We start from the raw sequence: 144,179 nt of genomic DNA, 5'->3' as shown, positions 1-144,179 counted from the left end.
ACTGATTAAAACTAATTGAGTTTGTCTCTTAATCCTATCAAGAAAGTCTCCTATTGCTTAGAATAAGTTCACTCCCAAATAGAATTGTTATGGAGGGGAAGTGAGTGCAATATCATGACTAGATTTTACTCCATCTATTTTATTAATATATTCTTTGAATTTATGCCACTTTAGAAAATTTGTCACATTCGAAAACTAGAGCATATTTCTTTACATTTAGCAATAATAACTGTTCATAGTGATAACACTTAGTCTTTGCAATTTCATAAAAAAATGGTAAAATGAAAGTTTTAGTTTGTTTCAAATCAGAGAATAAACACTGGCCTGCTTTACCCTCTTGTCATTTATTTTTTTAAAAAATTGTTTCTATAATTTAGAAACAATTATTAATAAATGCTCAAAGCACCAAATTGTAAAATATTGCATAGGATATCAAATATTCTAGACAATACTTGTCATAAATATGTCAGCTAAATTTTTCAAGAACCAATAAAAAATAAAATTACAGAAACCATTCATTTTTCTCTTCTGAATTATAAAAAAATAAGACCTTAAAACCAATGAATACTGTTCCAAATTTACAATTGATGCTATTTTACAAATTTTCCAGCTCATGTAACTCAACCATTGTACTGCAGCCAAATCTCATAGGAGCTCTTTTAATCTGTTGCAACCACTGAGAAGATGGCAAGAATTTAATCCTCAAAGCTGAGTACAACTAGGATAAAACACAAGTCCCAAACTCACTGGCCTGTGGCTCACAGTTGGCTGAAGTCAACACAGTCACTCTTGGGCTTCTCTTGCCTTCAGCTCTGTCCAAGGGCAGTTACACCTCTGGCAGAAATGTGACTTATAGATAGTCAAGGGGGAATAATAAGATCTAAGTCAGATCTCTGCAGATATCATTGAGAAAATTTTCATAATTATAATAGCATGATTTTTTTTAAAAGATACTGTGCTATATTGGAAGAGTAGGATTGAACACTTAGTTTTCATGTCCCCAAATATTAATGGCTTCTTGTCACTTAGGCTATTACTATGAAGTTTCTGTGAATCTTATGCCAACTTGCTAGTGAAAAAAAGAACAGCTAATTCTATAGCTCACATAATGTTTACAAAGCTGTTATTGGATGATTCGTGCTGATTATTATTTTTTTAAAGAGCAGAACTCAATTTTTTTTTTTTGTTCAAATATGTTCTTCCAGGGAAAACCCCTTAACAACATATTGGTTATGAACATAAAGAATATGTGATACAAATATTAAAGAATGGATTCTATTTTGGTAGTGGAGTGGTATGTTATTATTATGCCTACTCTGTGCTCTATGAGAGAACAAGAAAAGCTGGCTCATTAGGAAGTTTTAGACAATATTGTATAGCAATGCTTTCCAGTGTAAATATTTATAAAGGTATTATATTTTTAATTTTTCAGAATAAGAGAAACTTCTTTGCACAATGGACAAGTAGTTGAGTAAATGTAGTAGAGTTCACTGATCTTAAATTTCATCTGCAATTAAGTTTGATATAAACAGAATATTTTTATTACATGTTACTATCAATTATGAAAAACACCAATGATAGTTCTGTCAGACTGATAAGGCTGACTTTACCTTCAGGTAAAGTTAATGTTATGTTATTGAATGACAAAAGAGAAATGAAATAGTTATAGTAACTTGCTAATTGTTATGTTTTATAAATAAATTCAGTTCGCTAAAAGGAGAATATACCCTCAGTGAGAGATTTGCTTGCCCTTTTAAGAGGTTAAGATAAATAATGACAGAAAAGAACTTGCCCATATATGACACTTATGAAGTGGCAAATGCATGAACTTAAAAACTTCTGTGAAGCCCAGCAGGACCTGTAATCAAAGCTACTTATGAGACTGCTGCAGGAGGATTGAAAGTGCAGGCCAACCTGGACAACTTTTTAAAACCCTGTCTTGGCAGAGCTCTTAGCTAGCATGTATGAGGCCCTTGGTGGAATGCCTGGCAAAGAGGGGCAGGGTAGTCTGTGAACAAGATCTTTATTGGATTTCAAGTATATTTAAAGACACTATTTCTTGAATAATTATTTTTAATGCATATTATGATATATAGTAAAAATTAAAAGATCAGATATATAGTAATTTTTAAATGCAAAAAATATATGGTTATTAAGCAAAATCATTGTTCTGTTTTAAAATGTCTGTAGCTTGGCATTTGAACATTTTAAAATGTACCTCAGAGTCTAAAGATAATACTAAGAGTATAGAAAATTGAAAGTGAATTACTCAAACATAGGTCAACAATGTAACTAAATTTACAATGGTTTTACAAACACTACTTCTTGTGTTAAACATAACTCCCTAATTTGCCATTTTCATTGTAAACTGCAGTCTCATTTCAAATATTTAACTTATTTTTAAGTAATGCAGACATAGATATAAGCACATTCCTAAAATTAGTTCAGGAAATATAATTGTTAATTACTACATAATTGGTAATTATTACATATTAAAAAATAGTCCCTATTTGTAGAACATGATTTTCTGCATTTCTAATGATTCTTTCCTAAGACTACTAGTGCTCTAGTGTCATGTTACATCTCTCAGAGCCTTCACAGCTAGAGAATTCCCTATGTATCAGTGACTGACAATAATCCTGTTCTGAATTTCAATATCTCCAGTTCTAAGTAACTCAGTGGAGAGTAAAGATGTATGCTAGATGTACTTTCCTTCAAGCAATGCCATATACTACAGTCACTCAAAACCTCAGAGACCAGTGGCTCAGCAGCATCTAGCTCAAGCTGCTATATGCCTGTAGCAGCATTAACTTTTGATTTTTGCTGGTGCTTGTTTTCTATTTTTAATATTACACATGAGTGACAGAATCCAGACTGTCACAGAAAGGGTAATATACACATACCATTGTATCCGTGACTCTTTAGCAACCTTTCTTCACTTCCTTTGCCCCTCCTTAAGCATGTAATTAATCTTTAAGAATTAAGATGAAAACATCATCCCTTAATAATTGTTAGAGGTTTGAGGGGACAGTGAAAGCCAGGGTGGTGAGAACACCTTTAAAAGAATAATTTACAGTAAATAAAGGTTCTAGCTCTGAACCTGTGGCTTTTGACTGTCTGTATTTGGTGATCTAAGAACAGTTCTACCATTATTGCAAGTTTTGTCTTGCATTGAAAAATAAACCAATGAACTTACAATAGTCATAGTAGACTCTTGCTAATGTCAAAATAAAAGAATGATAAAATTTAAATATCCCTTAATTTTTTTACTTTTTAAAGGAATATTAAACTAAAAGTCAACCAACAAATTGTAATATAATTGAAAGGGTTCCTGGAATAGTAGAGAATAATACCTACAAATATGTTTGAATGTACATAGTTATACATGAAATGAAATGTAGCAACACATCACCCTCATGAACTCAGCTTAAAAATTAATTCTGCAAAGACAAAAAAAATGCTACTAGACCATCATTTTATCATATTTTCTTTCAAACCTTCAGTAAAAGATTTTACTTTAAATTTGTAGATATTTTCAATAAGCTTAGTAATCTGATTCAAAGAAAAATTAAAAGAGAGAGGAAAACTATAGGTAGAAAACAAATTATACAATTAGAAAGTAATCATTGACCACAACAAAACATGAAAACACTAATATACAATACAGCAACAATCTGATATAATTTTGTGAAGATTAAATGATCCTGAACCACATGATTGACCTCCAGGCTGTAAATACAGTAATTTCAGCACAACTGCATACCTGTTTATCAATATTATAATATTTAAGAATAATTTCAACACTTTTCCTGAAAAAGCTGAGAAAAATATATGGCTCTTTCTCTGTATTTGTCTCATACAAATAGCTTTTCTTGTTATTATTTTCTGAACAAATACCCAAGTATCTAGCTTAAAAACAAATTTGAAATAGACAATAATCCCAAAGGGAGAGGACAAAAGTTCGAGATTCTCTTAATATTTATTTGCCAAATAATGAATTTCAAAAATATCCATTTGATGCATGATCATCTATAGGTAGTTAGCTATACTTTTTGTTATTATTCCAGGACAATACTAGAATAATTCATAAAAACTTAGCATTTTAAAGTATCTCAGTGATTGAAGTGAAATATCCTAATGACAACATTTGAGCTCTATCAGGAAGGTCTGAGTAGTGGGTGGACACCACCATAATGTAGCCCCTGAGTAGCAAAATCCCAAGCTGAGAATAATTTCAGCCCACCTGCATTTTGTTATGCCATTCAAGCAGAAGAGGCGTAGAGTGGACATTAATAGAGTCATCAACTGCAAAGCAAGACATTAGACAGAGGACATTCCTTAGGAAATTTCAGGGCAATTCTAGTCTTGTTACAGAAATCTCTGTAGCAGAAATCCAAAAGATTGCCTCACACAAGGAGAGAGCCTCAGGATGGCCTCAGGCTTTGTTCCATAGAAAAGAACAAACAGTATGATCAGGATATTCTTCCATCAGTTTCTTATCATATCTAGGTTCTTCTTTTCTTTGCACTATGATTTCATGCTTTCTTGTTGTAAATTTCTTCCTCCACTGAGTTAGCAGAGATAGTCACTTGAAGCCATTGTGGGTGAAATCACTTCACATTTCTATTAATGGGCCTTCAAAAGCACTATCTGTCTTAACTGGTTGTAACAAAATAGAATGGGAAAAGACTTTCATTATCTTGGCAGAGTTTATACATCTCTAGCTGAAGAAATCACTATGGTCCAAAGAACATTAAACCACAATTAGGAAGTTTAAATTAAATGTTCTCTTTTTGAATGTGTTTGGGAACAGAGCAGTGTCTTGACCAGGTTTACAAGTGAGAAAAGAGCAATTATCCAAAAGAAATCTAGGTAGGTGCAAACTTTGTGTATTTCATGATCACTTGAAACAATGGCGCTGAGGGAAAAAAAATAAAATAAATGCTTTAAATGGAAATAAGACTATTTGATTCTTTATGGGAGACACAAGCCCATATCTTATTGAAGCTACAGAGAGATAGACCAAATAGGTAGGAAAATATATGACAGAACAAAATTAAAACAAACAAGAATGATCTATTGCAAACACTGAATCTCAGATAACCCAATTCTACAACAATAACAATAATATTATTGTTGGATGAAATTTATTTAGCATATATGCCATACCCACCAAGTGATAGACTTTATCTCATCCAGTTTTAAACAGAAACTCAATGAGACAGATGTTATTATGCCAATGTAATAATTAGCAAGACTAAAACTTTCCTAGTTTTATTAACTTGCCCTAGTTCATAATTAGTAGAAGCAAGGGTTAAGATTCACAGTCTAATTTGATTTTAAATGCCACATTCTTAACTAAATATCAAATGTTAAACATATATACTTTGTTTATTTGTTTCTCCAAGCAAGAAATGTGGTTTTAAAAATCTATATGCTCAGTTCCTATGATTTTATATGTCATGCAGTATATGAATAAGCACAACATATTTTTCTTGAAATATCACTAGATTCGCTTACTCTTTCATTATAAATATATGAGCAGAGGGTCTTAGAAGTACTAGGTATTTCTTCGATGATCAGGACTGAAGAATTTATATCCTGATAAGGAGGATAAGATAGACATAAACAATGAACATAGTATAAAATAAATAATTTTTCAGTGCCTTGGAAAGAAATTACATAGGGCAAAAGACAATCAGATATGCAGAGGTGAGAGTGGGGTAGGCATGTGGGGATATAAACTAGGATTGGCCCTGTGGACATTCAGCTGTGATCAGTAATGGACTTGAAAATGGCAATGGTTATAAAAATAAGTGAGAGTTTTTTACTTTTGTGGAGTCCATTTAATGGTTCTAATTTATATCGTCTTTGAATTTTTAACACATTTTATCACATCAGCACAAATATCATAGCATATCTTCTAAAAATATGGAGTGGAAGATAGATATCATGAATATAGATTGTCATACATGCATAAAAATAAAAATCCTATCTAACATTTACATAGTAATGGCTGAGATTTGAACTGTTAAACTCAGTTTAAATGTTAACACAGTGGATAGAAAAAAGGGGAAATGTGAGTTCAATTCATTTTATCATGGTTCTATTTCTGCCGCCCTAAAAATAGAAAGAAAAAGAAAACATGTTTCTGTGTCTAAAAGAAGAACAGGTATTTATCTTTCTTTACCTGCTGACTATCTAATAATTAAGAAATGATATGATATTTTTATTGTTTGGAGAATCTAGATTATCACATTAATTTATTTTAGAAAATATACTTATTTTCTTGTATATTAATTTTTTAAAAAAATTAAAGAAAATATTTATGAAAACAAAAGGCCATATAATGGAAAACTACAGATCATAGTAGTGTTCTTTTGTTACTTTCTCAAAGGATAATAACTGAAAGAGCATCATGGTTATAAAACGTTTAATATATATTAAGAACATATTCGCAGTTTGCTATAGTTTGGATCTTTTTTAAAAATTTATTTGTCCTTTTTAGATACATATGATAGTAGAATGTATTTTGGCATTTTTTTAACCATAAATGCAGTATAACATATTTTAATTAAGATCCAATTCTTGTGGTTGTACATGATGTGGAGTTTATCCTGGTGCTGTATAAAAGGATAGAATAGTTATGTCCACTTAATCCTTCTGTTCCTCCTGTTCCTTTCCCCTCCCCTTCTCTTTATTGCCCTTTGTCATGCTAAGTGAAATAAATCAGTCCCAAGAAAACCTATTGATGCTAACATACAATAAGGAGGGGCGTGTGGGTAAGAATGGTTTGGACTGTTTTACAATGGTTCATATATTAAACAATATTTCTCAGTTGAAGGCACCATTGAGAAGTAGTGCAATATTTAGGAAGGAAGGAGGGAAGGTCTCTCAGGGAATACTAGGACCCTAGCATGTCTTTTCTTACATTTGCTCTGCTTTCTGGTTGCCAGGAGCGGAACGGTTTGCCTCCACCATACACTTTTGCCATACCATAGTGCCATTCAACAGGCCTAAAAACCACCAGGCCAGCTTGTCGCGACCCCTTGCCCGCAAGGAAGATGCAACTCAGGAATCTTCTTTCAGCAGTTTATTCAGGCCCTTGATATTTCTTCTTCTCCCCCCGGATGCCCCTCCCAGCCTTAATAAAGCATCTCAAGCCCCAATGCAAAGCTTCCACGTGGAGCTTTCTCATAGGGTGATAAGGGATTACGTGCCAACTCTCCAAAAAAGGAGTTGTTTATCACAGGCCACAGTGGAAGCCGGCGCCATCTTCTAATGGCGGCCACGGTCTATAGGAACGGCTCACCACAGTTCCCCCTTCTGTTTTATAAAACAATGCAGGCGAAAGTAGAGGTCCTATCCCACTGTGCAGAAGTGGCTGCAATGTATGGTTCAATCCTAAGGAGGGCCCTTCCCTAGACCTGGTCCCATATCAGCCGACGCCTTTTTTCGTAGGGCGGGGCGTGGACGTCAAACCCGCATGCAATAGGACATGCTTTCCTTGAGGTCCGTTGAGGGATCACTCAAGTGCAGTGCTTTGCCTCGCATCCTGCATTGTGACGACGGTGAGAAGTAGGATAACACAGGTAGCCTGGTAATAATGACAAAATTTAAGTTGGCAACACAATCCCTAAGCCCCAGAGGAAGATAAAGAGTCTGTAGCCGAGAAGAAAGACCAGTCCTGAAACCCATCTGCGTGAAATGGTAACAAGACCTGCAGAGTGCAAGGGCTATTCAGTACTGGGAGAGCATAAAGAAGAGGACATGCCAATCCCAGTGCAATGTGAAACTAACTTGGGGTGCAATGGCCATGCCCAGAAATCACTGTTTAAGATGTGCAAGCCAGATTTGTGGAGAAATGCCATTCTCTAAGGCCTCAAGAGCCTGTACAATCATAGCTTTCTCTTGCGCATGGCGAGTTTTAAGGTGACAGAGAAGCCACAAACAAAGTACAACACCGAAGCAACACATTGCCCCAAAAATGCCTACCCCCACCCACTCTTTGAAGAAGGAAAAAGCAGAAGATATCCAATCGGTGAATCGACCCAAAGTCACGGGATCGACACGGGTACTGTTCAAGACAGCTATCTGGGTTAGTTGAGACTGGATCATGTCTTCCGCTGCCATGGACCAATTTCAGGCCAAATATTCGCCAATGATGCGGGAGGCATTCCTGGAATCATTAAATCTGACAGAGGTTATGCATAAATGTGCGCGTTGGTCAACACAACCCAAAAGCACCAAGTCAGCCAATTCTTCTACCTGAGCTTGGAGTAAATCTATTCTTTGGTTGGCAGCTAAAATCCCTGACAAAATATGTTGATTAATTGTATTTTGGGATTCAAGTATGGTGGAAGTTTGTTGAACAACTTGATTAATAGTGGCAGCAGTTTGTACTTGACTGGCCATGGCCACTCCGGCCGTAACCGCTGCAGCAGCAGACACTGCCACAGCTGTCACTATAGCTGCCGTAATTCCAAAATCTCTACGGGTTCTAATCAATTCAACAATAGGAAAGGATTCTTGATCTGCAGTAACCGGGATCGGGACAAAGGTTGGAATTTTCATAATCACTGCCATAGTCCAGGAGCCATTCCAACACTCAGACAAGTAGCAAGTAACATTAGAACAATTAAGCATCCCCTGTAATGTAACATTAGCCAAAAGAAACAGGAACGGAGATTGGAGACAGACTGCTGCGGAGGGTAATGTAGCATTAGATAATTGTGAATTATTTGCAAAAATTTTAAGCCTCCTGCCTCGCTCCGAGTCTTGGGTACTGCCAGAAACATTAAACAGCCAACTTTGGACTCCTAATATTTCCGTGGGGAAACACAAGCGTGGACTAGACTAGCCCAATCTGAGGGAGTCATACAAAATCTAGTAAGTCCCTCCACCTGAGTGAGAGTGAAAGCGGCATCTATGCCATAAGTGCAGACGGATTCTGCCAAGGTTTTAATTATCTTAAAGTCTAAAGGCTCATGATATCTTCCCCTGTTATTGTCCTGAAAAACTGGATAAGCAAGACCCATCTCAGCGTTAACAGCCCTCCATGTTTGGGCATGGAAAGCTCTCCCCGAAACACCCCCACCATACGGCGGTGGATCCAGGGGATCGCTTTTCTTGAGCCCCTGTTTATTTCTGTTCCCCTCTCCTATAGCTAAACTCTCTAGCTGACGAGACAGCCTCCCGAGCTCTTCCTCCTCATCCTCCTCATCCTCTGACCCACTTTCACACGGGGGTGTGCGCAGCGCACTGAGATCTGGATACAATCGTCTCCTCCCCTGTTTCACGCTCCGCACACTCCCATCCTCTTGAGGCACCTCACTTCCTGCCGTCTCCGATTTCTCCTCATGTAATTGCTCTAGAACTTCCTGTCCTTTAGTAAGTGCTTCCTGACATCTGCCATCTGTAAGGCAACTACGGACCATTTTCCAAAGGGGTATCACCCCACCCTCTAATATGCCCTGCTCAGATGCAAAGTCAAGATCTTTGCCTAATTTATCCCAACTAGGTACAGTAAGGCTGCCCGAAAATGCAAACCACGGTGCAGCGATATCTATCTTCTGTAAAAATCTCTGTAAAGTACTATGTTTCACTTCCAGGCCCTTGGAACGTAACAGGCCATCTAGGGCCAGGAGAAGCGGACTTGAAGATGCGGCACCCATGACACAACAACAAAAGAAGCACAAAAAACAAAAGCGAAATAACACAACAAAAGAAACACAGAAAACAAAAGCGAAAGTACACAGTGCAGCTGCAATAAAATGTAATGCTCTCTCTTTCTTTACAGAGGAGCTGCCCCGCTTTGGTCGCGGATCCCACTTACCTGGGACTAACCCCGCTTTGGTCGCAGATCCCACTTACCTGGGACTAACCGGTGCACCACCCCTGACTGCTGAAAGTTCTGGTTCCCGGGTTTCGGCACCACTTGTCGCGACCCCTTGCCCGCAAGGAAGACGCAACTCAGGAATCTTCTTTCAGCAGTTTATTCAGGCCCTTGATATTTCTTCTTCTCCCTCTCGGATGCCCCTCTCAGCCTTAATAAAGCATCTCAAGCCCCAATGCAAAGCTGCCACGTGGAGCTTTCTCATAGGATGATAAGGGATTACGTGCCAGCTCTCCAAAAAAGGAGTTGTTTATCACAGGCCACAGTGGAAGCCGACGCCATCTTCTAATGGCGGCCACGGTCTATAGGAACGGCTCACCACACCAGCTAACCATGGACTGAAACTATGAGTCAATAAAGACTTGGCCTCCTTTTAGTTCATCTCAGGTATTTTGTCACAGCAATGGAAATCTGACTCATAAAATTAGTACATAAAAATTTATAAACATAAATGCAATCAAAATGTTTGATTTACTTGAAAATAATGTTCTCTTAAATATTCAAATCTTTTCTGGCAAACTTATTTACTTCATTTATTGAAACCACAGGAGAACTGTTTATCTAACAAAAGAAACTTCCATCAGACACTATGTAAATTACCACTTACTTCTGAGCTAGTGAAATACAAATAAATCTTTTTGGTAATTTATTATCATAGTTACTATTTTAAATATACCTGTCAAGTAATTTAAAAATGATGCTTTCTATTTGAATATATGCTTAAAATCTAACCTATCACCAGGTAAGAAAATTTAAGGTAGAATCATAGTTCATGTAATATAGTATCCATTCGTAATTCTAACAATACAGTGATTAGTATGACTCTTGATAAAAATCTGTAAGGAATATCAAAAAATGAGGAACAAATATATTTTAAAATCACTATATTTCTCAAAAATAAATAAGTATAAATAGTATTAAAATTGTGACATCTGAATTTAAAAGCCTTTCTCGATCACTTACTAATGACTTTTTGTATCTCACTGAGCTTCATTTTGTTAACAGAAAAGAACAAAAATAATACCTAATTTACAAAGAATCTTTTGAGAATTAAATTGACAATGTAGCTGAAATTGCTTTGTAAATGTTTAAGTACATTACGACTGGATAGATATATTATTTTCCCAACCAGGTAGCATAGTCTGTTTGTTTCCCTCCAAACCTAGTTCCTAGCATACAGGTGAGTTTTTGTTGGTGTTGCTATTGCTTTGAATGTCCACTCAAAGTCCACAGGCAGAATACATTGTAAATAAAATTCTTTAATAAATAGTGACCAAATACACACACACACACAGTTTTTAACCATTTGTTAATGTTTGCTAAGTACTTAAGTATAAAATCTATATAACAAAACAGTTAACCTTAAAGATTAAAGAAAATAAAGCACAGAAAAAAAATAAATGGGTGACTGCAGAGCAGTTGATCCATTCTGTCAAAATGCCAAATATCTCTTACTCTATACTTGTGGATATTATTAAATCTGGCTTCAAGGGTTCTCTGTCTCTTTCTCTCATTTTCTTTCTCTTCTTGTCCCAATCAACATGCTGTCTGCGATGCTCAATTACTGGACAAATGAAACTTCCTGTCTTGTTCTGCTCAACCACTTTCATAGCAGTGCTAACAGATGCTCTCATTAAGACCCTCAATGGGAAATTATGAACCAAGTATATTCTGTGTCCTTCTTGCTTTTCAATTTTCCTTAAAAAGAGAAACCATCTGTTTTAACCCTTTTAAAATTGTAAGGTTTTTTGTAATGTCAGTCTTGCATTTACTTTAATAATGAACAGATATTTAAACCCTAAGTACAGAAGTTTAATTTTATATCATAGGTTGAGTCACAATTTCTGATATTATTTTTGGATTTTAATTGTACATATAGACAGTAAGAATTGTGCTTGCCTGATTTTGCCAACTGCAACTTTAGCAAATAAAATAAAATTGATAACACTTCTACTAAAATATATTGTGTTATTGTTCAAATTCTGAATAATTATAGCTTATGAAAACTTCAGACATGATATTACATGGAATATTAGAAATGTTAGTGCACTTTATATTTACATATAAAATTATCAATACTAGTCTATTGAAATTAAAATACAAAACTAAACAAAAATATAGGGATATGGACCTTAAGTGTATATAGAAGATTATTGAAATAAAGAAATATCTCAGAATTAATTCAAAATATATGAGATGTGTTAGCACTTATATTTTCATCCATAAAGGTCACTATTATATAAATGTTAATTTAAAATAAAATATATCATTATTCTGTCATATTAACACTGTGGATCATGAACACAACACAACAGTAGTTTAAAAGACAGAGATAAGCGTTTTGAGAGCTAGAGATTGCAGAGAAATTGTCAATTGTTCCTATGTTTTTGATTGCTATATTCAAGCCTGCAATTGCACCAACTTCCAACAGAACAAAACAAAACTTGATCTGTTATTTCATGGCATTAGTAAAGAGCAATTTTATTTGTATTCTTCACTGTTTCTGAAGTAAAACCAGCATTCTTCTTCTGCCTCTCTTTCACAAGTTTTCTTCTTTTTGTCAATTCTTTGTTTTCTGGAACTCTATAGGTGAAAGTGCCCTGGCATTCCATTATTGTCTGGGATTCACCCATAACTATGATACTTTCCAGACTGTTGACACCAATAATTCAAAAACTATTTATTTCCAGAGACTTCTGTCCTGACTAATGGACATTTCCATTCTAATATTGACAACTGAGTCTTAACTCCTTTACTTTACAGTCACATTCTTCTTACTCACATAATTATTCATATATAACTCAATAAAGAAAATCTTACCCATTATTCTGTTATTTCACTCTTCTTCAGACTTTTTTTTACATATTCACAGAATTTGGTAAAAGAATCTAGAAATCTTTTGAAGAGATTTTATTCTTAATATTACAAAAATGCAAGAATAATACCACTGTATAATATGTAGTGTGTTTATACAATTTGTCCATTTGTACATCACCATATATCTTGAAACATAAAAAGTCTATTGAGTAAATAAAAAACGAGTGAGACTAATAATGAATAGTAATGATGATGGGATACAACAACAAAATAAAATGCAACACTGTGAGTGTTTTATATTCTGCTATAATATAGTACACATTTCACATCTTCAAGACTGATTTTTTCTCATAGTTCCATAGCGTTCACATCTAGCACAGTTCTTGTTAGATTAAAATTAGCAGTTACAGCATTTTTTTTTTTGGTGCCTCTATGGGAGAGTCTATTGCCTTGCCTTTTGTAGTTTTCAGATACATCTACCTTCCTTAGTTTACATCTTTTTAATTTTTTCACCATCTTAAAATTCAGCAAAGTTTTATTTCTTTGACTACTCTTGTATAATCACCTTTTCTTCTCTTTCTCTTCCCCTTCCTTATTTTACTTTTAAGGTCCCGTGTGACCACATTGAGTACACATGAATAAACTACTACACCTAATTAGCAATTATTAATTCCATCAACAATCAAATTTTCCTTGCCTTGAAATGTGGCATATTCTCCTATTCTGGGAAAAGAATGTAGAAAACTTTCAAAGACATCATTTTGACTACTTACAAAACAACAATAACATTACCATTTTATAATAAAGTACAGTGTATATAAGAATTGAGCTTTACAATCACTGAAAAAAATAAGGTATAAAATAAATAATCTTATATTTAAGTCTTTAAACCATTATAAGTTTATTTTTTAATGTATTGATAAGGTATAGATGTGTGGATTTACTTTTAGTCATTCTGCTGTACTTTATTGGCATGTGTATTTATTTTTATGCCAGTACCATGCTATTTTGATTACTCTAGGCTTATAATATATTTTGAAATCAGGAAGTGTAATGCATTCTTCCTTGTTCATTTGTCTCAAAATGAATTTGGATATTTAGGTTTCTTGTTATTTCATACAAATTTTAGGTTGGAATTCTTATTCCAAATCTTAGAAATCTTTCATCTTTTTTCCAACTCAGTTTGATGTTAGCTTGGTATATATGGCCTTTATTATGTTGAGGTACATTCCTTTCATATTTAATTTGACTGCAGTTTTTATCATGAAGGGATTTTAAATTTTATCAAATACTTCTTTGACTAATGAGATATTTGTGTTTTCCCCATTAATCTATTAATATAGGATATCATGTCTGTTGATTTGAAGATGTTGAAATATTCCTGAATTCCTTCCATAAACCCAACTTGATCATAATAAGTAAACTTTTAATTTTTATTGTTATGTTGGAATCAATTCACTAATATATTTTGAGGATCTTTTTATTTATGTTCCTTAGGGATATTAAGCTGTAGATTTCTTTGTGAATGTGTCTTTATTAATAGTAGAATAATTACAGCTTTTTGGAATGAGTTTGAGAGAATTTCTTCTTCAATTTCTTGAAATAATTTTGGGAATTACTATTAGTTCTTCTTTAAATATTTGGTGATCTCAGCAGTGAATCCATCCGGTCTTGAACTTTGATGAAAGACTTCTGATTATTGATTTAAACTCACTATTAAATTTTGACCTGCTCCTGTTTTCTGTTTCATCATGATTCAGTCATACTAAGTTGCATGTGTCCAGGAATTTCTCTAAAATTATCAAATTTATTGGTGTTTGATTGTTCACAAATTTTTACATCTCTGTGGTTGTAATGTTTCCATGTCTTCTTTTTCATCTCTGGTTTATTTACTTGGATCTTATCTTTTTTCTTAATCTGGATAAGGGCTTTTTTTTAAAGTATTTCAAAGAACCAGCTCTTTATTTTATTGATCATTTGTACTTTTTAAGTCTCTACAATATTTGCTTCTGTCTACTCTTTATTATATCTTTCCTCACATTGGAACTCTATTTTTCTTGATTTTGGTTCCTTGTGATGAAGCATTGAGTTTCTTATTTGAGGTTTTTCTGCTTTGTTAATGTAGGTATTATTGCAACAAATGCCATTTTTTAATTATTTTTTTGCTATATCTCTTAAGCTTTGGTATATTATATCTCTATTTTCATTTATCACAATATATACATTAATTTACTTCTCATTTTATTCATTGATTCATTGGTTATTCAAAATTAAGTTGTGTATTTCACATGCATTTGTGTAGATTCCACAGATTTTGAGTTATTGATTTCTAGTATTATTACATTTGATTTGGGAGACATTTGATTTCAATTTTCATAATATTTTTGAGATTTGTTTTGTGGCTAATCCTAATATACCTTCTGGAGCATATTTCATGTGCTAATAAGAAGAATGCAAATTCTGCAAATGTTGGAGAGAATATTTTATAGATGGTTATTAAGTCCATTTGGTCTGGTCTACTCTTTCTTCATTAAAATTCTCTCCCTTCCACTCCTTCCCATTTGCCCTATCTAGAGTTCATCTAATCCTCCCATGACCCCTGCCACCACATTATAAATCAGTATATTTAATCAGAGAAAATATTCAGCATTTGATTTTGGGGGGATTGTTTAACTTCACTTAGCACTATATTCTACAACTACATCCATTTACCTGTAAATGCCATGATTTTATTATCCTTTAATGCTGAGTAATATTCCACATTTTTCTTTATCCATTCATCTGTTGAAGGGCATCTGGGTTGACTCAAAAGTTTAACTATTGTGAGTTGAGGTGCTATAAAGGTTGATGTGGGCTGTGTCCCTGTAGTATGCTGTGTTTAAGTCCTTTGGGTATAGACCTAGGAGTGGAATAGCTGGGGCAAATACTGGTTTCATTTACAGTTTTCCAAAGAATCTCCATACTGCTTTCTATATTGGCTTTACCAATTTGCAGTCCCACCAGCAGTGTGAGTGTACCTTTTGTCCTACATCCTCGCCAATACTTATTGTTGTTTGTATGCATAATAGCTGCCATTCTTACTGGAGTGAGATGATATCTTAGAGTATTTTCTATATGAATTTCTATAATTGCTAAAGATTATGAATTTTTTTTTCATATATTTGTTGATTAACTGCATATCCTCTTCTCAGAAGTGTCTCTTCAAGTCCTTGGCCCATTTATTGATTGTGTTATTTGAGTTTTGTTGGTGCTTAGCTTTGTGAGTTCTTTATATACCATAAGGAAATGAGGAAAACTACCCCATTTACAAGAGCCTTTAGCAGCAAGAGTGAAGCAGGTTACATCACTATTCGAGACCTTAAACTATACTATAGAGCAATAGTTACAAATACAGCATCTTATTTGCTCCAGAACAATGAGATGAAATCTTAGACACAGAGACAAACCCACATAGATACGGTTATCTCATTCTAGGCAAAGGTGCCAAAAACATGCATTGGAGAAAAGATAGCCTCTTCAACAAATGTTTTCACTCCTATGCAGAAGGTAGACCATAAATTGATGCAACCATTATGGAAAGCTGTATGGAGATTCCTCAGAAAAATTTGAATAGAGCCAACATTTGACCCAGCTATCATACTGCTTGGTTTATATTCAAAGGACTTAAAATCATCATACTACAGTGGTGCAGTCACATCAATGTTCATAGCATCTCAACTCACAATAGCTAAACTATGGAACCAACATACATGCCCTTCAATAGATGAATGGATAAAGAAAATGTGCTATATACAAAATTGAATATTACTCAGCCTTAAAGAAGAAGGAAATTATGACTTTTGTATGAGCTGAAGAATAACATTCTAAGTAAAATAAGCCAAACCCCAAAACCAAAGGTTGAATATTTTCTCTGATAATTGGATGCTGACTCATTATGGAGAGGGGGTAGGGAAAAAAGAAGGAACTTAAGATCATGCAGAGGGGAGTGAGGGATGGGTAGTAGGTATGTGGGTGGGGAAGGAAAGTGGAACGAGTTGGACATTATTCCCTATATACATGTATGATTACACTACTGATGTGAGTCTGCACCAAGTAGAGCCAGGGGAGTGAGAAGTTGTGCTTCATTTGTGTACAATGTGTCAAAATGCTTTCTGCTGTCATGTAAAATTAATTATAACAAATTTAAAAATATTTAAATTAAAATAGAAGAATGACATTATGGCATTTGCTGATTAATGAAAAACATAATGGTAACTGAAATAAGCCAGACTTACAGAGTCAAGGTTCAAATATTTTCACTCCTATGCAGAATGTAGACCATAATGAAGAAAAAAAGAGAAGTATAGGAGAAATACCCTGATAATAGAACAGAGATTAGTGGAGAAGAGAGAGGAAATTGAGAAGAGGAGAAAAGGGAGAAGAAAACAAAACAAAACAAAATGTTGACATGAATCTGACCAAAGAGTCCCATGTATGTGTGTGTGTGTGTGTGTATATATATATATATATATATATATATATATATATATATATATATATATATGAATGATTAAACTACAGTGAACTTTGGCTTTGTGTGTATCCATAATGAAGTAGTTTTTAAAAAAAACTATAAATAATAAGAAAGACCAGTAGAATTAAGGGAACAAGAAGGAGAAATGAAGGGAAAAGGGAAGTGCTGGGGACTGAATTGGAAGAAATCATATTTCATCCTTAAATAATTATATCAAAATGAATCCCAACATTGTGTATAATTATAATGCACTTAGAAAAAGAAAATTCAAACAAGCAAACAAACAAAAAGGTAACAAATGCTGCCTATGAAGGAAAAAAAAGAAAAGAATCTTAAATATGGTTCGTAGTAATGTAAATTAATATAACTATTATGGAAAGTAGTGTCAACATTTTCAAAAAAAGTTTGAAATACAGCTATAATATTATCTAGCAATCCCATTACTGGTAATATATTACTGGTATTTGAAATCAATATGTCAAGAAGGTATCTCCACTTCTATGTTTATTGTAGCATTGTTCACAACAGCCATATATGGAAACAACTTAAGTGTCCAACAGCTGATAAATAAACAAAGAATTTTGGGGGGATATGTATGTGTTTATAAATATAAAATTTCTATGGGGAGACATATATGTGTGTGTATTCATACACACATCTGATATGTATAAATATAGTATATATAATATAGAGTATATATTATATATACACTATAGATACACTGTATCTATAGTGTACAGATTGTATCTATAGATTGCATATAATGTATTATATAGTGTATATAATACACTATTTGTTTATAAGTTTGAGTGTGTGTATATACATATATGGTAGAATATTATTCAGCTTTCAAAAAGTTTAAAGTCCTATTATTTTTTAACATGGACATAGGTTATTATATTGTTAAGAAAGTCGATTACAAAATGTTAGAGTCTATAAACAAGTCAAAATAACACCTGGCATTTTGCCAGGGGAATGTTAGAGTTCGTAAACAGACTGTGGCAGAATAACAGGGGGTGGGGGTGACGAACAACTTGTGTATGTTGATACAGCAGGAGTAGGAGCCGTTTATTGCAGGACAGGAGCAGTATATATACATTCCACACAGCTTATCTAATTAGCATAAACTAGATACATCAGTCAACCAATAAGGAATCTCCACACTTAATGGCTCGCTTTTGTTACTTCTCAAACCACTCCCTCTGGCATTTTGCCAGGCACCATCCAGACTTGTTTACGAACTCTAACATTCCCCTGGCAAAATGCCAGGTGTTATTTTGACTTGTTTACAGACTCTAACAACAAAACACAAATACCATACGGTATTATGTATATACAGAATCTAGAAAATGGGATCTCAGAAACTTTTAAGAACAGTGGTTAACAGAAGTTAGGGGGAGAGTAAGGGGTAGGGAAATATGGGCAAAATGTGATCAAGGGTACTAAGTTGTAGTTAGGAGAAGTAATCTCTGTTATTGTAACAAAAGCAAGGGGGACTATATTTGATAATGATGCACTATGTATTTCCAAAAATGTAGAAGAAAGAATTTTTAATGTTTTCCCCACACAGGAATAATATATTGTTACCTTGGTTTTAGCACTATAGAATGCATTTAAAAAATCACAGCTACCCCATAAATATGTATAATTTATATGTGTCCAATAAATAAATAAATTGTTGGATAATCTACTCTCTTATAGATGAAAATAATATGTCAGTTTATTACTTCATGAAGATAATCAAAGTAAATACTCAAATACTATTGTTTAGGAAAAGGGGAAGAACATCAGTGAGATAAAAATACAAAAAAAAATGCATTGTTAATATAAAGAATGGAGTAAAAATATTCTAAAATAGCAATAGGTGAATCATAAAGCAAAAGTTACAGAGCTTATAAAATGAAATTTAGATAACCACATTCATACTCAAGACAATAAGGCACAAATCAAATGAAAAGCATAGATTTTGCAAATATAATACTCAATATGTTAAAAATAGTTTTATAGTTAGTCTATGAAAAATGCAAATAATCAGAGAAAATGCATAGCAAAATTTTAAAAAGCAAAAATATTTGACATAAGGACTTCCAATTTAATGATTCTTTTAAAAATAAAAGATTCTTCATGTCTGTTTTAAAAATTGATTCTTTTTTATTTGTACATGAAAGTAGAATCCAATTGGATAAAATTATACATGCATAGATTATATCATATTTTAATTAGGACCCCTTTCTTGTGGATGGACATAATGATGGGATTCACTTAAGTATTTTCATATATATACACAGGAAAATTATGTCAAATTCATTCCACTGTCTTTTAAGTTATCAAGAATTTGAACTTAGTATTACTATATGTCTACTAGGTTTGAGCAGAAGACTAGAAAATTTCTTAAAAATTTAATGTAAAATTGTTGGTGGTATTTCATTACAATTTTGAAAAATGAAAATCTAAACTTTCAAATCTGCTGTTTTCTTTTACATGAGAAGGTAAATATTCTTAATTATCTATTTAATATCAGAAATTTCTACCACATATCTGGGACATTATAGGATAGGGTAGTGTTTCCTAGTAGTATTTGTTTTTTCAATTCTGGGAAATGCTTTTAGAAAACATTTAAAAAATCTATTATTAGGGTAGTTATAGTAAGAAGCAACTGGAAAAAAAATAATAGCAGAAGCGGTGTGGAAATTAGTTAGGGGTTATCATGAGGAGCTCTGTGCTCCCAAATTACTTCAGGATGTTTTATTTAACTGCATTATCAAAACAAACAGCTGATTGAGAATGATAGTCCAATATTACTTCCTTCTAAGCACTAATAGAAATAAATAAATAACATTAATTTTAATAACAAAATAGTGAAATGTAATATTGAGTAAAAAATGTTTTAAAAATTTTAAGATTTTTTTCAGATGTTAAAACAATGCATTAAATTGATTTTCCTTACATCCACCAAATGCATTTCAGAGCCCACCTATGTTGATATAGTGTATATTTTTGTTTTATTTCACTTTATTTGACAAAAAAAATAAAAGTCACTTTAATGCAATTTTATTTCTGTACAATGATGAGGTGCTGAGAAAAAATATTCATGGACATAAAAATTACATTTTAACAAAATCACTCTACCAACTTCCTAAAAATCTCACTGATAATAGAAAAGAAATTTTTAGTTTTATTAATGTCAAAGATGACCTTTAAAAAATTGCTTACAAACTTTAATTATCTAAATAACATCTGTCCAGAACCTCCTGCCTTCTTTCCTCCTTTTCTGTGTAGTACTATTTATTTTAATTATGAAATTTGTCTTTTCAGGAACACATTTTTCCAGGACACTTGTGAAGAATTAAAATTCATTTTAAGAGCTAAGTATGCCTAGAAGTCCTAGGCAGGTTTAGATAACAAGTTGGGTATTTTGTCATTTTCTGTGTATTATATATTATTTTGCCCTTATCTGCCTGAATAAAATAAAGTGTATTGCTTCCAGCCTTTTCATCACAAGAAGAATAAAAAAAGTTTATAATAATATTTTCCCTTAAAATCAAATTAGAATAGATTCAGTTTATTTGGTTATTTGGTATTTGTTGTTCATTGCTGTTATTATTTTGTTTCTCTTAAATAAAATATGAGGTGAAAAGGATAAGAAACTTCAAGTAATTTGCACTTTAGGAATTAAAGTTGAGCCTCTCATCAATATAGTAGTTCTAGATAGTGAATAAGTGAATACTTGGATTCATTTGAGTATTATCAGTTATCTTTTTTATAATATTTTTGTGAGTGCATATGTGTGAATTATTCAGCTGATTTATCTCATATATGTCTTACTTTACATCTTCTTGATAGTTAGGAAGATTAAACATATTTGCTCTTTATGTATCTTCATTCTGTCTTCACATATCTCTAGCATACACTTAGCTTATTCCACATTATCTGAGCATTTGAATGTTCCATTTTCTGGTATTTTCTATAATGTAAGATTGTAAATGAGAGCTGAAGACATTCAAAACATCAGTTGTGTAACTAATGTAAGAAAAATCCTGGAGAGGAAAGTATGTCCCAGGGACCCAAGCTCACTTCTATCACCACCTTTCTCACAATTGACTTATTTGTATTTATAACCAAGAAAGGTGCCAATGACTATTTTTACTTCCAGATGCAGAAATTTTATTTCTTTTTATTTCAAATATAAACTTAGTGATTTGCTTTTAACTTTTTTTCATATTACACATACACACAGAAACATCTCTTAAAGAAAAGCTACTGATATGTGTTTGCATATCCTGTTCTTTGAAGACTTCTTTGTAGTAGTACATTTAATGGTAAGGTGGTTGGATTTCTGGGTGCTCCTGTGATAGTTCCCTCAAGTTCACAGCACTAAGACATTCCTAACAAATTTGTCCTGAGGCACCTGACTTGTGAACAGATGGCTCTACCTTCATTATTAATCTATTCTGTGGACTTTTCACCACCATATGAAATGGCTAAGATAATCATTATTCCACTTCACATTGACTACTTTGCACGTGTCTTTAAATTGACCTCTTTCTCCCTTACAATCAGATTTGAATTGGTTACACTAAATGCTCTGCTGTTATGGTTTAGATGTGAGACACTGCAAGGAGGTTCAGAGAAGAAATGACAGTCATAAGGGCCTTAACCCCATAGTGAATTTATCTTCTGGTGGGATTAATTGTGTGGTAACTGAAGGCAGGTGGAGTGTGGCTGGAGGATGTGGGGTACTGGGTGTATGGCTTTTGGGTATATATTTGTATTTGGAAAGTGGAGATCTCTCCTTCTTTGCTTCCTGATTATCATGTGAGCTGCTTCCCTCTGCCACACTCTTCTGCCATGTTTTTCGGCCATGCCTGGAGCCCTGAGGAATAAAGCCAGCTGTCTGTGGATTGAGGCCTCTGAAACCATGAGACCTCAAATTAAGTGTTTCCTCCTCTACAATTATGCTGGTCAGGTCTTTTAGTCACAGTGGTGAAAAAGCTGAATAAAACTTCTGGCCTCCTGGGTGATTGTGTCTGCCTAATTTATCTTCCCTCATGAATTTCTCTCCCATTTTCCAATTTAAAATGATATAATAACTATGATACCTAGATTTCTCTGTTCCTTCCCTATTTCCTCTCCATAGTCATCTCAACAGATTGGATTTTTATCTTTTATTATTCAATAGAATGAAAGAATGCTTTACAGTTACTAGTGGTCTTGTCTTCCAAATTATTTTATAATCTTTGTCATTTTTAGGAAATTATTTTCACTCTTCAGAGAAGAGCTTATAATAATCTTCATTCTTTGTCTTAACATAAAATTTATTAAAACTCACTTCTCCAAAATACTTAGTTCATAAGTTTCTTCATGTGATGCATATGGAGTAATCCGTAGAACACACAGGTACCCTCCCTCTAGGTCAAAAACTGCTCTTGTATTTTTTTTTTTTTTTTTGACAAGCCAAATTCACTCTGTCCTACAGCTGAGAATCAGCTTCTTGAATCATTTGAAAACAGTTAAGATGTCAACTTCCTGTCTTAAAAAGGCTTGGAATTACAATGGTAAAGTTTAATTTGCATTTAACCATTTGAATAAATAAAATATCATATCCATTAAGTTTGCACTAATGACATATTCAGCCTTTATAAACATTTGACTGTGAAAAGGAAGAGGCAGAGAAGATCAATGAAACAATGTAAAACAATCTGTCTATGTATTAGGGATTTCTTTAAATAAAGCATCAACTGTACAAAGGTGAAAGCTATAGTCTCAGATGATATACATATCACAAGTTATTGACCATGGTGTAGATTAGATATATCAATACAGTGCAAAAGTCTCATACTAATAATGCTCATTGGCATAAATCATATTGACAAAGTTCTTATGTTAGAATTGCACAAAAGTGTTTTTAGAGACAGAGAAAAAGGAAAGAAAGGGAGCAAAGATGAAGTAAAATAACACGCACAAAAAGGATATTTGAATTTAAAACCTATAATTTTACACATAAAGAAATAGAAGCATAAAAGGATGAGACTTGCTGTACAAAAGCCCAGCAGGCTAATGGTCAGCAGGAAGACAGTTCTGTGGTAGACTGAACATAAGGAAGGTCGTTGTCAACTTTCTACGGTGAAATGAAATATTTGAGACAATTAACTTAAAAAGAGAATAAAGATTATTTTGGTTCATAGTTTTGATAGTTCCATTCCATGAGCCATTGGCTCCATTGTTCTGAGCCATTGATGTTGCAGCACATCATGGCAGGAATGCATGGGAGAGGAGAACTGTGTATTTCAGAAGCAGAGAGCCAAGAGACAGAGGAAGAGGAAGACTCCAGGTTCTCACAGTTCCATGAGGACCATCTCCTAAAGGGCCACAGCACTCCAATAACATCACTCTGAGTCCAATCCTTTAGCACATAGAACTTTGGGCGAAATTTAATATTCAAGCACAAGTTGTCTGCTGAAGCTCAAGTATGACTACACTTATATAAAGCACTGTATTTGCCACTATAATTTCACATCAGTTATTGAAATGCCTGATATCTCAGGTTTTTCATAAAATGAGCATTATGGCAAAACACCTTTGTGGGAATGCTATAAGAATTAAAAGACAAAAGTGCTGATTCTGTTCATGACCTTGTGGGCACAACCTCAGTACTGTATGCTATTAGCCCTCCATACCACCAAAGTCTCAGTCCAATTTTTGTTTGTATCTTTTGGATAGTAATTATTGATCTTAAAATAAAAATCATAAAACTATGGAAATAATGTTTATATAAGCAGTATAAATATTTATGTATTGTTAGTTTTATATCACTAAATCCCAAATGGACAATCTGCACATTTAATATGATTTTTCTATAACTCTTGGCAAAGGCTATTATATGTGCAGAATTTCTGTGTTCAACTCAGCTCTTCTAAGTACTTCTTTTCCCTTCTTTTTCTTACCAGCATTCTCAAAGATGAATAATACTTTCTTTAAGACAATATTTCTACATCTAAAGCCTAATAGACATTTCGCTTTCCTTTGTACCCTCTGTAAAAAGCCTTTCTAATGGAGAATACTTGTCTTTGCATTTTGCATTTTCCCTTATCTAAAGAGAGGGCTGCCTGCAGGCAGTCCCTTTGAGTTCTAGGAGGTTGCTATAACCTTGTTTGTGATTAGATTACCAGCACTCTCCTGCTTTCCTGCACTGCATATCTAAAACTCTAATGAAATGAAAATGATCCAGACAATGACTTTTCCTATGATTGTATGGGGTGGCCTGTGGGTCATTATTCTTTTCTCAGAAAGAAAACACATCTCTCATTTTTACTTCAATATTATTTTGAAACACCATATGTATTTTTAGATTTTCTCCCTTTGACTTTAAGATATATAATGGAAGAGTTTAATAGTTTAAAAGGAAAGCAAGATTAAAGCTGAAAGTTTTCCCAAATCATAAAGGCTAATAATTTACATGTTCTGACAGAATTCTTTAAATTTATGTATTTTCTCTAATGTTTGCATCATAAATATTTAACCTTTTAAAATGTGTTCTACTACTTGCTAAGAACTAAAAAACAAAATGTAGTATGCAAGCAATTGCATAATAAATTACCATTCTACCAAAAACATCAAAACAAATGTCACTGGCTTGCAGTATCATCAAACTAATGCACAAAATGTTAATTTTCCTAGTTGATTCAATAGTATTGAAAATATTCATATGAAAGACTACTAAGTGGATGTTTACACTCTGGCTTTGGAATGTAATGTAAAGAATTATAGGAATTCAAATGATCAGAGTTATAGTGAAAAAATGACAAATATTCTTGGGTCTACTAATGATGGTTCTTTCAGGGGATGAAAATGACCTTGAATTTTATGAGAAAGATTAAGGATTTTAAGAAATTATAGAAAATCTTCTTTCCCAACTATATCAGAGAGAATACATATACTTTAATTATGTTTGTTGTCATTAGCATTATTTTACAAACAAAGTCAGAATTTGGGAGAGGATGGCATTGAGATAGTATGAATTTAAAGTGGCATAAAAGGTATCAAGAGAGCAAAATATTTAGAGGAATCTGGAATGGTATATTCCTAGTCACTAGCTCTACAGTTCACAGATGACCAATAATACAAAGAAAGAAAGAAAATGATCCAGAGAAGCCATCAGAAAGGGAAATTTGCAATATTTGCTCTGTCTTCTCATTAAGAATTATGCATTCTTATTGTGATCCACGTTCAGGAAAGCAAAAGAAATGGAAAATGTGATAAATATGGAAAAATATTATACTTTGAGAAAGAAGCCTAATGAGAAAATTCACATAATTTAAAATATATGGAAACTTTTTTTTTCCCAAACCCTTTGGTGCATGATTTTTTTTTTTCTTGCTACAAAATTCTAGGAAGTTCAAATGTGGGAAGTTGATTTACTATAATGTGGATATTTTAGTATAATGCCTATAATGACTAACTGCATGATGTGCCTACAGTGGGAAAGAATGTAAAATAAGAATGAGAGTGAGTTTAAGATTCAGAGGCAAAATAAAATGCTGGGGTTTGCATTTGGAAAATGAAATTGGTATTTGCCAATTCTGGGCAACCATCTGTTATAAAATAATTTTACCAAATTTAAAGACCTACTTGGTTTCACAAATGTTGGGGAATGTAAGGGCAGGAGAATAGAGAGGGGAAAGAAAAAAGCTAGGTGAAAATTTTCCATATAAAAGTTATACAAGAAGAGAGAGGCATAAGAGTGTTGTGAATTCCTTAGTACAAACATGGAACTGATATTATTCAATGCTTGTGACAAAACTGTATAAACCTATGATTAAGAATTTATTCACTAGGGCCAGGTGCATGCCTATAATTCCAGCATCTCAGGAGGCTGAGGCAGGAGGATCCAGAGTTCAAAGCCAGCCTTACCAAAAGTGAGGTGCTAAGCAACTCAGTGAGAACCTGTCTCTAAATTAAAAAAAAAAAAAAGGCTGGTGATGTGGCTCTAAGCAACTCAGTGAGACCCTGACTCCAAATAAAATACATAAAAAGTGCTGAGGATGTGGCTCAGTGGTTAAGTGCCCCTGAATTCAATCCCTGGTATGAAAAAAAATAAAAAAAAAAATACTTAATGAATCAATTAATTAAAAATGGAATAGAATATACCTCATAGAGTGGCTATTAGAATTAATGATTTTTTAAAATCTTGTGAGAAATGTATTCATAGTGAGTTCTCAGTACGTATTTATAATTGTTAAAATTTTCACTCTTTGATCAGGTCTAACATGCATAGTTTCATTGATGACCTGGATCATACTTTAACAACTAGTGTTCTTTCTTTAAAGTACATGAGATAATGATGAATCCTACCACAGACTGAGGCTTATCTTCCATCTAACAGGTTTATTTGTTTGTTTATTTTTTACTACTAATATTATTAAACTTAGGGAGTATATCTTAACTTTGAAAACTAAAATGGAACTAATATTATGCAAATATGGTTAATGCAAAGTTATTTAAAATACTGTGATTAAAAGTATGTCTTTCTCACTTGGAAGCCATCCTCCTAGAGGTTGTGAAGCATTCTGACATTATCTTTACTGAACTCCTATTAGAAGAGTAGTGGAGAAGTGTCCATGGAACATTTCATCTCTTTCCTAATTTGAAAGTTTATCACCTCAATTCTATACCAAAATTTTATTTTGCTGAAGCATATTGTGCATAATATGCCAATAAAGAGATTGTGAAAGTTTTATTTTCTGAAGACTTCTTTTTTATGTAATTATCTTTATACTGCCTTCATTATTACTTAATAATTTTGTTGAATTTTATAATTCCTATCAATTATAATTTTTTCTGATTTTTAAAATTAATTTTTATTTTCTTATAACATCCATTTTTCCTTGTGGAAAGATTTTAGTCTGGTCATTTTTTGTTTTGTAGTCATTTATTTTATTGTTCTTGATTTTGGTTTATTTGGGGTTTTATGTTTTCTTCAAGGAAGCTTTTATAGTCCACTATGTTCTGAAATATCTGAAACACAATATATTTATAATACTTTTTAATGAATTGTATGTATATACATTTTTGTTTTATAAGCTAATATTTTTTAATCTATAGAATTTTATCTTTGTTTCTGAGGAATTATCTTGTACTATTTCTTGGATTTTTTTTTATTCTTCTAGAGAATGACTGTGGCTCTGTTCTAAGCCAGATAACAAGTTCAGATTATTCTCATCCTTCATTAATCATCCTTCTTTCCCTCTCTAACTCTGAGGACATTCATTCTTGCCCATTTGATGCAAACATTACTAACTCTCTTATAAAATGTTTGTGACACGGTGAGAATTAGTATATGGTAGCTTAAGCTAAATGAAACTTTGTTGTATGACTAAATGTTTGTATCTATAAAAAACTTGTAGAAAATATATGATGGATAATATTGTCATTTTAAATAAAATTTTCATACTACCTAACCAAGCAAGAGAAAGGGGAATTAATTTTATTGGAAATCTGAAAAGTCCAGTGTTATACTGTGCTGACCAGAAAATATGTAATAATAATAATAATAACTCATAAAATACACACAAGAAAAAGAAGTACAAATCTCAAAAAGTTCATAGCCTATTAGGGCATAGATAATTAATAAATAAATAAGGTTAAAGTTATATTTATGTGCTATAAAATAAATGAATAAAAGTCATGCTTATATTTCATAGAATTAATCCATATATTTCCATGTTTGAGGAGTGGGATTTGAGAGGTGTTGTATTTTAATAGTTTCTGAATTAGTCATTTATAGTGTGGTAAGGACATATATGAAACTGAAGAGTACATACCATGAATCACATATATACTGCCTATGATAATCATAATCTTGTTAATTATAAATCTATAATAATCTTAGTAATTTAAAAAATATTCCTAGGTTTCTTCACTTGGTGATTTATGGAGCAGAATATTGAAATGTTGAGTGTATTTGGAGAATAAAAGTGACATGAAATGTTAATCAGCCTTGAATGTCAAGCTGAAGAATGTATTGTACAAATTTAGAAATGGGGATTTGAATGAGTCAGAGTAGATAAATATATTTTAAGAGGGTGGTGTTATTATCATCGAAAGCTCAGCATTAGGAAATCCTAAGAAATTTATATCCTAAAAAATATTCACTGTATTTCTAACACAGAAATCATATAATTAAAATTATTCTTAGGATTTGATATGTTGTCTATTCAGTTTCTACTACTTAGTATAAGGAAAATGACCAATACAACACTAGAAATATATACTCTTTTCATATTCTGGAATTGCAAGGATGATATCACTTGTTAGGATTCTTTAAATGATTAAAATCACTTTGGAACTATTGCAAAGAATGCTTAAGATACTGTGGTTTTACTATTACATATATGCCATATGAGAGTTTAATGTTTTAGACTCTATACAGTTGATTTATGTCAACACATTAACATTATTTTATATATATATATATATATATATATATATATATATATATATATATATATATAATTTGTTGTAATTAGGTATATGTGGCAGTAGAATGCATTTTGACACATCATACATAATGGAGTAAAACTTCTCATTCTTCTGGTTTTACATGATGTAGAATTATACCAGTTGTGTAATCATATAAGTACATAGGATAATAAAGTCCAATTCATTCTGCTAAGTATATTTTTTAAAGGGGGTAGATGTGTAAGTATTTCTAGGTTTAATCTTTGGAGAGAAGTAAGTATCAACCCAAATGGTATAGAATTAACAACAACAAAAAAACATTGTTCAACATGCCTTTGACTTGTTTTAGTAATATATTTTATTTCGAGATATTGAGAAAATATAATGTAGCACAATTTCATAACTGATGTCATATGGCATTACTTGAGCTAATCAAATAAAATTTTTCAACTTCTATCTGCCTACTGTTTGTTCCATCTGTTTGCTTGGTTCTCGCCATATATTTTAGCATATGAAAGTCACTTTAATTTTTTTAACTTTTCAAGTTTTAACATTTATTTTCATGCACATTTCTGCAAATGTAAATTTGAAGGAAGGTCACTGAAAATATAAAAACTTGGATTTTGATGAAAATGTTTGACAAACCTATATTTAAACGCATAAATATGGTTAACTCATTTTTTTTCAGTCACCACTACCTAAATGTCCACCACCTATGTGGCACTAGGTAAAAAAGAACATCTGCTTTACTTTAAATGTGTTTGGGATCCATTGAATAGGAAGTGGAAGTGAGATAGGGGAGATTTGTGGGTTTTGATTTCAGAATGCCCTGGAACTACTAAATGTGCTGTTGAACTTTATCTGGACTCCCTTTTATCTGAAGAACCTAAAAGAGTGAGATAGTCGTTTCTTCTCAGTATTTGGGATGAACTCAATACTCTCTGGTTAAAAATTCTAGAGAAGTATTTGCAAGGGTTCTCCTCCACCAGGAGATCCCTCTACCAGTAGAACAAGCTTATCCTGGTACTAAGCATATGCCTTTCTTAATATTTATAGTTTATATAAAACTGTCACTGCTATGTCTGGTAATTTCATATGTGAATATATTCTCCTATATCAATTCCTTACTTTTGCGTCTCATGACTTATATCTTAAATTTTATGGTAAATTAATTGAGAGCAAACATCATTTAGGTGATCAATTAATGTGGTATTTCACTCTTATTCCATAGTCTATGACTGTTCCTTCCCAAAGTTTTTCAATTCCAGTATTACATTTTTTAGCTATTCTTTCAATATTACTTTTATTTATTTATTTACTTATTTATTTTGTGGTGCTGGGGATTGAATCCAAGGCCCTGTGCATGCAAGGCAAGCACTCTACAAACTGAGATGTATTTCTAGCCCTTAACAATTACTTTTTATCAATGTAATCATATCAATATATATTTTATTAGCCTACAATAGACTGGAAAAAACAATACCTATTCTGAAACCATTTATTGGAAGTTATGATGTCTTTAAAAGCCAAGTGTGTAAATATTTGTATTTCAAATATTTATTTTTCAATATTCAATAAAGAATATTGAGCATGGTTAAATTTAACATAATGTATTATAAACATAATTTGAATATTCTAGTTGATATAATATTGAAATGTTTTCCATTTTAGGCACAGAAAATTTCATATTCAGTCAATCAATGATTATCTATCAATTTTTCAATATTTTATATCCATGAACATAGAAAGTATAATGATCTTCACTTAACAATTGCTTATGAAATGATTTATGGTATGCTTTGTTTAGCATATGGTCTTTTACAGATGACACCTGACATTATACATTTTTTAATATCAATTCTGTCCATTCTTTTCATTGAAAATCTCCTTTCAAAAAAATGTTCCTTGGAAGGCATCTCAATTTTTCTTGGTTCCTTATTATTATGAAGCTACATTTTAAATGTATTTTTGAATATGTTTTGTACTTTGTAAATACAAATTCTAGGTCCATGGAAATTTTAACATAAAAAACTTCAAATTCTAATTACTTTCTGACTACACTTGAACTACCAACTTAATCTTTATAAGCCTCAGTTTCCTTATCTATAAAATGAATGAAACTAACATCTGCATATCATAAATAAGCAACAATGAAGAATGTTTTGATTGTGATATGTCATTACCATCATGTAAAAAACATCTAGAATAACCAGATGATAGGAAAACACTGAGTTTATTCTTATTTATCTAAAGAAGTATACATCTCAGATTTTAAAAAAATTAATACATAGTAATTTTGCAGGATTTGTCAAATTTTTGGAACACATTAATCTGAGAAAGAAGGAGAATAAAATTGGGATGCTTATATTTGGAGTCTATGTTGAATCTTTCAATTTACAGACTTGGTTATATGTGGATCATAATGTAGTGTTTTAGAATTAGAACATTTGTTCAGTGACATTCTTTTCAGCGTTGAACGGTTTGATGTTAATTTTGAGGGAGAAGGCAGAATTCTGGAATGGAAAGTGAAATCGTTCTCAACATTTAAAAATCCCAGGCAATACTTTCCAGTAATGATGAAACCATGTTGATATAGTAGAAAATCAAAGTTAAATTAATGTGCACAGGAAGATCTCTGGCCTCAGATGGATTCAGGTATTAGTGTCTTTCCTTGTGCTCATTCTGGAAGCTGAGCTAAATGATTTACCATTAATATGTAGAATCATAAATAATCCAGATCATTACCATTACCACATGAGGTGTTACGCTCTTACCTCAAGCTTCCTGGTGTGGTTGTTCAAATCTCCATATGTAGCAGGTTTCAGTATGTGTATGTGATTACTGAACATGATGCCCCACTGCCAGACAAAACCAAAAATTACTATCATCAAGATCTGAAAATATAAATATAGAAAAATATCAAGAAGAAGAATATTTTCTAAATTTTTAGCCCATCCCAGATTTCAGGAATGCCTGAAGTAAACTAGGAGAAAAGATTCCATCCACAATCTGAAAATCCCATGGAAACAGATTTGGGAACATATTTCGTTCTAATTTTTTAAAATTCCTTTCATTTTGATTTTCAGATTGTTTTTGTAGAAGTAAAATCCCAATGAACATTGCAGGACTGAAAGCACAACATGCTGTTCCCTTGAAAGGCAAAAAATTATATCTAAAGTGGTTCTCCCATGAACTACTGCTTGTTCAACTTCTCGAGTGTCCTAGATGAAGGTGTCTATGGTCTGGGTCACACTGATCTTCTCCAAACTGTTGCACAATGAAATTCATCCTGTTTTATGGGCCTATTATAAAGCATTAGTCAAAAGCTTGAATGGTTAGGATGTTGGTTCTTAAATAGAGACCCATTATTTTTTTACTTCCTGAATTAAGTAATTTATACTTTTTTTTTTTAAAAAGCGTATTAATTGGTAACACAAATAGGACCTTGGTGGTGTCAGAAATGCCTTACAAGATGAAGTTGGTTTATCAAATTTGTACCAGTTAACAATAGTGACCAGTTGACTATTGTGCCACAAATCTAGTATTAGGCATTTGCCACCATAAAATGATCTATGCTTACCAAATCACCTCAAAGAGAATTGTTAAATTATATTGTGATGTTATGTACTACTTTTTCAGAATATTCCGGTGTTTGGCAATTCAAGTTAGCAAAGGTAAGATCTTTAGGTAGATCTAAAGCAAAAAAGAAGTTAAGTCTTAACTTGTAAGATCTTTGAAAATGAGACAGGTTCCAAGCATGTACCATCTGTTCTCTCTTTTCTGATTTCTATTTCTTAAATGTTCTTTTACAAAAGCTAGTTCCCGTGTAAGGTCCTCAATACATACTTAATTGAATGAAATGATCTAGTTTTCATCCTATCCTGTGATAAAACGTTTAGATTACTGGATGGCTGGCCTGTTATGGTATTTGCCATCTATAAGATCATATATAGGTTAAATCTAATTAACTGGGAAATTAGATTTAGCTATACATGAATCAACTGATTCATTACAAAAAATGTAGTTTTAAAGGAAGTTGTTGGTTCTCAATAAATATGTATAAATACAACAAAAATTTTTGTATTAATTAGTACTCAAGTTGTGGATTCATGCAAAAGAATGTATCAACAAACATTAAAAGTAATATTAAGAAAAAGAATTGCTTTTATGGTTAACAGAATTCAAGGCAGCCTTCAACCCACATGGAAAGAAGGTAGCTATGGAAATGAAGAACAAAGGAATGTAGGTTAAATCATGCTAATCTGCCTTTTTTATGTGCTTCTTCAGTGAAAGCTCTCTATATTTCTGATATTTCATTCAGAATATAAGGTCTCCAGGTTCTGAGTCATTCAACGTTGTTTTGACAGGTGTTGAGGAAAGGCTTCTCACATCTATAGATGATAGCTCCCAGGACATTATTTGAGTCCCCTGAAACTTTTTTCCAGGTCTTGCAATGTGGTGATGTTGGGAGCCACTAATGAATTGTGGGCTTGTCTAAGCCATCTCTAAGCAGAGGTGTGCCCCTTGGAGAACCCTCAGTATCATCTCACTGCTTTGACACCACTTCGCTGGCAACAACCTGCTCAAAGAGAATTCTGTGATGCCACGGAATTTGTTGGTTCAGACAGCCAATAAATAGGTTCCAATGCAACTCCCTGGGTTTGGAAAGAGAGATAATCACTTAAGTAGCCCTGGGGCACCAGCTGCCTGCAGGAGGAAGAATTACCAGGACTGTGATAAGGCTCCCATCAGGCCAACTTTCCCACAGTGTCTGGCTTCTCCTTTACCCTGAAGAACTCTTCCTCACAATAAATCCCTTTGATCTGCTCCCTATAAATAAAGCACACTGAGCCTCACTTTTTGTTGGAGATCTGACCCATCAGGTCCAATCCTCCCAGCAGGCCTCCTCTATGAAACCATTTTCCTGTGTCTTTTATTCTTTATAAATTATTTCAGACTTTTAATTTCTCAGCCAGCTTACACCTCTGTGAGATTGTCTGGTCCCTCATTTGTGCAAGTCACAGTGACATGATGATGTCCAGAAACAGAGAGACCTTGGTCCTGCCTATTATAGTCACATATGGAAATAGTTAATGAGACCAAGAAGGAGTTCATCGCATTGTCGTTAATCCAGTGGTAATTTAAGGTACAAGAGTTTGAGAATCTTTGGGTTTTGCTACTTTAGTTTTAGAGTTACATTCATTCACTTCTCTGAGAGTTAAAAGCTTTTTTTTTTTTCAACATTCTAAAGAAATGAGTAACTCTGTCTCTAGGGACAGGTTGAGATTCCTAGGGAGGATATCAAAAAATCAAGTAAATGTCATTTTTAGAACTCAGGCAAATATTTTAGTTCATCTTGAAAATAAGAAAATAGTGACACATATGCAAAACCATTAAGCTGGTAGTTAAATGAAATCTCTTTGAATATAATCAAGGGAGCCCTGAGATTTTTTTTTTTAATATCCCATCTTTATATTTTTAACCAAAATTATACTGATAACTAATTAGATGTAAATGACAAACAACCTCAGAAATGTTAGCAAAGATTTCCCACCAATGTTTAGTGAATGTCGTGCTTCCTTGTCTTCTTTAGGTGGGCTGGGGCTGAGGGCAATTTCATGTATAGTTGGTGATTCCATTTTGTTGTCTAAGTACTCCTAAGCAGATAACTTTGAGAAATAGTCTCATGAAGTTTTCATTCATACTTCTCCCGGTATTTTTTTCTGATTATGGAGCCTATTGTTGGTATATTATAACAAGTTGTTTACTGCTGTTCAAAGTTTTTTCTCTTTGAGTACCATCAGGGCAAAGATGTTAGTAAGAGCTCTCTGTCAAAATGAGCAGCCTATGCATTTTCTCTCATCCCCATTTCATTCCCCACCACCTACTGCAGTAGCATGAGTGTGCACAAAGTCACACAATGTGTAGAGTGTTCTAGAAAGAGGTCAAGAGCCCTCCTTGATCCTAAAGCATTCCAAAATTATGATACATGCCCAAAGAGTACCTATTACTAGTGTCTCCATTAATCCTCTTATCTTTAAACCAATAAGGTCTGTGGAGGGGGAGGATTCCTGCCTTCTGGGCAGATTTTGCCTCTGGCTAGAAGTTATATTCACTGGATGAAGTGAGATCTGTCAGAGGTTCACTAACTGAGAGTTTCAGGTCTCAGTCTTAAGATATGAACAATTAATTGTAAATCTTGACATTGTAGAGGCTTTTTCTAATAAATCTATCTGAATCATAGCTCATGAGAGGAGGTTAGATAATTGTGAGTTTCCTTTTCTTCATGTAACAGAATTGAAGTAGCAGGGATTTAAGTATTAAAATGATGAATAGACTTGAATAGGTGAGAAAATAATAGAATTTCCTAGAAAGTAGGGCAACTGGTTGAGAAATATTGTGTTTTTATTAAACAACAAGCATAAAGTGGAAGGAACCATCAAATTTAAAGAAGATTCAAAAATAAAACTGACAGAAGCCTCTGCTAATTTAACTAGGGCTTATTATCTGTAAAAGAAGTGGATATGCTCTTGCCTCTGGGTCAGGAAAGATATAGATAGCTATGGGACTAGGACACTAAGGGCATGTCCAAAGGAGGTCTCATGTATAAATAGGTAGGAATGTTTATAATAATTACATAACCACATGTTAGATAATTTAAAGAGCTAACTCACACACACACACACACACACACACACACACACACAGAGAGACATACACACACATACACACACATACACACACACAATCTGTATTTTATATTTTTCATGGAATAGAATCTACTATTAAGGAAACAAGGACTTGGTCAAGTCACATAATTTTAGTGATTTCAGAAAAAGAGAGAACCACTGCTGCTATAGTCAAGAAAACACAGTGATTTCTTTAACTGTCTCCATTCTATTGGTTTGGTAAACTCTTGATATGCTTATAGATTGCATAAGACACTTATAGGCAGAGATGTACCTCCTTTTGGGTAATTCATGTCCTAGGAAGAATGAAATTTATTCAGAAAAAAATGTGTAAATTCACTTTGGAAACAAATATAATCTTTCTAAATTAAAAGAGCAAGTACTCATATAGATTAAGAATTAGAGCTATCATTATTTAAAGAAGAAACCAAAATGGTCACATAGATATACATATTGAATAAGGAGAGAAACACAGATCTTTAGAGCATAATAATTTAGGTATTATCTAGATTTGTTTTTGTTTTCCCATTAAAAAAGGAAAGCAAAAACAGGCTATATTGACCTAATTCTGAAGAGATACAAAAAAAGAAAAAAGAAAAGAAAGAAGCAAATAAAGAAAAAAAAACAAAGAAAAGAAAGAACAGAGATATACAACTTTAAAATATGTAGTCAGAAGCAGTGTAAAAAGATGATTGCCACATTCTAAATAGGCTTACATGTGTTCCCTGTTCATTGTATTTTTGACATGTAGAGCACCTATAAGAACAAGAAATGAGTCAAGAGTTCTTTTCCTACTATTTGGCTTTAGACTATTGGTTTTTATCACTATTTCACCTGATTTAAGAGCACATTTTGTGAGCTTGCTAGGGATTTACATGTGTCCCTGTGAACATAAATTAGTACAGTAGGAGTAATATTAGCTATGTAAATAGACTTTTCCCCACGCAGGTCAATACTTTTTTTATTTGGGTTGGGTTGAGGCCACAAAGACAGCAGTTAGTCAATGTCTGTATAATCTATAATTTGTTATTGAAGAAAAATGTTCTTAGGGAAGTTGAAGAAGAAACCATAGGAGAATATTTAAAGTGTCAATTCCATTTGCCCAGAAAACACCTCATTACTAAATTAGTGGTTGTGCTTGCAAGCAGTAGGCAGAATGATCTCTTTTCAAAGTTGTGAAGTAAAAAGTATGAGCAGGAACACAGGAGAAGTCTGGGGATTATCAGAGAAACCCACAGCCTGAGTGAACTTACTGGTTCTGAAGGAGATTGCCTAAGAGTGTGTTGGACTAAGGCAATGATATAGCATCCAGATAATCAAATTTATCCACAGTTATTCCAAACAACAACAACAACAAATTTTCATATTTGCTTTTATTTCATAACTTTATTTAAATATATTTCATGTACCATAAAATTGACCTATATAAAGCTCCCACTACACTGGTTTTTACACATTCACAGAAGCTATATTCAGAAAAATAGTACTGTAGAACACTTTCCAACATACCACAAAAACTTTTGTACATTTTTAATGTCTATTAAATTACAAATTCTCTACCATCCCTTACTACAACCCCAGACAACAGTGGATGTAACTTTAGTATGTATGGGTTTGCTTATTCTAGAAATTTCACATAAGGGAAATCAAGTAATATGTGGCTTTTGTGATTGATTTTTTTTTTAATTTAACATACTATTTTGTGGAAAGCAGTGTCTTGGATCATTGCCTTGAACTGCCTCCTGGCTGCAGCTGCACTTGCTCAAGGAACTTTCTGTGCAAGGGTGCAAGACAAAATTGCCCAGTTGCTATGCTGATGCCCTGCTTGAGGACGTTCTGGGAAAGGCACAGAACTATCAGTCTTGACCCTGAATTCATAGACCAGTTGTCATGGATAGAGAATTATGAGCTGTCTAGATAGTTATAATAGTGTGCCAGTGTTTTGAACTTCATGCCTGACTTCTTTGAAGAAACTTTTTCACAGAAACCCTTTTGATGAGAAAACATGCTGAGATAGCTATGAGTCATTGTTCCTCCATCAGAGGTTGGTGTCCCACCCAGTCCCAGATTTGTCTCTATGAATGTTTGTTTGTCTTTCTTAATCCCGCATCACCCACCCTTTGCCAATTTCTAATGTTCAGCATGTAATACACTATGTTCAAAATTTATCCATGTTTTAGTATATGTATGTCCTTTTTCATTTTCATGTAATATTCTATTGTGTAGATGTATCATTTTTAATCCATTCAGTTTATGGGCAGTTGTGTTGTTTCCACCTTTTGGCTATTATGACTATTGCTTTTTCTGTGCTCCTTTGTACACACATACATACACACACCCACAAGCTCACACATATCCTTATATTCATGTACAAGTTTTACCTAGGCAAATATTTTCACCTCTGTTGTATATAGCTTAACTAGAAATGTTGGGTCATAGTACCTCTGTATTCAGAACTTTGAGGAATAACAAAATGTTTTCTAAATTGGCTGCACAGCTGAGATTCACACGCTCAGTATATGAGTGTTCCAATTTCCCTACATTCTAACTAGCAATTTTTATTTACTATATTTTCTTTTTCTTGTCACATAGTATAAACTGACATTTTACCATGGCTTCAATTTGCATTTCCTTAAAAATGAATGAGGTAATATATCTGTTCATATGTTTATATTGGCTATTTGTTTACTCTCTTTGAAAATGTCTTTTTAAATTATTTGCCCACATTTTAACTGAATTACTTATCATTTTACTCTCACTTGTTAGTTACCTAATTAGAAAATATTTTCTTTCATTTTACCTAAAAAGAAAATATTTTATTTCATTGTTCATATTTCTTTTCATGTTCTCAATGATATCTTTTAAAGTATAATTTTTGTTTTTAATTTTGATGAAAATCTAGTCTTTATGATTTTTTCTTTGTTTGCTTTTGTAAAGTGCTAAGTCACAGTTTACAAAAAATTACATCCATGTTTTCTTGTAGAAATTTTATAATTTTAGCTACTACATTTAAGTCATTGATCCTTACTGAGATAATATTAGTGTATGGAGTGAGACGGGGTATAGAATCATTATTTCACCTGTGGATGTCTACACAGTTTGATCCAGCATCAAATGTTAAAAGACTGTTATTCACCCATTGAAATATCTTGGTACCTTGGTTAAAACAAATGACTGCATATTTAGTTCTCAGTTCTACTTAAATATGGACTCTTAGTTCTAGTTTATCATCTTACCTGTCTATCCTTATATAGAAACTCACTGCCTTGATTATTGAAACTGTGCAATGTATTTTGAAGCTAGGAAGAATGAGTCATATGAATTTTATATTTTAAGGATACCTTGTTCCTTTTATTTCTATATGAATGTTAGGTTTATCTTGTCAATTTTTGTAAAAAATAATTAAAAAAAAATACAGTCAAAGTTTGTGTAGAATCTGTACATCAATTTTGGTAGAATTTGTCATCTTAGCAATTTTAAGTCATCCAGTCCATGAACATGGAATGTCTTTCATGTATTTATATATATTTTAGTTTTTTTCAACATTGTCTTTTAATTTCCAGCACACAAATCCTTCACATTATTTTGTTAAATATATTCTTATAATTTTTATTGTGGCTATTATACAAAAAAAAATTAGTTTCAGTTTTGAATTGTGCATCAATTGTCAAGGAAAATACAAGGAATTGTGTATGCTGACTTGAATGAAGTCTATCATATTGCTAAACTAGCTTATTAGTTTTAAAAATTTAGGTACATTATTTATGGTTTTGTATATAAGATTATACTGTTCAGAAAGGAATTAACAATCTAGGAATTGAAGAGAATTAGCTCAACCTGATTAAGAGCATCTCTATAAGCCAAAGCGAATATCACACTCAGTACTGGAAGGCTAAATGTTTGTCAGGCAAACAGAATGAAACGAAGATGTCTTTACATTTAATTATGAAAGGGTTTTAGATTTTGTGAAGTGATTTTTCTGTGCCTATTGAAATGATTATGTGTTTATTTTGTCTTTTATTTAACATGTATTTAACATATATGGTGTGTTACAATGACTGATGTTGGATGTTAAATGAAACTGGCACACTGGGAAGAATTGTCACTGGTTAGTTGTGTATGTTTCCTTTTAGTTATTGCTGGATTCAATTTTGCTGCCATTTTGGTATGGATTTTTGTGTATATTCATAAAAGATATTGGTCTGAATTTTTCTTGTGGTATCTTTATCTGGTTTTTCCATAAAAAATAATACACAGAATAAATTGGTAAGTGTTCCTATATTTTGTCTTCTATATTTTGAAATAAATTGTGAAATTTTGGTTTAAATTCTCCTTGAAATACTTCATAGATATAACCATTGAAAACTTCTGGCCTCAATAAATTGAAATATAGTAAACTCACACATTTTATGTGTTCTGACTACAATAAAATTAAATATCAACCACAAAAGTAAATTAGTGCAATTTACAAATATGTGAAAACTGAAAGCATCCTCCTAAATAAATAGTAGTTTTAGTAAGAAATCACAAAGGTACGAGATACTTTAACATGAAATAAAATCAAACAATATATGAAATGTTATAAAATATAGTTAACAATGCATACTGTGGATTTTATGTGTATAAAATTATTTTACTGGGAGAGAGGAAAGATATAGTGTTAGCCAGTAGTGAGAGATGCTTTGCCCTTCCACAGGTCTTCCTTGGGCAGGTATACAACTTTAGGTGGGATTCCCAGAAAAATCAGAACTTTCCAAAGTTCCCATTCGTCTTCAGGATATCCTTTTAAAATGCCTGTGCATGATCTTGTTTTCCTTAGCTGAAATCACAGCCTTAGGTGGCTGAGCTTGCTATTATTTAGGTAATGGCCATGGAATGGGATTACCTCCAACCCACATACCTACCATCTAATGTGCTGAGTTCTGAGTCAAATTAAATACCTACCACACTCTCAGAATAGAGATTTTTCTGGAGACTGCATGTTTCAAAAAATGCTGACTGTACAATAGGTAGGGTACATTTAGTGGAGCTTCAAAACAAAGCCTGTCTGTTTTCTGCTATGCTATTTTTTTTGATCTTTGCACGACTAGGCTTGTGGAGTTGTGGGGAACATCCCCAAACAGAATGCTGTAGAATTTATTATGTGAGGTTTAATAATTCTATTAGATAATTTTCAGCTGTACGTGTAGCTTTGGCTAATTTCCAGAATTCTAATATAATTTACTTTTATTCCCTTGCTATGTTTTGTTGTGGAGAGAGAGAGAACTTACTGAGGTCTTTGCTTCACCCTTGTGAATGTCTATATCTCAAGGTTGTCCTTAATAGGAAATTAGGATCTTTAATTTCCTCAGTATATCTGCATCAATCACTAGTATTATATGTTGTTTTTCTTAGTCAACATGGTACAGTGACCAACATATTCAACTTTTCATCACTTGTGAGGCTGAATCACAGGAAAAGTATTTCATAAGGAAGACTTTGAAGATAACAACCAGAATATCATGTCCAACTTAGACAGTTTTTTGTTTCATTTTGTTTTGTTTTCCCTAAGTACTTCTCTTTTTCTATTTAGTTTTTGGAGGCTTTTTAAATCACTTTTTGAATCATCCCATTCTGTATTTTTTGTCCTTTTTTTTCAATTAAGATTTTCTCTGAAATATGAATTAACCAATATATATCTCAGAGCTCTGGATTATACATTCTTAGAACTAATTTACATTCCTCTGCAAATTTATTTCTATCTTGTGCAGGCTATGAAAAGTCTTTGATGATAGCTGTCAGTTCTGAGGAAGATCAGTCCTTAAAATGTTCCTTCCTTGTTCTAAGAGTGATTTAAATATAAGAAGCAATTGAGTTTGGGGAATTTTTACTGTCTCAAAAGAAAGAAAAGCAATTCAGAGGGAGGGTTGGACAGAGAAAATGTGGGAACCAAAATGGGGAGAAGGTTAGTAATATAAGTCATATCACTTCTAGTTATTGTGTGGAGCACCCAAAAGACAGTTTTAAGATATTTTAAACTTTTTAATTTGCTTGGACAAGGATTTGTTTAAGAAAGTAATTTTGAATATGAATTTCGTTTGGAAGTATTCTCATATGAATGAAAATGCACAATATTTTGGTATTTTTTTCCTTTCTCTTCTAAACAAGATGTTCAAATACTCTTGCTAAGAAGATAGTCCTTTGATGTTATTTATCAAGGAACTGAATTATATATATATATATATATATATATATATATATATATATATATATGCATATATACACACATATATGTATACATCTATACAAACATATATATGTATATGTATATATACACATATATGCATATATGTGTATAAATAGATATATTCTTTTATAAATAGATTATTGATTTACAAATTTAATCCTTTCTTGCAAGTATTATTAGAAATAATAATTACATCATTTAGTTCAGTGGATAGCAATGTTATGTTAAAATAGACATAATAACTGTGTTTGTGCAGATGCTTTCAGTTCTCAGTGAAAATGCCCAGTGGACAACTAAACAAAAATATACATGGAATTTCTTCATATGCAATTACATTTTCATTCATGCAATTATAACAGGAAGATGACTTCAGATCATAATTTAAGGAAAATTTTCTGCATAATTCTGTTCTGCTCATTCTTATTAGGTAAATGCTGTATTAGTAAGACTCTCCATAAATGAAAAATATAAAAGCTTTTTTTATGATATATTTTACTGTATTTTTTTTGTTAATTGGGATAACTGTAAAATATATTGTTAATCTCTGTTATTCTGTAAGAAAATTAGGCCAACATGAAGTTTAGTGTGGTGTTTACAGAGTTAGTGGACAGACAAAAGGAAATGTCTTGTGACATAGATGTGATGCCCTGAACAAAGGAGACATTGGTAGGAAGTCAAGCACTTAGCTACCAGTGTGTTCATAAGGAAACTCAATCATAGCCTTTACCAAAAGTACCCTGTGAGACTTGCATCAGAACCCAGGCCCAGGATAAGCCCGGGTCCATCCCACCTACCAGCAGACCCCAACTGGAACTCAGCCCTAACCCAGGACCACCTCTGCTGCTCAGCAGATCCCTGCCTGAGCTCTGACCCTGGCTCAGGACCATCTCTGCCAATCTGTATGGGAGCCCAGGCCCAGTATAGGCCTAGGACTGCTGTTCTCCCCCACACATGGGTACCCAGACCTAATCTACTACCATCTTGGACATTGCAGCTATTGCCATAGCCCTCCCCATGCATTAGCCTCTACTTTTTGATAACAAACTGGGCCTAGAAGTAGCTGCATCTCAGAGCAGGCATCCCCAAATCAGTGTAAAGCCCACACTTTCAGCCCCAAATCTGAAAGATGTTACATCCATCTTAGGACACATCCACTGCTATCTCAAATTACCTCTGCTATTTCTGCCACCACCTTTAGTTGCAGAAGCATCCATTGTGGGACACTGGCAGGGTCTGGAAGCCCAACACCAAGGTGAAGTACAGAAAATCTGCATGGATACTACAAGATTATAGGGTAGAAACTTTAATACCTCAGATCCACACTGCAAGAAAGGAAATCAAATAGACAACATGAAAAAACAGTGGAGGAAAATGCCCCCATCAAACCAGGATAGTGCAATAACAGAACCTATGGACAGCAAAGTTGATGAAATGTCAGAGAAAGAGTTAAGAATGTACATAATTAAAATGATCTGTGAATTAAAGAATAACCTAAATGAGCAATTACAAGCAATACTTGATCACTCCAATAAAGAGATAAGAGAACAAATACAAGCAACCATTGATCACACCAGGAGAAGTTAATGAGTGTAATGTATTCCACTATTATCACGTACTTAATAAATAAATAAATAAAGAAGATAAGGGAGCAAATAAGGTAGCAAAAGATTAATTCAAGAAAGAGATAGAGATTCTGAAAAAATAAATCAGAAATTCTTGAAATTAAGCAGACAATAATCCAAATAGGAAACTCAATAGAAAGCATCACCAATAGACTAGATCACTTAAAGACAGAATGATAGATAATGAAGACAAAGCGTACAATCTGGAAATGAAAGTTGACCACACAGTGAAAATGGTAATAAACTATGAACAGATATCCAAGAACTATGGGATAGCATCAAAAAACCAAATCTAAAATTTATTGGGGTAGAGAAAAGTACAGTTTCAAACCAAAGAAATGCACAAACTCTTCAATGAGATAATATCAGAAAACTTCCCAAATATGAAGAATGAATTGAAAAATCAAATACAAGAGGCTTACAGGACACCAAATGTACAAACTTACAACAAATCTACACTAGGGCACATTATAATGAAAATTTCTAGTGTACAGAATAAGGAGAGAATCTCAAAGGCCACAAGAGAGAGGAATCAGATCATATACAGGGGGAGACCAATTTGTATCAGCAGATTTTTCAATCCACACCCTCAAAGCCAGGAGATCGTGGAACAACATATACCAACCTCTAAAAGAAAATGGATACCAACCAAGAATCTTATATCCAGCAAAATTAAGCTTCAGATTTGATGATGAAATAAAAACCTTTCATGATAAACAAAAGTTGAAAGAATTTACAAAAATACAGAGCATCCTCAGAAAAATATCCCAGGAGGAGTAAATGAAAATCAACAATGAAAATCAGCAAAGGGAGGGACTATACTAAAGGAAAAGCTAATCAAAGGAGAAACCAAGTTAAGTTAAAAACCAATAACAAACAAAATGTCTGGGATTACAAGTCATATTTCAATAATAACCCTGAATGTGAATAGCCTAAACTCATTAATTAAAAGACATAGACTGACAGATTGGTTTACAAAAAAAAACAACAACAAAAAAAAAAAACGACCCAACAATATGTTTCCTTCGAGAGAAAATTAAACAAAATTAAACAAAAAGAAAGAAACTATAGAACTCAATAATACAACCAATAATTTGGACTTACAAGACATATATAGAATATTACATCTATGAATGAGTAAATAAACTTTTCTTCTCAGCAGCACATGGTTCCTTCTCCAAAATAGACCATGTGTTATGCCACAAAGAAAGTCTTACCAAATACAAAAAACAGAAATACTTCCTGCATTCTATCTGACCATAATAGAATGAAATTAGAAATTAATGATAAAAATAAAAAGAGAAGCCACAACAAAACCTGTAGACTAAACAATATGCTATTGAACAACACATGGATAACAGGAGACATCAGGGAGGAGATAAACAAATTCTTAGAGGTAAATGAGAACTCTGATACAACTTATCAAAATCTCTGGGACACTATGAAGGCTATGCTAAAAGGAAAGTTCATTGCATGGATTTCATTCATTAAAATAAGAAAAAGTCAATAAATAAATGACCTGTCATTACAGTTCTAAGCCCTAGAAAAAGAAGAACAAATCAACACAGAAAGTAGTAGAAGACAAAAAGTAATTAAAATGAGGGCAGAAATTAATGACTTTGAAACTAAAGAAACAATTTAAAAAGTTGAAAAACAAAAAATCTGGTTCTTTGAAAAAATAAATAAAATTGACAAGCCCTTAGCCACTTTAATGCAAAGAAAGAGGGAGAAACTCAAATTACTAAAATTTTCAATGAAAAAGAAAATATCATGACAGACACCATTGAAATTCAGAAAACAATTAGAAACTATTTTGAAAATTTGTACTGCAATAAAACATAACATCTTGAAGATACCAACAAATTTCTAGAGGTATATGATCAAACTAAACTGAGTCAAGAGAACATACACAATTTAAGCAGATCAATTTCAAGCAAAGAAATAGAAGACACCATCAAAAGCCTACCAACTAAGAACAGCCCAGGACCAGATGGATTCACAGCTGAGTTCTACAAGACCTATAAGGAAGAATTAATACCAATACTCCTCAAATTAGTCCACGAAATAGAAAAGGAAGGGATGTTTCCAAATTCATTTAACAAACCTAGTATCATCCTTATACCAAAAACAGGCAGAGACAGACCAAGGAAAGAAAAATTCAGACCAATACCTCTGATGAATATTGATGCAAAAATTCTCAATAAAATTCTGGCAAAATGCATATAAAAACGTATTTTAAAAAATGGTGCACTGTGATCAAGTGGGGTTCATTACAGGTATGCATTTTCAACATATGGAAATCAATAAATATAATTCAACAAACCAATAGACTTAAAGATCAGAATCATGTGATTATATCAATTGATGCATAGAAAGCATTTGACAAAATAGAGCATCCTTTCATATTCAAAACACTAGAAAAACTATGGATAATAGGAACATACCTCAACATTGTAAAAGCTATCTATGCCAACATTATTCTAAATGGAGAAAAATTGAAGCATTCCCTCTAAAAAGTGGAACAAGACAGGGATGCCCTTTTTTGCCACTTCTATTCAACATAGTCCTTGAAACTCTAGCCAGAGCAATTAGACAAATGAAAGAAATCAAAGGAATAAAAATAGGTAAAGAACTCAAACTATCATTAATTGCTCACAACATGATTCTATACTTAGAAGATCCAAAAAAACTCCCCTAGAATACTTCTAGAATTAATTAATAAATTTAGCAGAGTAGCAGAATATAAAATCAATAGCCAAAAATCAAATGTATTTTTATACATCAGTGATGAATACTCTGGAATTAGGAAATTTTAGAAAATTAGGAAAACTACTCCATTCACAATAGCCTCAAAAAAAAAAAAAAAAAAAAAAACACTTGGGAATCAACTTCTACAATGATGAAATATTTCTACAATGAAAACTACAGAAGACTAAAGAAAGCTATCAAAACAGAACTTAGAAGATGAAAAGATCTCCCATGCTCTTGGACAGGCAAAATTAATATTGTCAAAATTACCATACTACCAAAAGCACTATACAGATTCAATGTGATTCCAGTTAAAATTCCATTGTCATCCCTTATAGAAATAGAAAAAACAATCAATCATGAAATTAATTTGGAAAAATAAGAGACCTAGAATAGCCAAAGCAATCCTTAGCAAGGAGAGTGAAACAGGAGGCATCACAATACCATACCTTAAACTATACTTAAAAGTGATAACAACAAAAACAGCATGGTATTGGCACCAAAACGGGTAGACCAATGGAAGAGAATAGAAGACACAGAGACAAACCCACATAAAATACGGTTATCACATATTATACAAAGGCATCAAAAAACAAATATTGGAGAATAGATAGCCTCTTCAACAAACAGGTGCTCTAATAACTGGAAATCCATATGCTCAAAACTTAACTCAAAGTAGATCAAGGACCTAGCAATTAGTCAAGAGAGCCGGCACTTAAGAGAGGATAAAGTAGGTCCAAATCTTTGTCTCATCAGATTAGGCCCTGATTTTCTTAGCAAGACTCCTAAAGCATATAAATTAAATGAATAATTAATAAGTGGGATGGAATCAAACTAAACAGCTTCTTCTCAGCCAAAGAAAAAAATCACTGAGGGGAAGAGAGAGCCTAAATTTTGGGAGGAAATTTTTGCGAAAGACACATCAGATAGAGCACTAATCTCCAAGATATATAAAGAACTCAAAAAACTTAAACAAACAAACAAACAAAAACAACAACCAAATTAATATATAGGCTAAGGAGCTAAACAGATATTTCTCAGAAGAAGATATGCATTCAATCAACAAATATTTGAAAAATGTATTCAACATGTCTAGTAATCAGAGATATGTAAATCATATTCTAAGATTTCACCTAACACCAGTCAGAATGGCAGTTATGAAGAACACAGACAACAATAAATGTTCAAGAGGATGTTGGAGAAAAGGCACATTCATATATTGCTGGTGGGACTGCAAATTGGTGCAACCAATCTGGAAAGCAGTATAGAAATGCCATAGAAAATGGAACCACCACTTGACCCATCTATACCACTCCTCAGTTTCCAAAGGACTTAAAATCAGCATACCATAATAACACAGCCACATCAATGTTCAGAGCAGCTCAATTCACAACAGATAATCTGTGGAAGCAACCTACATACCCCTCAATAGATGAATGAATAAATATACTGTGGTATATATATGCAATGCAATATTACTCAGCCTTAAAAGAGAATAAAATCATGACATTTGCAGGTAACTAGATGAAGTTGGAGAATATCATGCTCAGCAAAGTAATCCAATGCCCGAAAACCAAAGGCTGAGTGTTCTTTCTGGTAAGTGGAAATGGATCCTTGTGGGACCAGGGGAGGCATGGGAAAAATGGAGAAACTGTGATTGGCCAAAGGGGAGAGAGGGTGGGGAGGGTACATGGGTGCTGAAAATATGGAAGAATGAGATGGAACTCATTACCCTAGGTACATGTATGACTGCACATATGGTGTGAAGCTACATCCTGTATAACCACTGAAATGAAAATTTTTGCTGCAATTGTAAAAAAAAAAAACTATTAATAAATAAAAATAAAATAATTAACAAACAATTAAAAAAAAACATGTATGCTGCCTAATATTCCTCTCATCTAGAATTCTGTGCAACAGTAGTGTGGCATAATGGAATGATTATGGACCCAATACCAGAAAACAGGCTGTACTCATGCTACAAATCAAGTGTTGGTATCTAAAGAAGATGAAAAGTCATTAGAGACCTGCTCTTGCCTTAAAATTAGGATAAACTTGAAAGTAATAATAAGTAAGATTTACCAAAGATTGATTTTGGAAACATTTTCAAGTGGAATATCAATTAATCCTCTTTTAAAGACATTCCAGTAGATAGGAATGCTAAGCAATTTATGCAAAAATCACACACAATGTGAAAGAAGCAAGTTTGAAGGAATTTTGAAACATTTAAAATAATTTATACATTTATGATATTTTTGTCACAATGTATAAAAACTTTTTAAGACTTAAAGCTATTAAAACCTTTTAAAACTTTTGGTAAAACATATGAAATGAATTTTGCTGTCTTAACCATTTTAAGCATATTATTCTATGCCATTTATTACATTCACAATTTATGAAACCATTCCTAATGTTTCCAAGTTTTTTTTATTACCCTACATTATAAGGATAATTAAGAAAATAATGTCCATTCCTTTTTCTTCTGCATTAGTTACTGTTAAACTCTAATCTGTTACTTTTAATCTATGAGTTTGCATATATCAGACGTTTCATGTAAGTATAATAACACATTGTCTTTTTATATCCAACTTATTTCACTTGGCATAATGTCTTCAGTATTCCTTCATGTTACTGCATATATTAAAACTCCATTCCCTTTTTATGGTTCATGAGTATTCTATGTGTGATAGTATCACATTTTGTTTATTCATTCAGTTGTTAAGGGCCATTTGGGGTGTTTACAACTTTGATTATAGTGAATAATGCTCCAGTGAATATTGGTTTATAAGTATCTGTTCAAGTCTGTTATAACCTGCATCTGGAATGTCCTCTAAAAGCTCATGTGTGGTGCGGCCTTCAGGAAGGTGAGTGGATCTTGGACTTTAATCTCATAAGTGTATTAATCCATGGATAAATGCAAAACATGATGGAACTATTAGGAGGTGGTGTAAACTGTAAAAATGAGGTTTAGCAGGACAAAGTGTGGGATTGAAGGCATGCCCTGGAAGAGTTTACCTTGTCCCCATGTCTCCAACTCCTTGTTCTCGCTCCTCTTCTCTCTGGTTGTCATGAGGTGAGCAGCTTTGCTCTGTCAAGATGATCAGCCTCACTGCAGGCTCAGAAACAATAGGGCAGCCAACCATGAGCTAAAATCTCTGCTGGCCAAAATAAATCTTTTCTCCTTTAAATTATTTTTCTCAAAGTGATTATAAAAGCTGACTAATACAAAGCCTTGTATTGGGTTTCCTCAATACAGCTGTCTGAATTGTTCTATATTGTTTGCTGGCTATTCAGTTTCTGCCCTTATTTTAACTCTTAGGTGTGATCATGAATTTCTGAAAGTTTTCGATACTTATCAGCATATTGCATCTTCTAGGCCTTGGAGGATTAAGTATTTATTTTAGCCTTCCTAATCTTGCTTTCATGGACCTGTTTTTCCAGAAAAATTCTAATTAGCTCACTTATTTTCTCTGAGCCCATAAACATCTCTGTTTGATCATTGAGTGGTACCCAGATCCTGATTTGCCTAGAGTCCATTTTTGATATGTTGTCATTGTCTCAGCAATAAAGGATGATCCAAACCCGGGTTCACATCAAATCTGCAGTTGCTGTATTCAGATTAAACCAGGGGAGTACTTAGAGTAGTCCAATTTTTTATCCTCTCCTTAAGGGTAGGCCCAGATTACCATGTTGTCAGTTACTGTTGTGTTTTGCCTGCTGTTGGGCTGAATTAATAATTGACTCAAAACCAGATTTCTTTCTGTAGGCACCAATTTATGCCAATGCTGAGCCCAAAGCCTGCCAGGTCCAGCACCACACTAGGAAAGACTAAGGCCTATGCTGCAATTGGCTGCCTCTAATGGAATTGGACTCATTGATAAATGTCAATACAACAAGCTCTAAATGGATTAACCCCACAAATCATTTCAGAGTCTTGCATTGCCTCACACATGAACTTTTGGGGGACACTTTAGATTTAAACTATAAAAGCTTCCATTTCATTAAATGTCCACCATGACCCCTTAGGCATTGTGGTGCAAAGAAATATGTACACCTTGCCCTTGGAAAAACATAATTCCTAAGATTAAAATTAACTGCTGGACAATGGTTTTTAAGGACTCTGACATTTGAAGTGGAGGATAGGAAAGACTGAAACCTCCTAGAGGAAAGATTTTTGCAATGACTAGAAATACACAATTTAAAAATGAGTATAGAGTGTACCTTTAAATTATGCATTTAAGTATTTAAAGGAGAGTCAGAGAAGAATTCTCAAAATAATAATAGTAGATATAAGTTCTAACAAAAATTCTATGAAAGAAAATGTCACAACTAATTCAAAGAAAGACTGAATTGTGCAGACTGGAAGCAACATTTTTGTCTTTCATATTAAACTATCTAATCTTCATTATGGCAGGGACTTGTTCAAATGTGTACATTTTTGAATTTCTACCAAATAGCAGAATTATCAAATTATCATAGATGACCAATTAAGAATATGATCAATAAATGAACATGTGAATAAATAATTTATAGACTTAAATTATTAAAATTACTTCATGCTGCCTAAATTTTCTATTTTCAAGGATTTTTAAAATTTATATTTCAACTCTGGATGTGTAAATAAATTAACCTTTCCTATTCCCTTCATTCTTGTTCTACATTTTAAATTAAACTCATGTTCTATGTACATTACATACTAGTGGTTCTTTGTCTCAGTTTTAAGAATTTCTTCTTCAAACAATGGTATATCCAGCAGCCTTGAAATACTTTCTGAGGTCCCAAGAAGTAACTCATAGCATAAAAGATATTTTGTCATTCTTCTCTATGAAACCTACAGCTTGTAACTTCACTCTAGCTATACTGTTAAAACTTTAGAGACAAGTCAAATTTCATTTTTTTAAAAAAAAATTGTGAAAATTTATTCACAGGAATAACTTCTAAAACCTTGAGGAAAGAGTTGACATGGGAAGGAAACTCAAAAGTCATCAAGAACTTTAAGGAACAATTTAGTCGTCTACTCAACTGTAATTTTTTTTTACTTCTGAAATATCATAAAAAAATAGTACAATGTAATAAGAAAATTACTTGATTTCAAAAGAAATACCATATGTACCCACTTTTCAAAGTGTAAGTCCTTACAACTATATCACCATCTATATCCCAGCACATATACAGAGGTAGTGGGTCACAAAATGTCTCTTCCACTTAAAACCACAAACGAATCATTCACCCTCCCACCTTTTCTTTTACCATATACCATCATCACATGAAATTGGGTTTCAGATATTATTCAAAATATAGAAATAAATAATTGTGAAACATCTCATAAAACAGAATAAATAATAAAAATTTATACCACCTTTTCAATTGATACATAAAAAGCATTTGACACAATTCAACTTCCATGCATGATTTTAAAAATCCTCCACAAATTAAATATGTGCTTTTTTTCCTATTTATTCATTGTTTTTAGTTACACATGACAACATAATCCTTTTTGACATAATTAGGAAAGCATAGAATATATCTTGTCCTAATTTAGTCCCCAGCTATCTTACATCATATTATAGAGGATGGATATGGAGAGGAAAATTTCATGTTAAAAATTATCACCAAATAATTCCACTTTCTCTGGAATTGTTAGCATAGCAATATTTCTTATTTATTAAAGATCTATAGAATTAATTTGTTCATGTTAGTCTGTCCTATATAGTTAGAGACAAGTTAAATGTCAACTTTTTAAGAAATTTGTGTAAATTAATTCACTGTACTGACTAAATTAATTTATTCATTCTTCTATCCATTTATTTTTTTGTTTACATTTTTAAAGAATTGTTACTGAAATACACTTTTAAGTTAATATAATTTGTATTTTATGTATTTAACAGTTAATTACTATTATAGTTACTTTATATTCACTTTGCAAACTGTCTCTTATCTAATTGCAAGTTGAGTTTTCAATGTTTTGTTTTTTATTTTAGTCAATGCTTAACTTCAAAGGCTGTCTATCTTTATTTCTCTTCTCATATTTCAATTTTGTCAGCCTGAAAAAAACAATGTAGCGAGTTACAGAAAAAAGCATTCTTGTTGAAAATCTCCAGTAATGATGAGTGGCCCAATTCCAATAAAATGAAAGAATCTATACAAAGGGAATTTCTGTAGAGTAGGCATTATTTTACAGTTATCCACACCTCCAATAATCTTTTCAGGTTTGGCTATATAAAATGACCATGCATATAAATAACACTTTAACCAACTATCAATTCACTGTAGCTAAGCCACAAATTGGAGTATTGATATTCATTTTTTCATCATATTTATCTTTGAATATATGCTCAAGATTTACTCATTAGATCTCATCACATACAAAATCCACTTTGGAAGACAAAACATGATGTCTTATAAGCCCTGGATATTTTATACTGAAGAACTATTATTAAATGAGCTGCCAATTATTCCTGCTTACATTTCTTTTGCTTATGGTGAATGGAATAAAGATCATTTTCTCTCAGTGCTTAAAGATATCTAGATTTATTTCTGACATTCAGCAAGTGTCTGTGAGCATATTTTTGGTTACTATAATTGTTATTATGGGGCTATTGAAGACATTGTAAAATAATTAAAAGCTGGTTAGATTTTTTTAGCAAAGTAGCATGTAATGAAAGTCTAACTAAAAACTTGAATAATAACCTTTTGTTACTTATTTTAAACCTGTTCATCTGAGCAAAGCATGTGGAAAACTATTTGAAATATTTCCTAATGGAAACACTTTTTCTTTGAACTTTTATTATTAATATGTTCCACGTTGGATATTCCCTATGATGTACCAATACCAATTTAAGTATGTAGTTAATATTATGATAAATTATAATATTGTTATACAACATCATAATATATATTAAGAGTCATTCTAATTTCTTCATTGTGTATGACCCATGGATTTCTAGAGAATAAAAATAGTACTCTGAGCATCTAGATGTGGATATTTACTTAGAGAAGTAAACATTTAATTACAAGAGGTAAAATATTAATTTATTCTCTGGGAGACATTTTAAACTGTAATATATAAAAATATATTTAAGTACTGAAAAACTAAAATATTATATTTTTACACATTTCATATAATATATTGCTTCTGATTTTTTTAAGGTTCTGTAGCTTATGAAAACATACATTTCAGTTTTGATTGAACGCCATTAGTCATGCATTTCTCAGCATAACAATGATTTTACTTCACTTTACCACTCAGTCAAATTTTTGAGGTACACTACAAAATTTGACTTCATTAAACATCTTTTATTTGCTCCTGAAAGATTACTGAAGATCATATATTTGAAGACATTTGTGAAAATATAGCTAAACAACTCATGATAAACTTAAGTTCAGTCTATTAAGAAAGTAATTGTGTTGTTTGAATGTTTCAGTCTTGATATCTTTTGTGCCCAGGTTTGTGAGCTTCTTCTTCTCTTTCTTCTTCCTTCCTCTTCTTCCTCTTCCTATAGAAGAGTTAATTTTGTTTTTCCAAGATGAGTGAAATGCCTCTAGCTGGGAAATATACCATAATCTACTAAACAATGACTTATTTTGCTCACAGTAGCTACTGGATCTACCTAGGTTCCTTGTTCCATGGTGACAGTGATCATTTATTTACATGCCTGGTGGAGAGGAGAAAGAAGTGGGACAGAAATAATGGAAAATTGAAGACTGGTGGAAAGCACCGTAATTTCAATTTTTGTAGATAGTAGTATTTTATATAAGGAAAAGCTAAGGCAAAAATCAGAAAAATGCAATTTTCCTGATTTTTCAAATGAAGTCACACTCTTTAATTATTTGAGGCTAGTGATTATAAATATTAACTGATTGACTGCCTTGTAAATCTAGCTTTGCCACTAACTATTAGATCTTTGGTAGTTACTTACATTTTCTGTGTCCTGGTTTTATACCTTTAAAACAAAGGGAATAATAATCCTGAATAACAGCATTGTGTTATTGATTAAATGAGTTACTGCCTGTACAATACTCACTGTCTGGCACATAGTTATTATTTAATAAATAATACTTATTATGACAGCCCCTTTGAAGTTTGTAAGCATTTGAAGAAATGAAAAATATTGTATGTCACCATCTGTCAATTTAATTATTACTACAATATTAAAAGTTCAAAGTTGCTATGAATGATAACTAAAGTAAAATAAAAATACTAGTCAGTTGATATTTCAATTCTTATCTAAATGTTCTGCTATAGCAAATAACATAATTTACCTGAAAAATAATTAAGATATAGGTAAGGATATAATGTCTCCATTTAATAAACTTTGGTCATGTTAAACGGTGAGTTTCCAAAAGTCATTTGTTTCCCAAATGTTTTTAAAAGGCTCTTTCCTTTAAAAAGTATTTGTAATTACATAAGCATGAATTTGATTGATGTAGTTCTTGGTATAAGATATGAAACCCATATAGATGTAGATATGGACATAGTGATAAAAACGCTGCTAAGTGGACCTTTCCAATGGTACAATTATTGTACCAAGAATTGAACCCACTCAATGACTCAATGACACTTAACAACTTAGCCACATCCCCAGACCTTTTTTTTTTTTTTTGAAAATAAGTTCTCACTAATTTGCTTATGGACTCACTAAGTTGCTGAGGCTGTATTTAAACTTGGATCCTCCTGCCTTAGCCACCAGAAGCCAATGGAATTACAGGCATGTGCCACCATACCAGGTTCCAATAGTCCAAATTCTTCTCAAGGCAGAATAACTTTAAATGAATGCTTCATATAAAAACAAACAAATAACAACAAAAAAACCCACAAAACCAGCCTTCAGAGTGAACACTGTCAGAACTTTGCCCTAACAACACACTGAAAGGAAACCTTTTAGTCATCGCTCTATCACATATTTTAAAAAATTAAAATGTGTCTTTAATAAGCTGAATATTAATGTCATTCTTGTGTGATTGTCCATCACATTTTCTGCCATGTCATTTCTTTATTAGGCTTTGAAAAAAAAAACCCTTACCCTTTTTTAAGAATCCAAGCTATTATCTGTCCTTCAATATTCCTCCAAGTAAATTATGAAATTTAAATCACTGTTTATTTAAAAAATTCATTTTCATAAATTTATTTATTTTTAATAAATATCACAATTATTATTTCTTTTTATATACATGTATTTCCAGCCATGAAATACACTACTTGAAAATAAAACTGAGAGTACTTTTACTTTTGATATTTTTAGTACTTACAATAGGGATACAAAAATATCTACATATCTTGGCCTTTTCATAGTTCCAATTTTTAAATGGCAAAAGCTAAACTTTGTTATTCTTGGTTGATGAGAAATGGATCTAATAAGTAAGGGAATTTATAACAGGAAATATTGAGGAAGTAAAATACTCTGTAGCTAATATCCATGGATATGGAAATTATTGTATTAAATATGACAACTAATTTATATATAAATGAAGGATATCCTTATATTTTGGTAATGGATAATTATTAATTTATGAGACATTTATAGGAACTGTTATAGGTCAGAAACCATGGTATTTAACTTTACTGTGGCACCAAAGTAGAGAAATGAAATAGAAACTCTAACCATGTAAAGGTAGCATTCATTCATCCATTCAATGTTGCATGCATACATTTAAATTTAGAACTTTCATTTTTGATATAATAATATTTTATAATATTGTCTTTTGAGATATTTTCAAATTGATGAAGTATTTATATACATACATACAGATATAGATATGTGTATATACATATATGTATATATTTCTCTCTTATAACTCTATATACATGCATAAACATATATATGTTATATATATATATATATATATATATATATATATATATATATATATATATATATATTATACCTTTTGTTTTTGTATGCACAAATTTTGGAATGTCTAAATTGAGCTCAGTTTTCATTGTCATAATGGGCAAAGTATTGTCTTAGATATTCAAAACAAGGAATGCAAAATATATAAATTTCTTAACCTAAGTCAAAAATGATATTAAAAATAATAATGTACTTAAAGGTGTAGCTATATTATTTTCAATCTTTCATTTAGTGTTTTTATTATAAAAATTAATTATTTTCTATTTTAAATAAAAATTTTTAAAAAGTTTTTCCCTGGCAACATAAAACAGACAAATATATCATCCTCTTAGCTATAGGGCTGAAATTACCAGTATAAAGATTATACTTATTCAAGTACTCATGAAACATTTTGACGACTGCATTATCTGAAGGCACGTCATGTCATTATCAATTTGTGTGTATAAGTGTTCAGTGGGTATTGTTATCCTTAAACAACAAGGAAATGACACCTCAGGGCTATCTAATTTTTTATGGCTAAATATAATGTCAATACTGCAGACTAAAGCAACACTGGTATAATACCAACACATGAATTCTTCATAATGCTAGTAGAGATCAATACTTGTTTGGTATTCTATAAAACACCTGCACTCTGTTCAAAGAAAGTTTCAATGAATATATGCTTTTCCACAACTGAGAAAGGAATATTCAGTTATAATTAATAAAAATTGATATAATTCTACTGTCCACAGGAAAAAAAATATGCTTTAATTTTTCATGAGGTATATATCTGATAGCGTATCACATGTGAGATAAATATCAATCTGATGTGGAAAAAAATTATGAACACCCTAAAAGTTCTTAATGCACATTGACTGACCTTAGATATATAAAATATAAGTAAAAGTACAGGTCTTTATGTGTATCAGTTTGTAGGAGAGGATTCCCAGTTGCATGCATGGTCTCCACTATTTTACTCACTAGGCCTACACTAATTTTAGTCACTAAGCTGGAAACAAAGCTACTGTTGAGCATGTCTGACTAAATAATTCTGGTATAGTGAGGAGACTTCCCCATCCATACGAAAATGTTTCAGTTGCTTGGCATCTAAACAAAGAGAAATATTTACTATATTACATATCATGGGATGAGACACCCAATTTACACCATTCTTTCCTGATTGCAATTCCAATTATGAGAGTAAACAAAACATGTACTTAATGAAACATAGTACTATTCACTGTTGTGAATTCCAAGTTAGGGAATCAACATGTGTCTCTCAGCAGATAAGTGAGTAAAGAAAATGTGACATACATATGTACAATGGAATACTATTTAACTTTTAAAAAGAAATTGTACCATTTGTGACAAGATGGATAGAACTAAGAAGATTATGCTATGTGGAATAAGCCAGGCAAAGAGGCAAATACTGGCTGCCGAAAGTTCTCACTTATACATGGAATTTAAAACAATAAAAGTTATGAAAGTCAAAAGTGGAATGATGGATATCAGAGTCTGGATAATAGAAAATAGGGAAAGAGTGGAAAAAGGGTAAAAGACCTCAATTAGGAATAATAAGTTGTTATTAGCTACACAAGCGACTAATGATTATCTCTTTATGTTAAATAACTTCAGATGTAAATGATGGATGAAAGGGTATGATGTAGAGATTAGCCAAACTCAATAAAGTACCAGAAAACAAAGAAAAAAATGTATTTTTTATATTTCAGGTGATACTAATATTAATTAGCTTGATTATGTTGTATTACTAAATGTTAATATCACTTTTTATACCATAAATATGTACAAATGTAATTTGACAATTTAGAATACTTTAAAAAATCCAACAATCACTCCACAATCATCTCTCTACAAATGAAGAAAGGAGAGGAGGGGGTGAGAGAGGTAAACAATATGTAATTTTATCTTTTTAGGTTCAGGTTCAAATTCAGAATTTTTAGGTAATAATTATTTCTGCTTTGGTTTCATTCTTGGTACCATGAAGATATTCTTCAGCTTATAGTTAAGGATACTAATAGAAAGAATAAAAAGTACATTGCCTTAAATATCTAAGCTTTCATTATCAGCAAGAATAAGCTTTTAATTATTGAACGTGTGTAGAACTAAGAAGTTCACTTTCATTAACATTTTCCTCTGGACTTGGAGTACCTAAAATATCTCAGGAACAAACCCACATTCTATTATTTTCTTATTTGACCCTGATGCATGGAAACAAACTTACTTACCATTGATGGTCAACAGCCCAGCGAAAGACTATAACCTCCATTCATTTCTGCTGAATCAGAGGTAGAACATAAACTCAGAGGTTGGGAAGCAGGCTAAATTTCCATTTAAAAGGAATCATTTCATATCTTTTCACCTTTGAGAATTACATCTTTCAAAATAAAGAATCCAGGGTTTTACAGAAAAGAAACAGTGTGAGTTCAGTTGATGTGATAGTGACAAGTGTCACTCCAGTTTTCCACTGCTTGATATGTATATGTACATACACTCTCATTATTTAAGGAAATTTCACCAATACTGATAAGTGGGTTGTATGCCATTTATTGAGGGGTAATGATCTCATTTTGGAAGAAAATTTGTCTTTCAGGAACCACAACTGCACCTTTAAAAAAAAAATCACTCCTCGTTTCAATGAGGTTAACTTTTGAATATTTTATATTTATTACAATAATATCTTTGTCAGCAAAGAATTGCATGTGAAACCATTATGGTGAATATCATAATATTTGCTGAGAGCCATAGCCAAGTAGGAATGATGCATGGCATTTTTGGTTGAAAGGTGATGCCAGCAAGCCATTGAGATGATAATGATTATGTTAAGATGTGCATTCAATTGGAGATTAAACCCCTGCTGTCCACCTCGGCCTGCTACTTTGGAGCTCTTGCGGGACTACCAGAGAGTTCCCATTGGTTGGGGAAGTGCGGTAGGAGGGAATTCCAGAGGAGGGATTTCCTGTTGGTGTAGTGTGTCCCAGGAGAAGGCCGCATGCATGGCATTCGCGGGAGTTTTGGAAATAAAGTTTGTTCCTGCTTGAGTGGCTCGTGATTTTGTGCCCAGCCAGAATGCGGCAAATATTGTTGGCAGAAAAATACTGGCTGCAGAAGATTATTTTCCAGATGGCCACAATGTCTTCATTTTAAGCATATGAATATGATTTTACCATTAAAATGTAGAATCTATTCCTTTTGCTTTACTTGTCCTTAATGTCTAGATTGTCTAATAGTATCAACTATAATAATATCTTGGAGTCTTTATATTTATTCATAATCACCCTGTGGCTGTTGCTGAGACATTTTGTAGTACATGCTTCTGGAGCCCCAAAGCAATTGACCTAGAAAACCAGACACATTTGAAGAAGACCAAGTACTAAGAAACTGTTAGACTGTGAAGAAGCCAAAGAATGTAAAAAGGATCTAGAAAACAGATGCCAGAGAGAGAGAGAGTTAAGCTAAGGGACACTGAAGAATTAAACATATGATGAAGAAGCCAACTTTGGAGTGGATACGCCAGTGAGTCTCACACAAATTGATGCCGCAAGACAGAAACGCACTACCCAATTAGAGGGGATTTTGTTATGTAGATAACCAGAATAATTATAGACAAAAATAAAATCCAAATACTTCATGAGAACAGATCCTTCTCTGAAAACAATTTTCAAACCACTTGCTATCAAGTGGTTTTCTTTTCCACTCTTACCTATGGAAATATTAGATCTTCAAGTTTTTCTCTGTCACTGGCAAGAAATTCTGGTAACTAGACTTACTCTGGTATAGAGAATCTGTACTTTTCATTCCACAAACAGTGTCTGTTTTTACCCTTCTTCTTATTTCATTCTTCTTACTTCATTCTTACTATGACAGAAACTGGGAGGTGAAGATGATTGGTATCACCTATATACTTAATCAATTTTCATATTGGAGTTCAACAGGGAGAAATCAGCTGGGAAAAATATTCTTACAAATGTAACCTGTTTTGAGTGATTTTTCTCTCAAAATATTCTCTATGTCTTTATTACCAGTACTCCAATCTTATTTCTTTCAAGTTATTGTTTACAAACTATAACCACTGTAGATTCATTAGCATGTTCATTTTTATCTCTCCTCTAGAAAAATCAATAATACTGTGCTCAAGTTTATATTTTTTTCCACTTACACATCACCTTAGAATTGTATTGAAACAAAATAACACTCATTTTACAACTGTTTTTAGCAAGCCATGAAAAATACTATGTGAAACAGAATTTAGTCTTTTTAACTTTTTAAAAAGTAATTTAAATTTTAAAATTACTATTTTAAAATTTTTATAGCTAGTCATAAAACTACTATTGAAGTAATATTTGTGAAAATAAGGCATCACCACTAGATGCAGGTTGGTACATCTAGATACATTATGTATCATTTACTACCCAAGTGGGTCAAATGGTAAGACCTCTAGTAGTCTCTGATTAGCCATTCAGTCTTTAAATTCAATTATTAAACAACGACCTATTTTTCTAAAGAAGAATAGTTACTTTTTAAATGGCTTGGCTCCCAAACTCAATAAACTACATTTTAATTCTGTAATTAGGGATTTGTATAGCCTCTTCACATTTTTGCCCATTGCAGATGTTTTATTATATGGCAAGTTCTGAGTCTCAATACTTCTTATAGTACAGCCCAAACCAAATGAAAAAATTTTCTCTCTCTAAAACATACTCAGAGTTTCCAGTCTTTATTTCATTAAAAGAATGAGATTACAAGAAATAGTTTGCTTTCAAAAGTCAGAAAAAGTTGCCTATATTCCAATATTTTAGTGGGACAGGAGGCAAGAAAATAACTGTTCGTCCTTTTGAGGAGGATAACTAGCATTTGTCAGACAAATTATCAAGAAATTTTATCAAGGTTCAGGGCATAATTTTTAAGACAGGCCTTTAGCATGAAAATATTTTATCACAACAATTATTAACTGATCTCCATGTCTATATAGCATTTTTTACCCTAAATATACGTAGTAATATTTTCTACTACCTTGACATTGCAAAGGTACCTGGAATTTACAATGGTGCTGAGCCCAGTGAACACTGAGGCAATATAGGATTTGTGCATTGCTATGTATTCCAGATAAAGCTAGCAGGATGTTATAATTTTTTGTTCTTTGGAATAAAAGTGTTTTCCATGTTAACAACTACAAACTGATTGTGAGGGACTGTCCAATTTGTTCAAGCAATGAGTTCACCTCACAGATAATAGCTATAATTCCATTTGAAAATGATTAATCTTAAAACAACATACTTCTGTTCTCAAATGCAACCTATCCCTTTTAGTAGAGACTAGAAATATGGTTGTGATAGGAATCAATACTCTTAATCCCTACAATCCTTCATTATGACACTAATTATTGTAATTCCTTTAAAGTTATATGATTGGAAGTGATTTGCTATTTATTATTTTGGTAAGAAGTAGGAGTCACAGATCCTTCCGATTGACTTTTTATTGCCATGATAACCATTAACACTGTGTCAAAATGACATTGTGAATGTTCTTCTAGTTGGTAATAGCATTGTTGTAGTAATATACCCAAAGTTATAAGCAAAAGTATAATATGGGTGATAGATGTGATCTAGCTACCATATAGGTAGGCTTAAGTAAAAATGCCATTTATCCTGATTCCGTTAAGCTTACTCTGACCCGTAAACTACAGCTATATTTTGAAATCTCTACGAGTTAGTATTACTTCCAAATCAGTGTTCAATAATGTCGCTGAGATCTTGGTGTCATTGAATCTATGTAGTATAAACTGTGGGTCTGGAAATTTGTGAGACATAGAATTATTATTTGTGAGTGGCCAGAGAATTTTCATTGTTACATCTTCACTTTGAGGCTGGGATGAAATGCACCTCTAAGAATAAATTTTCTTTCTATATTAAACTTTCTTTGGGAATAGAATTTTGTTGATAATAACATCTGAAAAGTTGTCCATGTACTAATCCAAGTAGAGATGTCTATTTGAAATTAGTAGGGCTTAAATTGTTATAGATTGCAATGAACAGGAAGGTTTTCAAAATGTGGTACAAGATGGGTAAGTAATCACCTGTCATCCCACCAGCATGGTAGGCTGAGACAATAGGATTATAGGTTCTTGGTGAAATGTTATCTCAAAATAAAGAATAAATAGATAACAAGGGCTGGGGATGTAACTCGTTGGTAAAGCATCCCTGGGTTCAATCACTGGTACCAATATATGGGTGTGTGTGTGTGTGTGTGTGTGTGTGTGTATGAAAAGTATAGATCTTAATGAGAAGATGGGTTATTTATTGCTGCAAACACTCAATTTAAAAAGCATACTAAATAATATAAGTCAACATCATTTTTCTCTAAAAAACACATGAATTATACCAATAAGAGTATTTTCATTCTATTTCCATTTCTTCCTATTACTAATTTAATGTTCATTTTCTTTAGTAGCTACAAAACTTATGAAACAACCTTGATAATTCAGAAAACACTAAAATTCATTACTAAAATATCTCAGGAGAGTTTATGCAAAATATTTTTGTTATGGTTGTTTCACTACATGCAGTTTTTAGTGTCCACATTACTATTTTAAAGAATTTTGCCTCTTATACACATTTTCTCTACTGGAACATAAGAGTAAGTGTAATAAGGATTCTCTAGAGTAATTGCAATTAATGCTTGATAGGGGCTTAATTAAAACAAAGAAAACATTAATGACACAGGCTGCTTTTGATTAATAGCTTATCTAAATTAATAAGTACTATATTAATATTCACTATATATTATTTAAAAATTTGACTTAAATTTCACAATGGATAAAAGTATTGTGTTATACTTTACATACTTTTGTGTTAAAAAAACAAAATATATGAATTAAGCATTTAAAGCTAAATGATATCAATGTTAACTATATATTTCAATTAAATTAATTTTTGTTTCTTCTCATTTGTAGTACAGTATATTACATTTGATAAATAGCTGTGTCATCAAAGAGGCCTTTCTTATATAAACTATTAAATGACATTTGATCTCTGAAATGTGCAGTGATTAGGTGAAGGGAAGAATTATTAACTTCTAAAAGAAGACAGGGACTGAAGTGCCCCACAGTTCTTAGTTTATTAAATATTTCAAAGAAAAAAAATGCTGAGACTGTCTTCTTTCTTTGGCTTCTTAAATGAACAAATATTTAATATGTTTTAACTTCATTATTGTGACAGATCCTAGATACACATATTGAGTAAATAGGTACCAGCTTCTACTGTGCAGTTTACTGCAAAGGTATTTCTCTGACTCCTCTCATTAAACCCAGTTAATTCTTTAATTGCCTTATTGTATTGTACTTTTTTCTTCTCACAAATGTTGATTTCCTCTCTTAAATGTTGATTTCATTGAATTTGTTAGAAACACTCTTTACCAAATGTGGATAATACATTAACATTCTCACCAGTATATTATGCTTATGAATTTGATCTTGTAGAAACTCTCTTGTGCCTTTTAAAACTTGTTTTAATCCATTGTTGTTCAATTCTCAGACATCATTGTAGAATATGTGTTTTTTTTCTCTTTGTTCCTCTTCATCCACTTGCCTCTTAAATAAATGTATAGTTTTATATTACTTTTATAAAACTTTCTACTTTTCCCCTGGGTATCTGAGCATCCTCTTGCTTCATACCTGCAAATAGAGAAAATTCAGGAAAACAGAAAAGCACATACAGAGTTTTGATGTCTACTGATGGGCTTTTCATAGACTTTGCCAATAACAAGGCTGCTTCTCCTGCTGATTACATAGTTCTCGATGGAAATGAATCTAGTGTGTAACTGCAACTCAGAAAAAAAAGGATGAGAACAACAAAGGCCATCTGTGAACATTTACCCTGAAGCTTCTTGGAATCCAATGAAAGGGTTTATCCTGAGAAACAAGCAGGTGAAGAAGTAGACAGAAGTGACCACATGCAATGTTGGCTAAGGGCAGTTTTGTGGTTATGAAGTGGTTGGTGAAGCTTTAAATGAAGTAACAGAACTTTAACACACAACAGGTAGAAACTAAGGTGTAATGTCTGCATAGGCCGTTTACTTACAAAATTATTAGTAGATCTAAAAATGTTCTGTTTTGGAACCAGAGATTGAACTCAGGGGCTCCTGACCACTGAGCCATGTCCCCAGCACTATTTTGTATTTTATTTAGAGACAGGGTCTTACTGAGTTGCTTAGTGCCTCATCATTGCTGAGGCTGGCTTTGAAGTTGTGATTCTCCTGACTCAGCCTCCCGAGTCACTGGGATTATAGGGATAATGCCACCATGCCCAGCTCTAAAGATGTTTTTATGAATTTAATGTACATATGTGGCTAATATTTTTGAATTTGTGAGTTATCTGTATTTTGCCTATTATTAAGAGTAAAGAACTGGGAAGAAGGGACTGTTGTTCTTCAAACCTTAAAAGAATCATCAACTTTCTCCTTCCCCATATTTCCATTCTTTCATGTTGGACTTAACCACAGGAATCACTTGTGCCTATTCTTGTTCATGTTCACTGCTCTTGTCACAGTTTGAACTGATCTCTTTGTAGTCCTCATCTAACTTGCCTTTTCAGCAATGGTTAATATTCTACCACTCTCCCTTTTCTCTTGGAAACATTTTCTCAGCCATACTTAAAGGAATAATCCACACTTTATTTGTCTCTCCCTCCCTTCCTTCATTCCTTCCTTCCTCTCTCCTTCCTTCAATTTTCTTTTTTTCTTACCTCTCTCCCTCATTATTTCCTTTATTCTTTCCTTTCTTTTTCTCTCTCCTTCTTTCCTCCCTTTCCTCTCCTCTCTCCCTCCCTCCTTTTTTCCTTCCTTCCTTCCCTCGCCCTCCCTCCCTCCCTCCCTCCCTTCCTTTCTTCCTTCCTTCCTTCCTTCCTTTCTTCCTGTCATACTTTTTAAAATACATTCTTTTTACTTACGTATGACAATATAATCAATTTTGATATATTAACACAAGAATGGAATACATTTTATTCTAATTAGGGTTCAAGTCTTGTGGATGTAAATGGTGCTGGGATTCACAGTGGTGTATTCATATATGTACATAGGAAAGTTAAAAGTTATGTCAGATTACTTCGACTGTCCTTCCCGTTTCTATCCCCCTTCCATTCCCTTCATTCCCTTTGTCTAATCCAATGAACTTCTATTCTTCCCCCTTTGTTTGTTAGCATCACCATATCAGAGAGAACATTTGGCCTTTGGTTTTTTGAGATTGGCTTATTTCACTTAGCATGATTGTCTCTAGATCCATTGGTTGACCATCAAATGTCATAAAGTCATTCTTTTCATGTCCGAATAATATTCTATTGTGTATATTTACCATAATTTCTTTATCCTTTCATCTATTGATTGGTACCTACTTTATTCCAAAACTTAGATATTGTGATTAGTGTTGTTATAAATATTGATGTGGCTACATTATTGTAGTAGGCTGATATTAACTCCTTTGGATACATACTGAGGAGTGGGATAACTGGGTCAAATGGCTGTTCCATTCCTAGTTTTTTTGAGGAATCTCTGCATTGCTTTCCAGAGTAGTTGCAACAATTTGCAATCCCACCAGCAATGTATAATTGTAACATTTTCCCCATATCCTTAAGAACATATATTGATACTTGTATTCTTGATAATTGCCATTCTGATGAGAGTGAGGAGAAATTTCAGTGTAGTTTTCATTTGTATATCTCTAATTGCTAAACATGTTGAACATTGTTTTCACATATTTGTTGATCAATGTATTTCTTCTTTTGAGAACTATCTTTGCCCATTTATTGATTGGGATATTCACTTTTAGTGTTAAGCTATTTGAGTTCTTTGTATATTCTGGAAATTAACACTCTATCCAAGTTGCAGGTGGCAGAGATTTCCTCCCATTCTGTAAGTTCTCTCTTCATGCTCTAGACTGTTTCCTTTTCTGTAAATAAGCCTTTAAGTTTAATACAACTCAAGTCATTTATTGACTTTTTATTTACTTCTTGCAGTTTAAGGATCTTGTTGATGAAGTCAGCTCCTAAACCATCATGTTGGAGTGTTAGACCCACATTTTCTTCTAGTATTTGCAGGGTTTCTTTCTAATTCCTAGGTCTTTGATATACTTTGAATGGAGTTTTGTGCTGGGTGAGAGGGGTTGGATTTCATCTTACTATATATGGTTTTGTTAAAGGGAAAGTCTCTTTTTTCTCTATGAATAGGAAAAGAAGAGCTCAAACTATACCTGATTGCCAATGACATGATCCTATGTATAGAAGACCAAAAAAGAAAAACAAAAAGGAAAACAAAAAATTCCACCAGAAGAGTTTTATAAATCATAAAGGAATTTGGCAGAGTAGCAGGATACCATTTTTACAACCATAAATAAATTGTGTTCCTAAACACCAAGGACAAATCAGCTGAGAGAGAAATAAGGAAAACGATCTCATACACAAAAGCCTCAAAAACAAACAAACCACCAAAAAAATAAAAAAAACACACTTGGGAATCAATCTAAAAAGAGAGATGAAAGACCTCTATAATGAAGACTACAGAACACTAAAAAAGAAATTGAAGAAGACCATAGAAGGTGGAAAGTTATCCCATGTTCTTGGATAGGCATATTTAACATTGTCAAAATAACTATACTACCAAAATCAATATGCAGATTTATTGAAATTCCTATTAAAATTCCAATAACATTCTTTACAGAAGTAATTTTAAAAAGTTACAAATTTATTTGGAAATGTAAGAGGCCCAGATAGCCAAAGCAATCCTTAGAGGAAAAAAGCAACGCAGGAGGCATCACTATACCAGACCTTGAATTATACTCCAAAGATATAGTACCGAAAACAGCATAGTTTTGACACCAAAACAGGCATGGAGACAAATGTAATAGAATAGAAGACACAGAGAGAAACCCAAGTAAACAGATATCTCATACTAGACAAAGGTGCCAAAAAAGTAGAGGAAGATAACCTGGTACTTTCTTAGTAGCTGCTTTCTCCCAGTTCCTTCTCACCTCCTTTTATTCTTTATTCCTTTACATACTGGCAAATATCCCTGATCTCAGTCCTTAGATTTCTCTATCACATTCATTCCCTTGATGAATTTGTGTGACTATCAAATAAATATCAGGTTCATTTTTATTCATTAAATTTCAACTTGTTTACCAAGCTACCTATTCAATATACTCACTTGATTATCTAAAATCTGGCACACCCAAATCTAAATTTGTAATGCTCCTCTTCAACCTGTTCTATTTCCAGTATTCTCCATCTTAGATTATGGTCACTCCATCATTCCAGTTGTGATGAAATGTTTTTAAATTGTCTTTAGTCTTCTATCCATCATATCCTTCATCCAATATTTCAACATTTCTGGCTGGCTCTTCCTTAAAAATGTAATGGGAAAAAAAACAACCTTTCACTTTTATCACTGTTTCCATCTTGGAAAACCACGAGCTTTCACCTAGACCTTGTAGCAATCTGTTAACTGGCCTTCAAGTCTTAACAATTTTGCCCCACAGTCAGTTTTCAGGCCAGTTGCTACAGTAATCATTTATAAATATATATTGACCCATGTCATCATTTCATGGCTCCTGATTTTATTTACAATTGAATGAAATTCTACAGAATATTATAAAAAGCATATACATGTAGGACTGCATTTTGTGTTATTTTATACTACTCTCTTCTTGAACACACATTGCTACTTATATGGATCTAGCTGGTTTTCCAGTACCTCAGAGTCTCCCTTGGCACTAGTCTTTGTGCTGGCAATTGGCTTTTTTTTTTCCAAATATCTGTCATTTTCTTCAATTTTTGCTTGTGTTTCATCATATCTGTGAGGTTTTATCTGACTACTTTTAAAATTGAAAATGCTTATATTCAATTTTCCACACTCTGTTATATTGTTCCATAACATTTATAGTTTCTTAAATATATTACCTGATTTATTTTACAGACCTTTTTCTCTCAAACTGTTATTTATAAGGTTAAGCATAATGATATATTTTTTTTAATTCTCTCCATGGAGTCTAGCATAATATTTACTAAATAACTGTTTAAATATTGTATTGAATGAAGGTACTGAGGTTATGAGAAACTCTCTGAATTAGAAAAAGCATCAGAGTAGATAGTATATTTGTCCTATCCCTGAACACATCACCTGTTCCTTACAGAACATAATGGGCCCTTAGTAATTTATGATGATTTAACAGATGGCCTCCATAACAAAATTATTTAGCAAGTACATTGACTTAGAATATATCCATTTACATTTTATAGTAAAATATTTGCCTAATATTTGAATATGGCATTTTACCTAGTGAAATTTATATAGAACAAATTATGTAAAATTAAAATACTTTTATTTATAAATATAATTTTAGTAGGTATACATTTTTTTGTATTTGTGATACATATATCTAAAAGTATGTACGTATTTATCATATTAAAAATAGTCAGTAAAGATAATATTGTACATGTTAATCAATATCTCACATGCATGAGCATCTAAAGATAATATATAATTTTAGACCAGTCAATATATGTATTTATGAGCACTATAGATTCAACCACAAAAAAATTCACTGAAGAAAGTTAGAATATGCAAAAGTAAACTAATTTTAAAAATACTGAAAGCCTTCAAAATAATAAATTGTATTTTAAATTGTAGAATAAATGTTTGCTTACATGGCACCAAAGTTTTTGAACTAGTGATTAAATTCTATAATTAAATTATGCTAGAATAAGATGGATATGTAGTTTAATTAACAAGATTCTTCTCTTCTGGTACCTTTGATCCTTTCTTCTGGGTCTGTCTTTATATTGTGTTCTGTTTCACTAATACCACACTAGCTGATAAAAATCAACAAAAAGTTGAAGAGAGTAGGAAACACCTGTCACATTGTTGAATTGCTCTATATAAAACCTGATAATGAATGATGCAGTTTGAAATACATCCACATGATTTTATCTTGATTAATATGAGCAACATCTAATATAAGAATTTGAGAATTCAGTTGCAGTTTTTTTAATTAGAATATATAAAATGAGACCTGATACTTATCTACTGTTAATGATATAATTAGTTCATGAATTTGTTTATTCTGAAGACATAAGGTGAGGAACTCACTGAAATCACTTTACTGAAGCATGTTTAGTAAATTTATAAATGAAGTTCATCTATTCAGGAGAAGCTAATAATTTAAAAGCAGAGAATGTATGTATGCAACTCATTAAAGAATATGGAATGGAGTTCAGAGTTGGAGTATAAAGAGAGATGAAGGAAATGAAATGGAAACAAAGATTATATTGTAACAGAAGAAATAAAGGCTGAAGAGTTATCTTTAGTGATATTCTTTATTTGTTTCAAACTATTCAAAATTAATATATTCAGCCAAGGACATGTAAATTTATGATTTTGTTTTTAAATTCTAAAATTCCAAAGAAAACATTATTTGCCCAAGCAAAAGTAAGGGGGTTTAATCAAATAATGTAGAAAGCACTAGCACTGAGTGTTTTGGTAAAGCGATTCCATCTGTCCTGGCATCTGAGATTACTCTGTCTAGGGAAATTGAAGATGGAGGAAGTATCTGTGCATTCTTCATTAGCTATGGCAATCCTGAGCTACTCACACTCTGGAGGGAGAGTTCTTCAAAATACTTAGCTCTCTAGGTCTGCCTGGATAATAAATGGAGTAGCTAGAATTGAAGGAAGATTGCATTGGTGATTTAAAATGAATAATGTCAGAAATACTGGGTCATAGTCTTGCAAGATCTCTGATGAGACAAATGCTAAACATTTCATGAAGGATCTTTGGGAAAAACTGGAAATTTATCAATCAACAATAGGATAACACAGATTTTATTCAGAAGACTAAAGAAAGCATTGGTTATTCAATGAGTAAAATGAATTTTAAAGTTTTAACACTAAAGATTTGTGGTATTGGTTGGTTATCTCTACTTGGAGAGTTTTAAATGAATGAAGCAAAAGTATCAATGAATCCAACTGCCCAGTCTATTTCAAAGGTATTAAATATGAATTAGAGAACATAATATTACTTATGAAACTTTTTCTTTAATGTCTTCTGAAATTTTCATTCCAAAACTTGTAGCTTTTTTTTTCTAACTCTAACTGAAAAATCTAATTATAATCCTCACACTAACAGTAATCTTTCAACACATATACCCACACATATATTCTGTACATGTAATTCAATTTTATTTTTAAAGTCTAAAATACTGTACTGTAATCTTGGTGCCTCTAATAAAAATACAATAGTTTTTTTATATATAAGTAAAATGATGTTAATACTTATATCATCTTTTTGCCATTACAAACAAATAACTAGTTTGAATAAGATGTGCACTATAGGGGCACCTTACTTTGGAAACACTGAATGCAAAATTAATAGTTGTAACTTTCTTTTCTTATATCAGACTCTGTTTTCAATGTCAATATTCTGTCCTTGACAGTTTAATAAAAGTAATCATGAATTGTTTATATGATGTACTTTGTACAGCACATAGTCATTCAGTTTCAGAAAAAAGTCCTTCACACAAGTAATAGTGAAGATTCTTACTTGTTTTCCACTAATGGGATTAATGAGATATAGCAAAGGTGGTGGGATGTCACTCTTCGGTTCATTGCATTATATAAAACTTCATCATTACAGATACTTGAGAGAGACTCTTCTTTCAGGCTTGAAGTATCAATCTGCTGTGGCCTCTTTCTCTTTGGCAGAGAAGCCATTGTGCCATCTTTCCAGGAGTCTCTTAGTCTTTTCATGATCAAAAGTATGTTGATATATTTAGTGTCCAAATGTAATAAGCAATGTATTAAAAAGTGTGTTTTATTGTACAATAGTTTGTTAATTTCAAAAATTTCAAAAATTATGAATCTATAGGTATGGGTTAAAATCAAAGTCAAAGGAAAAATAAAATGAGGAAAATAAATGTGCAAAGCACCTGATGCTTCTTCTTATTAGTATATTCTTTATCCCACTTGGATGGCAGATTTGGTTTTATATCCAAACTTACAAATCACAGATCTCTTTTTAAATAAAGATTTCTTAAATCTCCCCCTTCTAGAATAACTACATGTCCTACCCATTCTTATTCTCTTATCATGAGCCACTTATCATTGTCTTTTATTTTTGATTGGTTATGGTTTAATTGACTGTTTTTCTAATTTCCTTATTCATATTTTTCATCACTATCTTTCTAAAAGTAGTCTCTCAGACAAGGTATTCTTTAAGCAGTATGTGTTGAATGAATATACACTAGGAAAGTAAAGTTGTTTAATTTCACTTAACATGTAGGAATGCTGTTATAAGTTGCCATAATTGATAAAAGCTTATATGAACTCTTGAAAGTGAATTGTTACTGAAACAGTTTAAGGAAAAAAGTCTGCTGGAGGTAAGGTATAATTCTAGCATCAAAATTAGAACATATAAAATTATTCAACATTCTAAAAAATGAAAGGAAATATGAGGATAAAATTTCATAATTTAGAATGATCTCTAGACACATTTAAAATTCACTCTTATCATATTCTTATTTATCAATGTAAAATTACATATTTAATTTGTATACAAAGAAGTACTTTTACATATAACTATAATATATGCATGTTATTTTAACTCTATTAAAGTTGGTTAAATATCACTATAAGTATTTTGCTCATTAATTATATTCAAAGGAAGACAACTACTTCATAGTTGACAGTGAGAGATTTATTCATAATCATATGATATATGTGAAATAGAAACAGCCCATTTAAAGGGTTATCATGACACCAACAAACTGTCATGAAGTGTCTAAATACTTGATTACATCTGTTTTTTTTTCCCCTGAAAAATTAGGTACAATTATTGAACTTTGTTACTTTTCATTTTGTTTCTTCTGAACTTCAAATTCTGTATCCTAGTTTTCTTGAATATGTTAAATATTGCTTCCCAGTCAATAAATTGTGTTTTTAAGTTAAAAGAGATGCTGAGATGTATGAAAACCACACAGATGTGGTCAGAGAATAAATATTTTGCCACTTTGTCACTGTTTATTTGACAAACGAAATACAATTTTATATCATTCCATTCAAGTTTAATGTTTTGGTTTTCTGTTACTAGGAAATCAAGAAGATATATGGGAATTAAATATATAAGAGATAAAAATACTTCATTACATAAAATCATTTTAATTTATTATGCAGTTGAATGTGTATAATTACTGATTATATAACTATATAATAGTAGGAATCTTACATTCAGTTATTTTGAAGAATTATATAACCAAAAATCAATAATACTACCTCTCATTTTGTTGTCTAATCACTAATATCATCCACATTCTAAATATGGAAAAACACTAACATTCAATAACGAAATAAACTGAGAAAAAATGGTAGATGTCACTTAAATCTGTAATTCTTCACAATAACATATGTTGTTATAGCCTTATAATTAGATCAAAAATTGTTGTTATTATATAGGTGGTAAATCTATTTAATATTCCTGTTCTCTGTTAAGTATTTTGATTGTTTCACTTTCAAATCACTGAAGTGAATTTTTAATTTATATTTGGTGGTTAAATTACAGGAAAAATTCTTCATATGAGTAATTGACTTCTTTGTTTTGGTTACTTCAAGATACATCTCATTAGTTCTAAAAAAACTCTTTCATGAATGAATTTACAGAATTGTTTGCAGCTTTGTACCTTTCTGTGCCTGCCATGTTGAAAACATTCAATCAACATCTAAAGCATAAAGAAAATGATGCTGACAGATTTCATGATTTCTATTGTTTCTAATAAAGGGTAAAAGATATGTGCATTAATCTAAGTTGTGCAGAACAAGGAATATATAATATATGTATTATCCCCCCACAAACACACACATACATCCTCCCCAAAGGAATTGGCCTGTGTAAGTTTAAGGTCTAGCTAAGCAGTTCTTGTCAGGTCACAGCAGGCTGAAAACTCAATCAGGAACTAAAGCCATAGTTAGCAAGAGGAACTTCTTCAGGGAAATCTGTCTCTGCTTTTACCCTGTTCTTAGCTCATTAAGCCTCATTGTCCCACAAGTGGGACATCTATAGAAATTTAGAGCAAAAATATACCATTTGTAATAATTTCTAAAGTTGATATTAGGTTTGTATAGTTCTAAAGCATTTGAAAAAATATATATGAAATATTTATTCATACATGCATGCATTTTTAAAAAAAATATGTTAAATATATATATACATGTGTGTATATATATATACACACACACATACATATACATGATAAATGATACATAAGCTCTAGATCATGATTTTCACTCTATTTTAATGCACCTGCATCAACTTTGTAGAATATTCACAGAACTAAAAAATTGGACTTAGTGGTTTTAGACATTTCAACATAATAGATGAGGCCTACCTAGATTATTAAAGATAATCATCAATTAAAATCAATTAGTTGTAGATATTGATGATATCTATAAAATACCTTCATGCCAACATACACATTAATATTAACTGAATAACTAGAGACTATTTCATAGCCAAATTGACATAAAAAACAACCTATAAAAGCAATTGAAAGAATAGAAAAACTATTATTTTTTCCTCTTTCTATGTATATACAATAAAAATTGGCTACATAGTTAGCTTGTATTGCAGGAAGATTCCAGTGCTGTTCTCATTCTTTTATTGTTTTTAAACAAATGTAATGCTAATTGGCTTTGTAAAGACAATTTTATATTTTTTAATTAATAATGAAATAGGCTTTTAAAAACTTTAACCTAGCCATATACATGTGAAAATATAAATGATCTCTTTGTACTGTGGTCTATCAATTCTGTGTTTTACCATTCATTCACATTATCAATGAAACAGAGATGATGTATCTTCATATATTATGTAGTGTTTGTGAAAAATAATGAAACAGCATGGTATATGAAGATAGATGCTAACTGTAGGATGATCAAAAGAACAGTGTGTGTCTATTTGATTGCAATAATAAAAGCATGATTAATTGTGGATGAACTGTGTCTAAACTACAAAAACATATTAGAGTTTTCCAAAAAATATATTTTTGGATTTATTAGCCTTTGGAAATGTTCCTGATAAAATAATCAAATCACTAAAATTATCATTAATAAGCACTGGAAATTTTATTGCAAGAAAATAATTTATGAAACAAATGTTTAAAAGTAACCCAATTTTCATGTTTAGTTACTCAATATATGATTGAAATTACTAGTAGATTATCTACTATTCATTTTTTCAAACACTAGTTACTAGAAAGCACTTCAAGTTGGGAAAATAGTCACACTTTTATCAAAACAATTAATAAATAAACAAAGTGATTTTAAGTGTTTCCTATGATACATGAATATTATTAGTTAGGGCAAGATTTTAAGAAAACAAGTAATATTGATACTTCTGGATCACATCCAGTAACAAATTTTATTCTAGTTATCAAATAATTAATTTGAGATTAGCTATGCAAAAGTAAAAACAAAAAGATAGGCAAAAATACTTTTTCTATGTTAGAATATATGAAGCCATCTAAGAAATGATACCTGGGAATGTTGATTTCATGATGTGGAGATTTTAGGTCTCTGGAATACAGACAGAGTGAAATGTTATTTTGTTTCATAATTATTCTGGTATTATTATACATAAATAAATGGTTAATTTTCATGAGCTTAACAAAATGAAGAGTACATTGATTGCAAAATCATAATGCATATATTTTTCTTTTGAGTAAAGAAAAATGTGACATGATTCTTGTGTCCTTTTTGGGAAAAAAAAAATCTGAATAATGAGCCTGTTTTCACCCCCAAAAATAAAATAAAAGTAAAAACTCACACAATGATGAAAAAAATCTTTAACTTACATGTAGCCTAAACCTTACTTTTAAATTAATATTCTACCAATCTTTGAAAAAAATACATATGCATATACATATATGTAATATTTTTTTGAAACTTAAATATTTCTGTGTTAATAAAACTTAAAACTTGAAATATTTAGTGTACCTAAAATCTTCAATTCTCTAGAAGAACATGTAGGCCCAATTTTCCATCAAGTTGGATTATGAATCCACTTCCTCAATGAAACTCCTAAGCTCAAGAAGTAAAATTAAGAATCAATAATAGGGATAGTAGCAAACTATAAAGCTTCTTTGCAGCAAAGGAAAAAATCAAGAGCATGAAGCCAGAATCTACAGTACGGGAGAAAATCTTTGCCACCTGCACCTGAGTTAAGAAATTAATCTCCAGGATAGATGAAGAACTCACAAACACTTAACATCAAATTAATTAATTAACTAATTAATTAATAACCCAATCGATAAATGGGCCAAAAACTGAACAGACACTTCACAGAAGAAATACGAATGGTCAACAAACACTTGAAAAAATGTTCAACATCTCTAGCAATTAGAAAAGTGTAAATTCAAATTACACTGAGATTCCATCTCAATCCAATCAGAATGGCAATTATCAAGAATAAATGTAAGAATAAATGTTGGTGAAGATGCAGGGAAAAAAGTTTACTCATACATTGCACGGGTGACTGTAAATTGTTACAACCATTCTGGAAAGCTGTATGAAGATTCCTCAGAAAACTTGGAAAGGAACCACCATTTAACCCAGTTATACAACTACTTTTTATCTAAACAAAGGACTTAAAATCAGCATAGTGCAGTGATGCAGCCACATTAATTTTTAATAGCAGCTCAATCCACAATAGCTAAGCTATGGAACCAACCTAGATGCCCTTCAACAGATGAATGAATAAAGAAAATATTGTATACATACACCATGGAATATTGCTTAACCATAAAAAGGAATGACTTTATGACTTTTGCCAGTAAATTGATGGATCTGGAGACTTATCATGCTAAGTGAAATATACCAATCCCCCAAAAGCAAAGGCTGCATGTTTCCTCTGATATGTAGATGCTAATACACAATAAGGGGTGGAGGGACAATAGAAGTTATTGGATTAGATAAAGGGGAATGAATGAAAGGGAGGGGAGATGGAAATAGGAAAGATAGTAGAATGAATCAGTCATAACAGTGAAATGCCATATCATGTGCAACTGAAGGAATGGGATCCTAATTAATAACAGTTATACTCCATTATGTATTAATATGTCAAAATACACTCTATTCTCATGTATATCTTAAAAGAACAAATTAAAAAATTTTGAAAAACCCCATGATCAGTATTAAAGTAAATAAATAAATAAACCTATAATACTGAACACCTGTAAAACCTACAGTTAAAAGCAAAAGGAACATAGGTGAATTAATAAAGGTAAATGAATAACTATTAGCTTATTATAATACAAATTTAATAAAACATTATTCATTAATTAATAACAAGAAAATTCTATAATACAGTTTTAAAATGTTTTATTAAGACTGAAAATTTTTCATATGATAAAATATTCATAATTTTTCAAGTCAGATTACACATCTATTTGGCAAATATTGATTTGTTGCTACCTGGGAGTGTTGAGGTCCAGAAGATTGAGAATCAATGGTTATATGCATACAAGGACAGACAGAGTTATAGTCACATAGTCACAGTATACTTGTCTGACATCTTGTTCCTATTCACTTAAATCACTATCATAGTTTTATACTATTAGAAACTGATTTTTTTTGTGTGTAGGTGCTTTAAAATATTCTTGATTCCAGACTTAATTTGGGGTCCAAATAAAATAAGTTTTGTAATATTTTATATCCTTTGTTTACTCTTGTTTGGTGAGGAAGTAATTTTTTTTTTTTATTTTGAGAGAGTAACCTGAACTTTAGATGTATCAGATGATCATGTCTTAATAAGAAACTGGAATTTGTGACTCTCTGCAGAGAAGTTCCTTCTAGGGAGATGGGCTTTCCATTTCTGGCATCACGGGCAAAAATTACACGATGTCATTAATACTTCTGATTAAATTGGAGGTACACACAAACTAGCTTGGAAATCTTCATTTTAAAATTAACATGCATTGGAATGTTTAATTTTTTAAGATAATTCATCAGTTTTCCATTTTACCTGAAATAGTAGATCATTTCTGAATTCATGTTTGTTGGTTTCCTTTCTTTTTATTTTAATAGAAAAGTTTTGTTTTTCTATTCACTGAAAAACTAATGAGGTTTTGCAGTCTTATAATTCAGCTTAAGGAGCAGTAACATGAAAGGAATCTAATATTCATCTAAGGTGACTGGGATGAAGTTTTAAGAAAATAAAAAAGTATACATTTATATATAGCCCCATTCCTTCCCCCAGTGATAACCACACAATGTACCTATAAATTACAATCCATTCAATTCTTCAATGCATGAGTAAAAAGGTGTGAGAATGTTCATTCATTTGGGAAATCAAATTGACTTCATAACACCATAGTGAAATTGTGGGAATGCTACATACTTACTGTTTTGAAAATATATTTAAATTTATGTATGCGTTTGCAGAAATAGTCATCTTTTCTCTCTACACATATAATAAAAGCAATTTATTCCCATATAAATCATTTTTCTGTCATTCTGATGTCCTCAGGAAATATTCAAATTCAGTTGATACTGTTGTATGGGAAACTGGGGCATCATGATTTTATCACATGAATCCAATTTTACTTCTGATGTTTATTTTCATGGATTTCTTTTAATGCACAGAAAAATAAAAAAACAAGTGTCATTCTATCTTATCCTGTACTGTTTAAATATGCTTCTGAAGACATCTATTTGAGAATAGTCCTAGTGTAATTTACATGTGTGTTTTTAAGCATTAGGTATCTAGGATACAAAATCACCATATACAGTATGTGAAATTATAGTTAACATGTTGGAAAATGAATTTCTGACCATTTCTTTTACAATCTGTGGCCAGAGGGTTTTGTTGTTCGTGTTGTTGGTGTTGTTGTTGTTGTTTTATGTCAATCAAGAGCAGCCCTGTATTTCCAGAATTTTTTTGGGGGGGCAGGGTGGAATATATTGATATCATCCTTGACTACTCTTCCTCTCATATTCAACATACTCTTAGTTATAAAATCCTGTTTTTATTACCCTAACAATATATCCCGAATCCAACATCTTTCCACCAATTCATAGAAAATAAAATGCCAAAGATGCTAATCATAGCTGGGCATGGTGGCACAGGCCTATACTCTCAGCAGCTTCGGAGACTGAGGCAGGAGGATGAGGAGTAAATAGTAGACTCTAAATAAAATACAAAATAGGCCTGGGGATGTGGCTAGTGATTGAGTGCTCCTGAGTTCAATCCCAGCTTCAAAAAAACCAAAAAATTTAATCTAAAAAATTTAGGATGTATAACAGTTCTGATCAGACAATGGTTTCAAAATGAAGTCTAATTTCTGAGACTATTCAGACAATAAAAATCTGACTCAGTCCCAAAATTTATTATTATTCTTATTATTTTTTTTTGGTTTTTGGTACCAGGTTTTTATTATTGTACTTTAAGATGATAGATGAAACTCATTAAAATATTTTGTTTTCACGTTTATATGAACAATAAGCACCTGTCTGATTTGCATTTGATATGTGCTCAGTGAATATTATTACATTTTAGCTCAATCGCTTGAAAAATACTTATGGAATGTTTAAATATGCAATAATATTATCACTAGAATGCTTACATAGGATGATTCCGATTCTCCTAAATACTGAGCAAATTGCCAGTATTTCCCCTTTATCATAGTTAAATATACTGAGATAGTTAAAGAGAACCTGTTTTGTTGGCATTGTTTAATATTGGTAATATGCAGATAGTTTTAAAATGTTGCCTAGTACTTTAATTTTTCAGCAAGTACACGTTCCTTTATGTGAAATTTGGCAAACTTCCATGGTTGTTAGTTGTGGAGTAGTATCTTTATTGTGTTGGCTACTCAGTCTCTTGTTATAACTTCAGAGCTATGTTATTAGAAAGAGAAAACACTCATAGGAAATAAATGTAAATGAGTAGATGGGCTGTACTCCAAGAAAGTTTATTTGCAAAAATAGTTGGCTGCTCAGGTTTGTCCACTGATCTAGAATTGGCTAACTCAATTCTATCCTACAAAAGCCATGACAAATGCAATTATACAAAAAGTCCCCAGGAAAACTTATTGAGCTATTATTTATGTAACTTTATTAAATTCCCATATTTTTAGAAACCTTAAGAATTGGAAAACTTTTTTTGTGTTCTTATTGTCATTATTTTGAAAAGCATTCTTCAATTGCTTATTTCTTTTCTTTTTTTTTTTTTTTTTGGAGGAGTAACAGGGATTGAACTCAAGGGCACTCATCCACTGAGCTGCATACCCAGCCCTATTTTGTATTTTATTTAGAGAGAGGATCTCACTTAGTTGCTTAGTGTATATTTCTTTTACAATAACTTTATCAACATGATTCACATAGTATCCAATATATCCATTTAAAGTATGAAATACATTGTTATTGAGTTCATCACAAGGTTGTTCAAGTATCACCAAAATTTAAATTTGAAATAATTGTTTTTCTTAAAAGCAGCTTTCACTTTTTTGTGTGTGTTCAATAATATTCCATAACATGAAATTGATAGGGTTGTTTCCTGAATTCGGCTATTGCAAATACTATTTCTAATGAATATTGCTGGAAAGGTTTTATGTATGTTTCAATACTCTTAGGCATATATCTAGGAGTGGTAATGCTAAGTTGTATGGTAATTCTATGTTTAACTTTTGGGAAAAGTTAAATGTTTTTCATAGATGACCACACCACTTTACATTCCAACAAGCAGCTTCTCTGTGTCCTCACTGATATTCATTATTATTATACCTTGTATTATAGCTGTTCCTATGGTCATAAGGTCACATTTGAATGTGGGTTTCATTGGCAATTCCCTGCTAATTAAAGATTATGTGCATGTTATATCTTTATGGGCCTTTAATTAATATATTTTTTTGGAGAGTTATATTTTTTTTCAAATTCTTTACTCATTTTGAAATTGAATTATTTGAGTTGTCTGAAATCCTTACATGTTTTGTTCTATATCTGATATGGTTTGCAAATATTTTCTGTCTTTCTTTAGGTTTTCTATTTTATAAAACATTAAATTTATTGTTAACAGATATATAATAATATATGGAGTGTGTCACAGGGTATATCATATGATATCATACATGTATACTTTGTGCAGATTAAATTTATCTATCTCCACAAATATCACTTCTTTATGATGAAACATTTAAATCATTTCTTCTATCTTTTTGAAATACAGCATATACAATCACTCTTTATAGTCACTGTTCACTAGAATTTATAACTACTAACAGCAATTTAGTACCCATTGATCAACATTTTCCTTCTGTGTTCTTATTTTCCCCAGGTAGAAAGTCAGAAAATTCACCAAATATTTACTTCAGCTTTCTGATGGATTATATTGATAATATATATGTGTACTACATACATACAGGATATAATACATATATACATGTACCTACATATGCATAGATGTATATATGCATATATCATACATTATATATACATGAATATGTTTAGTATGTACATATATATGATTTGTTAGTGAATAGCTTAATTTATACTCCTTTAAATTTAATATATATAAGCAAGCATGTTTGCTAGACTGCTAGAAGAATCTATAACATGTCCTATCTGTGAACCCTCCCCCCCAAAAAAAAAAAAAATGTATATGCCAAAATATCAAATGAATTTCTTCCATTTTATGCACAGGATAGAATAATGTAATACCTTTTTGTGGACGTTACATCAAGGCTACATTTTTGTTCTAAGTTCTGCTACCAAGTTGAAAAATAGATACAGGATTTAATCGTACATGAAAATTGACAGAGATATGTTGAATACTATTTAAGATCATTTGCAAAGTATCTACACCTTCGAATAGATGAATATATTTAATATGGTTAATTATGTAGTTAATATGATATAACTAGAGGTGTCTTTCTGAAAGATATCTACTTCTGACCTTTAAAGATGCTATGGGCAGCACATGTTTAAATGCAGAAAACAATACAGCTAAATTTAAAAGTTTATAAGCAGTGAAAAATAAGCTAGTTGTTCATAAACCCTTGGAGCTATGAATTGGTTACTGTGTATTTCAGTCCTTAATATTTGGTATACTTTTGAAATGTATTGTATATGATTTATATCGAAAATCTTGGGTGTTACATCGATTTAATTCAAGGCTTATAGCTCATCCAACTTCAAAGTTGTTTTCTTGGGTATGTAAAATTTCTAAAATTGTATGCCAATTTCTTAGAACAAGCTGTATGATTCCAGTTCAGGTACTGCCTCCTGGATATTAATCAATAACAAAATTACTGTGGAATAATGATACATTAAGTCTAAAAGTAAGCACTTTTTAAAGTATAATATAAATGTATAATACATTTCATGATTAAAAAGAATAGTCAGCTATAGTAATATTTTTCCAATTTGACCTTTAAATTTTTAGCCCTAGTAAAGTTTATTCAACCTAAATTTATTACTAATTACATTAATTGCAAGTATTTAGTAATTATCATTGATCTTACATCACTAATTGAGTTTCCAAATATGATTCACATTTGAATGTGGTTTGAATATATCACACTTGAATTAGGATTGGTGGAAAAGCCTGTAATGCCAGACACTCCAGAGTTTAAGGCAGGAGCATCGCAACTTCAAGACAAGGATTAGTAACTTAGTGTGTCTCTGTCTCAAAATAAAACGCAAAACTTCTGGGGATACAATTCAGTGGGAAAGCATTTTGAGTTAAATTCTCAGTACCCACCTTAAAAACCAAATTAGATAAAGTTTTGACTGCCGTTTGTCTTTTAAAAAACAAAGGAAAGCTTACCGTCACAAAAATCTATGACAGTTTTATCTAAAGATTTGTGGATAAATATTCTCAACTCTTTCTAATTAAAACAAAAATAAAATGAAGAACAATGATATTGGGTCTTCTGGTTAATGCAAGTGAATGGTGTAGTTGGTGTATACATGGAGGGAAGAAGGGAAGCAACTATGAAAGCCTGATGTGCCGGGTGCATAAGGGAAACATGGTAAGGAAGACAGGAGCCTGGGAATGTGATGGCCATGCAAGATGATTTTCAGATCATAGATGCTAGGTTTCTTTATTTTTCTTATTTTGTGATCTTTTTAAAAAAATATTGGTGTTGGAGGCTGAATCATATCCACTTAAAATTCATTCCTTGCAGCTCTAATCATCATTCATCTTTATTTGGAGATACCCTTTAAAGAGGTAGATATGATTCAGATCACAAGGATAGGGCACTAGGCCACTGTGACAGAAGTCTTTAAAATAAGAAAAAGGGATTAAAGGTATTTGGAGGGCAAAACAAGAGAGTGGTTACTTGCAAGCCATGGAGGGAAAACTTAGGGGAAATTAAGCCTTCAGTCAATTTGATCTGGAAATTCTAGTGAGAAAAAAAATTAAGTTCTGTTGTTTAGTACACCAATTCTGTGATGTTTTCTTATGGCAACTCTAGCTTACTAATACTAGTGGATAACATAAACATGAAACAGTGTACAAATTATAAATTGCTGAATTTTATATAGAACATAGTGTATGAAGCCATTTCACACATTAAGATATATGTTAACCAGCATGCTCAGAAACTCTACCAGGAATCCTCTGTTCACTTCATAACCAAAGGTAGCCATTTGTTTATACAGTCCTGTTGAATGCTCTCAGTCTCCCTCTCCCTCTCCCACTCCCCTTCCCTCCCCTCCCCTCCTCTCATCTCCTCTCCATATCCACAGAGAATCTGTTTCTATGTTGTTGTTTTTTCTCTCTAGCTTATTTATCTCAACATTTTACTTTTCAAATTATTTGTGTGTGTGTGATTCATATTTGCAGTCACTCACTTTTATTGCAATTCATGATCCTTTGATGACTACAACACAATACAGTTATTCGTTGTATTATATGATATCATAGATGGGCATTTGGGTAGTGTCCAGCTTAGAACTATTAAAATGATATTTGTATGCATATTCTTATATATGTCTTTAGTTGAACATATGTACACATTTCTATTGGGTATAAAACTAGAAATAAAATTACTGGATTTATATATTCAGTGTTAGGAGATACTGCCAAAATGCATGCCAAGTTGGTTGTGCCAACTTGCACTGCCTCTGGCTCTCTGTACAAGAACTCCCATGCTCCATAACCTTGCCTACATTTGGCATTGTCAGAAATTTTAATTTAACTGTTGTGGTGCTCGGCATGGCATTTTAATTTATATTTTTCTATGCCTACTGAAGTTGAGAAACTTATGTTTGATGATCTTCTATAAAATAGGGTAAAAATATTTTATTCCCTAAAGCTCTGGTATAGCTCTTCATATGACTAGAATTATAGTATAGATGCTCCATTTGTGACTATAACTGAAACTGAAAAAAGAGGAGGAAGAAAGGGGTGTTTAGTTATGAGAATTTTACTGGAATGTTAAGATAGGTCTACTCTGGCCCCATTGTTTTAGAAAATTTAGAAATAAGACAAGTTTATATCGACTGAAAAGTATACCCATATACTTACAGAGGTTTAGAATATAGAAATAATAATGCATGGATTTTATCTTTTCAATGTCACCATTTGTTCTGTATCTGTCCTCATATATTTATTTAAAAATATTTATTATTCTGCCCATCTAAGTAATTTAGAACTCTCTTAGCTTGTTATCCTAATAAAATGCATATGTATTGTTTTATTTGTGTTTATGTCAATTCTTGAGGATAAGGTAGAAGGCAAGAGTCACATTTTATAATTTAATATTAAAAGATAACATTTTGAAATAAACAAAACCAAATCTCTTATTTAGTGATCTGAGGCGTGTTATGAAATGAATTTCTTATTTTTATGTCCATCATTTTATTTCAGATGTTTATCTTCTCTTGTTCTAATAATTTTCATAATTTCTGTTCACATAGATCTATCTCAAGTTTCTCTTCATTGGTATTTATATAACATTTACTGTTAATGTGTGTAAACAAGTCTGGATGGCGCCTGGCATTTTGCCAGAGGGAGTGGTTTGTGAGGTGGCGCCAGCGAGCCATTAAGTGTGGAGATTCCTTATTGGTTGACTGCTGTATCTAGTTTATGTTAATTAAGATAAGCTGTGTGTAATGTATATATACCCCTCAGGTCCTACAATAAACAGCTCCCACTCCTGCTGTATCAATCTACACAAGTTGCTTGTCACCTCCGGGTTATTTTGCTGCAGCCAGACTGCGGCAATTTACTACATAGGATACAAAGAGTAAATGTCAGCAAGTATTATTGTATTTTCCCCTGACTTTCCCTGCTTGGCTCCATACTTCCTTTGTCTCTTCAGCTTACAAAATCTAAATTCTATCTGGCATCATTTCCAGACAAGTCATTGACAACTTTAACCCACCTCTTCCATTTTAAATATATGCCACCTAATTACATTGAATCTGGTTCTATGAAATATGGCTTTCTCTCTTGGTTTTTCATGTGACTCAGATGGTTACAATTCTCATTTCCTTACATCTAGTTTATATGGACATTTAGTAAAGTTATAACTAATGGCTCTTTCTTTCCCTTCTTTCACATGGCATCTTGCCTCTCTCAATTGTACTTAGAACGAAAATAATAACACAAAGTGAAGCATGCAAACTCTGAGGTCCACTTAAAACTTATAAATATGCACGTTTTGTGTTCAAATAACATTTTATTTATTTATTTATTTATTTTTGGCTCCAGGGATTGGATCTAGGGGAGCTTAACTGCTGAGCAACTTTCCCAGCACTTTTAATTTTTTCTTTTCTTTTCTATTTTGAGACAGAGTCTCACTAATTTGCTTAAGGTCTTGCTAGGTTGCTGAAGATTACTTTGAACTTGCGATCCTCCTGCCTCAGTCTCCCAGGTCCCTGCGATTACAGGCACGCACCCCTGTACCCAGCTTAAATATAATTTTCTAACAGAAACATGTTGTAAATGGTGTGCCTCACTATGGACATATTTAACCATGGCATATTAAGCATACTCATATGTTGGTCAAATCCATTTTCAGTAGTTACAGGGACATGGACTTTAATGCCGAATATTATTGTACTATTTGCCACCCAAGTAATCCTAAGAAGATTAGATTATTTGATTAAATCACACTTTTTTCATTTGTGAAGATGGGAGAAATAACACCAGGCATGCTGTTTGGGTATACATGTGGCCAGTATGCATTACTGAAAACATCACAGAGTAGGAGCATTGAATTCCTGAGAGGGAGGCTTCAAGTAATACTGTAAACATCATAAAAATACTTTTTTTTTCTTTCTAACATCAGAAATAAAAGAAAAGAAAAGAAAAAAGAACCCGAAGCCTGCCTCACAGTCCAGTAGGAAATTGAAAATACATGGCTTTCACTTTCTTTAGATCCTGTGAAATTTATTATTTAGAAAATGCAAGGACTAGGGGCTGGGCTCTCAGGAATATTGCAGAACAAGTGAGAAAGTTATCTTCCATGCAGGCTGTCACTGTGACTTGAGATGTGACTCTTAGAAGTGCAGCATTGTATCTTTCATTATGAATCATCCCAAGGGCGTTATGGTTTTAATACAATTCTGAGTACCTAGTTCAAGATTTATGTTTCTTTCTCTTCATTTAATTTGAACTGATTTGAGTCTTACAGCTTTTAAGTTTGAATGCAGCACATTTGTAAAATTGTTATGTTATGACAAATAATCAAAAAAGGATAAAACATCTTTTTTCTTTTTTATGAAGAATTTTCTGTAGCTTAACTCTGACACATTACATGATTGCCTGTCTAAAATCTTTATCTGTTTAGATTGTAATGTGAATATTGTTCTAAATTATAAAATGCTTAAGTGAAAAAATAATATAATAAAAATGGATTTTGTTTCATATATATTTTGTCTGCTGCTTTGGAAAGGAACTTTCATGTCAATAAACTCACATCCAGATGAAGGAAGAAATGCTGAGCATTTGATTACCTGTTTTTTTCTTCTTCTTCTTCTTCTTCTTCTTTTTAAGTAAAAAGTCTCTCACATATTTATATAGGACTTTCAATCTTTAAAGTTATCCAGGGACCTGAACTATTATTTAATGAAGCATGATGGATCTTAGCTCTTCCTGGAATGCGTCTCAACTGGAACGTTGACACACACACACTGTAAGTGACCTCTCTCTGGGTGGAAGGCTAAAGTGTATACAGAAATTAATGTACTTCTCCAGAGAGTGCCTCCTGAGAAGCTTCTTATTAGCCAATTTATTCACTTGATTAAAGATGACTAGTCATATTGTATTTTGAAGAATTTACTTATTCATTTGAGTAAAAAAAAAAAAAAAAAAAACAGGTCAATTCACCTTAGCCACTGAAATTGTGTGTGGAGGATTCTACAGTTCACGCTGTTGTACATGAACACAGATTAAGCTTGGAGAACAAATATAAAGTTGCATCTGTTGTAGTCCATAGAGGTGAAAATACAGATAAGCTTTTACCTTTCAGGCAAACAGAACCTATAGTTAATTGATAAAAAAATGTAGATCCTTCCAAAAGCTTATTTTATAAAATGGATGAAAAGATGCATGCAAATGGAAAATTAATTCATTAAATTAATCTGGATTGCTTTGATTTTGGAAACATGGAATTAAAAGAAATTTATTCTAGCAACATTAGATTGTACCATTATATTTTCCCATTATATTTTCTTGACATGGAAGTGTTTTTTTTTTTTTTTTTATGAGAGCTGAATGTAACATGCTATCCTTAATTTGAAATGAAATTATATTTCCTGATAATCTATTTGCATAGATATGCTTGACATGCGTAATATAGAGTTTTCTTAACATAAAACTTTAAAAAAATAATGCCTCATTCTTTCAAATTTCCAGCAAATTTTTAGGTAAGCCAAGATATCTTTAGAGTGTCTTGTGAAAATGGGTTTAGGTTCATTATGGGCAGAGGAATTATCTTAAGTTTGGATTTTCACAGGAAACACACTTCTTGTTAAGAAAATTGGCATAGATGTCATCTTTTAAATTATGATTGTTTAATCAATTAACATACAGAAGTAGCTTACAGACTAATTCAAAAATCAATGCTAATTCTAACTCTCAGAAATAGCAGTTAGATGACATTAGGGTCAAGCAGGTATATTTTTCTACATTTATTCAGATAGATTAAAAGAAAAGCTTTTGTGAAAGCAGAATCATATTATATGTGCTACATTTATCTTTTAAAAATGATGGGTAGATGCCACAGTCTGGCTGGGCACAAAATAACCGAGCCACCACACAGCCTTGTAGGTTCAAAACAGGAACTCCTTTATTCTCTGCACTCCCTTGAACGCCACACATGAGGCCTTCTCCAGGGACACACCGCACCACAACCAGAAATCCCTCCTCCGGAAATCCCTCCTCCTCTGGCACTTCCCCAACCAATGGGAACTCTCTGGGAATCCCCAAGAGAGCTTAGAACTCCAAAGTAGCAGGCTGAGGCAGACAGCAGGGGTCTAATATACAATTGAATACACAGCTTAACATAACCATTATCATCTCAAAGGCTTGCTGGCATCACTTCTCAACTACTCCATTCTGGCAAAAATGCCATGCCTCACTCCCGCTATGGCTCTCAGCAGGTCGAGAAGACAGTTCTCAGAAGCCAGGCTCAGCTGCCTTCCCCTGCCCCAACAGCCTTTCAGATGTTTTACCGTGATATGAGCAAAGTCATGGGCAGAACCTAGTGACCAACTGTGGAATGTTCTCAGCCAAGAAGTCAGTGCTTTTAGGAGATGCTTTAGTTCTTACAGATAAGTAAGGAAAAGAACAACCTGGCTTCTGTGAATTTCTCTACAAGAACATGCAGATATTTCTGACCCCAGTGATCTCAGGCCATGGACCAGGTTTGGCTCTCTACTCCTGTGGCTGCTAATACTGGAACTTTTCAGGTGAGGAGACAAGGGTGCAGAGACAACCATTCTCCTCACTGCTGATGATTCCCCATAGATTTATGAGTTCCAATGTGCAATTTTTTTTTAATTCATGCCTTTTGATGCATGTTTATGTATTTATATAGAATATGTACTTGGAAGTAAATCACAGAATTTTCTATTTTCCAAAATCAAGCATCTCATCTTTGTTTTAAGATAAATTAGGCATCTTGGGCCTTCACTTAGGCATGTGAATAAATATATAATTTAGATTAATTTGCAGTTATGTTTTTATTTTATTTTATTTTATTTGGCTTTCAAAAATGTTAGATAACGTGATTAAGTAGGGTTCAAGGAGAAAAAGTTTTGGTTTGTCAAGTTAAATTGCACATCATTCATATCTTGCCCCTTATAAAGTTTACTAGTAATTTTATGTACACAAGTAATTATGAGGAAAGGTAAAATGAGAATGTCTAAGGTGGTTTCCCATTATCATTCTCACTTCATCACATTTGCTCTGGTCCTGACTCTGATGTGTACAAGCTAAAGGATGTTTGGAACTATATAACTTAAACAATCACAAGTCATCACACTTATGAAACATTTCCTTTTTATATTAAGACACTGATACAGTATTAGTAACAGTTACAGAGATGTTAGTGTTTTTTTTTTCCTTATCAACTATCCTAGATAACGTGAAGATTTCACTTCAAAGTGTTCCATACATATAGAGTCTGCTACTAACAAATGTGGTTAGTTTGTTTGCTAGGAAATCTTGATTAACAAGCCTAAGAAGTTACTAAGATAGGTCACCTATTTTCTTTATTTCCTTTAATGTGATTGGATTCTCATTTCCTTCATCTACCAGTCATTGTTTCCCTTGATATGACATTCAGAATGAAAATTTTCCAAGTGGAGAAACAAGACTAAAGAAGTCCAAGTCACTATAAATTGGGGTGATATACCTGGACTATCATGCCTACATCTGCCTTTTTCAATATCATTCGCACAAAAAAACTTTTATCTTGTTTACATTTTCAGTTATTTGGTATGTTTTGAAACTCTCTCATGACTAATCCAGAGTAATTGAATTTTGAAATCCAGAAGTAGAGTACTATATGCAACAGAACAAAAAATACATGAGGTTTAAATAATAGGAGCAGATGGGTAGCAGGAATCAAGTACTCACATATTGCAGGCTGGCAATCTGATGAAGCTTGTTATATAATGAAAGTCATATTGTTACATATTTGGATAGAATTAAAGAGACACTAGAGGAAATAGTTGAAAATTAAAAATGTTGGTCTTGCTTGTCTCCTCTTATCACTTGTATTGAAGTTCTTTAAGAGAAAATTAGACAACCAAGTCTTTAAGTGGGACTAAACGAAAATGCAGAGTTTTGTCTTTTGTTAAGCATAGGACAGTTCATGGCTTAATTGGAAACTTGACAGATTGAAAATCCAGTGGATTCTGTTTCCCAAACTATATCATTATAAGCTCTGGTTGTCAATCAGAAAAGATCACAGCTAATCAGATTAAATACTTCTGACTTGGCCAGCTTCATGTGGCCAGGTACTAAATTTTTCCAAAGAATGGAATTAGAACTATGATCAATTTTGGGGAACTGTCCTTAACTAAAAGGGGCATTGACATTTCTTCTTATTAATTACTGGCTAAATGTACATAGAATTGCTGGAGTTCCAGGAGCAATTTTGGAACTAATGTGGTCTTGGAGTTGAAAGCCAATAGGGCACAACAATATGGCTGAATAAACCTGTAATTCTGTCCAAGTGGAAAATCACAGCATTCCTGGATTTTCACACTTCTTGGATGGGAGACAGCATTAAATTCTAATAAGAAGCTCCTATCATTTGACTTGTTTTAGGTTTTAACAACAACAACAACAAAAAAGACAGATTTTGTAGAAAAATTTGTAGAAAAATTTGTAGAGAAGTAAAATGTTATAGAAATGTTGACATTAAGAAAGTAGGGGAATATTAAGTCAAAGCAAGCAAATAAAAAACAGAAATTCATATGCATTTACAACATGGAAATTTGGTGATGAAAACATAAAAGATAAAAGTATTCACTGATAAAAGTCTAAATCTTCTCCCCCCTCCCAAATATTAAAAATCTTAATCAAATACACATTAGGGAAAATAGGTTAAATATTTAAAGTAGAAATTACTTTTCAAGAGTATATTTTATTAGCTAATCTGAAAACATAAAAATCTTAAAATATAAGTGATAAGTAAAATTACAACAGATTTTTTAAAAAGAGTAAAATTACAAATGTGAGGAGACTACTAAGCAACAAAGCCAGTTTGTGTTCTGATAGTGTCAACTGAGCCCTGGATACACTTGAGCTTTTATCTTCATAGTAGCACAGAGTACATACATAAGACAGGAGAAAAGTCTGAGATTCACCCATATTTGGGAATCTAATTGAGAAGTAATCAGAATTAAGACTCAATGGGTTACACCCTTTGAAAAAAGGTAAATAAAATATAAAACCACAAGTATAGAAAATACTCTACCATTCTCTGTGACATTGTTTAAGAATCAGTATTGTGCATTTAATAGCAATGTGAAAATATTTCAGGGATGGAGTTTAAATTAAACTCCATAGGTTTAGAGGCTGGCAATATGGCTCAGAGGCAGAGTTCTTCCCTAACATGCATGAGGCCCTGGGTTCAATATCTAGCACTGTCAAAAAAATCAAATTAAATCAAACCAAATCAAATCTGTGACTTAGCAGTACTTCAAATGACCAGTAGGACTTCATGTACATTGTTTTTGGAGGAAGACAACTTCAAGATGGAATTCAAATATTTCTCAAATAAAGGGTAAAAGAAATATTGGTACACACTATAAATTATCTCAAACACAAAAATAAATGAGTTAAAATGAGATGATCAGTCAGTTGTGACCACAAGAAGAGGTACGGGAGAGGCAAAAGAAATTAACCTATTTATACTAAAATACCCCAGCGAGATGGTTCACAGCATACCATACAGGGTCGTATTGAGAATACCAGGTTTTAGTGAGGAGGCAGGAGACAAGGGAAAGGAGAAGGCCCAAGGCTACCACCTGTATTGAAATTTTCTCAGGAAAGGAAGTGCAGGGTAAAGAATTGAGGATTGACTCACTCAAATAATATCTGTGGGTTTTGGATTATGAGAGTAGTTCATGGTACTGGCCCTGGAGTAAATAGGGCAGAGTGATATTGTCCCCTAGGACATAGAGCTCAGATAGAGGAAGATGGATTTAGACTGATTATTTGCACATCAAAGACAAACTGGTATTACAAATGTATTCAGTTTTTCTTATTTGGTTTTATGTCCTTGAAGGGATATAGTCATGCCTCACCTCAGCAAGCAAATCATTTTTTATACACCTTAGATAGTTATATTAAAATGATTATTCTTTAAATATGTTTCTTGAGTACTTTATACCTATCCTACATGTACCTATATTATGAAGACTCAAAATTATTCGTTCATAAATCCATGATTAGAGTGCCTGTGATGCTAATAAAGTCTTTTTTGAAGAATTATCCCAAAGTTCATCTCTTTAATAGTGACTTATCTAAACACTATATCCAGACACATATATACTATCTTCATAGCAATTCATATATTGTCCCATTAGTATACTCTGTTGGAGTTATTTGTTTACATGTCTGTTCAATCATCTGAGCATTAGTGACACTATTGGTTCCACTGAGAGTTTTGGATTGAAAAAAACACTGGGTAAATAGATAACAGCTACAGACACTAGGAGGTCTAATATATTCATTCTGCACTGTGCTTCAGAGGTTATGACAACAGAATTTCAGAGAAGAATTGAGAAGCACATTCCTGATAAACAGAAGCTGACTACACTTGCAGAATTAGCATTTATTTATTGCCTTATGTAAGGAAAACCAACATTTAACAATGTCATGCTTGCATTGTTGTCTTATACCAAAGCACAATGTAAAGTTTGTACATAGTAAGTAGAAAAAAAATAGTGTTTCCGCTGGATACATGGTCACATAGCAGAGCAGAAAATGTAAGGAAAAATAAGCATTATTAGAAGCAAAAAGGAGACATTATTACCCAACTACTCTTCAAGGACGGCCTTCTTACATGCATATTAAGATTGATGTTTGTAACAAAAATTTAGAGCTATCTACTCACCACAGATTTTATTTTCTTGAAAGGGAAAATATGAGTATATATGAGTTGTAGATGTATGTGTGTGTGTATGTGTGTGTGTGTTTGTGTGTGTGTGGGGTGAGAAAGCAAACTTTTAGAATCAATGTGCTTTCTAAAAAAATAATCACAATGGCCTACAAACATTTTTATGTTGTCTTTAATTTTTAAAAAAATGAACTAACATTCACATCAATTGCTAAATCTAACAATCTTCTTTATGTTATTTAGGATAATAATCTTGGGACCAATCCTTGAGATTAGAGTAGATGGTATGCTTTATTCTTATACAAATCCAATCATCTGATTATTCAAGTTTATGATCATAAAATTCTAAGCCACAATTAAAATGTACTGAAATTGACATTGTACTAATGCCTATTATTATTTTTAAATGTTGACTGCTACTAGGATAGTTTCAAAGATTCAGAATTTGAAGTATATATTGCTGGCTGAAGACCAAACACTTTGAACCAGAAGTAGTTGACAACACCCTAGAAAATGTCAAAGTTTATGAAAGCTAAGTGATTCTAAAGAATTATAATGAAAATGTCTTCATAAAAATTTAGCTAGATAAGAAGTTGCTTAAGAGCCCACAAATATGCCTCGGGTAGCCCAATAATGCTTCACACACACTAATTTAGAAAGTATTTTCAAAATTTGTTCTTTGATCTCATAATAGTCGAATTGTGAGATTTTGTGTAGCACAAATGAGTCAGCATTTTCATAAACACCTTCCAAACCATGCACTACCTCAAATGACTGCAAGTAAAGACTTCTGTTCTGTTCAGAATGCTACAAAAAAGCTCTATGCTGAATGGTGAAAGTTACAGATATTTCTCAAAATTCTGAAGGCTAATAACGGAAAGTCATAGAGTGGCACACTCAGTTTTTGTTGAGGGAACAGTTCCAGGCTTTCTGATGGTCAATTTCTTGTTGCATTCTCCAAAGAAGAAAGATAATGGTCTGGAGTCTCCCATAATGGCACCAATCCTATTATGGAGATCCACTGTGAAGACCTCATTCAAACCTAATTTGAATAAGGCCCCCCTCCAATTCCCATCACATAGAGGTTAATGTTTCAACCTATAAATTTTGGGGGACACAACATTCAGTCTATAACAGACTTACTTTTTAGTATACAAATAAAATCAAGGAAAATAGGTAAAACTAATTTCATACCAATTTCTGAATTTACTTGAAGTTGCCAATATATTTCTTATCAAAAGTACTTTATAACATCTACTTTTTATTCATTCATGTATTAACCAGGAAATCAAAATATCTACTGAATAAGTGATTTTTTTAATATTAAATTAAGTCATTATTTTTGCTTAACTCAATTGATAGAAAGGACCATTTCCAACCTTAAAATTTTTAGGTAATTGTTTTCTTGTTTTAAACATTGATTCACAAAGTTATGTTTATATAAGTTTCACCTCAATGTGTTTATTTATTTTCAGTATTCTAGTTAAATGTAGAAACATGGTGTCATTAACTCTTTAATATGCTATGGATAAAGCACTAACTGTGAAGTCACACTAAAGGTTTGAACTCAAGTTTTTCTATTTATATTTAGGGATACCAACAACAAATTACTTATTAGAATATTAGTTAAATTATTGATTTTTAAAATGGAAATAGTAATAGTACAAAGACTAATATTAGAAATCAGACAAACTTGGTATTGACGAGATTATGGTGTTTCCTAATACATAACTTAGATATTTAAGGTAATGCAATGCTAATTACCCTAGTTTGATCATTACACATTGTATACATGTATTGAAATATCACACTTCACTGCACAATTATGTACAATTATTATGTCTCGATTTAAAAAGTATATAAAACAGTGATATCTTTTCTTCTCAACCAGGTGAGATGGAAGTACTAACTAAGGACATGTGTCAGGTGCTCTGTTCTGCCCAAGTGATGAAAATATATATATTGGAACCCAATGCCATCTCTAGTCCAATCCACTGGGAAGTGTAAGTCATGACAGGCCAGACCATGCCAAGGACCGTCCATTTCCAGTCTCATCAAAGAAAGTTCTCCCAGAATGTAGGAAAGCTAAACTTTGTCAGAATGAGCAAATAATTCCACTCCCCTGAGCTTCATACAAACAGACCATGACGTTCTCTTCTACTGACTTTTGAATGTGAAAGAGAAATTAATGCAAAATATCAAACTATCTAAACATAATTTAATTATGTAAAGTTGAATTTTCTAAATTAATTGATTAATTAAACTAAAACTCAGGCTAGCCAGAGAACTCTAGCTATCAAGTCAGGTCTGGTATATATCAAAAAAACCAGCACATGTTCTTTATTCAATATCTGTATTTTAATTTTGCAGAACCAGTAATTCAAGTGCATTTTATCATGTTTTCTTTAAATTTGAGGTTAAATCTTACTAGATAGATAAAAATCACTCAATTTCCTTAAAAGTTTGAGGTTTGTGAGGAGTTTAAGAAATAAAAACTAAAAAAAGAATTAGAGTTTCATGTTTTAACATTAGCATAAGATCAACTTTGAGAAGGCTGATATTGTACTTGGTGTCAAATCTTAATACTTGGATTTTACAATATATACTGAAATGATTGCTTTTCTGGAGCACCTGAGGTCATAAACAGCACTGCATTATAAATGATATCTATTTCCATTATGCATATGCATTTTTAAACTTGATATCATAATTCCTTATTATATTTGATGAATAGATATTTTAACAGTAAAATTGGTTATGCAAAAGTCTTTGTAAAAGTAAATACACTTTTGATCACCTTTCAATATTCTCAGAATATATATTTCTTAAATGCTATAACCATTCACAATTATAGTAAGAGTAGGCATGATATCCTTATCATAACAGTTAAAGTTCTGTCCTCTCTATATTGCCCTTTCTCTTTTCAATAACACTGAAATTTGGCAAGAATATTTTCCTCCACACTATTTTATTATGAAAAAAATGAGATTATAGGCAGATGAAAAGTTGATTCAAGGTCACAAAGTTTAAAAATCCTTTGAACTGAGAGTCAAACTCAAATCTAACTTATTTCAAATAATCACTTTTGGAAAAGCATCAAGTTTCTATTTAGCTCTGACCAGTAGCATCTGATTAAGCCTCTGCCCTATCAATTAAGGTAGGAAGGCAGACAGAAAGATGTTAGAGAAAAAGAAATCTAGTCTCCTCATGTAGGACTCATTGATACAAACTACTTGGGTATATGCTTAAAATTTATAGTCTTATGTTTAAGATTTGAAAAATACTAAAATCAGATATCTGTAAAATTTTTCTGTTTAAGTTTCTAGATGAAGTGCTTTAAATAAATTATATCACTTAAATTTTGCCATAAGCCTTAGATATACAGAATATTATTACCCACATTTTGCAAAGGAACACAACAGATCTACAGGAAACTAGACTGCCTTAAGTGACACACTTAGTATTTGTGAAATTAGGATGAAATTCAAATTCTCTGTTGTCTGATTTTAAGAGCTTAATAGCTATGCTATATTGATTTAAAAGTCACTTTTTGAATAAAGCAAACTCGTACAAGTTTCCTATTAAAAGTTGAGGATTTAATAATACCTTATTTTGAGGTTGCTTAAATTTAATTAGAGAGGGTTGATAATATTGATTGTCCATTAAAGTAGTCATATTCTAAAAGGGTGAGAATGGAGGAACAGAGCAAGAAAGCAAAAAAGAATCCACATCAGAACGATTATTGTGTCACAAACAATTTATTCTTAATCCTCATAGCAAATATGTTTGGTACATATGATTGGTTCCACTTTTTAGCTGCAGAAAATGAAACTAAGGAATTTAGAGATCTGTTTTAAGATTAGAGGTATAGAATATTTCAAGTAGAAAACAATAGCATAGTTGGAATAAGAACTTGATATAAACAATTTGGCTTCAGAACTCTGGCTCTTCTGCAAGTTGTATAGTTTGTGAATAGCTTCATTGCAATATTTGCATGAAAGTTTTGCTGCTGTTTGAAAATATTAATTTGAAGGTGTGATTGATTTTAATTATGAATCTGATTAATCTGGATCAGTTTTTGAATGACAATGTATAGATATTAAGCCTGATGTTTGGTGTGATTATTTTTCTGTGGCAAATGTGATCAACCAAATATAACAATATAAGCACCAGAACTCAGAGAGTGAAAAACTGTGTAGTAACTTGAATCAACTGGAAAAAAAAAATCTTAAACAAGCATTTATGCACATATTTAATTGACCATTTATATTTTAATATATTTTTCACCCAAATCTTGATATAATGCTGTTAATTTTGAGCCCAGGACCAATACAAATAATGACCAGCTAGGTTTGAGTAACTCTAGCTCACTTTTATTAACTCAGAAAACAATAGTACTTGTTATTTTTCTTTTTATTTATATTTGCACTTGAAATTCTGTTCACTTCATACCACAGTTCTTAAAACTGGATCCTGTGAGTCCCTATCTTAGGTATTATTTTGGTAGTAATCTCTTTCCACAAGCAAGACTTGTCTAAGCATGTCATATTTACAATATGATGAATTGGGCACTATTAATAGACTGTTGTCAAACACCTTGAGATTCTTTATTTTTCTTTCTGTTTGGAAGCAAATTTCTTCAAATTCATATTGTATTTCATTGACCCTTAAAACTTGCTGTGATACCACCTATTTTTTAAATATCTATTATATAAAAGATACTTTATTAACTAACTAGCATGTCACACCAATCAATCTCATTAAAAGATGTGGACACCATTATTCACTGAAACAGGATTGTACAAGCACAGACAAAATTCAGTCTGGAGTGTATTTGATAATCCCAGGTAATAGGGTGATAGTTTGTTTAATTTTATGATACTCACAGGTCCAAGAATACAACAAAATATCTATCAGTAAAAATAGGAAATAAGCACATTTTCCTAGTAGGTAAATAAAATACAGTAATGGTGAATATGAGAGAAAAAATGCCTCATATCAGGAAGTGAACATTAGAGAGTTTTATCAAAAGACCTAGATGTTGCTTGTTATTTTTTGATTTTATTTTTTGTTTTAGTAACTGATATTTAATTACACATAGTAATTCTTAGAAATTTCTGAGATATTTGTTTGAATATACAGGGTTTAGACTCCATAAATTTTCACTTTTATGTTTCTTAATATGTAATATGGACCCTTTGAAAATCCTATCTAAACATAGGGAGAGAAGTCTCTTGAAAATATTGAGCTGCTAGATTGACTGAATTAAAGAATTAATTGAATGTAGACATGTTTACATTTTATCTGGTAAATCTAGGCTGGGAATGGAATGTGACTGATTTCACAGACATAGAAATAATTAACTATTCCAGGAAAAATGAGTTCATTAATGATGGAAAGATTTTTTTAAAAAGACATTTTATGAGACAAATGTAGTATAATCATGAGGTACTGATGGCCTGGACCACAGTAGGAAGAAAGGAACAAATGAAGTACATTTCATGCCAGAAAAGACACTAGTAAGTGACTTAGAAACACATTGCATATGAATTAATGTGGACAGAAAACAAATAATAGTATAATTTTGTTATTGTTCTACTGATATATCTCCTATTGTCAAAATCCATTTCTCACTTTCCTGTTTTCCCTTTACTGGAATAGTTGGCCTTTTTGGTCCAAAGTGTCATTTATGATTCTAACATGTAAACAAAACTTGCTTATCCATCTTTTATCATTTGTAGTAAACTTAAATTTCTTGTCTGTAGTATTCTCTACTCATGTGTTTTATTATTTGTCATAATAAATTGCTTTTTACATCAGAGATGCAGATGATGATAAATAAATAGGTAAAACTTGAAACAAAACAAACATGACACCATGGAAGAGAGAGAGAAAAAAAAAACATAACAAGGACTTATCATTTAAACATTGAAAGCAGTTATTTAAACATATAGACTGAGCATTAGTAAATATGTTTCATTAATTTACAATATGAGGATAGAAGACATGTGAGCATCCTAAGTTTTTAAATGAGTGCTAATTACTTAACAAATTGGTACTTCCTATTTGTGGAGTTGACTTAATTTGAAATAATGAGATCGTCATGTCCATTTCACACTTTGAGCCTTCCTAGAATAAGCAATGAGACAGCAAATAGAATTGAAAAAATGATGGCATCTCTGATTTTTTCAGAAAGTAAATATACAACCAGACCATGTAAACCCATTGTCACTTCATATAGTAGCAATCTAGACTAAAATGAAGATGAAACTGCTTTCCTGGCTGGAATGAAGATATCAACTGCATTAAATTAGATTTTTTGGTACTTAAGTGAAAGACAATTTTTCCAGTATCTGAATTACCTGCCTTAAATCACTCCATAAATTGGACTAAACAGTATTGAGTTTTGGGGTTGTTTTTCTATTCCCTTTGCTTGACACAAAGTTACAGTACTCCATTTCTTCTTTAACTATGAGAGATGCTTTAATAACAGAGACTACATAAGTAATATAGAAATGAAATGTTTCAAATTGCATTTGTGTCCCCAATGTCTACTTCAGTCTTGTCCCAAGAAAAGCACATATTCTGAAGTAGTTTTAAAGGGCTCTCTTTCTGAATAGATAGTAATTTTTCATGAGATTCACATTTTCTCTCTTGAAAATAAGAGAAAAACAATTCTTTTGTTCGCTTCTCAGTATAATTGTCTGGAGAATATTGGTGTTTATACCAATCACCTTTGCTTTCAGCGTTAGAATATATATTTTAATCATACGTGTTCATCCGTGTGTGTGTGTGTGTGTGTGTGTGTGTGAGAGAGAGAGAGAGAGAGAGAGAGAGAGAGAGAGAGACTGTGTTCATTGTAACCATGAATCTTAACCTGACCATGGGATTAGTTCTGTAAATACAAGTTTATCAATCTTGCAGAACCTAAGGAAGAACGGTCGTGACTTATCATAATTCTATACTGCCTCAGCATCCATTTTGAAATAATTCAACTTTCACAAATCTTAAACAGGTTTTAGTAACAAATGGCAGACTTTACAGTACTGCTTTTCCTCCCAATTCCTCAAATTGGTAGATCCAGATATCTGCCTTACACAACTGACTACTGGTGACCACTTTCCTATGGGGCAGCTTGAAACCATCTGCTTGACTGGGCCTATTTATTCACACACCTTTCATTAACTGTACAGATACTCCACAGTGATCACTGCTCAATCACAGAGTTGTATCCTGGAACTTGTGCCTACTTGCTTTAAGCCACCAATTAAAACCCTCCATGGGAAACCTGGATAATTCCCTGGACTCCATTAAAGCAGCTTATTCATTTACTTGTCTTTTTCTTCATCCTTAAGCTCCAAGACCTACAGTATGTGGCCTCTATGTATGCTGTGTAAACCCCTGGGTTTATCAGTTATAAAATTTTATTTTCATCTCCCATCTCTTCTGTTTGTTCAAGAGCTATTGTCCATCTTAAAAATCCTAAAATAGCAACATATATGAATTTGTTCACTATATGCAGATAAACAGGCTTTCAAAAATAAGAATGTGGCAAGAAATAGTACTTAGAGTAGAAATTCAACATTTATATTATCCTTTAAAGAGTATTGCAAAAACTTAATTTTGAATGGCAGCAGTTAATTTTAAAATCTTATTTTATTATTTAATTACAAGTTTTTTAAAAAATTATTCCACTGGAAATTAAATGAGAGCTTACATTAAGCCACTTTTATTTCATTGCAATTGAAATAATATAAATATATACACTATTTTCTGGACCTACTAGTCTTGGAATGTACAAATAATAGTTTCTCAATTGATACTTATGGAATTAAATTTATCGTGTTTTGTTTTGGCATGAATGCTGCTGTTAACTTTATATCCATAAAATATACCTTTGATTATTTAAAATAAATATTTGTTTTTATTTAATTTAAACTAGCTTTAAGTTTTTAAGGATTTAGCTGCTTAATTTCAAATTAGATATCTTCTTTTTTGTATCAGATATTTCCAAAGAAAAACCAAGATACTGAACATCCAATTGTACCTTTATTGGATTTAAGTGGTACTTAAATCAATAACATTCAAGTTTAAAAGAGGCTACTTGATTTTCAAGATATTTAATTAAAATTACATTCCATTAGCTGGAATAATCTGAATTTGCCTGAATCTGTTGAATCATTTTGATCATTTTATCAGTTCATTCCCCACTGAAGATTGTTGATTTGGTTGTTCCTCATAGATGGCCCCTCCTTATAGAATTTTAATTTCCCATGAGACACCTGATAAACAGACTACTAATATTTTAAACCACATTTTACTCTTACTTTTAGCACAGAAAAATAGGTATATCTAATGAGACTCACTATCAATGATTACTGTAATTAAAATGAAAATATCTTTAAAATTATCCTGTTTGAATATTTGCAAAAATTGATGTTATAATTTTGCCAATGTACATGAGCCACCATCTCTTTGTATTTACTGCCTTTTACTAAATTCATGAAATATAAGATTATAAAAGATGTAGCAATATAATGCCAAACGTATATTTGGATAGCTTTATTGGGACATATTAATAAGAGCTACTGAGAATATATTCAAAGATAATAATCATATATCTTTGAAAAATATCAAAGGCATAAATCATACTGCCCATGGGAAGATCATTTTATATGATCCATATTCTCTAAATAGATTTATTTAGCACTATTTCTTGCTTAAATACTATGCATTTTTTAAGTAATATGATTTTAAATACTTCTTTTTTGTAAAAATATAATTTCTAACAATATCAAATACTTAATGATTTTATTTGTAATTATAAAACCCAAAAATACATTCCTAGTCTCTTCAATGGGTATAAGCAAACATGCATATGTATGTTACCCATAAATTTATAATCTCTCATTGTCTATGATTGTCAATTGCCACTCCCTAGGATCCTATCTCTAGCCCTATGATTTCTTTTAACACATATTCTCCCTTGATTGTTTTCTAATAATGGTAATGACAACAATAACTGCTACATCTATGGAAAAAAATGCCTCTGTGCTATGCACTGATTAAGAAATTTAATCCAATCTGCTAGCCTATGTCTTTTGATTGGTGAGCATGTGTTTTATTTCCTCATCTCCTTCTTCCTGATGTTTCAAATGCAAATGTGAGGAAAGAGACTGGACTAGGCATCTTGTGCCAAAGGATAGAAAGTATATTCCTGGAAAAACAAAATGAAAGACGAGGTGTCTAACACATTGCAACACCATATCAACCCCAGGTGGCAAACTATTATGAAAAAGAAACCAATTTCTCAGGAGTCTGAGACAGAATGATCCCAAGTTTGAGGACAGTCTCAGCAATTTAGCAAGACCTATTAGCAATTTAATGAGACCCTGTCTCATGAAGAAAAAATTAACTAAAAAATTTAAAAAGTACTAGGGTTATGGTTCAATGGTAAAATTCCCCTGGGTTCAAACCCCAGTACCACAAAAGAAAGGCAGGAAGAAAGGGAGAAAGGAAGAGTTTAATTCTATCTTGTTTACATATGTTAACTTTTATTGTAGCAATAAATTTATATTTTAACTAATCCAGTCACCAATAAATCATAATCAATTCTTGTTAAAAAATATATTTAAATATTATTTTTAAATTAATTTTCAATAGGTTTTTATGAGCTGTCTTTTTTCATGTAAAATGATACGTACATGTAGACTAAATGCCAAAAAATAGAATAGCAATAATAAACAAATAAAATCACACCATCCCAAAACAGAGGTGAACCTGTTTTTTTGTAAGCATGCAATTTGTATGGTTGCCTTCTTAATACTTTGTAGGCCATCACTTTGTCTCTAGACTCTCTGTATTTTTAGACACAGTTATTCTCATTCTTGGTCAATCAAACAGAAATTTTGTAAGTTGTTATTTTGAATATTAAAACATGTGTGAGCACACGTGCATACGAACACACACACACACACATACACACACACCATTTGTATTATTTCTGTTCTCCAATTTCTGTGTTTTCATACTAAATGTTTTACCAGTGTCATGATTACATGTTTGAGTACTTAAAAAATGTATTTAGAGGCACTATTAGGGTTAGGGTTAGGGTTAGGGTTCTAAGATTATCACACATTTTATGACTATTCAATAATTTATACTTGAATGTATATTTTTTGATATTTATGTGTCAAACACTGATAAAGAATCAAAGGGTAAAGTAGAGATAATAATGGATGTGGTCCCTCCAAATAAGAGGCTAATAAGCTAAAAGGGAAAAAAAGATATTGAATACTTAAAATGGTAGTAAGTGATCAGCAGCAGAAACTATATCAACTTTAGCAAGGTACAACTCCAAATATTGGATAGTGTTTTTAATTTATTCTTAGAATGTTCTTGCTAGCAAAATATCCAGTTTATTTATAATTGCTGGTGTATTTATGTTCATAAATTCAGTTTTCCTAATGAGTAAACAATATGTTAATAATAATTTATTCAGACAACAAATTGTACACCTGCTCCCTCTTCTTCCCCCCTCTTACTCAAGTATATATCTGAAAAGAAGAAAGAGAAATAAGTACCCAGCCCTCACTGAACTACTTAGGGAGCCTGGAACAAGACTATATTTAAATCAGTTCCCTAATGTTTCACTCCAGAATTAAATTAACTGTTAGTTCCCTAAGGCTACCATATTATCACAAGCTGGAAGACTTCGAACAATAACAGTTTATTCTCTCAGAACACTTGATGCTAACAGTTTTAAATCAAGGTGTTAAAATAGTACATACTTTCTTTGACTGCTCTAGGAAGAAACTTTTTTTTTTTTTTTTTTTTTTTTGCCTCTTCCTAGGTTCTGGTGATTGTCAGCAATCCTTGACTTTTTTGGGAGGGTGGGGGGACGGGTATTATAGCTGGTTTCTGCCTTAATTCTTCATATGGCTATTCTATCTATATCTCTATGATACTCCAAATACCTTTTCCTTATAAAGATAGCTGATGTGGGATATGGAGCCAATCCTTATCCAGTATGACCTCATCTTAACTCGTTTAAATCTACAAATACCTTATTTTCAAAGAAGGTCATATTCACTAGTTCCAGTGGTCATGAATTTGTGGGAACAGTTTTCAGCTCAATATGTTAACCCACTCACACAGTGAAACCAGGAAACTTTAATTTCTAATTGTATGAGAATATAAGCACTGCATAAAAACACGATACTCCTGATTAACCTTGCCTGTCCAATTGCTTCTCAGCCCCACCACTTAGAAATCATTTTTCTTTTACTTAGTAAGGCATAAAGAAGAAGAAAGAATTGGAAGATCTCTTCTCATTGCTGTTATTACTGCAAATAATGGCTGAAGGTAGAAAACCGTGGAGGAGAAAAGAATGGTTTTCTCTAAGACATACAGTAGAAAAATTGAAAAACAATGTAAATGGATAAAGTATTAAAAACAAGTTGTACTTTACTATTCAATAATGGAACATAACTGACTTCATTGAAAGAGAATGACAAAAATCTTAATAGAGCGATCATTATTTATGAGTTCTATATTTGTGAACTTGCTTAATATTTAAATTGTATTTGTGATCCCCAAATGAGTAATATAGTGCTTTTGAGTTTATTTTTGGACATTCTCAGAGCTACCAAGAAAATGGAGGTCCCCAAAGCACAGATACTCAGCTGCAGCAGAATAAGGCAAGTTCTGTCTTCCTGTTTCATCTCTTATACTGTAAGCAAGTATCACTTCTACAAACTATTTAGTACCAATTGTCTTCTGTTTCTGTGCTTTTGGTTAGTGGTTTTGCTGTTTAACAGGGCCTACACACATAATGCTGAAGTGCTCACTAATGTTTCTGAGCTCAAGAAGGTTGTCATGTGTATTGGAGAAAATATGTGTGTTAACTAAACTTAGTTCAAGCAAGAGATATATAGTGCTGTTGGCCATGAATTCAATGACAATGAATCAACTATATATTTAAACACAAGCATGTATAGGATCATGATTATCAAAGGCCCAGTGTTTACTCTGATAAGTAGATGTTAATCCATAATGGGGGGGAGACATAGGATGAGTGGAGAACTTGGGATGGGGCAAAGGGGAGGGAGAATGGGGGAGGAGGCATGGAGGTAGAGAAGATGGTGAAATGAGATAGGCATCATTACCCTAGGACCATGTATGATTGCACAAATGGTGTGACCCTACTTTGGGTACAATCAGAGAAGTTAAAAATTGTGTTCCATTTGTGTATAATGAATCAAATAGATTTCTGCTGTCATATATGACTGATTAGAATACATAAATTAAATATATCAATAAATGAATGAATAAATAAAAAATATCATTATTAATTGATGAAAACATTCTGAACAAAGGCTCCCAAGAATTAACCCAGTATTTTCCTAGCAGCTATGATTTAGGTGTTCATTTATTATTGTTTACAGTAACTTGATAGAACATAAGTACTGTGAATAATGAGAATTGACTATGCAAAAAAGCAAAGAGACTAGAAACAGATCAATATGATAGAAAGGAAACAACTAAACATGTTCTATAACAAAATATTTGGATATATAGCAAATTGTGCAGTGATTGTTTTCAGGCGATGATATTTGTTCATTTTTTTTCTTTGCTTTGGCTTGTCTGTTTTTTTCAATTTTTATTCCATGTCTTTTGCTATATTTACCTATAATGTTAAAAAAATAGTAAGATATGATTCCTAATAAAATCGATCCAAGCAAAATATTTAATGTTATATACCTTAACAGTATCTGGCATACAATAATTATTTTTTCAAGGATAACATTCATGCTCATTTCCCTCATAGTCAATTCAATAGAATCAATAAGCACATAAGGAACTTAAGGGAACTGCTGACAATGGAAGAGCTTTCAGGCTCAGCTTATGCCTTGGTTACATTTTTTTGTGAGACATAGAGTCAAAAACCTCAACTAAGTCATGCAGAGTCCTAATCCATGGAAAATGTAACAAAACAAATGTTTGTTTAAGCATTAAGGTTTACAATAATTTGTTATGAAGCAATTGCTGAAAATGCAGAGAACGTAAGTATGGATTAAGTTTGTTGGCCTTAACAATTGTAATGTGATGGCAGATTAATATGTACATTTTACTACTAAGGACTTAAAGCAAAGTCTAAATACAGATGTACTGAGGTAAAAATGGACAATTAGGAAGGAGATACAAAAAATAGGAAGATACTCTTTAAAGAGAGCTTATAGCAAATATCTGCAGAATGACCAGTTTCTGAATTACTGTGATCACAAGGGGGCCTGATAACTTGGGGAGAAAGCAATTAAAAACAGTAAATTATAAGCAATTTAAAAATGCATAGAGGATTTGTAAACATTTTTTTGCATTAGTTCATAATGAAAGAAGTATCATAATTTCCTCACATCTATTCCCAAGATCACAGATCTATTTCAAAATATTTTGGCAAATAACTTGTGCATAAATACTATTTTTTTTGATGGTAAAACATGAGATAGTAAGGAAAGCAATAAGAAAGCAAAAGTAATAATAGAGAAAGCTACTATATATGACTAAATATATTCACTATATGTATATGACAGTTAATTGAACATAAATTTTCAGTACCTCAAGTCTAAAAATGATGTATAATAGTTCCATTTTTTTCATAGCATAAAATTATATTTTTAGATAAAATTATCAATATTAATATCTGAAATTTAAAGCACAAATATTTATTAAATTTGAAATAAAATGTACTACCATAAGAAAAAAAAATTAAATTTAAACTTTTTAAGATGGGGATAAATAAAAATTTTCATAATTATGTATATATATGCACACACACACTGAGTATTTATTAGGTCAGAGAAAGCTACAATGCTACATAAAGTGCAATATTCTTATTCAACATGTATTATCTTCTGTTTTCTTCATTATTCTTTACATACATATTTTTCAATTTGAAAAATAGTAATCCACATTTGAAAAATGAATTATTTTGAAAGAATAGATAACATCATCATTTAAGAAAAATGGCTAATCCATGAAAAAGTTTTAAAATATTATATTTCACAACATCAAACCTTTCATTTTGTCTGGGTTAAGAGATCAACTGTTTAAATCAATTGTCCCCACACAAAGTTAGTTTGAGAACTTCTGTAAAACTTAGTAGCCTCTTTAGAGGAGCACAAAACATTCTCTAAATCTTTCCCATTATTCTATTGGTCATTAGGCTACAAATACATTAGGTCACCTATGCTTATTAAATTAACTTCTGCATTCAAAATTTGCCACTTATTAGTTAGCCTAGTGTCTTTCATCCATGAGCTCGCTTTCTATTGAAACTTTGCACATCCTACCTTCACTGACCACTCCATATGATATCTCCTATCACTCTAAAAGCCTTTATCCATAAGCACCTTACATTTAATACCATCCAAACTGAATATTCTACCTTTTCAACATAAATATCTTCTTTCTCACATAGTTTTAATTGAGTCAAAGGTATATCTTCAATTCAGTTTAAAATGTCAGTTCTTCATGAGCCTGCCTATCAATGTCTTAGTGATACCCTAGATAAATTGTTAATATTTGTGATATTAAAATAATTAACATTTAATTAACAATTACTGCATGGTAAAAATATCCTTAGTAATATATGTACATATGCATATATTTATATATAGATTTTTTAATTCTCAAAAACACCTTAAAAAGCAAAATCTTGGGCTGGGGATGTGGCTCAAGCGGTAGTGTGCTCGCCTGGCATGCGTGGGGTGCTGGGTTCGATCCTCAGCACCACATAAAAAATAAAATAAAAAATAAAATAAAAATGTTGTGTCCACCAAAAACTAAAAAATAAATATTAAAAAATTCTCTCTTAAAAAAATCAAAATCTATTAGTCTCCTCATCATAGATAGCTAAAGACACTAAAACATGAAGCCTAAGTAAACTACTCAAGATACCTATGTAATCAGCAGAAGAAAAAAAAAAGAAAGAAAAACATGATTCAAACTACAATAGAATTTATCTTCACAGCTTGGAAAGGAACAACTCCATATTCGGGTATTTTAATTCTTATTGCTTTTTATTCATGTTCATTTATTATGAACTTCTATCAGATTAATCACTTGTCACTCTCTGTATTAAGTTCAATATTTCCTTTATTTATTTACTTATTTCTTTTACTTATTCAGATTGTCCTCTACAATCTCCACATATTAAAGTTCTTAAATGGTGTCTTCATCCCTAGATTTTATTTGTCACAACTCTAGCCCTGTCATGGTTTGGATGTGAGGTGTCCCCCAAAAGGTCATGTGTGAGACAATGTAGGAAGGTTCAGAGGAGAAATGATTGGGCTGTGAATCTTAACCCAATCAGTGAATTAATCCCCTGATAGGAATTAACTGAGTGGTAACTGAAGTACTAGGGTATGGCTGAAGAAGGTGGGAATTGGGGACATGGCTTTGGAATATATATTTGTATTTGGCTACTGAAGTCTCTCTCTTTCTCTTTCTCTTTCTCTCTCTCCCTCTCTGCTTTCTGACCACCTTGTGAGCTACTTCCCTCTGCCACACTCTTCCACCATAATGTTAAGCCTCACCTTGATCCCCAAGGAATGGAGCTGGCTTCTATGGACTAAGATCTCTGAAACCATGAGCCCTCAAATAGTCTTTTCCCCCTTTAAAATTTTTCTGGTCCGATCTTTTAGTCACAATAGGGAGAAAGATGACTAAAACAAGCCATTTTCTCTGAAGTTACAACTTTTATCCCATCATAAAACCTGTTGTAATATGTTAAGTCAATTTGTGTTATGATAACTGAAATGCTTAAGGTAATATGTAACAAATATAACAAGTACCAGGCTCAACATTCTGAGTGAATTGTTTAAAACCTTACCATATACATTAGAAAATATAAGTATTATTCCACATGTCAGAACTACATCATAAAGGTATTTTTTTTCAAATTCACATACATGTGGAATAGCAATTTGAACAGATAACTTTAACATAATCATCTATAATAATATGAAATTTCATGGAACTTATTTGAAATTTTGAATTTTTTAAGGAAGACAAGTAAAGTCTCATAAGTGAATATAATTAAATAAAGTGTAAATAGGGCCAACATGCAATATATTATTCAAATTAAGACACTTTTGAGAGTACAAAATGTACAATAATTATTCCAGGTCAACATGTTTACATCAGCTCCTGGATTTGGAGTCATCCTATGTGAATGTAAGCCTAAAGCGGATAATTGTTAAGATATGGGATTTAATCTTGCTGTATTGCAATCATTCTCAATTCAGTTTCCAAATAAATACAGAAAATATTCCAAAGATATCCATTTTCATCGCACTCCCATCTATGGGCAACATATTAGCCCATTCATACTTTTGAATTTCGATGCCACTGAGTCACCTTATATAATCAGACATCATTTAGGAAATCTATGGAAAAATCTTCACTCAGTATTATTATAAATTTGATTTTACCTTATCAATCTGACTTATCCACATTTCTAGAATTAAGCTTCTCCTTTTGTCCCTATTACTGGCCCAGTTTTGTATTAGTCCTTGCTGGTTAGAAACATAATCTGAAGCCCTTGCCAGTGGCAGAAAATAGATCCCTACTGTCATTTTAATTTTTGTCTTTCAAGACCAGACTTTCTCATCATATCTAAACTCACAGCTTGGATCTTGTTGATGATAATAAGCCAATTATCAAACCATCTTATTGATGTTTATGCATTCAACAAACTAATTTACTGCTATCCTCAAGCTGGAAGAACTGGTGATAAAAGGCAAATAAGATGTAAAACCTACCATCAAGGAAATTTTGCAATCAGGTGATAGAAATAAATCATTAATACTTAACATGTGATATGCAAGGCTGTTTTTTGAGAGAAGAGCTTTGAGGCTGGATTCATTTTGTTTGTGTCCATGTTGTTCAGCTGAACGTGTCATAGTGTCATGTGCCTACTCATTGCTAAAATAGCAATTTAATTATACTAGTTTTTTGACACAGAGCTTAGCAGTTATAAGTCTATGCTTGATGAGAAATAGTTGAATTCCAATGAGATGAAAGTTAAATAACAAAATTGCTTCCCTTCCATCTTGCTTTTACCCATAGAAAAATAAAATATATGTGCTGAAATCTGAAAATAGTCATCACAATTAAAACACAAATATGTTAATGAGAGAAAGAATAAAGAATGAACATCCTTGCTCCCTGATTTATAACTTCTCTATTATCTTCATGAATTTCAGGTGTCCTTCATCATATAAAGACAATGATTTTGGTTTTTTTAGAAATTATTGAATTTCTTATAATCAATGTTCATTAAATTATGTCATATTATGTGATGACACACTTCATTCTAAACATCCATGCAATGTAATTTATTGTGTGTTTAAACTCTGACTTGTAAGTGTATGATACTGGTTAAGTTTTAAAAAGATATTCATTAAAACCGAGGACTAAGTCTAATAATTCCAAAGCAGAAATTTCTTAGTAGAGACTATTACAATTTTTTTTTTTAATATTTATTTTGTAGTTTTCGGCAGACACAACATCTTTGTTTGTATGTGGTGCTGAGGATCGAACCCGGGCCGCACATATGCCAGGCGAGAGCACTACCGCTTGAGCCACATCCCCAGCCCCAAGGGTCCATTATTCATTTTTTTTTTATTGGTTGTTCAAAACATTACAAAGCTCATGATATATCATCTTTCATACATTTGATTCAATTGGGTTATGAACTCCCATTTTTACCCCAAATACAAATTGCAGAATCACATCAGTTACACACTCACATTTTTACATAATGGCATATTAGTGACTGTTGTATTCTGCTACCTTTCTTATCCCCTATTATCCCCCCTCCCCTCCCCTCCCATCTTCCCTCTCTACCTCATCTGCTGTTGTTCAATTCTTTCCCTTGTTTCCCCCCGCTTTCCCCTCACAACCTCTTATATGTAATTTTGTGTAACATTGAGGGTCTCCTACCATTTCCATATGCTTTCCCTTCTATCTCCCTTTCTCTCCCCCCACTCGTCTTTGTTTAATGTTAATCTTTTCCTCATGCTCTTCCTCCCTGTTCTGTTCTTAGTTGCTCTCTTTATATCAAAGAAGACATTTGGCATTTGTTTTTAAGGATTGGCTAGCTTCACTTAGCATAATCTGCTCTAATGCCATCCATTTCCCTGCAAATTCTATGATTTTGTCATTTTTAGTGCTGCGTAATACTCCATTGTGTATAGATGCCACATTTTTTTTTATCCATTCATCTATTGAAGGGCATCTAGGTTGGTTCCACAGTCTAGCTATTGTGAATTGTGCCACCATGATCATTGATGTGGCTGTATCCCCATAGTACCCTCTTTTAAGATCCTCAGGGAATAGTCCAAGAAGGGCGATAGCTGGGTCAAATGGTGGATCCATTCCCAGCTTTCCCAGGAATCTCCATACTGCTTTCCAAATTGGCCGCACCAATTTGCAGTCCCACCAGCAGTGTACAAGTGTACCCTTTTCCCCACATCCTCGCCAACACTTACTGTTGTTTGACTTCATAATGGCTACCAATCTTACTGGAGTGAGATGGTATCTTAGGGTGGTTTTGATTTGCATTTCTCTGACTGCTAGAGATGGTGAGCATTTTTTCATGTACTTGTTGATTGATTGTATGTCCTCCTCTGAGAAGTGTCTGTTCAGGTCCTTGGCACACTTGTTGATTGGGTTATTTGTTATCTTATTGTTTAATTTTTTGAGTTCTTTGTATATTCTGGATATTAGGGCTCTATCTGAAGTGTGAGGGGTAAAAATTTGTTCCAAGGATGTAGGCTCTCTATTTACCTCTCTTATTGTTTCTCTTGCTGAGAAAAAACTTTTTAGTTTAAGTAATTACCATTTGTTGATTCTTGTTATTAACTCTTGGGCTATGGGCGTCCTATTAAGGAATTTGGAGCCGACCCCACAGTATGTAGATCGTAGCCAACTTTTTCTTCTACCAGACGTAGTGTCTCTGATTTGATATCTAGCTCCTTGATCCATTTTGAGTTAACTTTTGTGCATGGCGAGAGAAAGGGATTCAGTTTCATTTTGTTGCATATGGATTTCCAATTTTCCCAGTACCATTTGTTGAAGATGCTATCCTTCCTCCATTGCAAGCTTTTAGCCCCTTTATCAAATATAAGAAAGTTGTAATTTTGTGGATTGGTTTCTGTGTCCTCTATTCTGTACCATTGGTCCACCTGACTGTTTTGGTACCAGTACCACGCTGTTTTTGTTACTATTGCTTTGTAGTACAGTTAGAACTCTGGTATCGCTATACCTCCAGATTCACACTTCCTGCTTAGAATTGCTTTTGCTATTCTGGGTCTTTTGTTTTTCCATATGAATTTCATGATTGCTTTATCTACTTCTACAAGAAATGCCATTGGGATTTTGATTGGCATCGCATTAAAGCTGTAGAGAACTTTGGGTAATGTCGCCATTTTGATGATGGTAGTTCTGCCTATCCATGAACAGGGTACATTTTTCCATCTTCTAAAATCTTCTTCTATCTGTCTCTGTTGGGTTCTGTAGTTTTCATTGTATAAATCTTTCACCTCTTTTGTTAGGTTGATTCCTAATTATCTTATTTTCTTTGAGGATATTGTGAATGGAGTGGTTTTCCTCATTTCCATTTCAGAAGTTTTGTTGTTGATATACAGGAATGCCTTTGATTTATGCGTCTTGATTTTATATCCTGCCACTTTGCTGAATTCATTTATTAACTCTAGCAGTTTCTTTGTAGACCCTTTTGGGTCTGTTAAATATATTATCATGTCATACGCAAATAGCGATAATTTAAGTTCTTCTTTTCCTATTTTTATGCCTTTATTTTCTTTTGTCTGTCTAATTGCTCTGGCTAGTATTTCAAGAACTAAATTGAATAGAAGTGGTGATAGAGGGCATCCCTGTCTTGTTCCAGATTTTAGAGGGAATTCCTTCAGTTTTTCTCCATTTCGGATGATGCTAGCCTGAGGTTTAGCATATATAGCTTTTACAATGTTGAGGTAAGTTCCTGTTATCCCTAGTTTTTCTAGAGTTTTGAACATAAAGGGATGCTGTACTTTGTCGAATGCTTTTTCAGCATCTATCGAGATGATCATATGGTTCTTGTCTTTAAGTCTATTGATGTGGTGTATAGCATTTATTGATTTCCGTATATTGAACCAGCCTTGCATCCCAGGGATGAATCCTACTTGATCATGGTGCACAATTTTTTTGATATGCTTTTGTATTTGATTTGCCAGGATTTTATTGAGAATTTTTGCATCCAAGTTCATTAGAGATATTGGTCTGTAGTTTTCTTTCTTTGAAGTGTCTTTGTCTGGTCGAGATCAGGGTGATGTTGGCCTCATAGAATGAATTTGAAAGAGCTCCTTCCTTTCTCTATTTCTTGAAATAGCTTGAAAAGTATTGGTATTAATTCTTCTTTGAAGGTTTTGTAAAACTCCACTGTATACCCATCTGGTCCAGGGCTTTTTTGGTTGGTAGTCTTTTGATGGTTTCTTAAATTTCTTCTTTTGTTATTGGTCTGTTTAAATTGTGTGTGTCTTCCTGACTCAATCTGGGTAGATCGTATGACTTAAGAAATTTATCGATATCTTCACTATCTTCTATTTTATTGGAATATAGGGTTTCAAAATACTTCCTAATTATCTTCTGTATTTCTGTAGTGCCTGTTGTGATATTGCCTTTTTCATCCCGTATGTTAGTAATTTGAGTTCTCTCTCTTCTTCTCTTCGTTAGCATGGCTAAGGGCCTGTCAATCTTATTTATTTTTTCAAAGAAACAACTTTTAGTTTTATCAATTTTTTCAATGTTTTTTTTGTTTGTTTGTTTCAATTTCGTTGATTTCTGCTCTAATTTTAATTATTTCTTGTCTTCTACTACATTTGCTGTTGTTTTGCTCTTCCTTTTCTAGGTTTTTGAGGTGTAGTGTGAGTTCATTTATTTGTTGGTTTTTTTCTTTTTTTTAGGAAAGTACTCCAAGAAATGAATTCCCCTCTTAAAACTGCTTTCATTGTGTCACATAGATTCCTGTATGTTGTGTCTGTTTTGTCATTTGTCTCTAAGAATTTTTTTATCTCCTCCTTTATGTCTTCTGTAACCCATTGATCCTTCAGTAACATATTGTTCATTTTCCATGTGATGTAGGATTTTTCCTTCCTTCTTTTATCATTGATTTCCAGTTTCATTCCATTATGATCAGATATGGTGCATGGTATTATCTCCACGCTTTTATATTTACTAAGAGTTGCCCTATGGCATAATATATGGTCTATCTTTGAGTATGATCCATGTGCTGCTGAGAAGAACGTGTATCCACTTGATGATGGTTGATATATTCTATATATGTCGGTTAAGTCTAGGTTATTAATTGTGCTGTTGAGTTCTATAGTTTCTTTATTCAGCTTTTGTCTAGAGGATCTGTCTAATGGCGAGAGCGGTGTGTTGAAGTCACCCATAATTATAGTGTTGTAGTCTATTTGACTCTTGAACTTGAGGAGAGTTTGTTTTATGAACGTTGCAGCTCCATTGTTTGGGGCATACAAATTGATAATTGTTATGCCTTGTTGGTGGATGGTTCCTTTTAACAGTATATAGTGTCCTTCTTTATCCCTTTTGATTAACTTAGGTTTGAAGTTGATTTTATTCGATATGAGTATGGCCACTCCTGCTTGCTTCCGAGGGCCATGTGAGTGGTATGATTTTTCCCAACCTTTTACCTTCAGCCTGTGTATGTCTTTTCCTATCATATGAATCTGCTGAAGGCAGCATATTGTTGAATTTGTTTTTTTGATCCAGGTTACTAGCCTATGTCTCTTGGTTGGTGAGTTTAGGCCATTAACATTTAAGGTTACAATTGAAATATGATTTGTACTTCCAGTCACGTTTATTTATTTATTTATTTTAGTTTGGCTAGTTTTTACTTTTTGGTTATTTTCCTCCCCCTTTACTGAGATACCTCCCGCTGTTAGTTTTGGGCACTATTTTTCAATTCCTCTTCTTGTAGTATTTTGCTCAAAATGCTTTGCAGTTCTGGTTTTCTGGCTGCGAATTCTTTTAGCTTTTGTTTATCGTGAAAGATTTTAATTTCATTGTCAAATCTGAAGCTTAATTTTGCTGGATACAGTATTCTTGGTTGGAATCCATTATTTTTCAGCATTTGAAACATGTTGTTCCAGGATCTTCTCGCTTTCAAAGTCTGTGATGAAAAATCAGTCATTAACCTAATTGGTTTACCCCTGAATGTAATTTGCCTCCTTTCTCTCGTAGCTTTTAATATTCTCACCTTGTTCTGTATGTTGGCTATCTTCATAATTATATGTCTTGGATTTGGTCTATTACGGTTTTGAATGTTTGAGGTCCTGTAGGCTTCCAGAATTTGGCAATCCATTCCATCTTTCATCTCTGGGAAGTTTTCCAGAATTATTTCATTTAATATGTTGTCCATTCCTTTGGTTTGAATCTCTATGCCTTCTTCTATCCCTATGACTCTCAAATTTGCTTTTTTTATGACATCCCATATCTCTTGAATAGATTGCTCCTGGGATTTAAGCATCTTTTCTGTGTTGACTATATTCTTTTCAAGTTGATAAACTTTGTCTTCATTATCTGATGTTCTTACTTCTACTTGATCTAGTCTATTTGTAATATTCTCATTTGAGTTTTTAATTTGGTTTATAGTTTCCTGCATTTCTAGGATTACTGTTTGATTTTTTTTTTTAAGATCTCTATCTCCTGGTAAAGCTCGTTCTTTGCCATTTGAATTTGTTTGTTTAATTCATTTTCAAAATATACTTTTATTGCTTGAACTTGCTGTCTCATGTCTTCTCTAATATTCCTTTCCATCTGAGTTAGGTATGCCTTGAGTTCTTTCCCTATCCATGTTTCTGATGCTTCTAGGTCCTCCTGTAGATTTAAGTTGTCCTGCATTGTTTGTACTCCTTTTTTCCCTTGTTTTTTCATGTTCACGTTACTTTCCAGCTCTATTTGATTGCTGTGTTTCTGCTTTCTTCTATAGATTTGTTTTGGTTTTGTATATCTCTGTTGTCTCTCCTTTGTGTTGGTAAACTATGCCTGCTAAAGTGGATTCCGCTGGGAAGGAATTCCGACGGCCGAGTTCCAGTGACGTCACCTCTCTGCTATGGAGGGCCCCAGGCTCCTTGCTGGGGTGTTCGAATGGGGGGGTGGGACTGGACTGTCTCTGGTTGGTTTCAGTTCCCGGTTGCCGGCGGGGGGGCGGACTCCAGCCGCCCAGTCGCGCAGGCAGCCGGTGGGCTGTCGCTGGCGGGCGGGCGATCTCTAGCTGCCCAGTCGTGCGGGGTAGGTCAACGGCAGGCGGGTGTTCTCCAGCCACCCAGTCACGCGGGCAGCAGGTGGGCTGTTGCCGGCGGGCATGCGGTCTCCAGCTGCCCAGTCACGAGGGCCTGGCCTCTAGTCCCCTGGTTTCTCCTGCTAGTCCTGGTTTCTCCTGCTAGATCAGAGTTCCCCTGAGTGATGCCTCTCTGCAGTTCAAACTGTCCTCTGGGCCTGCTGTTTGTTGGGTGTGGAGGGTGGCTATTGGGAACCCTGGCACTCTATTGTTTTGATTTTTTCTACTTGCCCCTCACCCAGCGCTTGCAAGACAGGTTTCATTTTCACCGCTGATGGGAGGGGAGTTGAAGGTCAGGTGTCTCTAGTTTTCCCCGCGTCTTTATGCAGGCTCGCTCTGATAATCCCTCCCCCGGAAAGTCTAGGAGAGATTTTATGCGAATTCCCCACTGTATGTGAGATGAGCTGAATAACACACACCTGTTTTATTGTTGCAATCTGTTGGAGAGTGGCGGTGGTTATTTCAGCTCTCCAAGATGGTGGCCACTGGTTTCCTTGGTGGAGTTTCCTTTGTGGGGGATAGAACTGTACCGCTTCCTTCCCCGTCTGAAATTCCGAACTTAGCCCGGGGCTCAGTGAGGGCTCAGCCGGCAGGATTCCACAGAATCTGCAGCAACGTTTCTCCCTGCTTGCTGGTCACTTCTCGGCGGCGCCCCACCATCTGTAGCTGTTAGGCGGGCCGCGCGGATCAGTCAGCCCGGATCTCCAGTCGCACAGTTGGCTCATGTTTGAGACTCAATTACCAGACCTCGGTGCTGGAAATCCTTCCTCTAGGTTTCGGTGCACCCCCATTTTGCTGTAAGTTCCTAACAAGATAGTTTTTTGTCATTCTAATTCGTTATTCACCTGCGCAGTGGCATGGTACACGGGGTGTGATGCACTCTAATCGCTGCCATCTTGGAGTCCCTATTACAAAATTGCTTATTATTTTTTTTTGTAAATGCACAGGCACATAGATTTTTTTTTTATATAATTCGTTTGGGTGAAAATCAATACTCAGATTTATGTATTTCTTATTTTTGTACTCAAAATCTGCATGCTACGAAATTTATTTTACATATTCAATACTGAGTACTGAGATGAATACAAATAAAATATTGATCTTGAATTTTATTTCCAGGTCTTTCTATATAGTAGAAAATTTCAAGACATATGCTCACTAAGCAATTTGTATAAAATATGACAAAATCCACCTGAAGGTATGAAGGGATTATTTTGTAGGGATCTAAAAAATGGATCAAAGGAACACTGGTCACAAAAATCCCTGAGGAAAAGTCAAGATTTTAGAAATTAAAAATGTGGAATTGATAATGAGTAGAGACTGATTCACTCAATTGTAGAATGTGAGCATATTTTGGGTAGAACCAGTAAATGTGACAGAGTGAAAAAGGGAAATACACTAATGAAGATTGGGAGATGATTCAATAGACTATCAGATATATTAAATCAATAATCATCAAACTTACCTTTTTCATCTCCTGTTATACTATTGATAATTTTTGCTTTTATATTCTATTTTTAAAATATAGCTACACCCAATTATGACATATAATCATATCAAGAAATTTGAGACAGGCTTTTTTTTTACACAGGTACATTATATTCTATGATATAGTACTCTAAGTGTAGGTAGGTACAGTTATACTATAATGTTTTGGATTAACAATTTATTATTTCAAATATGTATATTATTCTTTAAATAAAATACCACCCAATAACCAAAAGAGTGCTTTTATTTGGGTATGTCACTAAATCTTAACTATGCTTTTAAGGAATGGAAGAATTAATTGATAGCCAATTGGAAAAATTAGAAAATGTACAAATTTTATCCCCATTAAGTGAAGATTTGACAAAATAAAAGTTGCACATTTCATCAAGGCAAATATTTTTACTTTATAATGTATAGTATGGGAAAATATGTCTTGAATATTTAAGTGATTTGAAATTTGTATTGCCTAGTGTTGAAACATAGAAAGTCTTAAAAAAGTTCAAGCAATTATTCAAATCAACAGTGCTTATTATTTTCAAAGGATAAAATTTGTGATTTGTCATCATCTATGTGTATTTTAATTTAGGAATTTTAATTTTGACAATTGTATGTTCACTTTAGATATTCTTCTTATTTAAGGTTCCATAATAAAAAATATATATTTTTTGTTTAGACAATTTCCAGTAGTTCCTATATATATATTTAATTTTATCTTCAAAATAAATAATCAAAATAAATTTATCTCTTTCAAATCTATTATTTAACATTGTATTATGCATTGCAAATCTTTACAGTGCATCCAGCCAAATGACAGTTTCAAAAATATGAACACTTTGTTGGACAAAAAGAATGCAAATAACATGCAAATAATATTTGAATAAAGTATGATTATGACAAGTGAATAAAGACATTTAAATGTAAATAGTTGCTCATCTAGCTTCTATGTTGGCACTACAGATACGTAATTTATATTTGCCTGTAAGTTCAATGTGCGGTAATTGTAATAATTTATGGTGATGAATAAAACAGCATGTAATTCATGCATTTTTGGTTTATTTCTCCATGTAATTTGATTTTTCAAATTCATTAGACTTTAAAATAATCAGAACAAATTATCAAATCATAGAAAAATTCTGAAGAAAAATATTTCTTTTAATTTCATCCACAAATGTTTATTGTTAATAATATTCAATTTACATATTATATAAGAAGGACTATAAAATAATTATTTTAATACACCCAGGTTATTCTTAATTTTAAAAACTTGGATTTCTAAATCATATGAACATTTCAAGAACCTATGGAACATATTATTTCATGTTTACAATGTGATACACAAGTTGAAATTTTCTTGTTGTCCCCATCAATAACTATTTCTTCAAAAATGAACTTAAACCTAGTAATATGTCCAGTGTTTAAAACGCAAATATCCTTAATGGATTATTTTCTGTAGTAATATGTATTAATATTCAGCAAGAGTAATCATAAATTCAAATTTTCTAGGCTCCATAATCAGAGGTTCCATCATCAGAGTTTCCATCAACTATTCTTTTTCAACACACTACCAGCTCTTTTAGCTGACCATAGTGGACAAGGCTAAATCTTGACTAGCAAATACATAACATACAGAAACAGATGTTATGAAGGAAAGCGAATCATAGATACCAGGAGTTTGAAATAGCTTCAGACTGATATCTGGGTAAATAGATAAATCAAGAGTTATTATACACCATGAATAGATTTCTTCTGGTGAACACTTTTTAAATCTAACTCCCTAATAAATTTCCTCAGCAACTGATGGGTATTGCCATCATGGAATGAATGTGGTATCCAATTAAATGGATATAGCAGAAACAGATATACCTTGGGAATATTGGGGGTTTTCCTATACTCCCTTCTCATATTAATATTTACCACCTTTAGAGTAAGGATTAATTATTATACATTATATATTTCTGGATATACAAATGCATGTATTGTTAAAATGGTGTTCCAGAGCAAAGGAAACCCAAATATTTTACCTTATACATATAATCTTTCTTTAGTATGACACTAGTGAATAAGCAGAGTATTGGCTCACATAGAATAGACCACTTATTTTTAGGTAGGTCATGAAAATGATTGTGAGAGAAACCTCTTCCATTTCCAGTTTTCACTGCAGAATTCATATATTTTTGGTGGAAGGGGAAATGACATTCTGCATTAGTCAGTTTATAATCTTTATTAAAAAAAGAATTGCAACTTATAGTCATCAAGGTAATATTAAATATTTTATATAATTTATGATATACTCTAAGGGCAACAACTTCTGAAAGATGGAATACCTAATAAGATCAAATAATCCCATGAGCAAGAGATATGAATATTTCTTTAACTTAAAAATTATTTTTGGTTACAATCAATATTATGGATTAGATCAGATGTTAAATAAACTTTTCAGCTAATTTCTTTAAGGGTAAGTTAACTAAAATATGTAGAACATTAATTTCAAACTAATAGTGGGGGTTTTTCCCCCATAATGAAAAATATTTAGTGATAAAAACAAAACTACCATTGTACTTGCTGTTTCCCTGAGGGTAAAATGCCACATAGGATTGGTTCATGTCATGGCAAATTGTACCTCTACTAGTAATGTTAACCAAATCAGGCTTGGTAAGAGGACGTTAATCTTGGGCTGGGGATGTGGCTCAAGCGGTAGTGTGCTCACCTGGCATGCGTAGGGCATTGGGTTCGATCCTAAGCACTACATAAAAATAAAATAAAGGTGTTGTGTCCACCAAAAACTAAAAATAAAAAATTACCTCTCTCTCTCTCTCTCTCTCTCTCTCTCTCTCTCTCTCTCTCTCTCTTTAAAAAATAGGACATTAATCTTGCTGAGCCTGTGTATGACTTTTGCCTTATCATCACTGTAACTTAATTCATGAATTCTTTGTATGAGAATGAGGGCAACAGTGTAAAAGATTAATTGACACCATTGGATCCTTCATAGTTGAGCCAATAATGAGCACAGCACACAGATATCACATTTCTGGCACATTTAAGCAGACCATTTTCTTAACTGTTTCTCAAAGCTTATCACTGAAACTCCAGTATAGCCATTATTAACTCATTCAAATGTAGTTGAACAATTAACCCCGATTAGTCAATATCTTCACCTCTTCCTTTTTTCTTAATAAAAATGGCAGTGAAATATATCAATAACATCTTCAGTTCAAGAAGACTTCTCTACTACCTTCATACTAGAGCTTTAATATGACAGCATTTCATTCTTTGCTAGTGCTAGAAAATTATGTTGACTTAGCTTTTTAAATTATTCTAATTTGTTATATATGACAGCAAAATGCATAACAACTCACATTTTACATATAGAGCACAATTTTTCATATCTCTGATTGTACACAAAGTAGAGTCACACCATTCATGTTTTCATACATGTACTTAGGGTTCTTGGGTAGGCAGAATTAATATTGTCAAAATGACCATACTACCAAAAGCACTATGAAGATTTAATTAAATTCCAATCAAAATCCCAATGACATTCCTCATAGAAATAAACAAACAAGTCATGAAATTTATCTGGAATAATACGATACCCAGAACAGCTAAAGAAATCCTTAGCAAGAAGAGTGAAACAGGTGGAATCACTATACCAGACCTTAAACTCTGTTACAGAGCAATAGTAACAAAACCAGCATGGTATTGGCACCAAAATAGACTTGTAGACCAATGATACAGAATAGAAGACACAGAGACAAATCCACATAACTACAGTTATCTTATCTTAGACAAAGGTGCCAAAAACATACATTGGAAAAAAGATAGCCTCTTCAACAAATGGTGCTGGAAAAACTGGAAATACACATGCAACAAAATGTTGATCTAGCTTTAAAATAATCTTAGTTTTTTTTTTTTCTGAGCCAGCTATTTGTGTGCAATGTCTATGAAACTATAAATGTAGATAGAGAAAATAATGATAGGCCAATTATGTTAGGCTCATGCAGATTACTTGTGCCTTCAAGAGCTATTTGAATCTAGTCCCAACTATAACATTCAATAGTGAATATTTATCTGTAGTTTTGTCTTCAAAGATCAGAGAAAACCAAGTCATGATGGATACTCAGTATTTTGATCACCTGGAATCCTGATTGAAGCATTCAGATTTTTTCATTGTCCAGAAATGATAAATGCAATTTATTTTTCCCCCAGAGACCATACATTTGCTCCCAAACTGTAGCAGAATATGCCTTAGATTCCACTTGGTAAATTCTCACATAATTAAACAGAATTTTACTCCATTATATAATTATCAATCATCATCACTAATAGCATCAGGATAACTACATATAATTGGGGAGGTCGGAACTCCTCAACTTCAGTGGCACCATTGATACCTTCAACTTTGGTGTCCCAGGAGTTTCATAAAGAATGAAACTATGTGGCTTGAACATTGTATCTCATGTACCAAATAGTTATTAACAACAAGAAAGAATATATTTGGTAAATATTAATCTTAGACCTAAAATTTCTATGTATCACATCATTCTGATCATCTCTCTGAATTCATTGGTATAGTGTCTACTTTGACAATAATTTCAAATGGTACATCATTAACCATCAACAATCTGATACCAAGAATTGCCAAACCCATCCTATTCACATATATATGGGCTCACCATACTCAAGGTGAAGGATGGCACATAGATTAGGAACTAGTTTAGAATCTTACACATGGCAATTATATTCCCAAGTTCTGCACTTTCTCTATTAAGAAATTTCTAGATTTGCCCTTTATGTGAATGAGAATAGTCTTGTAATCAAAACTAAAATAACCATAAAAGCAAATGACTACATAAGGGCAAGCTAGCACAATAAACTCAGAATCTTTATTTAGCACACTGGTAGTTCAGCTTTCCCTAAAATCATGGTCTTCATTTTTTTTTCTTCTTTTTTAGCATGCATAAATTATATGTTCTCATGTGTTTTCTAGTTTTCTAAGATATGTATTAACCAAATCCTGTATTTTTTTGATTGAAAGCTTTTTTTATTTCCTTCTGTGTTTGAATATGTACTGACATAAATTTGCTGAAATCTGATTTTTGCTATAGGTCTGAAGAGTAAAAGAAAGACTGAATTATTTGCAAGAAACTGCTTTGGTCAAATAATCGTAGGTATTTCTTGGTAGGGAAGGTATATCACATAAGACATGTCTCAGTTGGAAACAGGGTGATTTGGAGTATGGCTATTTGGTATATTTTAAGACACCCAAATTCCTCAATATGTCCTTATACCTACACTCAGTACTTACATTCTTTTCTTATCAAAGCTCTGTCATATTTGATGTATTGTCAGACTGTTAATTCAACCTACATAAGTTGGAACCCTTAGGATGCAACTTTTAGTTGATTTTCATCTATCTCAGCCTAAAGGCAAAAAGAAATGTGAGATGCTGAAAATCCTTGGTTGTCTTTCTTGAGGTTTTAGCTGAGAATTTAAGACCTTGAGCTTGTCATGTCTTTTCTTTAAGCTGCCCAGCAAAATTAAAAGCAAGCAGCCCACCCTAGAGCTTTAAATTCCTATGCTCTTCATTCTGTTCTCTTTGAGAGGTGACTCCATCTCTCATATTTTTGTCATCAATAGACATTTCATTCTCGGTGACCACAGGTAATAATTTAACTAGCTGTTTTGCCACTTTGTTCCACAGGCTGCCAGAAGCCCATGTCTTAACCCAACATGAATATTCTCTGCTTTTATCCACAAACAAACCAGATATCAAACCTAGGTTCCTATAGTGGTCCTAAAATTTTCTTGCCTACATTAAACCAGTTATTAATTTTTTATATCAATCAGTGATCTTAATTGTAAACAATCAAAGCCTACTCTGTATGATTAAGCAAATAATTGTTCATTAACCAGTCACTAAATTCAAAACTTTGTTCCAGGCTGAGGATATAAAGTTTGTGTTGATTTCAAAAATAAGTACCTCTAAACTGAATTGGTTTCTTATTACCATTGTCTTATAATTTCTCATACTTCTGTGTCAGAAGTTAACCAATAACCATCTAAACTGTCAGAGAGCGGTCGGGGAGGTAGAGAGAGGAGATACTTATAAGCGTGTGTGTAGGAATGATTCTGATAGAAACAGTTTACATCCTGGAGAATAAAAATGACAAAAAATAAAAATTCACTACACTGGGGATGGTTGTTTATTTTTCAAATTTAATTCTTAGAAAAAGACACATAGGAGTTTTGTATGTTTGGGATTGTCTTGTGAGAAGATTCACTTTAGATTGATGGAGTGGGGAGCAAACTTCTATATGAGAGGGTAACTATTATGCTGGAAATATATGTGAAAGCTATAATTGCTATTGTCTTCATGTCTGGGTTTCAAGAAAAGAGAATGAGGAAGGTTCGGCATGATTTATTTCATGCATAAATCTTAATTTAATCCTTGTTTTCTGCTCTACTCAATAAAGCTCTCACTTAAGTAACAGGCATTTCTAAATAGTAAATCTATCTACAGATCCACGTGCCTTGTTGGCTGTTTTCCTAAGTGAGTCTCTCTGTGTATATAACTTTGATTGTATTCTTAGTATAATTATGGGACTTTAGGAAGATCATGTGTCACACTGTCACGTGAGCCAAAGGGAATGAAGATGTAGTTGTGAACCTAAAATGTAGTTGCAAAATATAACAGCTTTAGCAGCAAGAAATACAATAAAAAACAATCAATGAGGATCAATGTTATTGAATTTCTTTATATAAAAGTTCATATCAGCATTTCCTATAGAAATAAGTCATAGTGATCAAACAATATGTATAATTCTATGTCTAAAATGAATTTTGTTCATTTTGAGAAATATGTTTTTGCCATCATCTTGTGCTACTTGTCCTAAACTAAATTTAAATACACAGGACACTGGAATTAGTTTAGATTGCATTAATTTATGAAAAAATCTTACTGTTTTCTTTCCATATAACTTTTATAGAGAGTTTATTCAAAAATAAAAATAAAAACTGTTTAAATTCAAAAGATTGATCATTTGATTATTATCCAAGTCATTTGTGTTTTCTCATTTATTTTCCAAATTAATCCAATGCCCTCAATTTTATGTGGTAAAATAAAGAAGAGCAATTTCAAGGGACTCCTGTGCTTTATTTGCCTGCAAAAGTGATTCTAGAAATATGCTCATATTTTCTAAGGCAAATCTAATTTTTCTGTAAGCTTATGTATTTGTTTGAAAATTTTCATTTTGCTTCGTCCTAAATGCAACTTACCTACATTTAGCAAAATGATTTGTTATTCCGCTTCATTGAGTTCATTCAAAGTTGCCCAGATGTGCATAATCATTGACATTTGGTATGACCAGACCCTCACTTCTCCTTGAATTATTGTCATCTTTCTTTTACAAACAGATCTCTGTTTTCATTATAACCTCTTGCCATAAAGCCATGTTTTCCTCATTGAATATCATAAATATTAAAGTAGTTCAGTGATCTCCCTTCAATACTTTTCTCTTCTAATTTGTTTACACCTCTAGCATGACTTACCATGACATTTGCACTGATGAAATTTAACTACTTACAGTGATTCTCAGACTGTTTTTGAATCAGCTATCCTGTGACCTACTGAATATATGTACTGTAATTTTCAAGAGCACTTCAACCAAACATGTTCACAACTGACCTCCAAACACCTACGTTACTATCTAATTGCACACAGGGACTTCTATGTTCTCGAACAGTGTTGTCAAAGTTATGCAGAACTTTCTTCAGTCCCCTCTGAGGGTTGTATCAATTTACCTAGGCCATGTGGGTATATAAGAGTGGTGTGTCTCTGGGATATGGACTGATATTCACACAATATGCCAGTAATACCAAATATAACCCAGGGAAAGACTGACTACTCAGTGGTTAAACAGCATCCTCATTTCTCCATGTGCTCTGACCTCACTTTCTCTTGCCTTAATTTCTAGATAAGGGGTAAACATATGCCTTTAAGGACATACCAAGAGTGAAGTCGCTAAAGGACAGTGGCAGAAAATAATAATAAAATTTAAATAATTAAGAAGAGACTGCGTAGAAAAGTGAATGAGTGGAAGTTTTGGAAGACTCCTGGCACTAAAGAGATAAAAATTGTACTTCAATGTCCCAGAGAATGTGGTCTGATAAATCCTAAAACTCTGGATTAGAAATCCAAAATGCTCTATTATAAAGATAAATAAAAGATATCTTTCACAGAAACTGAAAGTAAGATTCAAAGCATCACAAACCTGCTTTAGAATATGGTTAATGTTATAGCTGATTTGAAAATTAGCCCAGATTTACCCCATTTTGTTCAAACACCTCACCCTGTGTGAAGTTGGCCCTCTTTCCACATGAGCCCACTCGCATAGAAGCTAGCACCTCCACCATCACCCACTAGCACCCTGACCACAATATCCTTGAACTATGGAACTAATGCAAGCTTGTTTTTCTGAAAATGTACTAAAATTGTAATTTCTGAGAAAATGTAGCTTGCTACTTTTCCACTTTATGAAATGTATCTTGTGATTATAATTGCCTCTGCTGCTTGCCCCCCTTCTTTGTGGTTTTAAGCCATGATAGCATATTTGTACGTACCCCTAATTGGGTCAAGGGTTGCAGAAAACTACTTGGTTTTCTGCACTTTGGGCCCTAGCTAGAAAATAAAGCTTTATTCTTCACTTCCAAAGGACCTGGAGAATTATTTGGAAATTTGGGTATAGTGCCTTAACACTAAAATCACTTCCCAATTCCATAAATAAATAAATAAATAAGTGTGTGTGTGTGTGTGTGTGTGTGTATCTCAAGATGAGTGCAACCTAAGCCACAAATTACCTTTGAATTTTTTCATGAATATTTACCAGCACATAATCAATGTCCAAAACAACACTGTATCATATAAAGAAAAAAAAAACATATCCCAAAATAGATGAATGGATAAAAAAATGTGGCATTTATACACAATGGAGTATTACGCAGCACTAAAAAATGACAAAATCATGGAAATTGCAGGGAAATGGATGGCATTATAGCAGATTATGCTAAGCGAAGCTAGCCAATCCTAAAAAAAAAAATGCCAAATATCTTCCTTGACATAAAGAGAGCAACTAATAACAGAACAGGGAAGAAGAGCATGAGGAAAAGATTAACATTAAACAGAGAGGAGTGGGGGGGAGAGAAAGGGAGAGAGAAGGGAAATCGTATGGAAATGGTAGGAGACCCTCAATGGTACACAAATTACATATAAGAGGTTGTGGAGGGGAAAGGGGGGGGCAATAAGGGAGAGAATTGAACAATAGCAGATGAGGTGAGAGGGAAGATGGGAGGGGAGGGGGGATAATAGGGAATAGGAAAGGTAGCAGAATACAACAGTCACTAATATGCCATTTTGTAAAAATGTGAATGTATAACCGATGTGATTCTGCAATTTGTATTTGGGGTAAAAATGGGAGTTCATAACCCACTTGAGTCAAATGTATGAAAGATGATATGTCATGAGCTTTGTAATGTTTTGAACAACCAATTAAAAAGAAAAACATTCAAGACTAAATAAAATAAAATAAAATAAAATGTATTTGGGAAAAAAAAGAAAAAAAAACAGCAATAGTACTCTAAATGTTATTATTGTAAGAATTATGTTTATTACTTGACTATATAAAATGTGGTTTGAATTCAACAAATGTTTAGAAACCACAACTTTAAAACCAGGAAAAAAAATTTATATTCCCACCCAAAATACTATAATGAAATTAATAATAACAGTTTATTTAATAAACCTGGGTTAAAAGATGAACTAGAACTAGAGAGAGAATTTGTGAAATTAGTTCTAACATTTGTCCGTGTGTTTTTTTTTGTGTGTGTGTGTTTGTGTGTGTGTGTGCGTGTGTGTGTGAGAGAGAGAGATACTGAGTATTGAACCCAGGGCCTTGTGCATGCAAGGCAAGCACTGTACCAACTGAGCTATATCCCCAGCCCTCCTTCTAACTTTTCAGTTATAGAGATTTAGAGGAAGAAAAGATGGACAATAGGACAGAAGAAACATTGTGAAAAATAATTGATGGTAATTTTCTAAAACATAAAGTCTAAAATTTTAGAAGCACTATAGTGGAAAAACTACAAAAAATAACACAGCATTTCATAGCAAGATTGTTAATATTCATCATAAGAGATCAAAATCTCAAAGTCAGAAAAAGAAAAATGATAGATTCTCTTTAAATAAATAGTAGAACTAAAATGTTATTTCTGAATAGTAAAAATTAAAGTCAATGATGATGAAATATTTTTAAAGTGTTCAAAAAATAAAAAGTACTTACCTAGGTTTTAGATACATGAATACACATGAAATAAATAAATTTTTGTACCAAGATATACTGAAATATTATTGCTAATTTGAGGAAGCAGTTAATTTTTTCAGGTAGAGAGAAAGTGATCACAGATGAAGTCTCAGGAAAAAAATTGAAGAGTAAAAATTGGTAAATTCTGAAATTAAATCTAAGTGAACATTGGATACATAATATATAAAATTATGGAGGTGAGTTTTTAAAGAAAACAAATGAGCAAGCAATTGTGACTTAATAAAGACAAAATTATACTAAGCAAACAATACTTAATAGGAAGTTGATTATAATAAAATAATTCATGACAAATTAAACTTTAGGAGAAATAAATTATATATATATTTTTTTTTCAGAGTATTGCATAGCAATAGTTAAATATTTTAACACACTTCTCTTATAAATTGATAAACAAATAGAAATCAAGAAATTTCATAAGAATATAGTTTATTTCAAAAGTAATATTAACATAACCATCATAATCAAGACTTAAAGGACATTGTATCCAACAATTGCAGAATATACATTGTCACTAAGCACCCATAGAACTTTTATACACACTGACCACACTTTGAGCCATAAACAACAAAACAAACAGAAAGGAAAAATAAAAAGAGTTGAAGTTATAAAAAGAATACTTTCTGACCACAATAGAATTAATCTAAAAATCTATTTTGAAAGACATTTATAAAATCTTCAACTTTAAGAAATAACAAATACATTTATAAATTTCTCAATAGCGCTGAAGAAATTTTAGTATATATTTGAAATTAATTTTAAATGGATGAAAAGAGAAATGTCTTACATTTGTAGGGTTCAGCCGAATTCATATAGATACAGGGTTTGCTAAACTGGCTGCAGTGTTGCACGCTTGTAATCTCAGTAGCTCAGGAGGCTGAGGCAGGCATTCATAGCCAGTCTCAGCAACTTAGTGAGACCCATCTCAAAATAAAATTTTAGAAGGGCTAATGTTATGTTGTTTTTTATTTTTATTTTTTTTTTGGCCATGATTAGGCCAAAAAAAAAAAAAAAGGATTGTTGCACTTAAATATATTAGAAAAAATAATTTGAAAGTCAAAGAGAAAATTACTTTAAAGACATTATTAAATTCATAGAAAAGCAAAGTCAGATTTTAAACAAAGATATTTGTACAAATATATGAAATGTAAGGGCAAATAAGACATTCAAAAATCTTAAAGCTAAATATTAAATGGTTAAAATTCTTTCTTAAAAATTTTACTGGTGCATATTAATTATGTAGAAGAGTGAGTTTCACCTTGGAATGTTAGTACACGCACATGTATACAATAATGAATAGCTGAAAAGTTCATCAAGAAAAATTTGTTTCAGACATGAATAACTTATAAAATATAATCACCCTTCAGAATCCAGGGTGGGTGAGTTTTAGGAACCCCTCTAAGATAGCAAGCTCCTTAGATGTTAAATTCTCTTCTATAAAATGATACAGTATTTGTAGATAACCAATGCCCAGCCTCTCATATACTTTAAATCATCTTCATTTTACTTATACTTGAAATTATAAATAATACAATATAAAGGTATGTAAAAGGTTGTTTTTCTATATTTTTTAGGGAATGACAAGGAAAGAAGACATAATTTAAAAATAATACTTTTTCTATTCACAGTAAGTTTTATCCTCAATTCAGAATCTGCTGATATAGAAAGCTGACTGTATATGAAAAAAGTGACATCACCAATAATCCTAATAATGGTAAAAGTGCATAAAATGATAATAAGAGTTAAAAATTACTTTTAATTCTCATATTACTAGAAAAAATGAACTCTAATTGAAATTGACATAAGAAAACATCAGAATTATTCTATAAACAATACATCAATCCCTGGTCAAATAATTTTTATAGCAAATATAAAGGTCCTACAAGGTTTCATTGTATGGGATTTTACTCAACATATATTTTTAAAAAGCATGTCAGTCTTGACATAAATTAAGATAATAGAAGTATACAAATACTGGGTAAACTCGTTTATTGGTGCCATTATAATAATGTACTATAAATTTTACCTGTCAACTTGACAGATCCATAGAATGCCCAGACACTTGTACAAATGCTCTTGATACTTCTGTAAGTTTGTTTTTTTTAAAAAGATTAATAGATAGAGCTAATAGGACGGATTGTTATTCACAACATGGGTGAGTCTTATCCAATCAGTTAATGGCTTATTTTTAAAAAAATGCTCTCTCCTCCAAGTAAGAGAAAATTCTTTTTACTCAATCACTCAATGTTCCTCAAACCATGAATTGGCTTTTACTTTCTTTGGATGGGAAATGAAATGTTGTCTATTTATGGAACTAGAGGCTGTTAAACTTTGGATTAAAAATAAGCCAAGTGAGTTAGCACTGCCCTATAATCCCAGCCCACTCAGGAAGCTGAGGCAGGAAGATGGCAAATTCAAAGGCAGCCTCAGCAATTTAGATAATTATCTCAGTAAAAAACAAAAAAGGGCTCAGTGGTTAAACATCGCTGGATTCAGTACCAGATACTGAAAGTAAATAAATAAATAAAAATTAAATTAAATTCCAACTCTCCTGGTTCTCAATCCTTTAGTTTTAGAGTGGTACTAAACTATTGGCACTCTAGGATCTCCAGCTTGCTGATATCTGTTTCAGATTAGGGTTCATCAGGCTCATAATCATAAGAGTAGATTGCTGATAATAAATTTCTTTATACATGCACATATAAAGACACACATCCTGTTGGTTCTATATGTACAAATATGTACAGTATATTGGTGCTGTTCTCTGGAGAATCCTGAATAATACAGGTAGCATCACCTGATAAGACTAGTATAAAAAAGGGGATTTTATTGGCCTATTTTATAAATATAATTAAATTTTTATAAATACAATTAGGCAATATGCAAAATACTAAGCTACATAAATCTTATGCAAAATTCAAAATTGCTATAAATTGAAAGATCACCAATAGAAAAAATAGAAGAGATATGTTATATTATGATCTCCATAGATTCAGGATGAACATTTGTGAAAGCTGAATGTTCATTGCGATTAAACACTTAGAACAGAACAGTTTTATAGTCTGATAAATGGAGAATACAAAATGTTCATTATAATCATTATACTTAATGGTCAAATTGTTAAAGATTTTCTTCTTTCTTCAGACTCCTGCTGTTATATCCATTCAATTTTCCTAAAAGATTTAGTGAAATAAGGTAAGGTATAGGATAAGGATGGAGGAAAAAAAAGGAACTAAACCAGCACTATTCACAGAGATAATATTATCTATTCCTTCAAATCTAAAAGCAATCTAAAAGTACATTGATTTACTTAGTAAGAGAGTTTAGCAAGATGGTTGAATTTGAAAAATCAATTGTGGACACTGACCATGGTCCTCTGTATGCAGCTGGCACATTCAGAGCTCACAGAGCCTGATTGCAGAGAGAGTCATGCGTCCCTTTTTCCTCTATTGTAAGTGCAACTTTGGAGAGAGTATCAGACATTGTGAAAGACACTGATATGTTACACACTTAGACCAGTAGAAATGTCTGTGCCTCTAACTTAGAAACCATAGACAGATAGGATAGTCATACTTCCTGGATTGGATGGGAAAGCCCAGTTCAACGGAAACAAAATATAAGTATGTTTAATCTTGGAAGTGATACAGGTTGTGGCCTTCTGAGAAACTGAGGCACTGCATAGAGCCATCTGCTTCAAACCCTGATTCTTACAATTGAGAACAGGATCGTTTTCAATTGTTATGCTCAGTGATCCAAGTAGTGACCATGCTACAAAACTCAGGGTATACTTCTTTTGGATTCCCAGGAAAATGGATGCAGAATGAAACATGTACTGACAAGATTCCCTCCATTCTCTGCACTTTCCCTGAGTCTTATGGGACCAGCTTGCTATGGATCTTGGGCTTTTAATGATTCTTGTGGTCAGTATCTATAAAAACTGTAATGGGGTTTGTTAGTTTTCCAAGGTGGAGTCTTATGTCCCTTACATTTGTATCCTCCACTCATTACAGAAAGAGTTTAGATGTGAGATTTGGGGATAATGGGAGCTACTAAAATGGTGTTTCTTTTTCTTAGGTTGATGGAGAGTCACTCTCTTCTTTAAATACACACACACACACAGAGAGAGAGAGAGAGAGAGAGAGAGAGAGAGAGAGAGAGAGAGAGAGAGAGATACATATTTTCCTTCCAAGTACAGTTAGTGGGGTAGTGTGGATGTAGAGGTGATGCTATCAAGTTGCTGACTTGTAAACTGGTGACAACTCAGGTACCTGAACTTTTTGATCTACAGCCCACGTCTTTGGTCCTTGCATTCCAAAATTACTGAGCCTTGTTTCAATAGAAAAATCATTTGGGATTCCCACCAGCACTTCATCACAATCCTCTTCCCTTCATCAGCTTTCAGGACTCATCCATAACTTTTGCCAACACTTTGCACTAAAAAGTCACCAGAAATCTATATATATATCCATTAGACCTCTCCTCAAATATTTAGTTTTGAATGTATATGCTTCAGATCACAAGTCATACACTATGTGCATATAAAAGTGAATTCTAACCACATTTAAGAACAGGCTACACATAAAGATTTATATTTGATGTGCTTCTTTTGTACCTTTCAGAACTGGCAATTCTTGTCAACTCCCAAGAACTCTAGTTTTCATTTCCTGATTGCTACTCTAGAACTACTGTAACTCTCTTACCCAACCATTATACTATAGAACATTTACAGTCAACAACAACAACAACAAAAGAACTAATTAGTGTTAGAAGGAAAACTCCAGTGTATCTATCATCATGAGAAACTATGTTCACAGACTAAAACACTACTGTTTCCCCAGGTCTGGCTGGTTATCATTTGAAAACTGAGCATATTTTTTTAAATTGTCTAAAGTTTTGGCTTCACATCCTAATATGCATCTAAATTTCATTCATCTCTTCTATATGGAAAGCTTGTCTGATGATGACTGAACTGGCATCTTTATCTGATTTTAATTCTGAAGCTTAAAATGCATAATTTCAAAAAGAAACACACTTACATACAGGTTCTCTGGTGGCCTATGTATATTTCAAAGTAGCGATACTTAGAACATTTGTACATTAGAGAAATTATGTATATAACATGCATATATAATCTTGATTTAAAATCCAATTTATTCAGTGAAATTTAATCAAGGTTTTTCTTAAATGAGTAACAAAGTTTGGGGACAGAAGTTGAGAATTACTTTAAAAATATTTTCCTAAAATGTCAGTTTCTAACCTAACCCCACAATGAAGGCTATTTCTCTACTAGTATTCAGTCTCATGAGCCATTCCAATAAAAAAAATGCAACTATATTCTGACTATTAATGACTTTAAGTTATTACAACCTGATGTCACTCTGATTGAATTATTATTTTGCTGGCATAATCATATCTATTCTTTTTATGAGAAAGATTGAACTCTGTCTCCTGAATAACTGCTCATTCCTTTTCTAATATTTGTTTAGTACATGTGTACATAGTAACTTGATTTTACATCAGATTATTGTCATAAGAAATTGACTTATTTTTCAATTTGTGTACAAATCAAAGAGAGTATATTATTGAGAGCATACTAAAGTATGATAACTGAAGTGACTTTTTTGATCAGAAAAACAATATTAGCCAAACAGAAATTAATTTTTCACTTATATATCTAAGCAAAAATGATTGATATATGGAAATGCAAAATTATATGAATGTATAAAAATTTATTAATACTATTCTTAAAAAAACAAAGATTAAAGATATATGAATATAATAGATTAGTCTCTTTAGGAAATACTTGAAACAAATAATGAATCAAAACAATGTATCCAGTCTCGCATTTTATAATTTGGTTTCAGAATGGTGAAAAATATACCTAAAATAAACTTTAAAATAGTATGTACAGCATGATCACAAATAGTAATTATCATAATGGTGTGTATGTGTGTACATGTTCATGTGTATAAGAGGTATTCATAATCAACTACTGCTGAGCAAATTGTTGGCTTTATTTCTTTGTTTTTATTTTCTAAGTACATTATGCTTTTTAAAATTTTTATGGATAAGACAATGATTCAATTTTCTATAGAGTCTCCTTTACGTCTTTTTACCTCAAAAAATGATTTATAAGACCATATTTGTATAATCCTAGAATGTTTAATTCATGGGTCATTGCTAACTGAGTTAGTAAATGAGGTAATTTTTGTATACAAATAACAGAAAGTAAATCATAATAGGACATTCTCAAGTATGATTATTAAAATAATGGCTTATATATGGTATAAATTTTAGATTTAACCATGTCTATAATTCTGATATTTAAAACCTAAGATATTTACTATCCATCTGGTTCTAAATACTTGAAGTAGCAACTACTTTTTCTAGATCTGTGAATAATGTCATTGGTATTTTGATGGGGATTGCATTGACTGGGTATATTGTTTTTGGTAGTATGGGTGTTTTGACGATATTAATTCTGATTATCTAAGAACACGGGAGGTCTTTCCATCTTCTAAGGTTTTCTTCAAGTCCTTTCTTTTGTGTTCTATAATTTTCATTGTAGAGTCCTTTCCCTCTTTTGTTACATTGATTCCAAAATATTTTAAATGGCCACAATTAAAACATAGATGATGAAAGTAATATATATGTGTGTATTTAATAAATAATATACTTATTCATGGTAACTTGAAAGCTTATAATATGACATGCCTCAACTAAGGATCTTTCTTACTTTGGTGCTACAGTATTCATCTCTATTTTGAGAGAAGGGATTCATACTCTTCTGCCTATGCAGGAGGAATCCAGAAAGAAAAGTATAAAGAATTATTGAAATAACAATAGTCAAATAATTTCAATATATTCTAATTTGAATGCAAACAGAACATTTAAATAGGTTCTAGAGATATGTCCACGTCAAGTTTTGTCAAGAAAAGTTCACAGTATAACATGTTTTTAGAGTATTTTCAATTCCTCTCATTATTTTGTGTTAAAAAAACAAAAAAAGAAAAGCAAAAACGTGGAAAGATTTCTCTACCTATTATTAAGCAAGCCACATCTTAATGAGTGAACACACCTAATAAAGTGCTTCCTTTAGTTTTATGACTAAGAAGAATTATTTTAATATTAATTTGGAGTACCTCATTAAAATGTGAAGAGGAAAAGCAGATTCTGTTAGTACTCTGTTTGGACATGATTTTATATGTTTTTATAGTTTTTCTATCATCTCCTTGGTGATCATTTTATATAATGAATATGAAATAAAATTACAATCTAACAAAGCATGAACTGGTTAATTATCTGACTAGCCATAGAAGTTTGGCTCAAATGTAGAGTATACATTGCCTTACCAAAAAAAAAAAAAAAAAAAAAAAAAAAAAAGAAATACTTAACATAGCAAGCAGTATAGAAACCAAATAATCATTTTAAAGAAGAAAATATTGTTAATGAAATTGGAATATTTCTTTTACAATTATTATTTGGGTTCTATTTGTCAAAGAAAGCAAAGTTTAGATAAAAGCTTAATATATTTTATGATTTACCATTGTTAAAATCAAAATAATACAGTACAAACTAGTACAGTTTCTATCCCTCCTGTTTAATTTGTTTAAATTAAATAAATTGTGCTAAAACATCCATACACATTAGAACTGTATTGCAGAATTTAAGATTTTATTGTGTTAATTTCTTTTCAACATAAGCAAAAATAGATACTTGAATTGAAGTTTAAGTACAAAATATATTTCCATAACAGAGATTATCCCAGACTAGGTATTCTTTCCTTTTCAAAAACAAGAACTCTGGTATATTTAACCAACATTTACTGGGTATTAAAAGAAAATTATTACTTAAATAATTTGATCAGCCAGGTGTTGATAGACAAATATTAAACAAACACATGTACTTTCTAAATCCCCTTTGTTTATTTTCTTCATCTCTATCAGCTGCAGACATAATTTAGCTGAAGCCATCACAAAACAATTTTTCACATAATTACCGATTAATTTTGTTAAATTATTCCTTTGAATATAACCCTTTTTTCTGAATTAGCCTATTTATGTTTTATCATCAGTTGTCAATATAAATGAGTGTTTCCTTTTAATTAATTATGTGCTTTTGAAACCAGTCTCTCATGCTTCCATTTAATATACTGCATCTTCACTAGTAATGTAAAATTATTTCTTATAAAAAATGAGATACTGCCTGACATATACAATTTATTTTCTTGCTTATTCATATTATTGCACTGAATTTTAATAGTCTGGTGATTTATTAGTCATTAATAATATTTACATACAAGTTAGTTAAATACTTAACCTAAGAATATAACTTATCACTTGCACCAGTAGTTATCCATAACTCTGATTTAACATAAGTTGCTTTTATAAACATGTACAACATGATGAAATAAATATTATTTTTTAAGAACAGAATGGAGAATAGAAAAGGAAAAGCATTTTCGTGTATTTATCAAGTTATCAGGGATCTAATGTAAAAAAAATGTATTAAATGCTTTGAGTGGAATAGATGAAAGGAGGATACAGATAACTTCTGTTCCTGAATATGACAGCCTGGGCTATTCAGTTTAGCATGCTCTATTTTTCTCTCTCTCAAAAATGCATAAAATGTTGCAAGATATATTTCTAAATATTTTAATATTAAAGACAAAATAAAAAGTTACACTTGATAGTAGAAATCTGTAATCCCAGCTACTCAGGTAGCTGAGTTAACAGGATCAAGTCTTGAGACAATTCTGGGCAATATAGAAAGGGCCCTGTATCAAAATAAAGTGAAAAGTTTTTAAGAATATAGCTCAGTGGCAGAGTGCTTGCTGAACATGTAAGAGACCCTGGGTTCAATTCTGAGTATGGAAGAAAGGAGGAATGGAAGGAAAGAAGGGAGGAAGGAAGGGAAAGAAAGAAAGAAAAAATACCCAATCAAATCCAATTAACTATTAAGAAAATCAAAAAGAATTCAGAGAGCAGATCCAAGCACAAAATGACAGTGTTTGTCTGAACAGTATTTATAAATCTCAAAATGTGGATAATTTTTTACAACCTTTTAAGACAAAGAGAGGTATGACTCAATATTTGCAGTCCACTCAAATAAAAGAGTTTAAAGAATGTCACGTGTATATTCATATGGATTTCCAAGTGATTACACTTTCATTTTGAAGTTTAACTCTCAATGTTGAGGTGTTGTAGGGTCTTAGAGCTTGAAAAAAGTGACAGGTCAATAAGAGGAATTTATTTTTCTCACAAAAATACATTAATTTGCATGAGATTACAATGCAAGGCTGCCAATTGTATTCTGAATTTTCCTCATATACTCACTTCTCTTCTGCTTTCCACCACAGGAGAAACAACAAGAAGGGCTTCAGGAGATGTGACTTCCAGATCTCGGATTTCTCAGTCACCAGAACCGTGAGCCAAAAGAACTTCTTTTCTTCATAAATTACCCTGTTTCAGACATTCTATTATAGTTACAGAAAATAGGTTAAGACTTGTATGTTTTATCTCTATCTGCTAATGAATAAAATGTGAGTCTTTGGAAGTACGTGTCAGGAGAATGCATTTACAAATGAAAAATAATTTAAAAAATTGGAAGGATGAAAAGGCACCAAGTGGAATTTGAAATCTTAAAAGCAATGAGTGGAATGCCATAGCATGAAGAAATAACTTTTAACTTCTCCCACATATTTACAAAATCAAAAATTTCTCCAGAATGTGAAATTCTCAAATTAAAAACTAGAAAACTGATATTCTGTGGATATTCAGTAACTACCAAACCCATCTGAAGAAATCCAATATGATTCCATATAAAAAATTTTAGCAAATTACAAAAAGAAGGAGATTCTTCAACTCATAAAGATATATGTGAAAAAAAATGCATAGTGAAATTAAATCCTGATGATCCAATCCAGGAAAAGGTAGTCTGAAAACCTTATGCTGTTTGACCTATGGTTCAAGTAATATTAAGCTTTCTTTTCTTTTTTTTTTAATATGCCCAAATATTTATTTATTTATTTATTTATTTATTGTCACTTAGTTACCTTGTGCTTTTTGTCTTCCCTCTATAACATGGGGATAATAGAAGTGTCTGTAGAATTGTTGAAAGAATCAAATTTAACTAATTTATGCTCAAAATAATTGGCAAAGTAAGTGTTCAATAAACATGGCTATCATTTAAAAAAAAATACTTAATGATTAAAGAAAGACTCCACAACAATGTCTTTATTTGCCTTTACATTTAAACATTGCAATGACCATCATAAACAATGTTTTAATGCTAAATAAATCTAGATTTGAAAGTTTAAGGAATATCAACCATGCTATTGTTGGCTAAACCCTATTCATACCAGAGATGGCCTTGCCTATCCCAAATGAAAATTCAAAATTCACAGCCATGGGACAGGTTTCTTTTTCTGGCAACTGGCATCCATCTTTCCTTGACATTTGTGTGACGCTTACAGTGAATAGTGACCTGAAAACCTGCCACTGATTCTATATTCATTTCCCCTTGTGCATAGTGCATACTGCTCCAGTGATTGGTGTGCCTGCTACTTGCTTAATTCTTTTGTTTATATTACAAAGAAACTGTCCCCAAACTCAATTATATAGTAGAAACAATTTCATTAAGAAGGAAATTTAAAACAAAATTTTGACCAAATCGATGCAAATGAATCTCAAAGCCTCATTAAATAGAATACTTGGTGAAAAATATGATTCTCACAAATGCCATTAGAAGAAGCAAAAAGTTCAGAGCAATTTCTTCAGGTGAAAATAAAAAGGATGTCAACAATTTTCTGTGACTCCACTTGAAAAACAACACAATTAATGTTAAAAGGTAACTTCACCCAAGAGTTTCAAGACAAAGAATCCCAATGATGCTTAGATACTTAATTAAATCATTTATAAAAGTTTTTGAAATTATATTTATCTCTATCTGACAAATTATTTCATAATTACTGAAGTAAATATCCTAAATAAATTATTGATAGACATAAATAACAATATAAAAGAAACATTAGACATTAGGAACCATTAGGTTTTATTTGTGTAAGGCAAGAATATTTATTATATTTATTAGAAAAACTGTCATAGATCATCATTTCATACACATGGAGGGACACATGCATTCAAAGCATAGCACCCAGTGGTTATATATTTCCAAATAAAAGAACTATATGCACTTCTTGGTAAGGAAGGACAATATTCCTACTATAACAACCAGAATACTTTTTTGTTTTTTTTTTTTTTTTTTTGTTTTGTGGTGCTGGAGATTGAACCCAGAGCCTTGTGCATGCCAGGCAAGCACTCTACCAACTGAGCTATATCCTCAGTCTAAAAGGATTATATTTAAGTTATATTTTAAAAGATAGCTGGTGAATGACAATTATATTAACTAAATTTATACATAGAACAAATTCTTCCTAGGTGCTCCAATATTCACGAGCAATTCGATGGAGTAGAGAATTTGCTGATTCTGAGCATAGAAAAAGTTTCAAGGTAATCCTGGTCAGAGAGATTCTACTGATGGAAAGGGAAACCAGTGTAATTTTTGACATTGTACATAAAACAGAAGTTGGTGTGATCGATTAGAAATGAAAAAAGTTCAGACCACATGAATTTTTTCCCCCTACAGAACTTATTCCAAGCAGCAGAAGGTGTTTAAAACTGGGGACACTAAGCCATCAATCTGGAAGTCCTGCAACAAGTTCTATGCAATCTCATGGTATATACAGATGAGTCTTGTTAGAGAGAGACATTTCACCCAAAAAGGAAATTTCTTCATTGGATACTTGGAGAGTTTTCTGATTCCACACAATAGGTTAAATTCCTAAACTCAAAATCTTTGCTGTGTAAAAGTATGTTCTTACAGTTTTTCGCAGTGGTCTTCAATGCACACAAACAAATCTTGGAAAACAACTGCTAAATTAAAACTTACTAAACTTGTAATACTATTCTAATCTGCATAAACAACTAAAATAATTAATTTACATTATATTCCCTAAAATTAAGTGTTCAGATGGAGATTTTTGTGCAAGTGATTTATTAAAGGATTTCTTTCAATAGAAACCTGTATCAGAGTGATGGAAGAATGATAGACAAGGAAAAGGCTAGTCTCACACTGAAGGCATTGAGAGTTTTGATGTGTCAATCCTAGTCACACTATTTATCTCAAACTGAAAAGAAATGGGTTGCTGGTCTGTAATATCATCAAAGCTGTTAGTCAGTTGCTTCAAGTTAATCATTATGGCCTGGAGAAAATGGTAATAAGGTCTTGAACATCTGTAGATGAGAATTTATGCAATCTTTGTAAATCCCCCACCCACCTTTGTTGTGCTTGATGTTGTTTGGTGTATGGTATTGGCATGCTAATTCTAAAATTTGTATTAAAATGCCGAGATCTGTATTAATAAATAAAACTTTAAAGAACAGGGGCTAAACTAATGAATTCAGATAACTAGATATCAACATTTACTCTGAAGTGCCAGAACTAAAAAAAGAGTTGCATTAGTTCAAAACCAGATAATAAAATGTATCAGAAAAAGAGTTCTAACAATAGTCACTTGATACAGTTTGTTAGCAATTCACTAGGGAAAATCTTTTTAATAGTTTTTGACTTTTATCATTTCCATATTGAAAATTAATGAACTTTGGCTCCTACCTCATACCAAACACAGAAATATGTGACTCTAAAACTAAGTGTGGTTTTGCATGCCTGTAATTCCAGCGGTTGAGAGGGTGAGAGGGCTGAGGCAGGAAGATCTCAAGTTCAAAGCCAGCCTCAGCAATTTAGCCAGGTGCTAAGCAACTTAGTGAGACCCTTTCTCTAGTAAAATACAAAATAGAGTTAGGGATATGGATCAGAGTTTGAGTACCCCTGAGTTCAATCCCCCGTACCCTCCCCCACCAAAAAAATGAAAATTTAACTTAATGCAAATTAGATTTTATTTAATCTAAAGATAAAATTACAAGAAGATAAGGCAAGCCACAGAAAAAATGAAGTGTCACAATACAAATATTACACCAACTACTACAGATTATACAATAAACTTTTCTATGTAAATAAGTTCAAAAGGTTAAATTTAAAAATAATGGCTAAAGGCTTGAAAAGGCACTTTACCAAAGAAAATTTTAAAATGAACAATAAATGTGTGAAAGTGTATTTCCCAATTTTTATCATCAGTATAATATAAAAGTACAATGCAATCTCTCTCTCTCTCTCTCTCTCTCTCTCTCTCTCTCTCTCTCGCGCGCGCGCGCGCGCGCACACACACACACATACATAATGGTAAAACTTTTAAAGACTCACTCTACCTCAAATTACTGTTGAAACTGCAGATCAATTGAAACTCAAACATGTTGCTTTTGGAGGTATGAATCAAACAGCCTTAAAAACAAATTCAAAAACTGCATGGAGCATCCTCTATACTTAGAAATGTACCGGCTCTGTGGCTCAGCAATGGTGTTTGCCTATGTAAGTAATAGAAATGAGTATGTGTGTATGAGACTAATAACAGCTTTGTCAAAATAATCCCAACTGGAACAAACAAAATACTGATCAACAGTTAATAGAGTAAATTATAAGGCATAGTCACATTTTGAAATGCTGTAAACCAATGAAATTGTTTATAATTCCTGGGGGTTCCAAGTCCTTACACAAAATTGCATAGTATTTCCATACAACATACACACATTTCCTATGTGTTCCATCATCTGTAAATTACTCATGATATCTAGTACAATGTAAATACTATGTATATAATTGTTACACTATATTGTTCAGGGAAGAATGGCAAGAAAAAAAAAAAAAGTACTTGTTCCATACAGATACAGTTTAAAAAAAAGAATATTTTGATAGGTGATTCATTGAACTCAAGGATGAAAATACCATAAATAGGGAGAGTGTACATTGTAATTGAAAACAAATTATTGATTCACAAAATCACATGACATTGAAGGAAATAGGCCAGATTAAAAATATTATAACTATAAGGAAATGAATTCTTAAGAACAAAAACAAAAAATGCCAAGCAAATTCTATGGCTTAAGAAATGGTGGGGGAGGGGGAGATCTTCCCAGATAGTAGCATTATCCTAAATCCAACATACATGACATAAGTAAATAAATATAAATAATAGAAAGTTAAAACAGTTTTAGACAAATCAATAATGTCAGAATTTGTCAGTGGCAGATTCACTAGTAACTAAAAATAATTCTTAAGAGGAAGAACAATCTCTGATGGAAATATGGAAATGCAAGCAAAAATTAGAGCGAGATTAAAATTGATAATTTGATAAATTTAAATTTAAAAATTAAAAAAAATCAATATAATAAAATAACATTAATTTGTTATATTTTTAAATTATATATAAACTCAAATTATTTGACATATTACTACAAAATATGTGAGGACAGTAAATATATAGTGTTCTGATGGCTTGGCTAAGTAGTGATGAAAGTACTGATTTATATTAAACTTTTAGTTCAAGGATATAAATAGAAATTTTTAAGTTTTCACCATGATAATAGTAAACACATATAATTACTAGGGCTATAAATGGGTGAGATGGTGTTACCGCTGTTGGCCAGTGACAAGTCCTTGCTTCCCCAATGTTGAAGAGTAACACCAGAGAAGCACTCCGAGGCAAGGTCAGAGTAGAAATTAGAAGTTTATTAAAGGACAGCAGAAAAGACTTCTCCTGGAGGAAGAAGGGGACCCAAGAGGTGGAATTCGTGGAAGGGCTGTTGTCTCCCCTTTTTATAGTTCTTTCCTGATGGAACGTAGGTTGGAAGGCCCAAGGGGTGGGACACAGGTGGGCCAAACAAGTAATCTGGGCAGGAAGGACTTCATTATCACTTCTTTGGGATGGGCTATCTCCAAATCTGTTGCGGGCTGTTTCCTGGGCTCCATTAACATCCCTTTGGGATGGACTTTGGGCCTCGGGACTTCATTATCATTCCATGAGTTGTCCTGCGTTTCAGGAATCATTCTCAGCATGGCCTCCATTTTAGATTTCACTGATATTAGACCCGATTTACCTAACTACACTGACTACCTAACTTTAAATCTGGCTTCAATGGTATAATAAAATATACAACATAAGAAACAAATAGTAAGTACATTTACATGCAATAAATAATACCAGCAATCATAGTAAATGTAAATAAAATAAACACAACTAAAAGCAGTTGTCACATTGGACTTAAAATTAATACTGTTTATAAAGAATGAGTGCTTTTTGCATGAGAACACAGAAAAGGACAGGGGTGCAAATACTTAGTGGCAGAATGCTTACTAGAATGTGAGAAGCCCTGAGTTTTATTTCCAATAATACAAAAACACAAACCAAAGGATATAGAAAATGTGGTGAATCTGTCATGGCAATCTTATATAAACTGAGAAATGCTGAAACATTTTCATGCGGAGAAGCAATTTAAGTTTTGCATATCATATTAAGTTGATCTGAAAGCAGGAAGTTGAAAATTTCAACTAAGTGATAGTAGTAATAGATTATTAACCTGCCCTTTGGTTGATTTTAACTTTGGAAAATATTTCTTTGCATTGAATTGCAGCATTTGGCTTTTTTTTTTTTTTCAAATGAGCTCAATGATATGCCACTGAGTGCTTTTTCTGATGAAAGAAGAAAATCATTAAGCATTATGCTATCTGCTCTACAGTTTGACTTCCTAAGAAATTCTGATGTTTTATTTTCCCATTAAAAAATATTGAATCACTTCTGGCTCTAAGTGATAGGATCAGGTTTTTGAAGTACTGAATTTAATTTTAAGCAATATGTTTCAACAAGTCACTTGAGATCGGAAAATGCTATCTACTGGGTTTTTCACATTTTGAAGAAAATAAGAATTATCTCTGATGTAAGTACTATTTGGAACAGTCTCCACAATATTAAAAACAAAACAACAACAAAAATATTTGTTGTCATTATTACTTTCTGAGTACTATTACTAATAGTCCCTTTTTGCATGCTTTCAGGTGATAAAATTTGGAACACAATTATCTTCCTATGTCAAATAATACATAAAATATTTTGGAAATCAATCAAAGTGGTTTGACAGATTGGAAGGAAAAAAATGGTGGTCAGGATGGTTCATGGTCAGATTTTTTTTTACAAAATTCTGTGCATGAAAATAAAACCAACAAAATTAATAACAGCTTAAATCTAACAAGAATTTTGATATGGTTATAAAAGTACTCAAATGCATGCTTAATCTTACACCACCATTCCTCCTACCTACCCTCCAACATAGACTCAGCATATTTTCTTGGCAGAAAGGCAAAACCAGTCAATTTGGCTCAGCACAGAAGATAACCCCATGTGAATATTTCTTTAGAATACATTAATCTCTATTTTTCATGGACAAAGTATTTTTAAATACATTACAAACCATGATATATAATTAAAACCAAAATTTAAGATTGAGCTGCAGTCAGGTACTGTGGAACATGCCTTTAATCCCAGTGATTTGGGAAGCTGAGACACAAGGATTGCAAGTTCAAGGATAGCCTCAGCAAAGTATGAGAACCTTTGCAATGTAGCCAGAACCATTTTAAAATAACAACTATAAAGGATGAGAGATGTAGGTGGTAAGACACCCCAGGGGTCAATCCCCTGTATCAAAAAAGCAAACAAACAACAAAGAAAGAAAGAAAAACTCAAAAGATTGAGATAGGTATTTACATATCAGAAGTGTTGCTCATATGTTCTGGATGTTAAAGGATTTCCAAGGTTCTGAGTTTATCCTCTGTATAATAGTATAATCATTTCTCCTGCACAGAGTCATTTTCAAAATAAAACAATGCATCTGTGAAGCATTTAATACATAGAGGTGTGTAACAAAAATGTTATGTACCTTCTATTCTTTTGTTAAGTTGCATAAGTTCTTTACTTATTCTAGAAAAGAGAGATGAGAATCTTCCTTGTGTCTTG

Source organism: Marmota flaviventris, chromosome 4, assembly GCF_047511675.1.
Source record: "Marmota flaviventris isolate mMarFla1 chromosome 4, mMarFla1.hap1, whole genome shotgun sequence".
Taxonomy (NCBI): domain Eukaryota; kingdom Metazoa; phylum Chordata; class Mammalia; order Rodentia; family Sciuridae; genus Marmota; species Marmota flaviventris.
Note: the sequence above shows the minus strand (reverse complement) of the source record.